Source organism: Crassostrea angulata, chromosome 5 (genome assembly GCF_025612915.1).
Source record: "Crassostrea angulata isolate pt1a10 chromosome 5, ASM2561291v2, whole genome shotgun sequence".
Lineage (NCBI taxonomy): Eukaryota > Metazoa > Mollusca > Bivalvia > Ostreida > Ostreidae > Magallana > Magallana angulata.
This window is the reverse complement of record NC_069115.1, coordinates 21,518,157-21,662,335: the sequence shown is the minus strand read 5'-3', so window position 1 is coordinate 21,662,335 and position 144,179 is coordinate 21,518,157. Positions and strand designations below refer to the sequence as shown.

At 32.5% G+C, this 144,179-nt stretch overlaps 6 protein-coding genes, 1 long non-coding RNA gene and 4 pseudogenes across 8 annotated transcripts; 9 read left to right on the top strand and 2 right to left on the bottom strand.

Moving 5' to 3' along the window:
* The first annotated feature begins 8,663 nt into the window (after positions 1 to 8,663).
* LOC128184165 (uncharacterized) lies at positions 8,664 to 10,022 on the top strand (annotated as a pseudogene).
* A 43,145-nt stretch (positions 10,023 to 53,167) lies between these two features.
* Positions 53,168 to 55,783, top strand: LOC128184172 (lectin BRA-3-like). The gene is made up of 4 exons (XM_052853538.1): positions 53,168 to 53,477; positions 54,124 to 54,200; positions 55,166 to 55,241; positions 55,521 to 55,783. The coding sequence occupies exons 1-4, from the start codon at positions 53,168 to 53,170 to the stop codon at positions 55,739 to 55,741; spliced, it is 684 nt and encodes a 227-aa protein (XP_052709498.1). The 3' UTR covers positions 55,742 to 55,783.
* A 7,289-nt stretch (positions 55,784 to 63,072) lies between these two features.
* Positions 63,073 to 66,101, top strand: LOC128185223 (putative nuclease HARBI1; annotated as a pseudogene).
* A 7,006-nt stretch (positions 66,102 to 73,107) lies between these two features.
* LOC128184170 (uncharacterized) lies at positions 73,108 to 79,479 on the top strand. Its single transcript, XM_052853536.1, has 6 exons — positions 73,108 to 73,561; positions 74,035 to 74,122; positions 78,022 to 78,195; positions 78,586 to 78,668; positions 78,823 to 78,898; positions 79,196 to 79,479. The coding sequence occupies exons 1-6, from the start codon at positions 73,277 to 73,279 to the stop codon at positions 79,402 to 79,404; spliced, it is 915 nt and encodes a 304-aa protein (XP_052709496.1). The 5' UTR covers positions 73,108 to 73,276; the 3' UTR covers positions 79,405 to 79,479.
* A 2,489-nt stretch (positions 79,480 to 81,968) lies between these two features.
* LOC128184167 (uncharacterized) lies at positions 81,969 to 83,631 on the top strand (annotated as a pseudogene).
* Positions 83,632 to 91,171: 7,540 nt separating this feature from the next.
* LOC128185222 (uncharacterized) lies at positions 91,172 to 94,835 on the bottom strand. The gene is made up of 4 exons (XM_052854873.1): positions 94,807 to 94,835; positions 94,312 to 94,400; positions 93,233 to 93,441; positions 91,172 to 92,369 (listed from the first exon to the last, which is right to left on the bottom strand). Exons 1-4 carry the CDS (start codon positions 94,833 to 94,835, stop codon positions 91,758 to 91,760), a joined length of 939 nt encoding a protein of 312 aa, XP_052710833.1. The 3' UTR covers positions 91,172 to 91,757.
* Positions 94,836 to 96,965: 2,130 nt separating this feature from the next.
* On the top strand, positions 96,966 to 101,461 carry LOC128184190 (uncharacterized). The gene is made up of 5 exons (XR_008243700.1): positions 96,966 to 97,098; positions 98,774 to 98,928; positions 99,306 to 99,382; positions 100,389 to 100,539; positions 101,362 to 101,461. It is a non-coding gene; the product is annotated as an uncharacterized LOC128184190 (long non-coding RNA).
* A 5,727-nt stretch (positions 101,462 to 107,188) lies between these two features.
* Positions 107,189 to 111,715, top strand: LOC128184149 (toll-like receptor 13). Of its 2 annotated transcripts, none has more exons than XM_052853502.1 (2): positions 107,189 to 107,467; positions 108,614 to 111,715. In XM_052853502.1, the coding sequence occupies exon 2, from the start codon at positions 108,627 to 108,629 to the stop codon at positions 111,306 to 111,308; it is 2,682 nt and encodes an 893-aa protein (XP_052709462.1). In that variant the 5' UTR covers positions 107,189 to 107,467; positions 108,614 to 108,626; the 3' UTR covers positions 111,309 to 111,715. The 2 variants fall into 2 exon arrangements, with proteins under 2 accessions (XP_052709462.1, XP_052709461.1); XM_052853501.1 differs by having other exon boundaries at positions 108,603 to 111,715.
* A 4,683-nt stretch (positions 111,716 to 116,398) lies between these two features.
* On the top strand, positions 116,399 to 117,679 carry LOC128184168 (uncharacterized; annotated as a pseudogene).
* A 3,005-nt stretch (positions 117,680 to 120,684) lies between these two features.
* On the top strand, positions 120,685 to 124,389 carry LOC128184148 (toll-like receptor 13). The gene has a single exon (XM_052853500.1). It carries the CDS (start codon positions 120,818 to 120,820, stop codon positions 123,500 to 123,502), a length of 2,685 nt encoding a protein of 894 aa, XP_052709460.1. The 5' UTR covers positions 120,685 to 120,817; the 3' UTR covers positions 123,503 to 124,389.
* Positions 124,390 to 128,457: 4,068 nt separating this feature from the next.
* Positions 128,458 to 131,587, bottom strand: LOC128185221 (uncharacterized). Its single transcript, XM_052854872.1, has 4 exons — positions 131,482 to 131,587; positions 130,831 to 130,967; positions 128,916 to 129,068; positions 128,458 to 128,463 (listed from the first exon to the last, which is right to left on the bottom strand). The coding sequence occupies exons 1-4, from the start codon at positions 131,507 to 131,509 to the stop codon at positions 128,458 to 128,460; spliced, it is 324 nt and encodes a 107-aa protein (XP_052710832.1). The 5' UTR covers positions 131,510 to 131,587.
* Positions 131,588 to 144,179: the final 12,592 nt, after the last annotated feature.

Here is a 144,179-nt window from a genome sequence, read left to right as displayed (position 1 = left end):
TTAGTACCATGCATAAAGATTTCCTAGATAAATTGCGTGTATATGTTTATTGTAATCATTGTGTGTAAATGATTTTTCCCCGTAAATCGAGTTGAAAAGAGTCAAATAATTACATTTACAATCATTACAATTGTATCTATTTTTATCCGAATTCCAAAACACTTTTCTTTTCAAGCATTTCCTAGAATGTGAACAGTATTGTTTTGTTACTCTTTTCTAATATTGCTGGATTTCCTATCATTCAAATTGTAATAACCAATATTAATTCCGATGCTTTAAAGTCAGTTCGTTTCGATTGTTGACATTAAAGAGGGGCGTTATATGTACCATACGATGAAATCAAATATTCAAACTTTGATTGACAAGTTTAGCCAGTTAGCCGATGTCCGAAGTTATGTGTGATAGTTATACTCAATCTTAACGTATAAAAACTGCATGCTTATTACAACATCACAGTGTCACTTACAGTTCTTTTTTTTCAGTACAAGTCAAGTTAACTGTATAAAACATGCTGATGTATTGTGTATATTTGAATATTGTAGCGATACAGAAAAACACATATACATACTTTTTACTAGGCAGTTTCTGTTTAATACTGACTTTATTCTTAATTCGTTTGTTTGTTGAAAAAGAGGACAACTTTGATTAAAATATAACTAGACTTTGACCAGTGCGTGCACGGGTTGACATTGCATAAATTATGATATCGAAATACATTTACGAAATACATAACCAAGCTTTAAGCCTACAATGACGCTATTAATTTCACTAAACTCTGCTTAGTTAGAATAATCTAACTGTGTCTCTGGACAGGCCATCGCCACAGTTAAAATGCCTCCCATATACCCGTAAAGTGGCAGAAAATTGCAGATTTGCTCCGAAACGATTTTGCAGAAAATCAATGAAGCTGCATTGAAAATAACAGTTATATTATTCATTGCAAACCATTTTGAGGCTGTAAATATCTTTCATCTAAAAATTTAATTCATATTAATGAAGAATTCAACACTTTTTCACCAACGTTTTTACTCGCTTCAAATTTACACACCATGTTGACATTCAAAACTCTCAGGATTTTTCATGTTAAATACACTGAGTTAGAGTTAATTCCAGTATTTCCTTAATTTGATGAACAGAATATGTGACAAATTTTCAATGCAAATTTACCTGTATTTGCAATATCGTTTCTGAGTTTATCCATGCAAATAAGATATTTAGGAAACATAAACTAAAGAGCCTCCCATGATTAAGCGTGAATGTAATGCGCATGCGCAAGATTATAAAATCTCAAAAATCAAGACGATCTCCGGATTTTTTAAAGGAATTTTCGTTAATTATTAATTAGCGAAGCTTGACTGACAAAAAAAAAAACAAAAACAAATTGGTTATCTTTAAGGTACCAATGATGTTTAAAATGTATAAAATAAAAGACAGTACTCTTCCGAATTCTCGATATTAAAGCCCAAAAATTCGAGTCTTTTATTTTGATATAGTAGTATAGATACTATAAATATAGTTTTCTGTGAGTTATATGTTCGGAATGAATTCTCATGAAACATTTCATACGATTTTCGCACGCGTTGCTTGTAACACTTTTTCTGATCGGCTTCGGCCGATCACTGTTGTGTCCATATGAGGCATCCGGCAAATGCTTCCACCTGCGCACACATTCCGCTAGCATAAGTAGTTCTTATAAAAATTTGAAGTTTGGTTTAGTATTTATATAACATTTTACCCAGTTTTATTTCAATTCATTTGCCTTAAAAGATGCAAACATATATAAAATACAGTTCGACCAGTTAATTCAAGAATGCACATTTTGTCTCACGCGTAAAAATTTCGATTGAAAGATTCATAAAGTAATACAGTTGACCTCGATGAACTGACCTCAATCATAAGAAGATGCTCCATGAACTGACTTCGATCTATTAATGTTGCATAATAGTAGCTAGGAAGACGGCTTGATTTATAAACAAGATTACGTTATAATGCGACCTCAATAGCAAGTTATGATGGCATTCAATGTTTTTCAGTCGCATTATATTATTTTAATACAACTCTTTCTTTATATACGTGTAAATGCTCTTTGAAGAGTCCTACTCAGTATTCTGAAGAATAATAAGATACATTAACATTTAATAATTACGTTAAAAATATAAAACTAGACAAGGAGTTTACGAACGGCTTTCCCCAAATTTATTTCAAAATAAAATTTGTTGACGGTTTATAATGATGAAATAATTGTGAACAGATTCAAAATATTCTATATTTTGTAAAAATACAGTACTTTTTTAATTTTTTTTTTTACATCAAACTGATCATGTTGATTGCTTCTAGCTATCAATATATCATTTTTGCCGATCATTCCTTTAAAAGGAATACTTGTTACGCCTAGTATGACCCGCAATTCACGACCTCGTTGTAATGGTAACATTATTTTTTCATGAAACACAAAAATTAAATTTTTTTCAATCATAAAATTACTCGTTCCTAATTGTAAAGGAATAGAGAACAGTAAAATTACCGGGTAATTAGATTATGATTGCGATTGCCTATGAAGGGGGTTAAAATCGCCTGACATCGTCATGGTCATTGCAAAATTTTTTAAAAATGATAAGAATATTGATAAAGTGAAAAGTTTATATCCCAACTTCATTATTATTAAAATATGTTGGCGATTTTTATTTATAAAATATTGATCACGTTTACATATACATGTATCTTCGTCAAAGAAAAATAGCAATTAACCGTGCATGAACTGCAGCGCTATAATTTCTTCCCCATTGTGATTTGGCGGGAAAAAATCGCCCTTTTATAGAAACTACATACTCAAACCTATCAAATGAGTATCTAGAATATATATCTCACCAGACATCACTTTTGGTCCATTGAACATCTGATACCTTAAAACAATTCCATTGAAAATTCGATTAATAACCCATAAATGGTCCTAAACATATCGTATTTAATTATTTTCTACTGATTGCCGTATTTTTGTTTCAAAAAGTCATGGTTTTAAAGATAAAATTTTTAAGAAAGGGTTTGCGTGTTTATTTTAAACAACGATTTCACCTAATCCTACCTCCGCAGAACTTGACAGTAAACATAGAATTACCATTGGAAAACCTTATGAACGGGTCACAAGTTACAAAGTATTTTATGCTAAAGGCTAAATTGCACAAAGGTTAAATGAGCACCGGGTGCGTCGTTTTACTCCACCGTTGACGTCTGACATTATGTTTGGCATTTTTCATAATTATATCTATGTACATGTATCTAAGTTCCATCAATCAAACGAAAATTTGAACGCATATGTAATGTTTTTTTGTTTGTTCAGAGTTCATGTGAATGAAGAGCGTTATAATGAAGTTGAAAGAGAAAAAAAAGTTGGATTTTTTAAGTGTCTTAAAAAGAGCAAAAATGGTCATAACTTTCTTTTCAAAAAATCTATTTCGTAAATAACATTATTATACAAATATTGACTGGGGTTGTGGGCAACATTGATTATATTAGCCCCCGAGGGTCGAAATATTGCTCGACGCGAAGCGGAGGTCAGTGTTTTCGTTTCAAAGAAACGAAACGTTTCGCTTCCGCCGCCCGTAAAAATTAACATACAGATGTTTTACCTGATTTTACTTTATAGTAATTCGCAAATCTTTATATTTGTTATGATAGCAAACGGTAGCAGTGCACGTTGTTTACTTGCCTTGACTAACTCTATTATGACGTCACTTTCCTTTTGGAATTGCAAAGAGTTATTTACTTCACCGTTTACGGTCAATATTAAAAAACATTGACCAGTCAACATTTTTCGGACGAGCTAATATTACAATTATTGGCTATTCTTCTATATAGAGTTATATATTGAGAATATACTACTGAATATAACAATAACTAATATCAATTTATTTCAAATAGGTAGCATCAGTTACAGCTGTTCATTTTAAATAGAAATGTACAGTAAACATTATTCTAAATACTATATAAATTTAAAAATATACATGTCCGTAGATACACAAACGACAAATCAACATTCAATCCTTTCACAGTGTTAATGTACAGTAAACAGTATTCAGAAACTTGATATAAGGGATACATAAATTAAAATTACAAACACTTCATATAAATGAATATGAAGTCAGGGGGTGATTTTTTTCATTTCATGATGAATTACGCAATACCAATATCAATGATATGTATGGGTTTTTTTTAAAATTAAAATTCTTTATAAAAACGATTTCAGTTGGGTCTTTTTTAAAGCTACATGTATTATTGATGAAATTTATGTATTTTAAGGTCACCTGTGTAAACTCAGGTGACCTATTGCTATCCGTTTTCGTCTGTCGTCGTGCGTTAACAATTTAAATTTTTAACTTCTTCTTAAAAACTACAAGGCTGATTGTTACCCTTTTTGGTGCGAGGCATCTATATGGTAAGAGAAATCTAAATTGTTAAATTCATGGCTCTACCACCCCGGGACGTCACATGGAGAGCAAAATATGTACAAGAGTAGACCAATTTTCAAAAATCTTCTCTACTCCCACAGATGTTAGGAAAAACCTGGTTGCATATTTATGATGTCCATGAAACCCTCTACCAAAATTGTGAAATTCATGGCCCCTGGGTCAGGAGTTCTGGCTCTAGGGTCGGGCCAATATGGCAATATATTAAAAATGTATTTAATCTTAGAAAATCTTCTTCTCTACTACCAATGTTAAAAACTAAATGCATGATTATGATGTCAAGGAGGCCCTCTACTAAAATTGTGATATTCATGACCCCTGTGTCAGGGGTTCAGGCTCTAGGGTGGGACCAATATGGCCATATATAAAAATGGATCAAATCTTAGAAAATCTTCTCTGCTCCCATATAATTTTATATTTTGTATACATGGTTATGATGTCCACTAACTCCTCTACCTAAATTGTGAAATTCATGGCCCCTGGGTCAGGGGTTTAGGACCCGAGGGGTGGCCAATATGGCAATATAGTATTAATGCATAAAATGTTTAAAAATTTTCTTCTTTATTCTCACACACCTGCTTACAAAAACTGACTTATAATTAAGTTTACCAGGAAGTCCTCCACTGAAATTTAATTTTTAATATCCCCTGGAGTATGGGTTTTGACTCTAGGGCAGGGCGAAAATGGAAAATGAAAGTTCTTTTTGAAAGATTTCAGGCAGAAAAGTGGTCGTCATTACAAATTCATAATTTTTCTACTCCAGAATGAAACCTAATTGCATATAATGCATATATAGGACTCCTCGACAAGTTTGTGTATGGGTTATATGCTACTCAGGTGACCGTTAAGGCCAATTGGCCTCTTGTAATTGATTTATTATCTCTTTGTTACCTAAATGATTCATGTTTAAATATCAATTGTCGATTAGATATATCAAAAGTATGTGTATAAAATGGGACAAGTCATTGTTTTTTTCACGAAATTATGAACTTATCACTTATCATAATGTAAGAAGAGAGGACCCCGTTTTACTTTATTTAAGTTTCTGTAAACAAAAAAAAGAACGTGCTTCAGTTTTGATGGTTTTGGCAAAATAGCTAAATTAAGGAACAAATCTAAACAAAAGACGTGTTCATACGAAGTGTCAGTAAAGTTACACTGTAAGAATATGTTTTTGTTTTTCAAACCTTTTAATAATTGTGTTCATATTTGTTATTGCTAAAACTCACCAAATAGTGTTTACACATGACAAGAAAAAGCAAAATACAAATATTGGAGTTAAAAAATGTTATCAACTTTACCAAATTCTGCTAATTTTCTATTTCCCTGCAACTGTTTTTTTTTACTTGTAAACATCTTCCCACTAACATATCATAAAGATACATGAAGCTTGAAAACTTTATGCTCGAACTATGTGTATGGTAATGGTAATGGTGTGCATTTTAAATTTTTGGTTTTTTTTCATTTACCGTTTGCAATTGGGGAAAAATGCAGTCCAAAATTGTTTTGTAACATTGAATTTTATAAAATAAATCAGTGGGTTTACGCTGTGAACTATAGCGTTAACTACCAAAAAAATATTAAACATTGTGTTTTTCATATCCATATTAGCCAAAAAGTTACGCAAATTGGTAATTAAAGAAGTCAAGAGGCTCAGGACATGTAATGCCAAAATAACGATAGTGACGACAGTCATGGGCAGTTTCGTGTTTCTTGCTGCTGCAGATGTTTGTGCAGTCTTGAATCTGTGATAGAATAAGATCAGTAAAATGATTGTCACAAGAATAAGTACTGTTGCGTCAGCTATAACACCAATGATGACATATTGTGTTCCTTTGCTTGTATAAGTAAAATAAGTTGTTATACATCCGTAGCCTACACTTATAAGAAAACAGAAAAAGAAACTCAAAAATACGCGTCTTTTGGTGAGGTATGTACGACTTCTGAAGGGGTGAACAAACAAAAGATACCTTACATATCCTAAGAGAAGCACTCCCAGTGCTGACATTAAGTTGCTTGATTGTTTTACTATCTCAAAAACTAAATAAAAAGTGAAATATTGACATTTTAAAACACGTAATTCATTTTGTGCCAGTTGCCGGAAGTAAGGACTGCAAAATAAAGAAAGAGTATCCCCAACAGCAAGATTAATAATACAGTAGTAGAAAGGTTTTCGTAGTTTTCGTTTAAAAGGGATATACAAAATCGTTAGGATATTACTAAGGATACCAAATGTTATTATAATAAGTTGTGTGTCGTCTGCAGTAAAAGAATCAACTAAAACATCCATAGTCGAACTTGCCATTTCCTCATTAGTTAAATTCATGAATATTGGATGTGGTAGATGAGTATTATTGGTTTTGACAATTTTCCGGACAATCTCTTCTTTAGCATTATCCACAGAACATATGAGGTCACTGAGCTGATTTTGGGTTAGATCCACGTGTGCTGTGAACACCTGGTGGTTAGAGAGTTCTTTGAACCAATCACTGAAGTCTAATGATAAGTTTTTGGCTCCGATTTGGCAATCAAAACTTGCTTGCATTAAAATCTGTGCCAAAAGGAATGAAGCCATCATATCTGTCTAAAAAGGAGATAAAATGTTATTCATTAATTTCATTACATGTAGGTTTAAGATTTTATTCTTATGAGCCAAACCTTTTTTTTAATAGTTTGTCGATCAAATTAATTTACACAAAATACAAAGTAAATTGCAAACTAAATTTTAAAAAAGCTAAGTTTTTTGTAAACTTGCTGCTGATGAAAAATTTCATTTATTTGCATCTCGAATTTACAAAGAACGACGTGAAATAATTGTTAAAAAAAAACCTTTTCTGTTAGAACTGTGGTGTTTAACTTACTTAAGGTGTTTAACGTTCTTAAGTGTTGCACAATAGCGTGGCGTTAAAAAAGAAGTCAGATTGGCGAAAACATGTAATTTTGGATAATGAAATATGATTTTTTTTTAAAATTCAATATAATAGTAGCTATACAAAAAAACTCCTACAGCCGGATTAGATCAATCCGTAACAAATTTCTGCAGCATTTTATCATGAACTTTTGTATGTAATTGAAAATGCTCGAAATTTGAAGGTAGTCCATCCATAACTACGACAAATTTAACAATTTTGATTGATTTATACTACATCTAATACTAACTTCGGAAAAAATAGTTGAAAAATTTGATGTTAAAATTATTTCGTTTTATACAAACCTATACCTGAATTCATTTCCTGTGATAGACTTTTATATCTTCGCGATGATTTAGTGACTGTAATAGGGTGATATTTTTTAGTAATTCAGTCATAATTTCATATAAATATACATGTAAGTTTATGTTACATGTATTTACTATCAAAGTTGTCAATATAAACACTTTTATGTACAACCTAACAGTATGTAAATAGCTACATTGTTATTTATATAGTATGACATCACAATGGTCATTATGGTCAGTGTTAAACCTGTCTTAGTTAAATATATATCACATGGTCAATTCTATTTATGAATTCTCAATTTAATTGGTCCTTTAAATTTCCCTCTCTTTGCTTCGTCCTTTTTTATCTTCATACTGACCAGATGAGTTTATCATAAGACCAGAAGACATCTATAGACTGTAAGTAATTGTTTTATATTTTATGCTATTTATATTACTGCTTATTAAAAAAGCATATTATATTTGCTAGACAAGTAAATGATAAATGGTGAAATGTAAATCTATTTAAATGTAAATTATCGTGAGTGAAAACGTAGTGTTTGAGCAACACTCATTATAGTTATTTTAACAATCTTAAGCTATTTAGCCTAAACGTAATTTTAAGAGAATTGGTGATACGTATATACATGTAGATTCTATATCTGATGCATATATAAGGATCATGCAGTCAAGGCTTTGTGTCACACATAGGTATGCATATATATATATATATATATATATATATATATATATATATATATATATATATATATATATATATATATATATATATATATATATTAATATCGCATTTGATACTTATTGCCTTTAATATGCCGTATAGTATACATGTAATTTAATATGTTTTATTTAATAAACATTGATAACTATCAAAATTATTAATTTTATTACGTCACAACACTTCCGGAATCATATGAGATGCGTACTTCGAGCCCGATTCGTCAGTGTACTTTCATTTGTCTTCGAGAATGGATGTGGTCCACTCTCGCTCGTCAGACAAAACACGTTTTAATAGATAACTACGTGGTGGTTATCATTTAAGTGTTTATAATCACGTAGTGGTTATTATTTCTTTTTCATATTTAATACGTTACGAGGTAGCGTAGTTTTTTTTAGTTTTGGTTTGAGGCTAACGTGAGTTAGAAAATGGCGGGTGTTGAACACCGTTCGGCCAATTCGGAGAAGGAAAAAATGAAGTGTGAAACTTCCAAACGTGCCTCAAGAAAAACAGAGAAGAAAACTACTACCGTGGGTAGTTAAGAAGGCGGTATAGCTAATGCTGCTGTAATAATGTAGATAACAGCGAGGACCGAGCAGTTACTGGTGAAAGTAACGTGGCAAGCACGAGTTCCTCGACTCCTGGAATTGTGGAGGTAATGACATTATTAAAGTCAATAAAAGAAAACCAAGATAGTCAAGACAAAAAAATTGAAAAGATGAAAAGTCGTGTGAATGAACTGTATTATGGTGACATGACTGAGTTAGAAGAAGAGGAGTTGTTACTGCCTCCTATATTAAACCAGTCTTCTGATGTTGAAGTTGAGAGGGATTCGTGTGAACCCCCGAGTAAAAAACGTAGAGAGGATGGTGAAACCTCTAGATTTAGACAACTCGGGGTTATATATAAAGTCACAGAAGATTCTGATGAAAATGTTGATGAGGAATTGGCAGCAATGATAAATGAACTCTTCAGGGAAGGATTGAACGATGATTATTTTACTGAACTTTTGAAGAGTATAAAAAGGCCTGAAAAATGCAAATCATTGATAAAAACTAGAGTTAACCAGGCTATGTGGAGTTTTCTAAATCCAGATACACGTACTTGTGATGCAAAATTTCAGGTTATTCAATCAGCTGTAGTTAAATCATCAGTGAACTTGACAAAGTTAGCAAGTAAACTCAATGAAATGGATACTGACATTGTTGAAGGTTTGCAAAGCCTGATAACTTTAGCTACAGATAGTTTAGCCTTATTGGGGCATACAAACAAATTGATAAATGTTAAAAGAAAAGAACTTCATAGACCGGATTTAGGTAGAGAGTATTACCATTTAAGTTCACCTTCCTTGCCTTTCTTAGAATTTTTATACGGTGATGATGTGGCAAAATCAGTAAAAGAGATTCAAGATGTGAACAGAATAAGTAATAAAGTACATGGAAAGTTTCACAGAGGAAATTTCCGAGCGGGATCATCTTTCAGAGCTCGAGGACGTCCCTATGGTAGAGGGGCAATGAGAGCAAGAACCCAAAGAACTAACAGCAGTTGGGGTCGTTGGTCAAACAACTCGAGTGCCAAAGACAGTACAAAAAACTTAAAGGGGGAGCGCGGCTCTAACAAATAGAGGCTGAGGTAAGTACAAAATTAAACAGTTATGTTTTTTGTGCAGGAAGATTAAAAAATTTTTCCTTTGAATGGCAAAAAAATTACAGAGGATAAGATCATTTTAGATATTGTTAATAGTTGTCATATTGAATTTGATGAAGACTTGGGTTTACCATCTCAGAGCGTGGTGACTCATTCTGTGTTTGCAAAGTCTGAAATAGAAAAAAATAACCAGCAAATCAATGAATTTTGTGAACTTGGCATCATTAAGGAATGAGCATTTGTAAAAGATCAATTTTTATCTCCAATTTTTACTATACCTAAAAAGAATGGAGAGTTGAGAGTAATTCTAAATTTAAAAGGATTAAATAAGTACATTCCTTACCATCATTTTAAGATGGATTCTTTTGAAAGTGCTATAAAATTAGTGACAAAAGATTGCTTTATGGCATCACTAGATCTTAAGCATGCATATTATTCTGTACCAATTGCAGAAAGCCATAGAAAATATCTAAGATTTATTTGGCTTGGAAAATGTTTTGAATTTTTCTGCTTGCCAGTGGGTATTGCCTGTGCTCCCCGACTGTTTACAAAATTAATGAAACCAGTATATTCTACCCTAAGGGTTATGGGTCATTTAAGTGTTGGTTACATTGATGATTCTCTTCTGATAAGTGACACATATGAAGAATGTGTAAAAAATATATCAGATTCAAGATGTTTGATAGAAAGATTAGGATTGGTGTTAAATGAAGAGAAATCTGTATGTACGCCATCTAATTGTATTACATTCCTGGGGAATGTAATTGATTCTGGAAAAATGATTGTAACCTTAACTCAAAGTAGGGCAGACACAATTTTGGAAGAAAGTTCAAAAGTATGGAAGAAAGGAAAATGTACAATTAAATTGTTGGCTAAAGTAATTGGCTTAATTGTGGCAAGTTTTTCTGCTGTAGAATATGGTCCATTATTTTATAGAAGTTTAGAAATGGACAAGATTAAGGCATTAAAAGAAAATAATGGAAAATTTGATGCTATGTTAAGTATCTCAGAAAAATCTAAAAGTGAATTGTTTTGGTGGATAGAAAATGTTCACTCTCAGAAGAGAATCATAGATCACGGAAATTCAGATATAGTGATAACAACAGATGCTTCCACCGAAGGATGGGGAGCTGTTTGTGATCAATGTAGTGCAGGAGGAAGATGGAGTCTTGATGAAATAGAGAATCATATCAATTATTTAGAACTTCTTGCAATATTTTTAGCATTAAAATCATTTTGTATGGATTGTTCTGATATGTACACGTGAAGATAATGACAGACAATACATGTGCTAAAGCATATGTAAATAACATGGGTGGTATAAAGTCAGAAAAAATGAATATTTTGTCAAGAAAGATTTGGTTTTGGTGTATGAATAGAAATATTTGGATTTCTGCTGATCATGTTCCTGGTAAAAACAATGTAGCAGATAAATTTTCTAAAGAATTTAATGATTCAGTGGAATGGAAAATTTAAGTTGGAATTTTTGAGAGATTTTCTAATGTATTTGGAATCCCAGAATTGGATTTATTTGCATCTAGACTGAATAAACAGATAGATCTATATTGCTCATGGAAACCTGATCCAGATGCAAAATTTATAAATGCTTTTTCTTTTAAATGGACAGGTTATTATTATGCTTTTCCTCCTTTCAGTCTAATAAGCAGAACATTACAAAAGTTGAGGACGGACCAGGCAGAGTGTTTGATGGTGGTTCCTCTGTGGCCAACTCAGTGCTGGTATCCGGTGCTAATGGACTTGTTGATAAGGATTCCGTTGATTCTTCCGCGGGGAATTCTATCCCTACCGCATTCGAAGGAAAAACATCCACTACACAAGAAACTAACTCTAATAGCGTGTCGCTTATCAGGGAAAATCTGGAAATGCGAAAGATTTCGCGAAAAGCTTCAGACATCATCATGGCTTCCTGGAGACCAGGTACAAAACAACAATACTCAAGCTATATTCGAAAATGGATTTCGTTCACAAATAAAAGGAAAATTAGTGCAATTCAAGTTCCTGTAGACCAAGTCCTTGAGTTTATGACTGAACTGTATGACTTGGGGTTAGGATACAGTGCACTTAACACTGCAAGATCTTCTTTGAGTGCGCTAGAAATTTCTTGTGATGGTTTTGTAATAGGAAAGCATCCATTGGTGATAAAATTTTTAAAGGGCGTGTTTAATTTAAGGCCCAGTAAACCACGTTATTCTAAGATATGGGATGTTTCTTGTGTATTGAATGTATTGAGAAAATTATCACCTTGTAAATATTTGTCGTTAAAAGATTTTTCTTTAAAATTATGTATGTTGATTGCATTAACTACTGCTGCTAGGTGTCAATCCTTACATTTATTGAGTATAAATGGAATTAAGAAAAGTAGCAATGTATATAAGTTACAGTATGAAGGTCTTTTGAAGCACGATAGACCTGGGTGTCATACAAAGTATTTAGAATTGAAAGCTTATCCACCAGATAGAAGATTATGTGATTACTGTATTAAAAGAATATCTGAAGAGGACAAGTATTATTAGAAAAGATTGTAAATATCTGTTTGTTAGTTATGTGAAACCTCATAACAGAGTTTGCAGAGACACTCTTTCAAGATGGCTTAAAACTTTAATGAGTAAAGCAGATAAGATATAAATGAGTTTTCAAGTCATAGTATTAGAAGTGCTGCTGTGTCAAAAGCAAAATATGCTTCTGTACCTATTGATGATATTTTGAAGGTTGCAGGGTGGAGTAATGTTGGAACATTTGGAAAGTTTTACGATAAGAAAATTGTAGAATCGCAGTTTCATTCTGCAGTATTGACTTGATTTGTATTGTGCTGATTATTTTTGTGAAAAATAATAAAATTTTGTTTGTTCATAAGCGGGCTTGTGCATTTTTTGCTTTAAAGTCTCATATGATTCCGGAAGTGTTGTGACGTAATAAAATTCCCCACTTAAACGAGACTTACCTTGGTTAAGGTGAAGTTTGATTGGAATTTTATTAGTCACATTAACACTGGAGGGATCAGATGCCTGCCACATAGACTATAATACAATAGTACCCACCCTTGAGGAAGGGATGTTTTAAAATATGATAAATGGAATTCAATTAGTATAGATTTGTGCAGAATTGAATATATTAGAAAATGCACAATCCTTTCCTTTCAAGACTGACGAATCGGGCTCGAAGTACGCATCTTATCTGATCCCTCCAGTGTTAATGTGACTAATAAAATTCCAATCAAATTTCACCAAGGTAAGTCTCGTTTAATTCAGGAATTACATAGGATAAATATTATTGAACTCTTTATATATCAGTTAGTACTGTGATAAGGAGAATAACTCTTGCTTGTAAATTGTGCTTGGCAAAATCATGAAATGTTTTGATTCAGGAAATCATGAATGTTTTGATTCTTATACAATGCAATGATTTATGATAATGTGATATTAATGAATTACTTATTGTGATCCATGTATTGTTAAATATTTTATAGCTTATGTAATATAAAGTAGTAATCAAGGATCCTACGTTGGAGTTGTTTTCTTTATTTATCGCCAATAACACCAGCAATACATGACCACACATTTTTTTGGTTGGAACGATTTTTATTTCCTGGGAACGATTTTTATTTCGTGGCAACGAATTTTATTTAGTGGGGACGACTTTAATTTCGTAGCCATTTTTTTTTGCTATAGCAGCCTTCGTAGCATATCATATTGTGAGAATCAAATTTAAATAAGTTCGCTGTAAATGTCCTCTTAAACATCGATTTTGCTTATTTCGGATTTTCATATCAAATAGGGGATTTTACTTGTAAACAAGGAACACAAATAATTTGTTTACAAATACTTAGTATTCGTTTTTAATCCCGCATTTAATAATAAATCATTTTATTATACTTTCATATTAAAAACTGAAATCTGATTGGTTTAAACGTAGTTGGTAATCCGTTCTACTACCCTCAGCGTTAGCAACACACTTGGCAACGGGTAACTCAACAAATTGTTACATGCGCGAAAATTATGCGCGTACGGTTCGTCGTAGAATTCACTTCATTTCTATATAAAAGCAGTAAAATTTTCTTCAAAATGAAGACATTCATTTTAATAAAATAAATAGTGCCTGTTTGGGAGGGTAACTGTTGAAATTGACACCCCTCGAAAACCATTGTTGTCTCGGGGTGTCAATTTCAACAGTTACCCTCCCAAATAGGCACTATTTATATAGTGTTAATCATAGTACTATACGCCTAGGCTCTCTTCTAAAATTGTTAACCTCAAAACCCCTAAGTAAGGAGTATGATCCTTTTTGTAGGTAAAATACTATAGTGAATTAATAAAATATCAAAGTGAAAGTGTACAAAATATTAACGATGTTTTCTTATCTATTTTCACAGTCGTTAGAGGCAAACTGAATGCATTTCTCATATGTCCACAATGTCCTTTTACATTGTGAAATTTCGGTCCATGTTGCTGAGGGTCAGGGTTTTTTTTAGAAGGGCGAGGGGAAAGGGGAGGGGGGTTTAGACATATATAGTCATAAAGTGAACATGCATTTTATTTTAAGGTTTCTTACGTCATTTTAATATTGCATCCACATCCAACCAACGAATTGATGTTTGGAAACAGTATATGATGAATACGGGTTTGACAAACCTAATCTGAGGAGTCTCTGATAAGGTAGAGAATTAGATTGAGTAAAAACATTAGACTCCTTTACTCCTTGAGTCTATTTAGAGTTTTTGTCATAGGGTACGTTAAGGCCTATGTGTCCCTTTTTCTGTATTTCTTTTCCTAATGCCGAAGAAATTAAAAATCAAGCTCATTAATATCAACCGTGGCTGTTTTTCCTTATCAACGCTTTTGAAAAGCCTTTGTGAGTTACAAGTCAAAACTAAATCCCGCCCAGGAAGTTTGGTGAATCAGCAAACATCTTAAAGTCAACATTTAAGAATTTGAACCTTTTTTCTTTCGAATTAAAATGAACTTCTTAATTAAAAAACAACAAAATATTTATATTTAAATGATAAATATTTCGTAATTTGTATAAAAAATCATTTATACAGAAATTGAAATTACAAAACGTATGCTTGAAGTTATGCTCCTTACCTCTTTTTATGATGTTCCTGTGGATATATTTATTCGAACAATTCTGACCCTATTTATACTTTTCGTTTTGTTCAATAAAATACTTTATTATAGTTATATATATAAAATAATGCCTTCTAGTTTTGTATAGAACCAAATAGAGGAAATTGAAATGGAGAAGTTTCATCTAGAATTAATTTCATCAATCATGTTTTAATCATGTTTAATAATGTTACTTTGAAAGAAAAGATGAAATATGTGCCGTTTGTTTATCAACTTCTTGGCATTATGATATATTTCTTTTCATGAAATGGAGAATACGATCTATGCTTAATTCAGATAAATAATGTCTGTGTAAAGCAGAATAATGACCCCCGTTAAATGATAATTGGGGTCATTATTCGACGTAGAATAACAATTCCCAATCGTTATTCTATGTAAGAAAATGACCCTTTTGCCTGTGTTTTTTTTTTTTCATAAAAAGAGCACACCCAACGTGAAGAATTTATTACCCCGAAAAATAATGTCCCCCTCAAACATTTAAGTTTTCAGTATCGTTCCCAGTTATATGTAAAATAGTATCAACACTATTGTCAATAAATTATTGCAATAAACAGAAAATAATTTGAAAACAAGAGGCCCATTTGCCACATCGCTCACCTGAGGAACAATAGGTATGATAAAATTAGCTCAATCGAGTCACTATACAAACTATCTGGACAATGTACAATACATGTGGATCCTGTATAAATAAAATACATTTTCCCTCAGGATATTGTAATGTATATAATCATTAATCTTTTTCTAACAGAATGATTTTTAGTAATATCACATGTTGAGTATTGCAGTTCTCAAAAAAAATCCTTAACAATTGTTTATATTTATGATATACAGCTACATCAAACTCTGAACCTTCTTGTGAGGCCAAAAATTGTCCTGGAGCCAAAGACTTAACAGTTTCTGAGAAGATTTTTTTAAAGATTTACTCTATATATTCCTATGTAAAACTTAAACACCCCAACCCCAATGTAGCCACACCCTACAACCATGGATCATGATTTTCACAACTTTGCATCTACACTACCTGAAGATACTTCCACACAAGTTTCAGCTTTCCTGGCTGATTAGTTTCTGAGAAGAAAATTTTTAAAGATTCGCTAAATGTATTCCTATGTAAAACTTCGACCCCCGATTGTGGCCCAACCCTACCACCGGGGGGTCATGATTTTCACAACTTGGAATCTACACTATCTGAAGATGCTTTCATACAAGTTTCAGCGTTCCTGGCTGATTAGTTTCTGAGAAGAAGTTTTTTTTAAAGATTCACTCTGTGTATTCCTATGTAAAACTTCGACCCCCGATTGTGGCCCAACCCTACCCCCGGGGGTCATGATTTTCACAACTTTGCATCTACACTACCTGCGAAATGTTCCAAACAAGTTTCAGCGTTCCTGGCTGATTAGTTTCTGAGAAGAAGTTTTTTTAAAGATTTACTCTTTATATTCCTATGTGAAACTTTGACCCCCATTGTGGACCCACTCTACCCCAGGGGGTTATGATTTTCACAACTTTGCATCTACACTACCTGAGGAATGTTCCAAACAAGTTTTAGCTTTCCTCGTTGATAAGTTTTTGAGAAGATATTAAAGATTTACTCTATATATTCCTATATAAAACTTCGACCCCCCCTTTTTGGCCCCACCCTACCCCCGGGGGGTCACGTTTTTCACAACTTTGAATCTACACTACCTGAGGATGCTTCCAAACAAATTTCAGCTTTCCTGGCTGATTAGTTTTTGAGAAGATGATTTTTTAAATTTCCTCTGTTTATTCTTATTTAAAACTTCGACCCCCATTGTGGCCCCACCCTACCCCTGGGGTCATGATTTTCACAACTTTGAATCTACACTACCTAAGGATGCTGCTAAGTTTCAGCCTTTCTAGCTTTATGGTTCTTGAGCAGAATATTTTTGAAAATTTCTCAAAATTGTTGCATTAATTTCTAATTATCTCCCCTTTAAAAAAAGGTGTGCCCTTAATTTTCACAACTTTGAATTCCCTTTGTCTAAGAATGATTTGTGCCAAGTTTGGTTTAAATGGTCCAGTAGTTCTTGAGTAGATGTTGAAAATGTGAAAAGTTTACGGACAGACGGACGACAGACAAAATCTGATATAAAGAGCTCATTAAAGCTTTCAGCTCAGGTTAGCTAAAAAAATATATCCAAATATACATAGAGAGGGGTATTTGTAAGGAAATAAAAATCCTTCCGTTAATGCCCTCTTTGATGATTCATGCGGGATATGAAGGGGACGACTTCCCCGAAAATTTTACTCAACGGGGCTGGTGGGGACTTTTAAAAGATATTTACAGGCAAACAAAGTCGTAATATATAGGTTAACGTAAAATGTCTCACACATGTTTTTCTTAATTTTGCAAAACCACAATAACAAGATATGTTCGTGAAACACTTAGGCCTATGCCTAAAAGTTACATTATATTTGTTAGGAGAGTGAACATAGCTCGATCTGCAAATATGTTTTATCGTAAAAATGAATAAATTGTCTTACGGACCCAGTTTTACAAAGAAAATACGTGTACGTTTGTGAAAAGGTGTTGAATTCTTCCATTCTATAAATTAAAAGTTTTAGTTGAAAGATATTTGTAGTTCAGAAAGGTTTGTTGTGATGAATTTGACTGTTATTTTCAAGGCAACTTCATTAACTTTCTCCAACATCGTTCCGGAGCGATTCTGCAATTTTCTGCTACATTATAGGTATAAGGGAGGCATTCTGACTGTGGTGAGGGCCTTTACAGAGACACAGTTGGATTATTATAACTAAGGAAAATGTAATGAAATTAATAGCATTATTGTATGCTTATAACTTTGTTATGTAATTGTCAATAATAAGGTGTGTCAATGTACCTATTTTGTAAATGTCCATTATGCAATGTCAACCCGTGCACGCACGGGTCAAAGTCTAGTTATAATAATAATATAATAATAGATAAATTATATAATAATGATATATAAAAAAAAATAAAAAAAAAATAAAAACAAGATATCTGTAAGCCAGTGCACACTAGTGATACCCCCGCTCTGATGTGAATATGCAAATAAACAAAATCGTCATTTAACAGGGAGTTGACGTCCGATTGGTACAAAAATATATCCCACGATATGGCATGCCTTAACAAACACTGTGTAAAATTTTCACGCATCTGCGATAAATAGCTGCTGAGAAATCTTTGACGAAAATTTGTTTGAAAATTTTGGCTAAATATAAGCAAAGTCATTTAACAGGAAGTTGACGTCCGATTGATACAAAAATACATCCCACAATATGGCAAAAACATATAGTGTGTAAAAATTTCAAGCATCTGCGATAAACTTTTGTTGAGATTTCTTTGACAAAAATTTGTTAAAAAGTTTTGCTAAAAATAAACAAAGTTGCCATTTAACAGGCAGTTGACGTCCGATTGGTACAAAAATATATCCCACGATATGGCATGCCTTAACAAACACTGTGTAAAATTTTCACGCATCTGCGATAAATAGCTGCTGAGAAATCTTTGACGAAAATTTGTTTGAAAATTTTGGCTAAATATTAACAAAGTCATTATTAAACAGGAAGTTGACGTTCGATTGATACAAAAATACATCCCACAATATGACATGCCAAAACATGACAGAAATTTTTGTAACGAACGGACAGACAGACAGACGGACAGACAGACAGACACACAAGTGTAAAACAGTATACCCCCTCTCCTTCAGAGCGGGGGTATTCATGTAATAAAAATCTCAAGTTTTTGGAGAAAGAAAATGTCCCGTAACTAGTGTAAACAATAATGACATGACTGCAATACACAACAAGCAAGATTCGGGAAAAAATAGGTCTGACAAATGATGTACATTCTCTTTTCTTGTCACAAAACATGGAAATGACTGAGTTAATGGGAGTTGAGGCTGTGAAAGCTTATAAAAAATGGACCGAAAATAAGCTTTATTAATTTAAAACAAAATCGAAAAAAAGAGGAAGTTATTTGGGGACAGAAAAGGCTCGGGGGGGGGGGGGGGGGGGTGTATAACAGGAGGACATTTGCAGTGAATATCTCTCTCCTCTCTCTCTCTCGTATTTGTTTCTCAAATATGTAGGTATTCTGTCAAAGGGAAAAAGTATGCCAATATGCTTATGATTGTACAATGAATTATGATTTGGAATAGTGTAATGCAAGGTTTTTTTTCATCATTTTTGTGTTTGAATACTGCATGCATAAGCCTAATTGTAAAATTTACATTCTTCAGACAATTTAGCACAGTCCACAGAGAGCCAGAAGAAATTAGGACAAAGAATTTGAATCTTAAGGATGCAAAACACAGTTTTATATGTAACGTTATAAGGACGTTTTTAGAGGAGGGGCAAGCGAAACTTACCCCTATAAAAATAAATTGTAAAAACGTGTTACATATATATCTATATATCAATAGAAAGATAAAATCGGGAAGTTTTTAAATATTTAAAAACAATGCACATGTAACTTAATGCTAGAATTTATTTGGCACTCAAAACATGCGGAAAATAGACAAAAGGATGCCTCTAAATGCAGTACACCCATGTATTTTAGGCTCCCCCTAAAAGCAGAATGCAACCAAATCAGCCATTTTAATTTCTGTACATTTTCAAGAACAAGTCCTTGGACATCAATTCATAGTATTTTTCAGGGTACATTCGCCAGCTTTTTAAAGAGCTATGTAACCCGCTAAAAAAATCATGAGATTCTGCATGTGTAAAATCCGGATGTTTTGGGAGTTACCTCCCTTTATTTTAGAGTCTCACAAAATTAATTTTTAAAAAATTTCTACATACTTTTTTCATGTATTCGAAAGATAATTTACTATATTATGCAATTGGGGTTTTAAAAAATTAATTTTCATGTATACCGCATAAAAATACCCATCATGCTTTTCCCCAGAGAAAAACCCCCTGGATTTTATACGAAACTGTGTTTAGCAACCTTAAAGGAAATAGAATATTTTTGTTTACCACTTTTTAATGTTTTGATGCAAGGAAGAGAATATTACAAACATTTTGGTGTACACAAAGTTGAATTTTGTGAAAAAATGGCGGAGATATTGTCATTTAGGTAGAATGTGTCAAATACAAAGATAGACCTTTCGAACACGACTGTGCAGTTCAAAATTCAAAACTGAGTTTCCACTTACTAATTCTACTTTATTTAATGAATTTAACATAACCAATGGTACTGCGCATTTGATACTGATACACACAAGTTTAAAAAAAAAATAATTACACCCCCCCCCCCCCCGTCAAATACAATTTCGGATACTTTACACAATTGTTTGTTTGAATTATGCACACATGTGCAATCATTTCATATGAAATTTTGTTGAATTAATAGAGCGGCTCAAAAGTCCATAACCGGATACTCATTTTAACACATAATTAAATACACATACACATAAAATAAGTGTATCATATTCTCTATATTCTATTAATGGAACTAAAATTTATGAACTCATGATCGGAGCGGCTTTGTTGACATGACGTCACACTTAAAAATGTCACAATGCTAATGCATCACAATGTAAAACGACACGTCACAATACACAATCATATACCCAACGTCATAAAGTGAGAAATGAAACATGCATAAAGCATGTTGTACATTTATTTAATGCCTGAGGGTCAAAATAAAACTCTAATAATTGAACAAAAATGCTAACGCAGCAATTTTGTAACATAAGGACAGATCAACGTTATATTATGTGTTCCCTTAAGGATGCAAAACACAGTTTTATATGTAACGTTATAAGGACGTTTTTAGAGGAGGGGCAAGCGAAACTTACCCCTATAAAAATAAATTGTAAAAACGTGTTATATATATATATCAATATATCAATAGAAAGATAAAATCGGGAATTTTTTAAATATTTAAAAACAATGCACATGTAACTTAATGCTAGAATTTATTTGGCACTCAAAACATGCGGAAAATAGACAAAAGGATGCCTCTAAATGCAGTACACCCATGTATTTTAGGCTCCCCCTAAAAGCAGAATGCAACCAAATCAGCCATTTTAATTTCTGTACATTTTCAAGAACAAGTCCTTGGGCATCAATTCATAGTATTTTTCAGGGTACATTCGCCAGCTTTTTAAAGAGCTATGTTACCCGCTAAAAACAATCATGAGATTCTGCATGTGTAAAATCCGGATGTTTTGGGAGTTACCTCCCTTTATTTTAGAGTCTCACAAAATTATTTTTTAAAAATTTTCTACATACTTTTTTCATGTATTCGAAAGATAATTTACTATATTATGCAACTGGGGATTAAAAAAATTAATTTTCATGTATACCGCATAAAAATTGCAGGAGAATCCCTACCCATCATGCTGTTCCCCAGAGAAAAACCCCCTGGATTTTATACGAAACTGTGTTTAGCTACCTAAGGAGAGATGTAAACAATAGTTCCGTCGAGTTAACAAATATTCTTAAAAAATTATCCTGAATTTTGAAATGTATTACATAACGTATGAACCTTTTTTAAATATATTACAATGTCAGATTTTTATTTTTTTTATAAGCAAAAGAAAAGATTGATGCCATCAAAAGTTTTGTAAGGAAAACGGGAGGAGGCCCACCATGAAGGTTACCCCTTACACCTAATGAGGAGGCCCTGATGAAGTCAGTGGAGGGTAGACCAATCTCCAGTGGTTTGCCAGGTGGCATTAATACAGATGGTAATTGTGGCTTCCTTCTCAATTGAACCATATATGTTATGAATCGAAGTTTTAATTTTGTACATTTATCTAAAAATAATGAATATGTAGACATGCTTTCAAATTTTGGTTTGATAAAAATATGATTGTTGTCTGAAATACCAACTAAACTGTTGACAATTATTTTATTAGAAATAGTTTTTAAGTGTATATATGTGTGTCTGTGCGCGTATTCTCCCTCCATTATCAGTCTAGATATGTAACCATGCACATTCATGTATATAATAATATGTCACTGCCTGCTTTAAAGACATTTAAGGTTTTTTATTACAAAGAAAGTACAGAAGAAACTTTCTTCATTAAACTAGCTTCACTTACTCTTTGTACAAATATTCCCAATGAAGAAAGTAAGTGCATTTTCTTATGTATTATGTACCATACACTAGCTTCTAGAGACTCAGATTTGATAAATAGTATAAAAATATATAAAAACTAGATTCGATCTCGTTGCGAGCAACGAGTGGGTCTTCCGTCCGATTTTTAAGTAGATTAGATTAAACTTATCAATTCAAAGATAAAATCGTAGATCTAAGCGAAAAAAAAAAGAAAAAAATTTGCGGCACTCGAGGCTTAAACCCGGGTCGCCTGGGCCATGTCCACGACTCTATCGACTGAGCTACTCGGACTCCGCTTCAGAACTTTGACGCTTAATTTCTCGAGAATGCATTAATCGATTTTAAAACAAATTACATATTCTGAATCAGTAGAAAGGTCACTATAAGGTGTTAAAATTTCAAATACTAGCTAAATTAATTATGCAATTTTTATTTATTCCCATCTTTTTGTTGAATTCCTTTCTTGATAAATATCAAACGCTTTCTCTCTTAACAAGAGAAATATCTTGCATGAACGTAAACATGTAAAGGTTGCATATAAAACATACATAATTACATACAGTCAAACAATGCTCTTGTAAAGGAGATAGATGGATCATGTATGTATCCTATTTCTTATTAGGTTTGTAACTGACTGACTACAGAATTATATTGGGTTGATCAATCTAATAGACGACTTCCATGAGATTAATCAACTCGGCATATTTCTGTAATCAGTCAGTAACAAACCTAACATTCACAAATAACGATCATCTACGCAAAGCCATGTACAAGATGCCTACGATTTCGTCCAATTTAACTCATTTAAGGTCAGACGACACGTTCCTCAATTTTAGATAATTTTTTCCAGGAATTTGTTAATGGTTTACTACTACTTTGACAAGCTTTCTTGCAAAAAATTAGGGTACCTTACCGAGCATTTCTGCAAAATTCTAGAGTATGCAATTTCCTTTATATTCTTCTTGAAAATACACTTGAATTGCTGATATAAAAATAAATAAATCTACAGCAAAGCGAAATTCACAATAATAGAACTATATCTCCGCCGGCGCGGGGCTTCGAACTCACGACCTCTAGAACTTATATCCTTCTAGCAGTTAGCTGCCACGGTTCTAACCACTCGACCATCTAGACATATATCCCAACCCAAGTAAATTTTGATGATTTTTAAAGTAATTATGAAATTAATATTTTTTATTGGAACTCTTTATTACGAGGAGATACAAAAAAGATTCTCGAGGAACGTGTCGTCTGACCTTAAACTCGTCCAAATCATCAATCTCACCTTTCATATACTCTTTAAAAATATTTGCTTCTCTATTTTTTTTTAAACCATGTTTTGTTGCAATTCAATTTAAAACGTTTTCTCCCTTTCCTCTCCAAAACTTTGAGCAAACTTTGACGCTGCGCTATTGTTCTGTTCCAAACACAACAATGTGACGTCAATATTCAAAGGGCAACTACTTTAATTTTAAAGAATTTCATATAGCAACTACTTCAAATATTTTAAGAACTAACTGCATGCGGTTTGTGTATTAAATAATATGAAATGTCGAAATGAGGAGGCAATGCGTCGGCAAATGGCAGCCATATTGCCTAATATCAATTCTCACCGAACTAACATTATAGAGATATATGAGGCAATCACGTTTTATGTTTAAACCAATGAAAGTGTTCCATTTCAGTCCAAGGGAAAACAAATGGAATATATATATATATATATATATATATATATATATATATATATATATATATATATATAGTTAAATCCAAAAAATATCGCAGTGTCCGGTTTTATATATAGAAAATTTGAAACATGAAAGACAACACAGAGTAAAACGTTAGCGCTTTCATTCAAACCATCGCTTGATACCACAAGAATGCTAGAAACCATCGCTTGATACGACACGGGTATTAGAAACCTTTCCTTGATACCACACATACACTAGAAACCATCGCTAGATACCACAAGGATACTAGAAAACATCGGTTGATACCACAAGGAGACTAGAAAACATCGCTTGATACCACACGGAAACATCGCTTGATACCACACGGAGAATTAAAAAATAAATCATCGCTTAATACCACCTGCATACTAGACACCATCCCTTGATACCACACTGATACTAGAAACCATCGTTTGATACCACACGGATACTAGAAATCATCGCTTGATACCACACAGATACTAGAAATCATCGCTTGATACCATACATATACGAGATATCATTGTTTGATACCACGTGGATACTAGTAATAAAAACCATCGCTTGATACAACACGGGTATTAAAAATAATTGCTTGATACCACACGGATACTAGAAGTCATTGCTTGATACGACACGGATACAAGAAATCATTGCAGGATACCACCGTTTGATACCACACGGGTACTAGAAACCATTGCTTGATACGACACGGATACAAGAAATCATTGCAGGATACCACCGTTTGATACCACACGGGTACTAGAAACCATTGCTTAATACCACACGGATACTAGAAGTCATTGTCTGATACCACATGGGTACCAGAAATCATTGCATGATACAACACGGGTACTAGAAACCATCAATTGATACCACACGGGTACTAGAAGTGTCATCGATTGATACCACATAACAGAAATTTACAACTTTGACAAATCCGGCGTTTTTGTTCTATCAAGCAAACCCAAAAATATCTCCTGTAAGGTGCTGAAGAGAAAAACTAAAGCCACTTTTGAAATAATGAACGGATAATGAAGAACATGAGAAAGAAACATTGAAGGCTAACAACAACCGAAAGTCAAATAAGAAAACACGAAAAGACAGGTTTCAAGTAAATCAATAACACTTGCATTTTTTGTTGATGTGCAAGTTGTTGTTAACGTTTTTTAATTTCATGTATACTTAAAAGTTAAGATAATAAGTTAAGAAAATACATTTGTGTTTTAATTAAAGTTCAGAAAACTCGTTTATTGCAATTCTAATTCCCTGCACCAATTTAGATTTGATTACACGGAATGATACATTAAGAAATGGATACTTTATACATAAAAGCATCTTGTGTTTTATTGAGAGTTTTGAGAATTCTTTCATTGAAATTCCATGCAGTAACTCGGCTGTCTCTGTATATCTCCGACGAGCAGAGAGTCTGGTAAAGCGTCACGTAAATGTTTGTGACCTCAGAACGAGGCTTACAAAAATACTGGTATTGAATTTGATTGGTTAAAAAAACCACACCATTTATAACATGTAAACAATGACGGATGCAACTATTTGAAATCGAATGAATTAGCCGTTCAAACTGAATGATCTCAAACTGGAAATTTTAATAACGGTTATAAAAAGATGGAAAGACTTTATTTGCAGTGTTACTTTATGGGATAGGGTAGAACTATTAATGTCTTTAAGGGCTAACAAGTTGTTTCGGCCTTTTCTCCGCTCGGTCCTAGATATGTCCGGTCTAGCGAGATTCGGCCTTAGATACCTCGTCGTTTTCGCCTGACATATTAATTACTGCTGTTTTAATAAATGTGTTTGTTGCTGTAATTTCTTTGTTGTTGTTTTTGGAAATGGTGTGTATCCCCCATCTTCGACATCAAAGTTTCCGTCAATTAAGATAATTAATCGACCATTTACCAAAGAGTACATATTTAATGATGAGATTATAATAAGGCAAATCAGAGTCAATTACATAGAAAATTAAGAGAACTAAATGATGAGAGGATAATTGGCGTCAGTGTCATAAAAGGCGAGATATCTTTCCAAAATCATATTTCCTGATCTCCAAGTCATCACGATGTCAAGTAAGTTGTTATAAGTTGCATGTCACCTTTATATAGTTAATATGTTATAAATTAATTAAAGCAACATGAGCTGTATTTTCTAGTTTTTTATTTCGCTGCAAAACACCTGCTAGTATGCTTTGTCTGTATGTATTTTAAACTTTTATGATAAGTAAGATTTTAAAAAAATCATTAATTTTTGTTAAACAAACAGATTTATCTTTTAAGGAATTATAGCAGTTCAATTTTTGTACAGGACGACGATAGTTCAATTTTGCTTCAATTAAGGCTTCTTAACGACTTTTCCCACTAAAAAAAGGCTAATAGAAATTAAAAAAGCATGATATTTTTTGTCATTTTGGTAGAAAATAATATTTTTCTATAACATTTTCGTAAAAAAAAAAGTTCAGCAGGAAAATTGCAGCTCATATTGCTTTTACTATTAAGGATGCAATCTTGTACAAAGAACGTAGTCTTTATTATTCTTATATTAGTTAATTTCTGGTGTAGCATAATAGAATATAAAAAAGCAATACCCCTTTCACTAAGATTTGTCTATGATGTTTCCTTTGATAGAAATTAAGATATCCCTAAGTTATTAATTGGCAAGCTCCTAACATTAATCATAGCTGTTCTCAACACTTACTTAACGTAACGCAGTTGAATAAGTCTTATCTTAAGATACACTGTAAGCCACTATTAAATTATTTCCTTAATTCTTAGCTTATATAGATTATTTCCTCTGGAAACGTATTGGGAAAAAAAAAATTAAAATAATGATAAATAATTTAGAATTAAATATATCTGAATATATGTGTATTATAGTAGTTTTGTTCAACTGTATTGTGCATGTAATTCATGTGTTACATATATTTAAAAAAGAATGGTATCATACTGGTGTAAATTAATTTCTAGTACTAATACTTCCATTGATTGCATACGTCATATTTACTTATGACAACATATAAAGTGAAATTGTTGAAAAAATTGTGTATGTTTAGTTTAAGAAATATTTTATTCAAAATTTTACATATAAGTATATAGATGAAAAATAGCCTATATTAGTTCTCTTCATCTGAAATCAAGATATAAATATTTATAATAATTTCGAGAGATTTACATGGACATAAGTGATGAGGAAGGTGTCAAACCTTGGCCTCAATACAACATACGAGGAACGACAGGGGGTTCATCAGCTGATCAGGAAATTGCTTGCCCTGCCATTTCTTCCACCAGGCCACAACAGGGGAGCATTTGAAAACTTGAAGCAGCTCGCCACAACACAACCTTTGCGACAGCTGTTCATGTACGTTGAGGATACGTGGATCAACAGTGACGTGTGGGGAATCCGCCAGTGATCCGTGTTCCGACTGGCAGTTAGAACGAACAACACTGTTGAAGGTACATATATACATAAAGTGTGAACAGTTTTTATATAATATATGGAACGAATGTTAATCCAGTTTTAAATAATTTGATTTTCTAATCTTTATTCGTATATTAACTTATATATACTAGTACTGTGTACTTTTTTTCATTATTTTAATATTATGGTTTTTATTTTTTAAGGCTGGCACCGGCGGATGATTGGAAAGGTAGGGAAGGCCAAACTCCAATTTTACGTTCTTGTTCACCTGCTGACGAAGAAAGCCAGCAATTTGAGCATCATCATGCGGCTTGTGGATGAACAACAACTTACACGTTACCAGAGATTGACCTACCGTCGAATCCACGGGACCCTCCATGAGCTCTTGGCCGCATACAAGGAGCGGACCATCACTACATCCCTTTTTCTGCCTTGTAGGACAGGTGGTCGAGCCAGGTGTTCCCAGACCGGACCAGTGATAGTGAATTACGTGTTAATTCCGGAGAAAGTGATAGTGATAAAGTGCTGGACTGGACTGATGAGAAGGACTGGACTGTAAATATTATATTATTTATGAAACTGTTATTATATTTGGTTGTTTAGTCTTTACTGTTGTAGTTGTTTAGTGCTTGTATAGTGCTCATTACTTCGCTAATGACATGTATTTAAATAAAAAGTTTTTGATTGACTTAATTCTCATTTATTTATTTACCTGGGTTTAGAGAATTGTCTACATCATAATTATTTATATACTATTAATATAAATACTATATACTACATATACTATATTTTTTATTTATAAAAGTTTCGAAAATAGGCTAAGAATGTCTAAGGATGATAAATATTCAAACACTAAATAGAGTTCCGAAAATTGGCTAAGAAAATCTAAGAATAATTCAGAAACTTATTAATACACTCTAAATACAAAAAAGAATGTCAACGAGTAATAAGTATCCAAACACTTATTAATACACTCTGAATACAAATAATTAAACTTAGGCCGAAACAACTAAGGATCAAACTACTTGAGGCAGAACCTACTAGGGTCCGAATATATCAAGGACCGAACGAGGGGAAAGGCCGAAACGACTAGAAATCTATTAAGGTGCCTCACTACACCTTGAAATAGTTTCTCAAATCAGTAGAAAATTACTTGATTATGATAGATAGAATGATGGATAAGAAGTATAGGTGTCAAATAGGCGAAAAAATGTGCAATTTTAGATAAAAAATGATATTTTCAAAAGTTTCATTCGGTAAACGTGAACAAAAGCCCCAAGCGGATTCGAACTCATGACCTGCGGTTGACAAGCCTGATACTTTAACCACTAAGCTATTACGATATACATCTGAATCAGTTGATACAAACAGTTTAACAAAACATTTAAATCGCCATCTTGTGACGTAGTGTCTTATAGAGTATAAGTCTCGGTGTAGTGATGTACCTTAAGGTATTTCAATTTAAAATCTAGCTTTTGTGTATAACATGTAATTGTAAACAAACATCCTTCGCTTCGTCAAATTTAAGTTCAGCCATGTTTAATGAGTCTGTGAGTTTAATTAAGTTCCTTAATTTTTGATAATAATAAAAAGTGAATTTTAATTTCCCATTTAAATACGTACGGAAGATATCAAAGATAATGCTGTTTATTGCTAGTATACAGAATTCTAAAGACCTGGCCAGATAACGCTCGGACGATCACGTCAATCACACTGGGTGGTATTGTTTCAAACTTGATTGACAAGCCGCATCGTTTTGAAGTTTGTACAGGTCAACAAAGAGGGCGGTTGTAAAATGTTTGGCCTTTAACAGAGGCCGACATCTTAAAATAAAAGGCTCGATGACGTCATGTTTAACCTTTTGATTTGACCTTATTTGAAGTGCAAAACGTCCACAGATTTAATTAATCTTCAGACTGTCCAAAGTTTATTCTGCGTTGAACACCGCCTTCTAGATACAAAACCTATGAGGAAAGGAGATAAAACAAACGATGGTTTTAAAACAAGTGATTAGTATTCATTTATGTAATTTAAAATTCAGTAGATATTCAAGTTACATATAGAAAGCTGTTTGATGACCTTTGCTTCCAAACACTCAAGGAATCGCAGGGTTTAACTGACCTTTCCTGGTACATCAATTGTGAATTTTTTGTTGAAAAACTGGTCTTTTGGAAAAAATAGTTTAACAAATGTGGCTCAATACAAGTTAGCCAAAAAATTGCATATAACACATATAATCAATGAATTAATGTTTTCATTTTTATAAACCACACATAACAGAATACTCAGATATTTTAATTGATATGTATAACCATTTATCACTCAGCATAGTTACAACTTTAGCATCCGATCTTTTATAGCACAATACGACGCAGTTATTGTGGGAATTTGAAAAAAAAACCCCAGACATATTCAATTGCTAATGGGTCCTATTACAGGACCCGCATGCAAGGGATATTATGCGTTGTATCGATTGCACAATTGTGTCTTGAGAGCTCGAGATTTTTTGAATGATCTCGGTAGAATACGGAGATGGGAATTAATTTTAAAAATGTCGAAATGTTTATGATTACACATAATAAACAGTAAAGAATAAGAAATTGATGCACAAAGTAAGGCAAGATTATTTTTCTTAATTTTAAAAGAAAATATAACTCTTTTTCTTTACGCTGATTATGACGTTGAAGCAGCTTTGCGTCATTTTCCGTTGTTTGACATTATTTTGTTTCCCGCCGCGCACTTGCGATAACATGGAGAAAACCCGTAATTAATAAAATGCAGCGCGAATGTCACGTGCTGCGTTGAAAAATAAGTCGTTTTAATTATTGAATTCGTAGATTTCGTGACTGCGCAAAACTTGAACTTGGATTTTCCGGTTAATCACTGTGCATTTAAAGTGTTAATTTAAAGAGCTAATTTAAAACATACATGCAGACCCGACATTTGTATAACTGCGTATTTAACACCAACAATGTTTTATTTAGTACCATGCATTAAGATTTCCTAGATAAATTGCTTGTATACGTTTATTATAATCATTGTGTGTAAACGGTTTTTCCCCGTAAATCGAGTTGAAAAGAGTCATATAATTACATTTACAATCATTACAATTATATCTATTTTTATCCGAATTCCAAAACTCTTTTCTTTTCAAGCATTTCATGGAATGTGAACAGTATTGTTTTTGTTACTCTTTTTATTGCTGGATTTCCTTTCATTCACATTGTACTAACCAATATTGATTCCGATGCTTTAAAGTCAATTCGTTTCGATTGTTGACATTAAAGAGGCGCGTTGTATGTACCATCCGATGAAATCAAATACTCAAACTTTGATTGACAAGTTTAGCCAGTTAGCCGATGTCCGAAGTTATGTACATGTGTGATAATTGTACGCAATCTAAACGTGTAAAAACAGCATGCAGTGTCACAGTTCTTTTTTTTTTATACAAGTCAAGTTAACTGTTTAAAACATGCTGATGTATTGTGTATATTTGAATATTGTAGCAGTACAGAAAAAACCATATTCATACTTTTTACTATGCAGTCTCTGTTAAATACTGACTTTATTCTTTATTGTTTTGTTTGTTGAAAAAGAGTACAATTTTGATTAAAATATAACTAGACTTTGACCAGTGCGTGCACGGGTTGACATTACATATCATATCGAAACACATTTACGAAATGCATAACCAAGCTTTAAGCCTACAATAACGCTATTAATTTCACTACACTCTGTTTAGTTAGAATAATCTAAATGTGTCTCGGGACAGGCCATCGCCACAGTAATAATGCCTCCCATATACCCGTAATGTGGCAAAATATTGCAGAACTGCTCCGAAACGATTTTGGAGAAAGATAATGAAGCTGTATTGAAAATAACAGTTAAACTATTCATAGCAAATTAACCATTTTGAGGCTGTATATATCTTTCATCTAAAATTTTAATTCATATTAATGAATAATTCAACACTTTTTCAACAACGGTTTTACTCGCCTCAAATTTACATCATATTGACATTCAAAACTCTCAGGAGTTTTCGTGTTAAATACACTGAGTTACAGTTATCTCCCGTTTTTCCTTAATTTGATGAACAAAACATGACAAATTTTCAATGAAAATTTACTTGTATTTGTTATATCGTTTCTGAGTTTATCCATGCAAATAAGATATAGTGGAAACATAAACTACAGAGCCTCCCGTGATTAAGCATGAATGTAATGCGCATGCGCAAGATTATAAAATCCAAAAAAATCAAGATGATTTCCGGATTTTTAAAGGAATTTTCGTTTATTATCAATTAGCGAAGCTTAATTGAGAAAAAATAAAAACAAATTGGTAATCTTCAAGTACCAATGATGTTTAATATGTATAAACAAAAGAGAGTACTCTTCCGAATTCTCGATATTAAAGCCCCGAAATTCGAGTCTATTATTTTAATGTAGTAGTATAAATACTATAAATATAGTTTTCGGTGAGTTGAAGGTTCGGAATGAATTCTAGATCTCGTGAAACATTTCACACGATTCTCGCAGACGTTGCTTGTAACACTTTTTACGCCTGGTATGACCCGCAATTCACGACTTTGTTGTAATGGTAACATTATTTTTTCATGCAGACATTTTGCTGAAACACAAAAATTTAATTTTCTTTAATCATAAAATTACTAGTTCTCAATTGTTAAGGATTAGGGAACAGTAAAATTACCGGATAACGGGAATATGTATGAGATTATGATTGTGATTGCCTATGAAGGGAGTTAAAATCGCCTGACATCGTCATGGTCATTGTAAAATTTTTAAAAATGAAAAAAGAATATTGATAAAGTGAAAAATTTATATCCCAACTTCATTATTATTAAAATATGTTGGCAATTTTTATTTATAAAATATTGATCACGTTTACATATATCTTTGTAAAAGAAAAATAGCAATTAACCGTGCATGAACTGCAGTGCTATAATTACTTCCCCATTTGGCGGGAAAAAATTGCCCTTTTTTAGAAACTACATACTCAAACCTATCAAATGAGTATCTAGATTATATACCTCACCAGATATCACTTTTGGTTCATTGTACATCTGATACCTTAAAACAAGTCCATTGAAAATTCGATTTATAATCCACAAATGGTCCTAAACATATTGTATTTCTACAGATTGTCGTATTTTGGTTGCAAAAAGTTATGGTGGTAAAGAGAAAATTTCTAAGGCAGGGTTTGCGTGTTTATTTTAAAAAACGATTTCACCTAATTCTACCTCCGCAGAACTTGACAGTAAACATAGAATTACTATTGGACAACCTTATGAATGGATCACAAGTTACGAAGTATTGTATGCTAAAGGCTAAATTGCACAAAGGTCAAATGAGCACCGGGTGCGTCTTTTTACTCCAATAAACCTCAATTACTACAATAATACCCAATTAATAGTAATGTTTTCAGATGATACATTATGTGTATACAAAAAATAACTTGAATGAATTTTATGTAGCCAAATCTCCCCTACGCTATTATCATTAAATTATATACTAGAAGATAAAATTGACGTCTGACATTATTTTTGACATTTTTCAAAATTTTATCTATATACATGTATCATAAAGTTCCATCAACCAAACGAAAACATCAAAGGGTCACTGGTGATAATCCTCCGCCCGTAATATAAGAATTAACATACAGATGTTCTACCCGATTTTACTTCACAGTAATTCGCAAATCTTCATATCCGTTATGATAGTAAACGGTAGCATTGCGCGTTCGTTTTTACTTGCCTTGACTGAATGTCTATTATGATGGCACATTGTTTCGGAATCGCGAAGAGTTATTAATTTCACCGTTTACGAATCAACAAATCAGAAGAGACTAATTGAAATAGTGGGAATATTCTCTAGATATTATTCCTAGCCGGTCAATATTATACAGTAGTTGACTGGGGTCGAGGGCAACAGTTGATCTGTCGGACCGGCTCGCAAACTGTTGCCCAAGGCCGAACCAGTCCAATAGTCAAAATGCTGGACTTTTGTTTTCGTATAGAGTTATATAGTTATTGTTTTACAGGCGTATAACAATAACAAATATTGACCGGTCAACATTTTTCGGACGAGCTAACATTACAATTATTGACTATTGGTCTATATAGAGTTATATATGGTGAGAATATACTACTGAATATAACAACAAGAGGCCCAGGGGCCACATCGCTTACCTGAGCAACAATTGCCTTAATTCTGATCAAATTAGCATTACAGTTTCAAAATATCTTGACAACTTAGTACAGTAGATCTTGGTTAAAAAAAATGAAAATCTGCCAATTTTTATCCACCTCTTTCTTTTGGTAAATACCAAGCCCCTTTTGTTGCTGTACCTGTAAGACGATTTTTCTCTATTCCTATACACCCCCCCCCCCCCCCACAATTTTGTGGCCCCACTTTTCTCTAGGGTATCATGGTTTCATCAAATTTATATCAGCATAACCTGTGCTTTCACACTAAGTGTTGAGTTTTGGACCGAAAAACTTTCCCGGAATATTCTTTAAGATTTTCTCTATATATTCCTATGTAAAAATTCAAACCGCCATCACGGACCCGCCCTACCACAAGGGACTGTGATTTTAAATTTACAATACCCGAGGATGCCTCTACACAAGTTAAAGCTTTTCTGGCCAAATGGTCTTTAAAAAGAAGATTTTTAAAGATTTTCTCTATATATTCCTATGTAAAAATTCATCCCCCACTGTGGCCTCACCACTTCATTTTGAATAGAATTCGGAAAATCACCTTTTCCTCCTTATTTCATCTAATTCTAAATAGAGCCGGTTAAACAAGAGCTTGGACTTTCAGTAGAAAGTCACTATATAGTTTTCTTTTCGAAAGAAGCCGTAAAATATTGACCTTCTTTCCCCTTATTTGCTATGACAAGCTCATTGATATTCATAACTTGCCATAACCCCCCTTCATCAAATTGCAGTTTGTCACGTACTGCCCAAAGTCTACGCTCCTGTTGGTAAAACGCCTTTAATTGCAAGATATCAATTCAATTATAAAATGAATTTTTACAGAAAATATACACACAAAACAAAACAATTCAATAACAATGATAATGTACAGTAAACATTATTCTAAACCATATTAATGTAAAAATATACATGTTGTTTGAAGGTACACAACGACAACACAACGTTCAATGTTTTCACAGTTAAAAAAGGTTATAAACTTTGCCAATTTCTGCTAATTTTCTATTTACCTGAAGCCAAAATATCTGTTTTAAACTTGTAAACATCTTCCCACTAAAATGTCAAAAAGATACATGAAGCTTGAAAACCTTATGCTCGAACTGTGTGTATGGTATTGGTAATGGTGTGAATTTTAAATATTTGTTTTTCATTTACCGTTTGGGAATAAATGCAGTCCAAAATCGTTTTGTAACATTGAATTTTATAAAATAAATCAGTGGGTTTACGCTGTGAACTATAGCATTAACTACCAAAATAATATTAAGCATTGTGTTTTTCATATCTATATTAGCTAAAAAGTTACGCAAATTGGTAATTAAAGAAGTCAAGAGGCTCAGGACATGTAATGCCAAAATAACGATAGTGACGACAGTCATGGGCAGTTTCGTGTTTCTTGCTGCTGCAGATGTTTGTGCAGTCTTGAATCTGTGATAGAATAAGATCAGTAAAATGCTTGTCACAAGAATAAGTACTGATGCGTCGGCTATAATACCAATGATGACATAATGTGTACCCTTACTAATATAAGTAAAATAAGTTGTTATAAATCCGTAACCTACACTTATAAGAAAACAGAGAAAGAAACTCAAAAATACGCGTCTTTTGGTGAGGTATGTGCGACTTCTGAAGGGATGAACAAACAAAAGATACCTTACATATCCTAAGAGAAGCACTCCCAGTGCTGACATTAAGTTGCTTGATTGTTTAACTAACTCAAAAACGAAAAAAAAGTGAAATATTGACATTTTAAAACACGTAATTCATTTAGTCCCAGTTGCCGGAAGTAAGGACTGCAAAATAAAGCAAGAGTATCCCCAACAGCAAGATTAATAATACAGTAGTAGAAAGGTTTTCGTAGTTTTCGTTTAAGTGGGATATACAAAATCGTTAGGATATTACTAAGGATACCGAATGTTATTATAATAAGTTGTGTGTCGTCTGCAATAAAGGAATCAAGTAAAGCAATCATAGTCAAATTTGCCATTTCCTCATTAGTTAAGTTCATGAATATCGGATTTGGTAGATGAGTATTATTGGTTTTGACATTATTCTGGACAATGTCATATTTATCATTTTCCGGAATACATATGAGGTCACTGAGCTGATTATTGGTTAGATCCACGTTTGCATTAAACACCTGGTGGTTAGAGAGTTCTTTCCACCAATCATCGAAGTCCAGTGAAACGTTTTTGGCTCCGATTTGGTAATAAAAACTTGTTTGCATTAAAATATGTGCCAAAAGGAATGGAACCATCATATCTGTATAAAAAGGAGATAAAATGGTATTCATTAATTTTAATACATGTAGGTTTAAGATTCTATTCTTAAGAGCCGAGCTTTTTTATAGTCTAACGTTCAAATTAATTTACACAAAATACAAAGTAAATCTGTAAACTAAATAAGAAAAAGAAAAACCCTAAATTTTTGTTTACTTGCTGATGTTGAAAAATTTCATTTTTTTGCATCTCGAATTTACTTGAAAAACAAAAGCCCTTTTTGTTAGAACTATGGTGTTTAACTTACGTAAGGTGTTTAACTTACTTAAGTTTTGCACAATAGCGTGGCGCTTAAGCAAGGAGTCTTTTCTGGTTTTCGACTTGTCAAACATAAATTCGATAAATTGTACATTAAATCAAGATGAAAGGAAATTAAAATAGTATATTTTTCTTTCATTTTTACTAGCATACAACTTGGCATAGAAAAAGTAATCAATGTTTTAAAGAGGTTCGATCCTCTGATTTTGGGTAGCCATTTTTGGTCACCTCTTGTCTGGAAATTCTGTGTCATATATGAGTTCTACTTGTAAATTCCTTTTTTAAAATGCCAAATAAACTACATGTATATTGAATAAAATAGTGAAGGAAAAATTCCATATTTAGAGAGCGTAGTAAGGGACTATATTTTGTGGCGGAAGGTTTTTAAGAAGAAAATGAACATTTTTCATAACTTGGTTGTTTTAGAGTACCGTTATTTCAGCTTTCTTATTTTCCGTGCAGACCAAATTTTCAGATAGTTTTTGCATTGGGATACTTCCTGTTGTTTCAAAAAACATATTTCAACAAGATTTCCATATTTCTATCGACATATATTGGCATTTTTAAGTGATATATCATAAAAGTAAAGGAAAAATCAACTCCAGTTTCCCCCTAAAATTAGCTTATTTCATGCCATATTTCAAAACTTACACCATAGACACATACTTTTGGTCTTCTTTTCTGAATATTTAAGTTTCGTTTGACAAATCTGTCATAATTTGAGAAAAAGTTTAAGACTTATAAATTATTTAATTGCATGTTGAATCGTTTATGAATAAAAATAGTATTTTTTCAGTGCAAAAAGGTCAAAATACCAATAAGGTGAAGAAATTGCAAACTTTTTCATTATGATAATTATAATTTTATTAATTCTAAATAATGTAAATTTGTATTTGATACCATGGTTCATTTCGATTAAAAATTATAGAGTGAAAAACGATTTATGTGCAATTTGCACGTTCAGTACAGAAAGGTCATATTAAGTACACCGTAGCACAGAAAGGAGCATATAGACCCCAGAATTTTATTTTGAATTTTGGTTTAGATATGTGTGTAGATGTTAAAAAAATACTTGAGAAAAAAACTCAGAGACTTTTGATCGCAGGATCCAACGTCCTTAAATCGGACAAGGACTATATTTTTGGCGTAATATTGGCATATGAAAATATCACCTGTTTCGCAATTCAGAATTGCTGCAGATTAATGAGTCTGTTTTAGCATTTTAACACAATAACATTAACGTTGGATATTTTTTTTTGCTAATGTAAACTATATGATACTTGGGTTTTAGATTATGTTTTTAAAATATGATTTGCCTATACAATAACATTTTTATAAGCTTTTTAAAGCGCCCATTCTATACATTGATTTTTGTGAAAAAATCACTAAAATCAGTTTTTCTCTCTTATTAAAGGGTCTATATATTAGCTTTTCTGTTAATTTATATCTTTATATAAAGTCATCATAATAAATAAAAATCAGAAATATTTTATAATAGGGAGCATAAAAAAATAATCAAAATTTCTTAAAATTTAAGAAAGTTAAAGGAAATGCGGGCTAAGCAATATCAATTTTAGTATAAATATCTATTCCAATTTAGTAGTATAAGCTGATAGACATTCTGATATTCTATCATTTCATTGAAGAATAGAATCTTCAAATCTTAAACAAATGTCTACAGAACTACAAAGAGCTACACTGACTTATTTTTATCATCCTTTAGGTTGAGGAAAAAAGTAGTGACCTTGACATGACCTTTTTAAAAAAACAAAAAAATCAAATTTTATTAAACTGATAGAATCATTTGGCAATATGATCCGTTTGACTGTGTCGAAATTTAATGAATTTCTTAATATAAGAAGTAAGTTTGATAACGAGAAGACTCCTTCTTAAATAAGAAGTCAGATTGGCGAAAATATGCAATTTTTGATTATGAAATATGATTTTTTTTTTTACTTCAATACAATAGTAACTATAAACAAAAGCCCCTATAGCCGAATTCGATCAATCCGTAACAAATTTCTGTAGCATTTTTTCAGCAACTTTTTCATTCTCAAAATTTCAGCACTGTTTAGGTATTCCATTTGGTAAGAAACAATTTTGGCTTAATTTTTTAAACAAATTTTTTTTGAACTTTAAACAGGAAAATATCGTTGAAAAAATTGATGTAAAAATTATTTCATTTTATACAAACCTATACTTGAATTTATTTCCTGTTAAAGACTTTTATACCTTGGCGACGATTTTTATTTTGTGACTGTGATATTTTATAGTAATTAAGTCATAATTTAATATAAATATAAGTTTATGGTATTTACTATAAAAGTTGTCAATATAAACAATTTTATGTACAACCTAATAGTATGAAAATAGCTACATTGTTATCTATATAGAATGACATCACAATGGTCATTATGGTAAGTGTTAAACCTGTTTTAGTTAACTATATATCCCATGGTCAATTATATTTTTCAATTCTCAATTTCATTGGTCCTTTAAATCCCCCCTCTTTGCTTTGTCCTTTTTGATCTGGGGCTCGTAAGGGTACTTAAGTCTAAGACAGTGCTTAAGTAGGACTTATGTACATTCTTAGACTTAAAGTCAGTAACTAGAAGAGTGCTTAGCAAGAACAATTTTCCCAAAACTTAAGCGGCCGGTAGAGGTGACTTAAGTATGTTTTAGGTAATGTTTTCACACATTTAGAAGTTTTATTGTTAATTATTTCAATTCAGCATACGATTACAGAGTATGAATCACATTATGATAATTACACAGAATCAATTTCTTAATATTCACCAATGCAAAATTTTTGATTTGATTGATTGGAATATTAACAGTACAATGATCTGTAGCATTTATAATATACCGATAGTCTGCAAGTGGACTGCTGAATAGGTTGTAAACACGCAATGGTAGGTTTACAAGAAGTAACTGCATATATAAACTCGCAAAACTTGAGAAATTAAAAAAGGACGTTTGAAAACAGAAAAACCCTCGGCGATTTAAAAGACGACGATTGCCTCATTTCAATGCATCGACTTAATGAAAAAATTATACCCAGAATATGCCACCTTAAATGTTGTGTCTGTACATTTACACCTACCTCCATCTTATATCGAAGATGTCATGCACGTGTATCTATAAAAATATGATTTGATTACCAATACATTCAAAATCGACAAAAGAAATTAAAAATACGATTTTACTTTTTAACAGTAACATGACTTAGCAAAGACATTGCTAAATTTGCTTTATGTTACGGTATAAGACATACTTAAGCAGGACTTATGTAGGTCCTAAGATTCTGCCTAAGTCCTACTTATGACCAAACGTAAGGTAATGGTTCATACCCCTACTAGATAAATAAAATGGGTACAGAATTTTTTCATATTTTTCAAACGTGTATCTGAGGATACATGTATGTTCTTACATGTATCAAATTTTACCCTGTTGGCTGGTCCATCAGTATTCTAAAAGCTAGGACCATTGCTAAAAATAGAACCGATTGCGGAAAATGGCGCTTTTCTCATACCTAAAGAATATAAGCCTAAGCCTGAAATTTGACTTTCACAACACTATTTTTTTTACTTATATCCTATGTAAAATAAAGGAATTATTATTTCAAAACAAAAAACAATTATGTTACACCTGGTTATTTTTCCAAACATAGATAGATCTGCATATAAATCAGATAAAATGAATAAATTTTCAAAGAGAATTTTAGCTCTTATAATTTTATTTACGTACAGAATTCTCCAAAATTTTGATATTATTTACACCTTAACGCCCTTAATCAATTGGAAATAAAATTACCCAAGGGACCGGCCTTTTCTGGATCACAAATGACATATTTTTAGTAAAATCATCAAAATATATATTTTGAAAAAAGATCCGTAAAAATAAAGCTGTGCTTAGGTTTATTATTTCATAACTCTAAAAAATATGTTTTGATTATTGTTAAATAGAAAACATGAATAAAACAAACTGTTGATTAATTTGTATTATTTAAATCGCAAAAGATGGTTTCTTTGGATATAAAGTAAGTATTATAGATCGAGATCGGTATTAAGAAATTGCAGTAATGCTAACTACATGATATATGCATTCAAGACAAAACCTCTTTTTAAACTATTTTTTACTGGTTTTAAAGACTGTTCTTATAATGAAATAACCTCTTGAGCGCATGATTTTTTTTAAAAACATTTTTTGTGGAAAATAAATCTAAGCTCGTTGCTAAACAGGATAAAGATGATATAGGTCAAATTATATCCCCTTGTGTTTTTATCTCCCTTATGCACTGCAATATAGATCTCGGTCAGTATTTCATTTTGGATGTTTATGGACTTTCAGGGAATAATGTTCAAATAATTGGATTGAGGTCAACCTTATAATGGATTGATGTTTATGCAGGACAAAAGTAAGCGGTCTATATTTTCAAAACAAGTACGCAATCGACACAAACCAGTCATGTTATTTCGCTGATGAATACCCCGGTAGGCCTAATTGATTGCAGTTGTCAGGATTTTTGATATATTTGTTTTGAATAAATTTCTGTCAGATTGATTTCTTTGTTTTGAAATACACCTTTTAAAGTTAGGTTTCAATTAGATCGGGCACGGATAAGACGTAATAACGCGTGAATTACGTCAGACGTTGTTTTGTGACGTATGGATAATTACCTTAACTTAAAATCTTAGCATGCTTTATGTTACGAGCCCCTGATCTTCGTGCTGACCAGATGTGTTTATCATAAGACCAGAAGAAATCTATAGACTGTAAGTAATTGTTTTATATTTTATGCTATATATATTACTGCTTTTTTAATAAAGCATATAATTATTTTTGCTAGATAAGTAAGTGTCTCTGATATATAGTGAAATGTAAATCTATTTAAATGTAAATGATCATGGGTGAAAATTTAGTGTTTGAGCAACACTCATTATAGTTATTTTAACAATCTTAAGCTATTTAACCTCAATGTAGTTTTAATAGTATTGATTTTATGTATATAGATTCCATACCTGATGAATATATAAGGATCATGCAGATCAAGGCTTTGTGTCACACAAAGGTATGCATATATAATTATATAAATATCAGATTTGATACTTATTGCTTAAGTTGAGTTTAATATGTTTAAATTATTAAACATTGATAACTATCTAAATTATTAATTACATAGAATAAATATTATTGAACTCTTTAGATATCAGTTAGCACTGTGATAAGGGGAATAACTCTTGCTTGTAAACTGTGCTTGGCAATATCATGGAACGGATGTTTTGATTTATGATGTTGTGGTATTGATAAATTACTTATTTAGAAACATGTCTTGTTAAATATTTCATAGCTTATATATGTAATATAAAGTAATAATCAAGAGCACTACGTTGGAGTTGTTTTCTTTATCTATCTACAATAACACCATCACTACATGACCACACATTTTTTTTGTTGGAACGATTTTTATTTCCTGGGAACGATTTTTATTTCATGGCAACGAATTTTATTTAGTGGGGACGACTTTAATTTCATAGCCACTATTTTTTGCTATAGCAGTCACCGTAGCATATCATATTGTGAGAATCAAATTGAAATAAGTTCGCTGTCAACGTCCTCCTAAACATCGATTTTGCTTATTTCGGATTTTCATATCAAAGAGGGGATTTTACTAGTAAACAAAGAACACAAATAATTTTTTTTACTATTACTTATTAGGTTAGACTCACTACGGAAATATATTGGGTTGATCAATCTCATAGATGGCGAGGCGAAGCCGAGCCGTCTATGAGATTGATCAACCCAATATATTTCCGTAGTGAGTCAGTAACTAACCTAATAAGTGTTTTGTTTTCACGAGGACTATCAAGCGACATATTTATTAAAAAATAATGATCTACGCAAAGCCATGTACACGATGCCTAACATTTCGTCCAATCTAACTCATTTAAACTCTTTAAAATTTTCAATCTTACCTTTCAAATGTTCTTTAAAAATCTTTGCTTCACCCATGTTTACTTATAATGTTTTGTTGCTATTTAATTTTAAATGTTTTCTCCCTTTACTCAACAGAGAGCTGAGCAAATTTCGACGCTGTCATTTTTTTTGCTCCAGACAAAACAATATGACGTTAATATTCTAAAGACAACTACTCTAATTTTTAAGAATTTCAAAGGGCAACTCCTCCAAATACTTTAAGAACTTACGGCATGCGGTTTATGTATTATTATATTTTATGAAATGTCGAAACGAAGCGTCGGCCAATGACGGCCATATTGCCTCATTTTACTTCTCACCAAACAAATATAGAGATATATGAGGCAATCACGTGCTATGTTTAAACCGATGAAATTGTAACATTTCAGTCCAAGGGAAAACAAAGATATTTATTATTCGTTTTAAATCCTGTATTTAATAATAAACCATTATGTTAATCATAGTACTATACGCCTAGGCTCTCTACTTAAATTGTTAACCTTAAGACCCCTGGGTAAGGAGTATGATCCTTTTTGTAGGTCGAATACTATAGTGAATTGATAAAATATCAAAGTGAAAGTGTACAAATGTTAACGATGTTTTCTTATGTATTTTCACAACCGTTGGAGGCAAATTGAAGGCATTTCTAATATGTCCACAATGTCCTTTTAAATTGTGAAATTTATGTCCATGTTGCTGAGGTTTAGGCTTTTAATAAAAGGTTGAGAGGGGGGGGGGGGGGCAAATATAGTCATAAAGTGAACATGCATTTTATTTTAAGGTTTCTCACATCATTTTACTATTGCATCCAACTCCAACCAACAAATTGATGTTTGGAATTAGTAAATAATGGAAACGGGTTTGATAAACCTAATCTGAGGAGTATCTGATAAGGTATGGAATTAGATTGATTAAAAACATGAGACTCCTGTACTCCTTGAGTCTATTTAGAGTTTTGGTTCTCTGGTACGTCATGGCTTATGGGGTCCTTTTTCTCTATTTCTTTTCCTTACACCGAAGAAAAATTAAAATCAAACTCATTAAGATCAACCATGGCTGTCTTTCCATAGGGACGCTTTTGAAAAGCCTTTGTGAGTTACAAGGTAAAAACGATTCCCGCCCAGGGAGTTTGGTGAATCAGCAATCATCTTTTAAGTCAACATTCAAGAACTCTGAACATTTTTTTTTTCACATTTTGTTCTCGATTATTTAACTTTGAATAAAAATAATGCCATTTTTATCGATTTTAAATAAACCTCCTAAAAAAGAAATATGAGAGTGTTTATATTTAAATAAGAAATATTTCGTAATTTGTATAAAAAATCATTTATACAGAAATTGAAATTACAAAACGTATGCGTGAAATTATGCTTCTTACCTCTTTTTATGATGTTTCTGTGGATATATTTATTCGAACAATTCTGACCCTATTTATACTTTTCGTTTTGTTAAAAAAAAAAATACTTTATTATATATTATATATCAATAAAATAATGCCCTCTAGTTTTGTATACAATTTCAAAAAGAGAAAATTGAAATGGAGAAGTTTTATCTAGAATTAATTTCATCAATCATGTTGTATAATGTTACTTTGAAAGAAAAGAAAAAAAATATGTGCATTTTGTTTATCAACATTTCCGGCATTATGATCTGATATTTCTTTTCATGAAATGGAGAATATGATCGATGCTTAATTAGCTAAATAATGTCTGTGTAAAGCAGATTAATGACCCCCGTCAAATGATGATTGATGTCATTATTCGACGTAGAATAACAATCTCCGGTCGTTATTCTACTGTGGTTTCATCAATATTAAAGGGTATCAATTTTCGTGGATAAAGTGAAAATCTCAGTTTCGAGGATACGTCAATTCGTTGCCAATGACCCCATCAATACAAGATAGTAGAAATTGCATTACAATGAACATTTAATTTCATGGATAAACTTAACAACGAAATCCACGAAAAAAGGTATTCAGCGAATATTGATGTAACCATAGTATGTAGAAAAATGATCTTTTTGCTTGAAGTGTCTTTTTCATAAAAAAAGAGCATACCCTACGTGAAGAATTTATTACCCCCGAAAAATAAGTTCCCCCCAAACATTTAACTTTTTAGTATCATTCTCAGTTATATGTAAAATAGTATCATCACTATTGTCAATAAATTATTACAATTAGCAGAAAGTAATTTGAAAAAAAATATATATCCAAATAGCCATAAAGAGGGGTATATTTAAGGAAATAAAATCCTTCCGTTAATGCCTTCTTTGGTGTTCGAAGGGGGCGACTTCCCCGGAAATTCTACTCAACGGGGCTGGTGGGGACTTTAAGAAGTCGTAATATATAGGTAAACGTAAAATGTCTCACACACATGTTTTTCTTAATTTTGCAAAACCACAATAACAAGAGATGTTTGTGAAACACTTATGCCTCCCCCCCCCCCCCCCTCCCTTGGAAACATCCAAAAAGAAAATGAACGCAAAAGCACATACTTGGAATTTTTCTAAGTCCAAGAGCCATAACTCTGTCGAAAATTGCTCTTTCATATCCAAAATCAAACTTGACCTAGCTTTTATTTAGATAAACCTGTATACCAAATTTCTTTTCAATATATTCATCATCTGTGAAGAAAATGAGCGGAAACTGCAAATAACTGGAATTTTTATACATCCAAGGGCCATAAATTTGTCGAAAATTGCTCAATCGTACCCAATATCGAATTCAATATCATCATGATAAATCTGTATACCAAATTTCATTTCAATATGTTCATCCTCTGCGAAGAAAATGAACGGAAACTGTTCGTGGACCGACCGATCGAGAGACCGACCGACAGACAGCATCAGAGCAATATGGCTTCCCTTCTTCGATGGGGGCATAAATATACATTTTTTTTCTCTATGAAAAGAACACCAGTTCTACGGATAACCATTCCCATTTTTTCGTACAGCTACATACTCAGTTCTGCTGACAGTATTAATGGCCACCTTGCCCTGAGGTTAAAACTATTTTCATACTCGCATTCCGTATTCGTATTCTGTACTACGAGTGTGTGAACCACTGAGTACGGCTCTAAAATCCGATGTTATAAAGTTTTGGAGTACGTTCTCTGCTAAGTGCTTTTTGGAGTATACTTCATTAAGTATAAAAATAAAAAAAGAGAAAAATCAAAGTACATGTACTGAAAAACTGACGGAAGTTGATTTTGTCGATGTTTATTTATTTCAAAATCAATGATATGTTGTTTTGCATCACAAGTACATGGAATTTCTAATTTGAATTGCGCACATTTTTATAATATGAACTTTTGTACTTTTTCGACAAGAATGTCGAGAACCCCCCATATGAATCATGTTAAATAATATTTAAAGATAAAATTAATTGAACAAGACTATGTATCAGAAATAGAAATATTTGTATCGATAAATAGAAAAAATGTATGGATCCATGCAATATTGAACTCTAGTCTCGTTTAACCAAACGCTCGGCTGACATCGTAAATCTCCGACAAGGATTTACGGAGACACCGTAAATCTCCGACAAGGATTTACGGAGACAGACGAGCGTCGAGTTGAACGAGACTATTTAGAGCTCTGGCGTAGGAATACATACGACTACAACAAAAAAAAGTAAATTGTTCGTACCATTTAAAATCTGACTATTTTCAAGGTATTTTACAAAAACATTTCCTTGAAAAACAATTCTTTAGCGTACATTACATCGAATTTATCAATAATTTTCAAGAACTAAGTCTTGTCAGCAGCAATGATTTGTGCTGAGGTCCAAACACTGTTTCACTTTTGGTTTGTCTGAGTAACTGCATAGGAGAGTTGATTAAAATCAACTCAAAGAAAATAAAAAAATTATATATATATATATATATATATATATATATATATATATATATATATATATATATAAAGCACAGAGAAATTCACCTTGTTGGAGCTCCACCTACGCCCCGGCCGGAGCTTGAACTCGCGACCTCTGGAACCCATTCTCCTAGCAGTGAGCGGCCACCGTGCTAACCACTGGGCCATCTAGGCAAGACAAAAATCTTGCTTTCGATGACGAAGGGAAACAAGCGCGCTGGTCGCTCACTACACGGTCGTTTGAGATACACGTGGAATGCAGTTAAACGACAATTTGAGAGGATCGGGACGATACACATTGTATAGATATATACATATAATAATCACAAACATTGCATTAACTCTCAAATTGACATATACATGTACCTGCCCATAGTGAATGACAAAGATACTTTTTCAGGCACTACGTCACAAGATGGCGATATAAATGTTTTGTTAAACTGTTTATATCGTTCGATTGGGTTGTATATCGTCCTAGCTCAGTGGACAAAGTGTTGGACTTCTGAACAGCAGATCATGAGTTCGAATACGCCTGGAGCTTTTGTTCATGTTAACTGAATTAAATTTTTGAAAATGTAATTTTTCATCCAAAATTCCACATTTTTTTGCCTATTAGTCTTTCGTACTTTTTATCCATTGTGAATTCTATCATAATCAAGTAATTTTCTGCTGATTTGAGAAATTATTTCACGGTGTAGTGAGCCACCTTAAAACGGCATTGAAAAAGGGTCCATTCTCCTTAGCTTAAGAGCACACGTTCTTTGCACTGTTTTCCGCGTGCTAATATGAGAGGCAACTTCCTGCGGTATTTGTGTGTTTTGATAGTAACATTTTTTAAAAAGTAAAACACTTAAAATAGGCAGTACGACCAATGAGGAAAGAACTAGGGCCTTGGAAGTGTGGTTTCAAGATCGGTACATTGTACGACAGGATTTATAGTAACTTTAAATCTGTTATTTATTTCCTCTTCGACATTGTTTATCATTTTAAGCAATCCGAAAAAAATGTTACTTTAACATGATTTCCTCTGCTATAAGGATATCATAATTAGCATCGACTAACACACGTCTTAAGCAAAAATCAATTAAACTGAAAGTGTTTGAGATATCTATCAAATCATTTTAGAATACTTGAAATTCATGCTGCATTTGCATCATGTCTGAGGTATCCGATCCATATTAGCCCATGTTCAATGAATCGGGATGCATTACAGATATGGATGGGCTTAAAATTCAGTATACTTGAACATACTTTTCATGTTGAAGTATCAGTACGTAAGAGTGGAATGTGTCCTAATAATTGACTTTTTGAGTTGCCCCCACCCCTTTTATTGCTTTTAATCTATGAAATTCAATTCTAAAACATCTAAACGGTATAAAATTTGTTTTAAATAGTTTTCCTAATAATCCTAATGATTGAATGCATCTTTCCACTTAGCATTTATTGATATTCTTAGTATTTACATTTTTATTTTTAAAAATATGCATGTCCCCAAAGACCTTAATGCAATCTTCATGAATTAATTACTTGTTAGCCTATGGTATTTTGTAAAATTTCTCTTGGTAATTTTTGATGCCCCCCTCCTTTGAAAATGGGGGGGGGGGGAATTGCTTTGCTGCTGTCTGTTGGTCGGTTCACCAGCAGTGTCCGTTCATTTTCTTCGCAGAGAAAGCACATATTGAAATGAATTTTGGTATACAGGTTAATCAAAATAATATCGAGGTCAAGTTTGTTTTGGGTATGATCGAGCAATTTCCGACAGAGTTATGTCCCTTGGAGGTATAAAACTTCCAAATATTTGCAGTTTCCGTTAATATTTTTCGTAGAAAATGCACATATTGAAATGCAATTTGGAATAAATGATTATCATGATAATATCTAAGTCAAGTTTAATTTTGGGTATGATCAAGCACTTTTTGATAGAGTTATACCCCATGGAAAAGTTTCAATTATTGCAGTTTCCGTTAAGTTTCTTCGCACATGTTTACAAGGGAGGGTTTTACAAACATCTCTTGTTCTTCTCTAAAATGTTCTGAGTTAATATTAGAGTAATAATACATGATTGATGTTCAAGGTTGGAATAATTAGGTCCTAATATGGCTCGAATACCTTAATTGTGACTTTACATTGATAGCACTCTAAATTATATTGTCTCTTGTCGCTGACTATTGACAAAATATCCTGTTTTAGCTGTGTAAAAGACAACGATTTGCGGACCCCGGACCGTGGCTTCAGACAATTCCTATGATCAGTCTCCCAATATACAAGCACGACTGACGATTTGCAGTTTGACCCGGAACAATGACCAGTACAATAACGTATTTGAAAATCTTGGCCACGGACTGTTCAATTTGTCAATTTAATACAAACTGCTCCTTCGCAACTTTCTTGGTGTAATATGGATAAATTTCATAAAATTGCATAAAATTTGTTATAAGAGATCTTCAAAATATCCAAACTCAAACTCATTCATAATCAAAGTACTTATGAGGTACTGACGGGAGTTGATTTTATCGATTATTATTCATTTTAAAATCAACGATATGTTACTTTGCTTGGCAAGTAGTTTATAATCTGTCTTTGAATTACGCACATTTTTATAATATGAATTCTCGGACTTTTCCGACAAGAATTTTGAGAAAACCCCCGAATGAATCGTGTTGTGCAATGATTAGAGATAGAATTGATTCCATTAAACTATGTATAAGTAATCGAAATATTCAAAAAATTGTATGAATCCAAGCAATAATGAACTCTAGTCTCGTTCAACAAAATGCTCAGCTGTCTCCGTTAATCTCCAACAAGCAAGAGAATGTGTATACCAGGTCACGTGATAGCATGATGACGTGACCTCTATATATTGAATGACTTGTCGGAGATTTACGGAGACAGCCGATTGTTGAACGAGACTTTATTGAACTCAGGCGTATGAATACATACGACTGCAAAAAATATCTAAATTGTTCGTACTATTTAACATTTGACTATTTTTAAGGTATTCATAAATAAGTTTCTTAAAAACCAATGCTTCAAGATACATTACATCGAATTTATTGATTATTTTCAAGAACCAAATCTTGTCAGCGGTGATGATTTTTGCTTAGGTCCAAACACTGTTTCACTTTCGGTTTGCCAGAGTAACTGCATAGGAGAGTTGATTAAAATCAACTCCCAAAAATGATGGACTCACGTTCTTGTACGGCCTTTTATGGATGAAAAAGATATGTCTTTACTTTTTATGTTTGAAAGTTGTCAAGCAAATTACATTTTAAAAAAGAACAAAACTAATCTTTCAAAGAACATCATTTACTTGAATAATCTCCTTTGATAAATTTTCTTCAGTGATTTTCATTTTACGATTCAAATTTTTAAAGTATCTGCAGGAAGCTGAAAGAATTGAAAGAAGGAAGACCTTGAGAAAGTGCAAGTCATTTTCACTTAGTGATCGAATATGCTGTCGAAGATTTAACAAAATCTCTTTTAACTTCTTTGATCACATAAATTGCAATTAAATAATTGATATTAAAAAAAAGATCATTCCCTCAATAGCACGGTTTTAATACGAGGATAAAAACATATATACATGATAGCATTTTAGGAAAATAAGCTCTTGATTTTTGAAAGAAAATAACAATCTTGTCATTAAAACTTTTAAAAGGTGACGTGCACCATATTTTCTCGTTTTCACAGTATCAAAGGACAGGGTTGAGTTTGATCAATACAGATGAACTGTATATATGCGTAAATATACTAGCGGAAAAAAGAAACTGTGCATTATAAAATTCAGTATAATTTTTTCTATATTTATTGCTTGTATTTATAAAATTTAAAAAATCGATAATGGTATTGTTTTTTGACAATATCGGATGGTAACCGTCCGGGTGCACTCACTTTTTCATGGTTAGTGAGCACCTGTTGTTTATTAAAGAATTTGTACGCACGAGTTTTACGGGCCAATACTGTTTGGAATAAGAACTGTAAAGAATTTGTTTAAACTTTTTTTGTTAAGGAAATCCCTTTAGTTTCAACAAAATTTACCCCTATGTGATGCCACGACTCAACGAAAACCAACGTAATCGTGCTGTTGGGATGCTGCAAGCTGGAATGGCACAAAATACTGTAGCAGGACACTGTGGAGTTCATCAGAACACAATCCAGTCATTATGAAGACGTTTTCAACAATCTGGCAACACCCAGGATCGACCACGCTCTGGGCGACCTCGTCTGGGATGAAATGAAAAGACGTTTACCAAATCAACCAGTGATATTGGCTGATTTAGGCCATGCTTTAACCAACATATGTAACAACAACCCTCAAGCATTTTTGAACACTTTAGTGGCATCAATGGGGCGTCGCTGTCAAGCATGCGTGAACGCAAATCGGGGTCACACGTGTTATTAATTTTGTTAATTCAATTAAGAAATAAAGTACGAGTTTTCGTGAACGTTGCAGAATAACCTCCGAGGTCGAGAAATGTTGTTTTGAAATATAAAAGCCGAAGCGTTAGCCGAGACTTTTATAATTCAAACATTTCGAGATGTTTATATCTTTAAATGATACATTTGTGAATTTTTTAAATTTTTTTTAAAAAATATTCAATAGGAATGATTCATACTGGAATTGACCCAGCCCAGATTAATGGCCTTTTAACAACTTTGAACATCCCTGCCATAAGTTCAAAGACCATTCAGAAAAGAAAGATGGAGACAAGATCAGCCTGTATATTAAGAGTTTTGATTGTCCAGTGCTTTTTAGAGCTCTTGAATCCTGTTCTTTGTTGTCAAAGTTTTCAAGAAAGGTGAACGGATTCTTAGATACCAAGCTGTTATTTTTGATATCACATCCAAACCTAAGCTCATACAGTCAGCAGAGTCTTGTAGCAAGACTTCTTGTTGTACATATGGAGCGCACCATGCTCTAGAAGATATTTTAGCATTGCAAAAGTTGGTAGACAAGGTGGATCTATCTGATGTAAAATACAAAAATGCTAAACTTTTTAAATTTGTTACGCATTAAATGCTTTGTAGTACCAAAAGGAAGTAGATAAAAATTTTCCTACCCTACAGATTCTTGTTGAGAAAAAAGTGTTGAGTCTTTGTATGGCGAATAAAATAGCTAGGAGTGCTTTGAATTTTGATAGTTTGAAACTAGCTCACTCAAGAGACAATAATGGTATTCGAGTATTGTTTACTGAAGTGTGCAGCAATGGTTCTGTTAGGGTGACTAAGTCTAACAAAGTTATTGAAGCAGTGAGCTTTTTTTATCATTAAATGAGAGTTAGATTTTGTGTATTGTTTAATTAGTGCCTTGTCAGAAGTAAAATGGATTCATTTTTATATTTTATATTATTTAACGTGTTTGTAAACAAATTAGTTTATATCATCGATCTTGTCTGTGTCACAGTAAGACTTTAAACGTCATCAACATTTACCAATGATATATCGTAGAAATTTGATATTCTAGATAAATACATGCATATTTTGTTGTTTGTATTATTGTTAGAAAAGGATTGAATCTGATTTTAATCTATAAGAGGCAGTTTAGTAATTTTCATTTTCCATATGTGAATTTAATTGTTCACGATAATGTTTAGTGTCAACCTGAGTAGCTTATGATAATACGATGTAATTAGGATAATTACATAATCATGTATTAGAGCTTAAATGTTGATATTTATAAGATGTACTATATTTGTTGTAACCTTTGTAAAGGTCTGTGTTGCTCTGCTCCTGTTTGTATAGTTTCATTGGATTTTGATTTTGAATCCTGTTAACTTTATTGTTACATGTATCACCACATTTCATGTAAACTTTTCACGATTTTATTATCAGACTATAAGAATCAGCATCTTGTTAAATTTGATTTAGAAATCGACCTGTTCTTATTCCTATGCCATGCAGATGTACATGTTATGATAACATTTTTGCATCGAAGATATACTGAATTTATTATATCATTAACAATATACTTTTTTAAATTAAATAACACATTGTTGATAAATTTATTCATGAAATATGATAAATAAAAACATTTCAAAATATTTTGAAAGCTAAAATATTACATATCAGAATGTTGATGCATATTGTACTACTTGTAAATGAAGTTATGACAGAGGAAATTCTGATTGATTTTTTTTAATTTTTGGAGTTGAAAGCTATGAAATTTTAGCAATATTATTTTTACTAAAGTTGTGTTTATCTACTTCTTGATGTATGTAAAAAGATTTTATTCAAAAACCTGATTTGATATCCTAATTTATCATTTTGAATTTAGATATAAAGAATCAGCAAATGTGAGAAGTTGACTACAAAATTGCACTCTATCAAGTTAAAATTTCTCAAAAATTTGATCATTGACCCCATATACAAATTATATCGATAGAATAAAGAGGATTTCAACCTTATTAGCCTACAATTTTTATATGGTTCTTATTAGTAGATATTTTTTAATTGGTGGATGAAAAATGGTGGAATTTCAAAAATGACAGAGGATATTCGGACTTAAATAATTTTTGATTTTGATTTGAAGAACATATTCAAAACCTGAAAGCAACCTGAACCGGTAAATGTTGAAGTTTTGTTGGAAAAAAAACACATTTTAATTTAGGGTCATGATTTGTCTTTGCTCTCATGAGAATCAACATGCCATCTAACGTGAATCAAATGACTTCCAAATCTTCCCTAGGACTAGTTATGCTACAGTAAGAAAATAACTAGTTTACGAAACCATTTATTCCTCAAATAACGCAAAATATTTGGAATGTAGAGACAGTCTTTGGCACTGATAAAAAGGAAGGGAAGCCATCCATAATATATTTCCAAAAGCCACACAAAACATCTGAAAGACGGCAAAAATTTATTGATTAAGATAGGAAGTTTCAGAGAAGGTAGTGTTGTATTTATTTTCTTGTAACAGACTTAAGTTAGTTTGCTGATAACTTTAGTTCGTCACACATTCTTTATATACATGAAATTAAAACGTTATAATATAATGAATATATTTAAAGAGTACGTTGCAATGATAGCGGCGCAGAAACAGTTTGTCCAATAAGGCAGCGGGTACGTATCGATGCGATTGAAAAGTATCGTATAAATATTCACTGTTATGAAAGTCCCAGCAACAGATCCAGGATTCTCCACAGTATAAATCATGTGGTTGGATGATGATCGACTTCAACTGCTGCTTAAATTTGTAATAATTACAGTAAAACCAGAAACCTCATTGTCACAATATTTTCAGGCAAAGTTGGAGTTTGACAACTCTCTAGCGGAACGCACCCCTGCCGCCAACGTTTCTTCGGAATCAATTTTGAGATGTGCCATTTTCTGTGAGAAAGGATGCGAGTGTTTCAGCTTCAACCTAATAACAGGGGTCTGTCTTCTTTATGATTCATGTTATCCGTTTGGAATGACGGTCAATGAAACAGGTTGGCGTTTGTTCGTTAATCTTTCCAATCAAAGTAAGTGGAATTTTTTTGACAATTTATTGTTAGTTAAGAAGGCTCGATGGCCATGGCCATTTTAAGACCCTATTAATCTCCTTAGAAGGAGAACTCTATATAAAAATATAGAAAAGAACCAAAATTCAATAGATAAAATATATAGATATTTTCTTTACTAAATCATGGTTTGTAGCTAAACAAATCATATCACAAATTTTAAAGCAGCTCTAATGGTTAGTAATAGTAGCACGTGAATATGGTCCGTTAATTCTGCGTTATTCATAATTTATTGAAAAAATTATTATTTAAATATGCATCATCACTTTTAAATAAATATTAGTTTTGTTTTTTCTGATTGAGTCAAATAATACATTTGAAGACTTTGAGACAAAATAGTAATTGACATAAGCAGTACATTTTTTTTAAATGAATAACTGTCTTGCTGCAGATAGAGTTTAATCAATCTTTTTAAAATGGTTCATGATTATGTTAGAAAAAACCCCGAGAAAACGCACGTACATCCGTTTCATTAATATTTAACAGTCTATGTGAGAAAATTTTGGCCTTTAATTTTCCAAATAATAATACTAACATTAAGAACATCGTTGAATAACCTATGTATCATGTTTTATTGTATGCTTTCTTTCTTATGATTCCTTTTTAGCGTGTTACGAATGGGGTTCTTATGGGGAACACCGATACTGCTTTTCAAGTAGACTAAATGAATGGGAGGGTGCAAAGGTATGTTATAAGATGTAAGCGTGATCTTCATATATACTCACGCATGTACATTTACTGGTTATAAAAACGGCTTGTTTCTTATTTTCTTTTTCCACTTTTAATAAAAATTTAATTTAAACTTTATCAAGTTAAATTTAAACAAAATTTTTATTTCATTATTTATGTGGCGAACTATTCTTGAAGTTCTAGCTAAATAAGAACTCCTTGTTCTTTTTTCACATTTAATAAACACATACATGTATAAATAAATCAACAATACAACACAATATTAGACTGAAAACAATAGCATGAATAACTTACCACATTGTTAAAGATAATTGACACACGACACAATCATACATACAAACATGTTCACACTTTTACGTAATTCACCATTGATATCTCGAATACTTGGATATCTCTAAGTTTTTAACTTGTCTTATCTAGTTCGAGATTATGAAATTTCACTCCCAACCCTAACTTAAAGCTTTATTTGCTAAAATAAACTATACTCTATCTGTATTAAACCCCTTCAAACCCTTTCTTCTCTCCTCTCAATCAACTGTCTTCTGCTTAACTTACATCCTCTAGTTATATACTGACAAAAAGTAAACATTTGGACAAAAGCGGAAAATGGATTAAACATTAACAAAACACTTTGAGCTGACAAAAACGGACAAACATTAACATTACTAGGACATTAATCAAACCTATAAAAACATAAACATAAACATTAACACGAAATAAACATGAAATTGTGATATACATGTATTCACAACAATTTAATCCATAAAATGAAACAACAACATACACATTGTTTAGCAAAGTTTTAGCAATCCTGTAAGCAGCGTATTTACTTAGCAACGAAGTCGGGAAAGATTTCTGTAGAATGTATCCATTATGATTATACTCTATTAAGATTAGTAATTTGTTCATATATTTACATAATACATGTGTTAAATAATACCAAAAAATTGGCGTTGAAGAATGCCTGTAACATGATGAATGCCTACCTTGTGGAGATAGAGAGCCGTGAGGAGCACGACTGGATCAAGTCCAAAGGTAATCTGTGGCCATTTTTTTTAATTTTATTAACCTTTATACGAAGAGCTCTGTAAAAAGATTAAGGAAAATGTCCTATTTTAAAGCGAAAATATTATTTTTTTTCTATTAAATAAGTGTATGGCCTTGAATATCATACCATAAACTTGGTTTAAGTCAAGTTTCCTTCTTAAACTTCTGTTTTAATTATAAAAAACTAACTTCACGACCGTTTCGTACTTGGGTTACCTTTAACGTTAACGATTCTGGAAACAACATATATTTTGATTTCAATAATAGTTACAGAAGGAAGCTCAAGACAGTGGATAGGACTAACTGATGAAACTTCAGAGGGAAAGTTTTACTGGGAACATTCCCGTAGTGCACCCAACTTCACCTTCTGGGCATCGGGAGAACCCTTTGAAGGAGAAACTGACAATTGTGGAGTCATTAAACGTAGTACAGATCGCTGGTTTATCCTTTCCTGTACTAAGACATATTCCTTTATTTGCGAAGGATGAACTGCAAATTGGAGTTGAAATTTCATTAAAATACATATTTAAAATTATTTTGGATTCTTACGATTATTTTTTTCAATTGCATACGAGTTATTAAGGTTTATGAAGGATTATACAACTGGTCGGCTTTATCCTGTGATTTAGAGAGTAACGAGATACGGATGTTTGCCCATGCCACAAAATGAATGAAAATAAAAATATCATTAGTACATGTAGTTTATTTTACTGGACAGATGAGATCTTGTAAATAGAATGCAATACAACCAAATCTTTTGTTAGCATACATTTGAAAGTTTTATACATATACGAGGGTTTACATGTTTTGTCGCAGATAATAAGTCATTCCATAAAATATAAGTCATGTAACAAATGAACACATTTACTTACGTACTTTAGATTGATCTATCATTTGATATACAAAGCGACTTTTAGCTTGATATAAATAAACCGTGATATTTGAAAAATTATAACAAGATATGTGGTATTCAATATACCCCAACATCACACTCGTCACAATGTCAACCAGTTCATTAGAATGTACTGGACACTTTAATGACAATTGTTCTATCAGGGCTCCACTCTGCAGGTGACTAAAGTGATCAGTCTGTCAAAGACCACTTGTCCTGAGCATATCTTTTTCATTTGCCCAATAAAATTCATACTTCACTCACAGAGTGTCTTTAGGTAAATGTTTTCCGTTGACCTTAAACCAAGTTTCTAGCTCGAAGATAAAGGTCTTTAACTTGTATGAAGCAGAATTATCTATGCTTTTTGCAAATAAAGTAAAAAATGCCTGCACCAGAGTAACTGCATATTCCATTTGTTTTTGAACACTTGTAAGCTATAACTGAATTTTATCTTAAAAGTAATTATTGTGACCTACATTCATTTTCGATAGACCAGCCCGAAAAAGCAAAAATTCAGAGTAAGGTGATGGACACGATTTGGCAGATCCAAGTCAGTGGGGATAAGCATCAAAATATATACTTGCAATGAAATAATATTGAATGATTACGTAAAGATTGAATATATCTACTATGGACTTGCTCAGAGTTTACAATAAATAAAATAAGACAATTCGTTTCTTGAATGCGCGATTTTAGTTTTGATGGATAGACGCTTGCAAAGCACGACCTCTGGTGAGAGAATAGGATAGAACGTTCCAGAACGGGATAGCCAAGAAAGCGGGTTGACTAATTAACGTTATGGCGAAAAGTGTAGGCGTTTATCATGCATCGCGGGCAGATACGAGCTATACCCCAACTTAATCATAATTATAGAGGAAATCTCTATGTGAAAATTTGATATTTTATTTTTGATGGAAAGAACTATCCAGAACAGAGTGCCCAAGAACGCGGGTTCTAGACTAATTAATGTCATCGCGGCAAGTGTAGGGCGAGTTAACTAGATATGCATACACTAGCGTTTGTTTAGATTTTTTTGATTATGCTACGACAGATTGGTAGTAAATCTTACACAATAATTTGTAAATAATGAGCAGATTGTGTACAACAATAAACATCTATAATAATAACTGAAATGGGAAAGTTTAATAGTTAAAGCAGTCTTTTATTATCTGGATTCATGCACATCGAGGTTTTTTTTTTAATTTAAAAAAACAAGTTAAGAAAGCTATGAAGAAAACTTTCGGACACATGATATTCAAAAATAGACAAAAAAAAAGATTCTAAGGTGTAATATCCCTTGCTCAAATTTTCCCCACATGTCTTTAAGAATACAACAATCAGATTTTCAGATAGCTGAATTGTTGATGAATTCATTTCTTTAAGTTTAAATATACATTGCGCTGGATTTTTTGTAAGAATATCATTAATAAGGTAATCATGACAAGAAGAAAAATTGGCATTGGGTGAGGAAAATGTCATATTTGATTATCCCAGCCAAAAAATAAAATTACAGTTTATATATAATATATTTAAAGATAACATTCAATGTATCACTTTAATGATTTACAATATAAGGTTGCGCTGGATTTTTTTGGCATACTATCCATGTAAACTTTTGCCACTCGCACAACTTGTTGCGAAGGGGATATAGCGTCACTGCTGTGCGTGGCGTGTGTGATCAGCTTGGAAGTAAGTTTAAAAGAAAACCACTGCACAGATATTTATCAAACATTGTACACTTATTTTGCATGGTTAAAGGACAAACCCTGTAGATTTTTAAGTCAATTAGTTGAGTCCTTTTCAATATATCGTTAAAATAACACAATTTTCTAATAAATTTTATGTACGACTTGACAATAACTACGTCCGCTTCTCTTCTGTGAAACCAAAGTGAAAGTAAGCCGTTCGAATCAACGACTTGATTTTTTTTTTAGATCTAGTAAAGGTAAAGAAAAAGTAGTTTTTGTAGTAATGGAGGGTTTGTAGTAATGGAGGTTAGTAGAGTGTTGTCTTCTCAATTACATAACTATATATTTCTAAATAATGCATTCCCCCACACAATAACTCATGTCACGAGGGGATGCTCCGCTTAGCGGTGCCCTTGTTTCAATGACATTTTTCGTCTGATAGAAAGAGTTATCTTTCTTTGAAATAATTTGTGACACAAGAAATAGTGCGGGTTTTTTTCTATTAGTGACTCTGACATGGCCATCTTTTGCCTATGTAAAAAGATTTCTTATTCCCTCTTTGGGGTTTCTAGAGAATGCACGATAGGTCAAACCAGATTGTAAAATTTTCTTGGCCATGTTTTCAGAAATGGCATTTTGTACATCAAGTGGTTTCAAAGTTTCAGTTTTCTTTGACCTGAGATTGAAGGGAATCCGATACAGTTTTCAAAGTACTAGTGGCATCAAATGAATGATTCAAAAATGTTTCTCAATCGCATGCTGAGGTAACTCGGTGAGTCCTTGTTACACTTTTGAATCCTCCAGAGCATCATGAGCATTATATGAAATTTTCAAATTATGTGTAACCAAATATTCAAGAGAAAATCTTTCAGAAAAAAAAATTGCTCTGAATAATTCCAATATGTTACAAAACCCCCCTAAACCTTTCATGCAGTTTAACAGTAGGCAAACAAAACAGGGTCTTCAAAGGATGCCAACCGCCTTCCAAAGTTCTCCAAGACATGCTGCAGGAAATGGCAAACAACAGCCTACCATGAAAGAACATCAAAAGTCAACCGGTGATTTAAGATGTCTTTGCTATTATTGGTACCTCTGGTTTCACATACATGCTAAAGGAATTTTCTTTACACACAGCTGAAATCTGATTTATGTCTGCTATACCTACAACAAAAACAATGAAACTAAATGAATTTGTATGAGAGACAGAAAGAGAGAATGGGTTAATAACCACATACTGAGTACATACTGGAATACATTTAGCTTGCAACGGCAGCTAATAAATTGGTGAAGGGGGAGAAGGACTTTCATGAATAGACTCAGCTAGGTAGTCTGGATTCAGCTGGGTATTCTGTAACATCAACTGCAGTCTGATATGTAAGGCGTTCCTTCAGCTTAAGAGTACTAGTAGTTACTTTTTTCTTTTGTTTCATTTTAAGATTTACTCTCTTTTTCTTGAATAATGGTGTAGTTTTGAGATTCTCTTTTCTTTGCCTCTTTCTGTTTTTACATTCAGTGTTTTCGTTTACGTTTTCCTGGTGACAGAAAACATTTTTCATTAGCCTGAAATATCATTACATGAAATTTATTTTTGCCAGAGATTCTGGACTATAACATTTCAGAAGTTTGTCCATCTTGGTCAGTAGTTTAATTGCGCATTTTGATGAGATTTAATTCAATTTATTTATTGACAATGACCATGTCGGCAGACAGTCATGAATATGAGTTACATCAAACAAAACATTAAACATAGCATGCAAAAGTTAAACATTAACTAATAAATCTACAATGGAAAAAACATAGGGTGAACAAAACTAGGCTTGTGTGAAGACTATTATTGGTATTCATAAAATTGTATACGTGTTCATTGTTGACTTTCCTTTCTATCGTTGAAACAGTCCTTCTAGCAGCTGTAATGTTTTTAGGATTGACAAGTTCCTTAATGGGATTGACATTTGTATATGTGTTCACATTAAATTTATCATTAATATAAAGATTGTCATTTAAGAATAGTCGTTACATTACTACGTAGGTGATCGCCGAAAGCATCCGCCGCGAATCGATGTCTTGTCTTGAGGCTGCGAACCATACCCTTCAAAAGACACTTCTAGTGAAAAGAAAATTTGTCTGTGTCTTTTGATCTTTTAAGATATATATTTATAAAAACGTCAGAAGTTAATCGATCAAGACCTGAAGCTACCTTTTTTTCTTACAAAAAAATCCCAAGACCGAGAAAACATTTACCATAAATTAAGTCTTTCGAATATTTGAGCTATTTGTTACATGTTTTTTGTATAATAATATACTGATGCATTCGTTAATTATGTATAGATTACACATTAACAGGGATCTTCAAAGATACGCGGAGAAAACAGTCAGTGATAAAGTATAATGAAATTTCAAGTAATCACTTTAGATTATAACGTGTCAGAGATGAAAAAGTCATAAATGTACACCATCAAAAAGGACATGCTTTCAATCGCTTTCTCTAGTTAATTGCTAAATTAGTCTGAAAAAAAACACAGATCCTAGATATCAGTAATTCATTAGCATGTAGAGTGTTCTCAGATTTGGTTGCTGTCAGATTTCGACAAATAGCACACGTCAGGTTTGACCGCTCAGCAGAAGATGCTCACTCTTCCTAGGCACCATATCTTACCTCTCTCTTTTTAGAGGTCCGTGTTGCTCTGCTTTGAATTTGTATTTCGTTTTGTGAATTTTTGAGATGGTTGGCGATATGTTGTTGTCATTTTTCATACAGAAAAACAAGACAAAAGCGTAAGGGAAACAATATACATGTTGAGATAGGAAGAGTCAGAAGTTGTAAAAAATCAAACTACTAATTGCTGGCGTAGTATATAACTTCGATTTCACTCCACATTTCCTTATTTTCATATCAATTTATTTCATACCCCCAAAAAAGTGGGGGGGGGGGGGGGGGCAACTCCATGATAATTCAATTTTTGCACCCCCCCCCCCCCCCCCCCCGATGCTACGTGCCTGAAACTATCCGTACTTATCATGAAAAGGTGTTAGCATGCATTATACCATTATACCTGTATATGTAACGTATTTCAAACAAATCGTTTAGCATTTTTTATCATATGATTGTGTAAGACAGTTCGAAAAAAATCTACAACCAAAGAATCGTTAAGTACTTCATACAATGGTATCATCTCTATATGTATAGCTTCATATAAGACAGAGAGTTCATAAATGTTCTTAAGAGGAAAAACAAATTCTTATAAAGAGAAAAGGAACATTACAGCAGTTCGCACTATACACCGCATAAGCATAATTCTAGGCAGCTATACACACATGTAAAAGTACACTGTAAATTATGTTATAAATTTTTCGATCATATCTGACCTAAGGCATCTGCTTCTTTATTTTATTTTTAGGCTTTGTTTTCAACTCTCAAAAAACCTTTTTTCGTTCATCTGAAATGGATTAAAAATCTGGAAGTGCATTAGCTTTAATTCCTAGAGAACTGATTGTGCGCTATCTTTGTTACGTAATATTAACCATGTAGAGTGCAAGCATTGGTGGTCTGAAAATATGTAATTCAATTTTATATTAAATTTTTTAAAGAACGATAAGGATAGTATTTTACCAAATTCACTCTATTAAAATGAAAATATTCATTCCAGACATTTACATCCATTATTAAAAAGACCCTATATATTCATAATTTCATCTGTCAAAGGTTTATCTTTACACGAAGGTATGAATGACAGTGAAACAAAGAATGTTTATGACGATATACAAATACAAAACAATACAAAAGATTGTATTGTACTTATTGTAAGATTTAACTATTCTTAATTGTATGGTCCAGTCAGACATAATGCACACTTGTACATTGAAATTTTATACCCTTTGTCATAAAAAAAATATTGATCAATATTACATTAAATATATTAAATTTTATATGAGATCCATGTATATGAAAACCGTAAACAACAATTACATGTGAATATATAATTTTGTAAGATGCCAATGGCTTATACATAATATGTATTTTCATAATTTAATTCATACACTTTACTGTTTTCGATGCTGTTTTAAAGTGAAAATTGCCTTTCCAGTCGACCAACACGAACGTGAAAGGGGTTATTAATACAACTGTTTTTTAAATGCGCTGCATGACTGAACATATAAATCTGTGATCAAAGCAAAATAATACATCAACTGGAGAATAATGTTTAAAATATACAGATTGAGCGAAGAATAAAGACACTGGGTTAATAAGTTGCAGTGAGTCGATCGGATTCATGCACAAAATGCACGAGAAATAAGGAACAAATTGATTTAGGAAATGTTTTTTGAATGTCAATTGGGTACGTATTTGACTCCATGTAAAATGTGTACTTTCGTCATTTAGATCGGCATATCATGACAAGTTTTTTAAGTTATGTAAAAAGTACATGTTTATCATTACCTTTGATTTTTAAATATAACTGGTGTTGCAAATCGATTGAAAAGCATAATGATTTATTACATGTAATTATCAGAATCGGTTGTCTCTTACAAACTGATGAGTAATCGAATCGGTAACAAATTGTATTATATTCATTGAAATGGAGCAGGAAATTAAATCTGTGATATGCATCTAAAATAAATTGGTCATCTGTGCTATTTGCATTTACATTTTAATGCTATTACATGTAAGACATATGCTGTTTTTGGCAGTTACTCTGGCAAACCAAAAGTGAAACAGTGTTTGGACCTAAGCACAAATCAACACCGCTGACAAGTCTTAGTTCTTGAATATAATAGAAAAATTCGATGTAATGTATGCTGAAGCATTGTTTTTCAAGGAAACTTATCTATAAACACTTTGAAAATAGTCAGATTTTATATAATACGAACAATTTAGATATTTTTGTAGTCTCATGTATTCCTACGCCAGAGTTTAATATAGTCTCGTTCAACCAAACGCTTGGCTCTCTCCGTAAATCTTCGACAAACAGAGAGGCTCTCTTGCTTGTCGGAGATTAACGGAGACAGCTGAGCGTCTGGTTGAACGAGACTGGGGTTCGTTTTACAAAGGTCGTAAGTCATATATTTGGTCGGAAGACCACACCTAGGGTTTAAGGCCCTTTTACAAAGATTTGGGACTTGTGGCTTACGACGAAATTCGGCCGTAAGTCTACGACCACCCGAAGGCTACCCTAAGTCCTAAGTTTTGTCCAATTCACTGAATATATCGTTGTTGCTATGGATACTAAAATTATAAAAAATGGCGTCTTTGTTTATTTTTGATGTTCTTAACGAAAGAGAAAAGGAAAGGGGTAGAAGAGTGTTCAGAGATAGAAACAATCCATTAGATTATTTTAACGACAGAGAAGTTATAGAAAGGTACAGGCTTCCGAGAAGGTACTTAAACGAAGTCGTTAATCTAGTAAAAGAAGACATGGAAAGGCCAACCAACAGAAGCAAGGCCATCCCTGCAGTTATCCAAGTAGGTATCATTATCATTTAATATCATCACAACGCACATCATAATCATTCCACCTTCGAATATTTACACCACATTTGATAACGTCACTTCCTGATTGCTTGACGTCACGAAAACGGTGCTTGTGGATATATATATAGGCGTTGAACACACGGGCACGGATCAAACACGAAATAAATATGAATACATGCACGTACTTGTCTAAACACAGGTTGGAAAAAAACAATTATTCCTACATAACCCAACCTTCAGAGTACAATTACATACTATACCATGAAATGTGTTCTTTCTTCGAATGAGTGAGGTAATGAAGTGATGAAATCAGCGACGTTGTTTGCCCCCCCCCCCCAACAGATTTCACTATTTTTTTTATAGGTTCATGTTCAGGTTTAGAGGTTCATGGGTCATATACATATACAATAAAATGTATAAAATCTCGGTGAATGTGATGGATTAGATATTTTAATCCCTTTTTTTTGCGTCATGGTGAAACGCCGAGCTTCGTATTCTTCGATAGTTAATTATAAATTACTTATCTTTTCAAAAAAAAAAATAACGCAACATAAACGTGTCTTGATTTATGCTAAGTCATGGTTCTGCCCAATATTAACAATTAAAACCAGAGTGAGACGTCCAGAAATATATAGGCCGAAACTACGTCGGACCGAAACTAGCAAGATCCAATCAGATTTAAGGTTAATTTAGGGAAAATGCCGAAACGACTAGATATCGATTATACACATGGCACTGGCGTCGGAAGCAAATTGAAAGTGGGGGGGGGGGGGGGGCTAGACTAATCCTAAGAAATATTGAGGAAAAAAAAACCTAATTCCATTCCCAATATTATGGAAATCCTAATCCGGGGGGGGGGGGGGGGTATTCTTTCAAGGTAAATTTAGGAACAAATATCTTCGCTGCGAGAAAAATTAGGGGGGGGGGTGCTGAGTCATGATGCTATGTCCCTAATGGTAAGGTCTAACTTTGCAAAAAAAGTCCTCCCTCTAGCCCCCCCCCCCCCCCCCCCCCCCGGTTCCGACGCCCATGCATGGAACAACATGGTACAACTTTACCCATGACCCCAGCACCTGACATAGAAAAAACACCAAAGTCTTCACAAGTCAAAAAATAAAATCATAAGTTTGTACCAGAGAGAGAGAGAGATTTCCTTGGATGTTGAGCTATTTCTGATTTCCAAAAATATTCAATAAAATCAGTGAACTGAATTATTATACAAAACTTTTTTTCATACATGTTTATGCATATCATTTTTTTTTTGGTAGATTGAGTTTCAGAGGTGTTAGTTTGTAATTTTGAAGAAAAAAAACACCATTAACTCATTTGTTATTTCATTAAACAATCTATTTTGGGCACCACCCAGCTATGAAATATATATTAGAGTAATAGGGTACATTAATTTTACATTTATACTTTTTAAATAGTGATATGTTAACACTAATTCCTTAAAAGAATCACAAAGCCAATATTACCCCAAACATTATTCATATGGAATTTGTGTATGTAATGTAAATAATTAATGAAAAGTTATGGTGGTTAAGAATATGTTGTTTTATTGACAGGTTCTTGTCACAATAAGATGCCTCACAAAAGCTAGGAATATTCTATTCGGAGTGTGGGGATTTACATGGAATTTCGAAATCTAGTGTTTGCATTGCAATGGACAGAGTTCTGACCTCCCTCTGCCACCGCCTGCAAAATATCTCTTTTCCCACATCTGAGGAAGAAATCCGAAGAACAAAAGCAGAGTTCTTTTCAAAGGCCCGATTTCCCAATGTGCTGGGCGCAGTGGGTGGAACTTTAATAAAAATGCAGGCTCCCTTCGAAAACGAGCCAAGCTACGTTTGTAGGAAGGGTTTTCACGCTCTGAATGTCCAGACCGTTTCTGACGCTTCCCTAAGGTATTATTTCAAAGAGCAATTAAGTTCCATAGTTAGCATTATTCATAGTATTGCACTTTGAAGACTGATACTATCAATATAAGATTAAAAGATGTTAATTATTTTGCTTTTCAAAAACTGTATCAGATCATTTAAGAAGGATTTGATAGCAAATACATGATTGAACCAATGGGCTTTTGCCCCATCTTATTCACCCATCTTTTTTAAGATTCATAGATTTGGTTTGCAAACGGCCTAGTGCTGTTCACGATAAATTCAAACCTGAACCACATCTTGGCCCAAGGGTGCAATGGATGGCTTCTAGGAGACTCAGGTATGAATTATAAGTAAATGACATATGGCAAGTATATTGAGCATTCTACACATGAATGTCTCAAGTTAGCCAGTACATACTACATAAATATAACTGCATTCTAGGCTATCCTTTGAAGTCATACTTGATGACACCAATTAACATCCCGACTAATTAAAAGACAGTGAACTACAACAGCGCTCACTGCAGAACCCGTGTTGTGGTGGAGAGAGCATTTGGTGTGCTCAAGTCAAGATTTCGGTGAGATGACATGAAATGACAGTGTTCTTGCGACTCATCTCTATGAAAAATATTATTACTCATCTTATTAAATACATGTACTCTAAAAAAATAGTGCTAATATTAAATCCTTGATTTCTTTCAAATGCTTACATTCAACTTGGGGTGTATTACCCTTTGCCACCCAAAAGTGCATGAAGACTGTTGTAGCATGCCTCAAGCTTCACATCAAGGACAGGCTGCCAATGCCAGAGGTGGACTTTGATATCCAGCACCCGGGTGAGGAGGAAATCAACAATCTCCAAGCAAACGGTGCAGGTGTAGCTCAACAGATCAGAAAGAGGCTGGTTCAATGCTTTTGAAATAGTAAGTTCAAAATACTTGCAAGTGAAAACAACAAGATATATTAAGGTTATAAAAATAATTGTTATCATGTCATCATACCTTAACAGTTAAACACAAGATGAAAACAATAGTAAAACAAGTATAACACAAATGTAACTTTAACCATTGGATTTGATACTAAAAAAATTTCCATTGCAAAATGCAATGTCATTAAACAATCAAGAGTAATTGCCATGCTATGAAATCACAAAATATCTATTTCATCTCTTAATGAAATGACCATAAGATCTCTATTACATCAGAAAATTTAAAACATCAGAAAATTTAAAAAATAAAGATTTACAAATACCATCACCCAACAAATTTAACAAGCAATACAAGAGAATAATGAGCCACATTGCTCACTTATGGAATATTTTTAAATTGGTGTATCATGTGGCATTACATATTTTTTTCTTATAATTTTCACTATGTTATTAAGACCGGAATAGCTAGTGCAGTGATTCTTGAGAAGAATATCTTTAAGACACCTATTTAAATGTTAACCGAGTTTTATGATTATCTCCCTTTCATAAAGGTTGACCCTTCAATTCAATATTTTAGAATATACAATAATAATATTTACTGCCAATGGGTTCTAAAGTAGAAGGAAAATATGTCCTTAGTTTACAAACAGACAGATTGAGAGACAGGCATACAGGCAGTATTCATCAGGAAAGCTCTTTACATGGTATAAAAAAGGCTAATTACATTGCACAGACAAAATTAAATTTCTTTCACAACAAGACCTTTGATAGTTGGTGAAACTGAGCAAGATGCTGGTTCAAGCTCAACTAAGGGCTCAAGAGTTTGAAAAGAATAGGAACAGCAACAGTTTTTTCTTTTCAATTCAACACAGATCTCTTTAAGCACATCCAACTTCTTCTTTTCTACCTCGAGCAGACTTTTTTAAAGCTACAGTTTCTCTCTCTGGATGTTAAGCAGTAGCTCTGCCTTGGAGTTATCTAAGAAATACATGTTGAAATGTTTCAATATAATTTGTATAGTACCATAGTTGAACTCTTTATACAATATAATACAAATATTGACTGGAGTTGAGGGCAACATTGATTATATTATTCACATTTCAATGAGTAAATGATGTACAAAATTTCTTTACAAAACAAACTATACATACAAGACATCATTTCGCTCCTTAATACATGCAAGTCTCCTCCTCCTACCCTACCTGATGTACATGCTGTCTCAACAGTGATCTTTCTTTTTCTCTTTGTGGAACAGCCAGTTGGCATAATGGTACCTTTAGGAAATAAATAGTGAAATTAATAATTTTTAAACTGATTGAACATTTCACTAATAATATATTTCAATAAAAATCATTGCTATTTTTTTTTCCAGGTGTACACCATTCTACATGGCCAGTTTAGTACCTATTCCAGGGACTTGTTTCATTTAGAAGAATGATGGACAGATACCCACATGTTCTATCACCCATCAATTAAAGGAATATAATAAAACCTTTACATACTGTTATTTTTCATAATTTCATAACACATTTGTTACAAACCAAATATCACACTGCTGTTTTAATCACACGCTGAGCAGTTGTTTGATTTAAATGTATACAGTTATTAATTCACATAATCTAATTTTAACGTAGCCAGTAAATTCTATATGAGGTGTATATACCGTACTCTAAGTGATGCATATTTTCAATCTTATTTAAGAAAGAAACAGTAATTTAAAAAGTTCACCGGGATATGAAGTTGGTTGGTCACGTGATCAAATCATGTGGAGCTCGAAGTGTTGCTCAGTAGATTTGATCACGTACCAACAAACTTCATATCCTGGTGAACTTTTTAATATTGCTGTTTATTACTTATATTTATGTTTGAAAAAGAAAAAAAATTTGAGACGCACTGAAAGCATTTTTTTTAGGAAATCGTACAAAGACACACACACAATGCTATAAATAAATAAATGTTTACTTTGCTTACCTCCAGCAAATGAGGGAGGAGGAGTCTCAGGAATTAGTTCCTTGGTTTTGGGACATCTGCTGATATGAACTTGGAAGTACCTACCATACAAACATTTAAAATATATATCAAGCTCATCGATCTTAACAATCTATTTTAATCATTGATGTAACAACTCCATTTATAATGTGTACAATACAAAGGAGCAAGCCCAGATTGCTTAATGAAAAATGTTGAGTATGAACCCAAAGAATTATTAGTATCAAGATTGAATAAATATTTATATAATATTAAGTTTAAAAAAAAAATTGTAAGCACACTTTACTTTTATAAACTTTTAAGGCCACTAGCCATGCCACAGTAAGGCTGCTTTTAAAAATGACACTTTAAGTAATGTTTATTAATTCATTTGGTTTCCTTTGTTTTCATTATTTTAAAGAAACTTATGAAACCATGTTATACCATTAGATGTGGCTTTAGGGAACTCATTGCTTCCACACTCGCTGATGTCAAAACCACCTTCTATCCCTACCACCATGCTATCATCGAAAATAGAAACAATCTACAATATAGTCAATGAGGAGTAATAAGCAATAGTTTTATTATGCACACAATACATTTGTTAATTCGTACAATATTTACATGTATATCTACTATATAAAGATTTGTAATACAAATACTGTAGAATCATTTTTATTTGGGGGGGGGGGGTGTTGGAAGGTGGCCAAACTTTACTAAATTAATAATAAACAAATGATTGTGTGTATAGGTTTGTGGAGATGTAAATTCGTGGGCAAGGGTTATCCAAAAAACCCACCAACATTGGTCAGCCACAAACAATGATGATTCCACAGTATTATAGTTTCTCATCATTTTGTTAAGGATTACGTTTACTCAGGGTTTGAGATTACAAAAAATATTTTCACAAAGTTCAAAATCTGAACTCCAAAGTTGTTTTAAAAACACAAAATAACAACGTTATTAACAAATATCAATATTGATATCCATGATTAGTTTATTTGAGGAAGATACGCTCCGACAAAGGTAGATTAAAATTTAAACAGAGGAAATTCGGACTAATTTTGTCATTTTCTTATTTTCTCTTTACATCTTTTTGTTGCAGTGTAATTGCAAAAGTTAAGTTTTTATGTGTTTTTTCATATCATTTTACATATTTTATGGTTGCATTTACTCGTCTATAAATTTATATAACTGGCTGGCACGCGATTGGAAAAATCTTTAAAATACATAAAATCGATTCAAAATAAAATATCTCGAAACTTTGATCATTGACCTTGTATAATGTTAATGACAACATAATACAGACAATAAAACAGTTTTAGGCAATCAATGGTTTGGAGCTCCTATTAGTCAATTTTTTGTAAAACTCGATCAAAAATGGGTACAATTTTAGAAATTGATAGAGGAAATTCGGACTAAATTAAACTTAAGAGATCAGCTTAAAACGATTCATTCAAATATCAAATTAGTAAAGCTATTCGTATTTTATCATTTCATAATCTACAAATTGTTTTATTATTTTTAATAATTAAAAAATAAAGAAAACATTGAAAATGGTCGACAATTTTGACAAATTTTGACAATTTTTTCAAAAAACATTTAGAGGTCACTAGCAGAAAAAGTAGGTCATTGACCTAGTTATTTGAAAGTGAAAAATAGCACCACAAAAGTGGGGCTACAATGAACAATAGGTAGTTTTTCGTTCCTATTAGTGGATTTTTTTTCGCTCCTGAGTAAACGTAATCCTTAAGTAAAATAAACATATAATATAAATTACCAATATTAAGCAAATAAATACTGATGCATGTGGGTATATACGAATAATTTTGTTTTTGTCCTTTCTAACGTACAACTCATTGCTACTTGTACATTCACTATTTATCGAACATACATGTACCAGCTGCACATTGTTTATTTACATGATTGTACCATCATCCTACAACTGCTCTTGCCCTTTGAGTGTCTTGAGCTGCCATATATATGTATAAAATCACTATCATAAAATTAAAAACAATAATCAAAACATATAAATGTGCTTCATTAAATGTATACCTTATCTTCCAATGGCTTCAAGCTCAGTGGAGGTGGACCCCCCCCCCCCCCCCCCCCGGTCTTTTTATGCTCTCTTCTCCTCTCTTTTTCTGGTTTTGCTGTGAATGTCTATCCACTTCTTTTTGATACTTTTGACATCTCGCTGTGTAAAGCTGCAGGCATTTACATTGAAAGCAAAAATACGTGCACGCTTTAAATATGAACGATACTGTCTTACGACACTTACCTCTTTTTTTTTCCTGATCCGATAATATTCACGCGGTAATCCATTAAACGTTAAAGACATAAGTCTTCGAAGCCATCATAAATCGCTGTATCATAAATGCAGGAAATTCATTTCATATCATTTCATATCGGTTTCAGTTTTAAAACACATCAAAAGCGCTATTCAATCCAACTTTACGCAAACCACCATTTTTGTGTGGAGGTTTACGGGATTTCCCCGATCCGATTGGTTGATATTTTTAGAGTGAAATTATAAATTCCAAAACAGTGCCGACGGCTATAGCAAAGATATCTAATTTTTATGAAAAATCAATATTGCCACAACCAATTACAGAGTGAATCTAATTTTTTGTCATATTTCTCACATCTGAAAAATATCTATACTTGTTTAGCAATTTCATATGTATGATATCTTTTCTTTTCAATTTCCCTTCCCCTTAAAAAAAAAAATCGGGTAAGGGGATGGAAATATAAATATATATTAAAAACTTTTAATGCAAAAAGACATTTTTTTTATTTATACAGACATAAGATTTACTATGCTAGTCCTATATCTTTAACATAACGTTATAATATTCCAGAAAAAAAATATGATATACCTTTCCAATACTTCCTCCCATGCGTTGGCTTTTTTCTCTGAGGTAATAAAAGGGGAAAATTTTCCTTTTATTACCTCGAGGCGGTCGCTAACACCCTCAACCAGGGCAGATATTTCTTCTTGTCTCCAATTCTCTTTTCTTGTCATTTCGGAAATATACCGTCTGCGCGTCATCGCGTCTTGGATCGCACGGTATCCAAGTCTACTTTCATAACTTTTAAGACTAAAGAGTTCCTTTATGACTTACGAGGAAAGTTGCGATTTAGGAGTTACGACATGCAGATAGGCAAGTTTCATAAAACGGTCTTACGCTTTGTCGTAAGTTAGGAATATTTAATACTTATGACTTACGAATCTTTGTAAAACGAGCCCCTGGAGTTCAATATCAATAGTGCTTGAGTCCATACAAATTTAAGAATTGTTTCGATTACAATACATAGTTTAAAATCTATCTTTAAATATTACACAGCATGATTCATATGGAGTTTCTCTAAATTCTTGTCTGAAAAGTCTAATTAAAATTCATATTATAAAAAAGTGCGTAATTTAAATACCGACTAGAAACTAATTGCCACGCAAGCTAAGTTAATTTTAAAATAAATGATAATCGATAAAATCAATTCCCGTCAGTACTTTGATTTTTATTAATTAAGGTGTTACATACAAAATTGGTATCTTCTGGGATTAACAAAAAAACCGTTTTCAACAGTTTTCGTTTCAATGAAAATGAAAAAATGATATGTATAGTAACATGAATAATGCTATATTAATAGAGCGATTGAAATATCAAATCGATTATTGTACATGCATGTAAATCAACAACCTTTCCAACTGATCATCAATTAAAAATCGACCATCGTGACAACACTTATTAAATGTATACCCGTCTACACTAAGACTTAAATTTTTTAAAAATAAACAATAATTTTAAGAGTACCATTTAAAGGGACATGGTCACGATTTTAATCGAAAATTATTTTTCTAGTTTTAATATTTACAATGCTTCAGAAAGGCATTTTTAATAGGCAACCGAAATTTGACTGTCATTTGTTGAGTGATAAGCGAGTTACAGAGCTTGAAAAAAACAAAGCGTTTGTTTACATTTTGAACGTTGAAGTGAAAATTCCAGTTAAAAACCTAAATCGAATGTGTTAAACGTTAGGAATTGCTTTTCTATGCTTAAAATTAATAAACAGATAGACAAATAAGCTGGAAAAAGATGTTTTTACTGGTATATTGAACCTATGTAAACAAAAACAGGGCACGCGCTTTGTTCACATGACAGAGAACTGTGAGCCCCATCTTACGTATAACTCTACGAATGACTCTCAAATTTTATGAGATCATTAGAAATGCATTTCTAAAGCATTGTAAATACTAAAAACAGAAAAATAGAATTTGAGAAAAATTGTGACCATGCCCCTTTAAAGTAGTATGTGCGTCATGATACATTTAAAGTCCTTTGTCATTCGAGTCATTCGACCGAGGAATAACACTAAATGGAAACAATAATAATTGAGCAGTGGAAACATATTTAATTAGGAGGAATGTTACTAAACAATTCTCACTGGTTTACCATACAACCGACTGTGTTGTTACATTGACAAAAAGAGCATTTATTCTGCAGAAATCGATATGTTTATTTATAAGTCAGTCCTGATTGATTTACATGTAAATATGTTCATCGAAAACATTTTCTAACTCTCCTTCTGTGTCCTTTCAATTGCGACAATGGTCAAGAACCACTACTGTCTTATCCAAACATGATGCCGTAATGAGTAAATATAATGAACATTTGATTTTTAAATATGTCAAATTGCTCATATACAAACTTCAAATGAGGTTTGTAAACAGTCTTATAAAAAGCGCTCTGACGATAGCAATTAAGTTAAAGCGTACATAATAAACAATTTAATCAAAATACATTAATAGCCCACACCTCATGAAAACAAAGGATTGACTTAAATGGCAAGTATTGGGTCCATTTTTTCGGGATTAAAAGGCTACGTGTTTGTTTAGCGATCAACGTAATGGGTTTCATCGACTTTTTTTCAATTTAGAATTGATATTTAAATGAAAATGATATGTGCCGTTATTTGAACAGAAACAATTTGGTCTCGAATTGAAATTGACTGTCAATCTGACCGAAAACTAGTAAAATTTCATTCATATTGATGACAAGGGCCAATTAGGATACCTTCTTTGCTTGCCAAGTCTTGCTAGAGACATAATTTGTGGTTATTAATTCTGTTCTTAACATTGTATTTGATTTACATGTACAACATCCATTTACCTCAATGTTAAGCACGTTATAACGGAAATGGTTAAAGAGATATTTTTTGTTGCTTTATTCGTATGCACGTTGCAGTCAAAAACCATGGCGCAAAGTTTTGAAATCGGACAGAAACTACCAGCAACTCCTTTCATGGTTTTTAATAGCTTCGGAGTGCAGATGTGTTTATCGGAATGTGAAAAATATGTTATGTGTTCATCTTTAAACTACAATTTGAAGCATTTTGTTTGTGAGTTGAACAGTGGGTGGAAAACCGAATCTCTTTCTTGGATCAACGACGATGAATACGTCTACCATGAAATACCTCGTCCTGTAAGTGCACTGTAGTTTTGTTATTGTAATTGTATTTTTTTTTTCTAATCACGTTCAACGTGCGCAATATATAACGCGACCAAACTCAGTAAATATTATAAATCTTTACAAATGTTATTCCAAAAGAAAACCAACAAGTATGCAATGGTAATAAAGTAATAATGATGTGCTAATCCGGATATGTATTTCAGCTTAGGGAGATCACTAAAGAGCCGTTTATACCCTTCCAAGAAACAAAAAAAACTGTTTGAAATTCAATGCTAAATAAACCCTTCAAGAAAGACCCGTTTATGCAGAAATGAGAATATTTTGTTATGGTTATTTGTCTAATTCATAAAAATAAATCATATTGCTAGTTTTGGAGCTTTTCAAAAAAAAATTACTTTTCTTTAAAAAGGCAGGCGATGTTTTTTTTTCAAAACCTATTACAACTTTGTTTTAATCTGGTGGCTTTTCTTATATTAATTGTCTAGATTAATAAAGTCTGTGGAGCTGAAACCTGCAATGCTGACTCTCGGTGTGTTCGAACAGCGTTCGACACCTTTGTTTGCGTTCCTGTTGGTAAGAGAACTTTTTCATTGTTTTTTTTTTTTGGTACTTTTTTTTGGTGGTAAAACTAGATTAAGATGACTATATTGTTGGGGTCATTTTAGACCCTATAGATCTCCTTGAAAAGAAGTGCTCTGTATAAAGATTTAGTAAAAAAAAAACCATTCAAATTTCAAATTCAAATCTATGGAATCTGTCTTTACCAAATAAAAGCTTATTGCTTAAAAACCATTTATAAGAATTTAAGTTTACTTAGATATGATGGGTGTTTGGTTGACCACTAAACCTCCTTAAGGTATGATATTAAAAATTTGAAAGCTTCTATAGTAGTGCAGTATATAATAGGAGAAAATATTGAAATTAGAAAGTTTCGAAATTATATTATAATTATAACGGTAGACAAATTATTTATTTATTTGTAGTTAATTATCACTATATTGTTTAAATAATTATGGCATATAAGCTGAAAAAGGCTACGGATCTTTGAAGTTATAAACACTTAACAACATTAAGCTGTTTTAAAAAGTAATCAAAATTGCCCCATGCGCTCTTAAAAATTGTCGCCTTGAATTCTGTTGGACAACTTCACTACCGTAATGGTTACTATCTGCCAAACTTATGAGCCATATTCGAAAAGATCAGCTGTCAAACGAGAAAAAATGTTTCAATAGATTATGGAGTTGAGTAAGCTATGAGACGTACCTCTAAAAAACAGCAAGCTCCATTGCCATTCTAGATGAATAAAATGATAAAGATCGGCATTTATCAGACCGATCCAGAAAGTGATTTTATTAAAAGGCATAAAGAATATTTCAATAGGTACAGTGAACTAGTATTATAGTCTGCCCCAGGTAACCGTTTCCGTCACTTTGTGTTGCCTTTCTTAATAAATACACATACTCAATGGCAAACTGAGAGCGATGGTTTTACTATTAGACCTGATTATTCCTCGGGTATGAAGTATAATTACCAAAAAAGACCAAATTGTTCGATTAACAATTCATCAATATTGCTCGGGAGAGCAACAACTGATTCGACAAATAGTTGTTTAATCACAGTTTTTTTTTAAAACAAGACGATACCTTTTTATTGTAAAATATGTTAGAAAACTTACATGTGCTTGTTGTGTTTTGAATCACCAAAACTTATTCAGTTAATCTCCAGTTAGTTGAGATACATGTAGTGATTTGCTATGATATGAACATATTTATCTTTAAAATACTCTCTGAACTGGTGTGTTTTCAAGCTCGTTATGAAAATTAAAATGAAAATTCCCGGAACATAGAAAAAGGATAAAAAAAAAATACAAGCGTTTCTTGTTATGCAGTCAGTTTATATACATACTGTATGTGCAATACCGCCAGGGTGTTATAATCTAAGACAGAAAAGTATGCTAAAAGTAAAAAAAGTGGTGGCATTTTAATTATGAGATAAAATTATAAGTATTGATTGGGTATGACCAAAAAACTCGATTCGTTAAACTGCAACGAGAGGCAGATTTTTTTTTATATTAATCTAAAAAAAATTTTTATTTTCAAAAAATGTTTACAACAATTCAAGCTGAAAACGCACATTTTACAATTATTAAAAACATATCCTAATACTTAGCATATTAGACAGTTTAGACTATAAACTTGCAAAAATGTCTCACACGTAGCTGTAGTATTCACATTTTTTAAAGCCTGGTAAGTAAGACAGCTTTATCAAAGTTAAATCCATATATTTAAATCCATATATTTTGATTGAATAATACTTACATTGTATGACGTGGTTCAACTAAATGTATTTATTTAGAAATTAATCTGGCTCGTTCTCCACTTTAACTCCACAATGACAAATTGATTATTTTCAAGAAGGTTGTGTAACAAGTTTTGTTTGTACCACAAGTAATTACATTCGATGAACGTATCTGAGTGTATTTTGGAGCTATTATAAAACTAAGCACGTTCAACCAAACGTTTTACTAAGTAAACGCAACTCTTTGAAAGTTTGATTTCATGAAGCGTCCCGTTGAACAAGAGTTATTATGAACATGATACATGTAGTAAAACATATTAGATGAACTTTTGATAGTATTACACGGTATTTGTGTTTTGTATATTAAAAGAAAGTTCAAACACATGTTCCTACAAGAGACATCTTGAAAAACAATTTGTTTCATGAATGTGTTTTATCTCTTATTTCCTTTATATGACGCATGTACATGTAATTTGTGTTTGTCTGTTCATTCTGTACTTCATTACATGACGTACCGTTTGAGTTGTTCACTGTTCAAGTTTATTTCAATTAAGTTCCATATGTTTGTCATTGAAATCAATGAGGAACTTTTAAAATGATACTTAATTCATCAATTTATATCTCACTGCAAAGAAAAGATTATAAATGTACATTGGTTTTTTTCCGTTCAACGTTATAGGCCTGAACACCGGATACTAAAACAGGCTTAAAGAAGATACTTCCGCAGTTATTATAATAATTTACAAGGCAAAAAATAAGATTCAGAAATGATTTACTAAAATTAAGAATATTAGAAGTATGGCCTATTAATATTTCTCTTGTTTTTTATATATCTCTATGCATGTTTTAATACATCGACGTGGCTCCATTGTTCATTATTTTCTGTTTTGCGTTTTAGCGATTATACCATTTTTAATTATTCAGTAGCGAAATTTGAGAGAGTGAGACAATATTGTGTGTGAATGATAAACTGACAATTTGTCGATTTACCACCTCTTTTTCACTTATTTATCAATATGCACAATATCTCGCCTAATAAAAAAAATATTACTTGTCGTCAATTGAAGTCCTTAGCATACAAGATAATTGAGACCCTACCAAAAACACAACAATGCGTATTGATAACGGGGTGTTTGCTGTACTCTTGGCTTTGTGAAGTAGAGTATATTAATGCAAAATATCAATTAGTTGTGTAAAAAGGCAAATGAATTTTGATTAATTTTAAATCTGGTTATAACTTTTTTGCAGACATACTTTGTAAAAATGTGCACACACAACTTTTGACACCAACTGTCGAGATAGGGTATATCCAGTGTATACACATGCATTTTGGCATGATTGTACATTACTAAGCTGTATATTTGAGATTAACTCTAATGTCTTTCAAGGTCATAAGGTCGTATCAATGATTGAATCTGCTGTTCATGTCTTTGTTCTATTTGAGTCAAATTTTAAACAGATTTTCATATATACAAACACATGTTACCATTTTTATAAAATCAATGCTCAAACGTACAATGTAGTATACATGTATATGTACATAATAACCCTGTATGTTCCACGTGTATTATCGATTCCCCTAACACTTAATAAACTTGTCTGTGAATAACTTCATGTAACAATTTCGAAAAATTGAAATATGGGGATTTTTTTCTTCAGTTTTGATTTTACACGATCCTAAATCTGGAATGAGTAATTTCTTTTGCCGCAAATTGATAATTCAAGTATAAAGATATAAATTGGTAACTATGTATTTACATGTATACAAGTGTTCTAGGGTTGCAAGTAATCATTAAAACCTATAGCGTTTTGCATATTGTGCGTCAATATCTGATTGCAAATTGCTGATTGCATATTAAATTTAATATCCCACTTATTACATAACTATTATACATGTATAAGCAATATTATAATTATAAGATTTGAAAATCATTTCTGAAAGGTTAAGACTAGAAAATAATTATAGCTTTGTCAAAGAAAAATATAATGTGTTCGCGAAACCTAATCGTGTATTATTGGTAAAAAAGGATAGGAATTGCAAAAGTTATGCATCAATAGACATTTTATGAATACTCTACACAATAAGACATTTTATGAATACTCTACACAAAATTTCTCTTCACATAAGAATTGTTCCAAATTTTTTAATGCATTATAATGTGCTTTTTCTGCAGTTTGCACAGATTCTGAACCAGTGATAACAAATGGGATAGTCCTGTACAGAACTTACATGCCATCATCAATAACATACGGTTGTAGTCCTGGATTTGTGGGTGAAGGGATTAAAAACGTTATTCACTGTTTTCCAGATAACAAATGGGAAACTCCAGTTTACAGTTGTCATTTAGGTATAAAGTATATTTAATTAGATACGTGTATAATCGGTCACTTGTGTTATGGAAACGTTAATTGATTATGCTACTAAATGAATTGGTATTGGCTAAATATATTTTTGAAATTCCTTTCAAGCTGAAATATCGTTCACTGAAATTATGTAGTTTTGTGCATTAATTGTTCTAATATACAGGTTTCCTAAACAAAAATGATTGCTAATTATGACTGTGTAAAAAAGGTCGTGGAACATTCTTCACTAGTACTGAATGTATACTCCAACTCGTTCATGCACAAGCAACATTAATATCTAACAAGTTTTTGGCAACACTTTGCGTTTTAATAAATTAAAGGTATTCCTTGGATTTTATAACTATGTTTCGATTCGGTAATATTTTAATATTTAGATTGTCCCGGCACCTGGGAAAGTTATGCTGGACAAAGCTACTGTTTTGTAACTAATCAAGTACTCTCTTGGAGTAATGCTAAGGTAAGTTTAAACCTTTTACTTGCTTAAAATCTACAAAACTAAATAAAGCATAAAATTTAAGTACTCTGAAATGTTAGAGGAAAAATCATTAATTTTTTCATGAAAAAGACTTTGGTCAGTAATTTATTGTTAACTTTGCTTTTCTGTATCGCAGAACATTTGCTCCGACATGAAAGCTTATCTTATGGAGATAGGAAGTCAGGAGGAGCAAACCTGGATCAGGTCAAAAGGTATTAAAACCTTCGAAAGTCTCGAAAAGTACCTTCAGTTAATATTTCTTATGGATGTGTCTTTCTTAGATAGACTAATGTATCTCATTAAACTCGGATAATCTAATATATATTTTGTAATTTTGTCAACTTATTCATTGATGATATACTAATTGAAAAAAACAAACCTTGTACGGAACCTTAAACATATTTTCTTCTTTTTTTTTCAAGAAAATCTCTCATTTTTTTTTTTGATTTGCTATTTCATCAGAATGTTAATAATTTATGTAATTTGCATATAAACTTTACTTTTATTAGCGACTCAAAAGCTATGGTTGGGAGCGACGGACGAGGGTTCAGAAGGCGCTTGGTATTGGGACAACTCGCGTAATGCGCCCACATTCACTGCCTGGCAACCGGGGGAGCCAGGAGGCGGAGGAAGTGAAAACTGTGCAGTCCTAGACGAATCCAGCGGCTGGCATGATTATTCTTGCACATCTACATTTCAGTTTGTTTGTGAAAAGTAAAGGACTTGCGATAAAGAAAGCATTTTATTGAAAAAGTGTGTAACTTAAGAAAATCTGTCAATAAATTTTAAAATTTTACATTGACATTTATTATTAAACGAATATGAATTCCTAAAATTGACGACATGCATAGCTATGCTATGCCTTACATGTATAAAGAGGCCTTAATTTTGTGGTCATCACCCAATACTGTTCATAAAGTGCAATATCTATGTAAAGATTTCTGATTGAAGATACCTATATCGTACAAATATCTGACATCGTTATCTTTTGGGATGCTTTATAATCACGTGGAAAACTCTAAAAATAAGTTTGAGAATTCTACTGTTGCACATTTCCTCAATTCTTTGGCGAAGTAGTTTGCCTCTAATTTGTGAGTTTCTCGTTTACGTAATTGTGTTGTTGATATTTTACTACAGTTAAAACGATTGTACGGTTAAGCCTGGTACATGTACGTTATTAAGAATTAATTTAAATGTGCGAATATTTACAAATTAAAATAAAAATTCGAATGTAGAAGGGTGAAAAAATAAACATTATATGTCTGTTGTAGAAACAAAAGACAATTAAGGAAATCAGATACAAAGCAAACAGTGTTTGTATTCATGGCTAATTAGTTAAAACATTTGCAGACAATATAATTTTGATGACAATATTGTTTAAACAAGTTTGATTGAATCGACTTGTCTTACAATCACAAAACTCCTTATTTTTTGTACATGCCCTATTATAATTATCAAACATCCTATCTTAACAAACAATTGTGAAAAAAGTGTATTTAACTTTTATAAAAAAAAAAAAACTTTAAAGAGTCAAATCACTTTTAAGATCTAGATCACTTTATAGTTTTCAGATACATGTTTAAAGCTTTAAACTAATATTAAGAAGACAAAAATCTCGTGAAAAGTTATTTTATAGTTAAGTATTTCTACGAGAGGTAAATCTTGATCGAGAGAGTGCGGAATTTTTCGGGTTGGCTTTTAAGGTTTAAAAATAAGTCTTACCGGACGTTATTATTCACCCTACATTTTAATGCCACTTGGAATTTACACTTGGACTTTTGACATCGATGCTCCTCTGTGTTTTCCAAGTGAATATTTCGGATCAAGATGGTTTGCAAATATATTTGATATAATTTAAAAGAATGAATATTATATGTATTTTTCTTTAAATGTAAGGTGGTTTTAAATTGAATAAACTAAGAATATCGGATATTGTCATAATATTAATTCATTATAAATATCGTTTGCATTTACGGTGACATAAAAACGACATTTTATCAATTCACAGACTGAGTATGAACATACAATAGCAAAGACATGCGTTCAAAATAAATAACTTGTATTATTTAGGCACGCATTCTTTCAATAAATACACAAAACAAATGTCAAAACATATAATTATGTCTCTGGTATGATGAAGCTTGCGCTTCAAACACAGTCACTTTCTTGTTACGCTGCAGACACTAAAAAAAAGTTTGTAATACGGGATTGATGGGGTGAATTCCGGCTAAAGATGTATCTGCTCACAAGATCACACACTTCTGGTTCTGTAGATAGGCGTTGATAATATCGCAGGCTCGGACACCTTCGTCCATGGTAGGTGTTCCAGGCTTGATTAATATGTCAAGGCATCCAAAAAAAAAAAAAAGAGATGCGCAACATCTCTTTACTGTTGACGGCAGAAATGTAGCACAGTAGAACTCTAGTGAACTTCAAGGTTCTAGATAATTTTTTGGTCAACAGGCTGGGTTTTGGATATTGTGTTTGGTGGCAGGACTATTTTCGTCTTCTTTCTCTTCATCTCCTTAACTAGCTGCTTGACCAAGGTTGTGAAGATCTCTCCGGTCATCAAGGCTTTCTTGTTGGTCAGATTATCTACATGAAAGATCCGCATGTTTTTTTAGCAGCGTGGGTTGGCAGATATTCAGATGATAAGAAGAGGTATCTTATCATTTCTCTCCATATTGGCGCAAATCATGGCTGTAGGGCGTTCTTTATTCTTGCCACCGTGCGAGCTGACGTCCTTGATTATAGTGTCTTATCATGCAGCATGCGGATGATCCCGGCATTAAAGTTGTGTTCAGGTGCAAAGTGGTTCTGCAGACCGTTCAACTTTTCTTTCCAGGCTGTCACACCCCTGCTAATGTGTTCGGAATGTTTTCTTTATCGTTATATATATCATAATAATATTATAAATCATAATATAATAAATCAAGAGGTGCTCGAATGAAAGTTCACGAGACTTCACTGAGATTTGTTCAGTTCCTGTGAAATTTCGAGCGGAAGTATAAGTGTTCGCATAATTTTCTCAAAATACGTAAGTACTGGTCGTTTTTCATATCATATCCTACTCGGATTTATGTTAAAACATGAAAACCTTTTAAGCTGTATGTTTTATTTCACCAACTAGCGGTTATTTACATTAAACGATAATATTCAAATAGGGTTATCGTTCGTGTTCAACCACGTGTAGAGTGGTTGAAAATATAAACATTGGGTTGCTAAATAAAATCATAGCCATGAGCGACTTCGGTTCATACTCGAGTACGCACTCGAGTAGGTCATCACATGACCGGATGTTTACATCTACACGTGGTTTTCAACCGAACTAACAGCTGACTACTAGAGTTACACGAGTAGTGTACTGTCATGGCTACCTTAGGTGTGCTATATATTATTCTGGAGAATTTTTTTGACGATGACCATGACATTGTACACTTTTGGAGTCTCAGAAATTCGACAATAGGGCATCTTATTGCCCAGAGTCAGTTTGCTTCCAGGCGACCATATTTCGGATAACAGGGTTTGCCGAAGATATTATTATACCCCAGTTTAATTCATGCGACTTTAAATACCACTTTCGCCTAAGCAGAGAGATGTTCGAGGAAATCCTTGTACACATTGGACACAGGCTAGCTTCAGATCACTGTGGAGGACTGGTCGAGACCGAACCTACCAAACAGCTGTTAATATTTGCGTCTTACATGGCCAACACCGAGTCCATGAGAGAAGTTAGCCTGTGCTTCAATGTTGGTCTTGCAACTGTGCATAGAATTATTGGGAGAACCTGCAGAATCATAATTGAGTGTCTTGCTAATGTTTGTATAAAAGTAGAACTTACAAATTAATGTACCACTGTAATTTGAAATGTGATAACAACTATGTTAGCACTTTTTAATTACAATGAATACAGCTTATGTACAAAAAGCTTCGAAAGCAGAGTTCTGAAGTTAACATCATTCAAATTGTACACATGTAAAAGAATTTAAAGTTTTTATTATCTTATTTAAATACCAGGTAATCAGATGGCCAAGTTCTGCTGAGCAACAAGTCATCGCTACAAGGTTTCAGCTGAACTACATGTTTCCTCACACAGTTGGTGTCCTTGAACACATATTCGCCTATCTTCCTGCCCTGGAGGAGATCCCGATTACATAAACAGAAAATCGTTTCCCTCTATGCAGCTTCAGGTATTTGCTTTCTTTGAAAATTCTTTAAAAAATAGGATTTTTAAAAAATTAAATATATAAATAAAAATCGGTATTAATACGGAAATAATTCTGTAAATTTTTTTATACAAGTTGCATATCAATGGAGATTTTGCAGGTTGTGTGCGACGACACCCTTCTTCTAACTAACATCTACACTGGGTGGCCTGGAAGTACCCATGATGCAAGAGTATTGCGGAATTCCGAGCTGTTTACCAGAGCTGAAGCTGGCAGCTGTATTGACCCCGATAAACTCATCATAGGTGATAGTGCATATCCGCTAAAGCCATGGCTTGTGACCCCATTCAGGGATAATGGCAGACTGAATTTACAACAAAGACGCTTCAACCGTGTATTATCGTCAGGACGACAGGTTGTAGAGCGTTGTATAGGACATCTTAAAGGGCGATTTCGTCGTTTGAGAGAAATACCTGTTCATAAACCTGAAGATATTGTTTCTATCATAGTTTCAGGATGCATCTTGCACAACCTGTGCATTATACACAAGGATGATGTAGAAAATTTCATTGAGGAAGATGGAAACGGTCATCCAAACAATTATCCAAACTTATTTAGAAATGATGTGAATGGGATTAACAGAAGACTACAAATTATGGCAGGACTACCATAAGTGTATTTGATGAAACAGTCTCTCTCAAACGCTGGAACTGACAGTTGCATTCATACCATTACTTTAAATTTTACAATAAAAAATAACAATAAAATAATGAATATTGTTTACGTTTTCATTTTCCAAAACAACAATAAAACAACAAACAATATTTATGTTTTCATAACAATCAAAAAATATGTGAGCTAATGCTCATTACCAATAGCCCTGCTATGATGTAAATACATAATAAACAACCAAAGTCAAAATTAACAGGAAATTGAGGTCGGATTTGTTCCATTCCCACCATATGGCTGTCCGTTTCAAAATTTCAAAACTCTGCAATGGGTACTTGGTGAAAAAACTGTGACAAAAATTTGTTCGAAAATTCAATTGTGAAAATAAACAGTCATAAGTTAATAAGAAGCCATCATATTTGATATATCTAATTACACTGCAACGAAAAGTTTGTTACGGACAGAAAAGCAGACGTGTAAAAAAGTAAATCACTCTCCTTCGGAGCAAGGTAAAAAAAATAACTGAACAAAAAATAGAATGTATTTTCCATCTGGAAAATGTAATGATCATAGATCATTTTCTAAAACAAAACCATCTACTACTGAAATAAAAACATAAATAGGAACATTTGGCAAACATAAAAAAACAAATATTTGTATGACAAAATTGAATGATATACCTTATTGATGACTGAGAATTAAACAAACAATAATGCTGATTTCAATTCATATTTGGCATCCTGGAAAATAATTACCATGTCTTAAGCCATTTCATAAAACGAAACAGTCCACCATTGAATTGCAAAATACAAATTAGAGATACAATGAGCAAACTCAACAATGATACCACCCCCTTAGAAAATATATTAATTCAACTAGAGCAGAGCTCGTGGCAAAGCCACGAGTAGGTCTTCCGTTGTTGCTGCGAGTTGAAAACATATGTGATATGGTGTCAAACGATTATAATTACTAAACTTTCAGTTCTGCTTTTGTTATAAAAACGTGTTGTGATTGAAAGTCTGCATATAAAACGTGTTTTGAAAAAGAAAATAAGAAAATGTTTTAGGAAAACTATTTGTCGCACACAGTTTATGTAATCGTAACAAACATTATTTAAATCAAAGTACTGATAGTACTGGAAAGCGCTAACACAGCTTCTGTTTGTATACTAGTATAAAATATATATGTATATAACATTTCAGCTTCTGTATACGCAATATATTTCCTCATCACTGCGTGGTAGTCCCTGCAATGATGTATGTAAGCCCCGTACAATAAATTCACATTAGCCCGTACTAGCCCGTGCAGTTATGTGCACAAGCTCCTGAAACTGGTTCCCTAATCAGTTTAAATGATGTAAACGTCTGCTCATAGGGGGCGGTTATTCGTTGCACCGGAAGTAGAAGTCTAACGACAATAAAGCGCTGAGCTATGCTTAGCGCTTTAAAAATGAGATATTTAATGGCGAGTTAAATTTTCAGAGGGTAGCAAGCATTGTAATAAACAGTATGTACTCATGTGTCATGTCAGGAATTGTGTTTTGTTTTTTTTAAACCGAACCCATTTACAAAACACGTAACCTTTTCTCTAAGATAACTTCTTTATTTAAATATTTGTAAATTTTTGAAGACAATGTGCAATTTAGAATTGTTGCGTGTTGACAAAATTTACAGACCCTGAAACGTACTACTATACAACAACAAAAAAGCGTGCGACTTACGTGCGAAAAACGTTTCGTAATAACCGTTTAGCGTTTCGTGTGAATCGTGAAGCGTTTCGTGTAAACCGTTTAGCGTTTCGGACAAAGCATGCAGAATTTCGGACAATGCGTTTAAATCATTTCGAGCAAAGCGTGCGAAAACCATGTGAAACGTTAATCAGATTTCATTCGGAACTCTCTGACAATTTGTTTCAAAATGGAGCCCGTGTTTTACATTACATGTACTTTAAACTGTTTGTGATTGGCAAAACTCTCTTGTAGGTATTTTCATGAAAAAAAACATCTAGAAGAAATGATATACTTATCTTTTAACAAAATTGAATTTATTTTTAACAAACAAAAGAAAGGTATATGTATTAAAAGACGACTAGTTACAGAGTACATGTATATATAACGTTTTTATACGATGTTTCAGTACTGGTACAGTTTTACCGGTAACGAATATTTGCCAGTATCGAATAATTTTTCGAAAAATTATTGGTGGAAGACAAAGTTGAGGTTTTAAAAAATTCTAGCTAGGTGATTATAACACAGAAATAAATATTATATCAGTACGTGAAGTTGTTTGCCATTTGCACGATTATTTACCGAATTGTTTACAAATTAAAAATGTGCCCCAGATATGAGCTACCGGATGTTCAAAGCAGAAAAAACGAAAGTGTGAAAACAATTAAGCCTAACTATGAAAATAAGTTTGTTATTGATCCCTATTTAGTGAATAATTAGTAAATATAATTCATTTAAAAAGATAATACATCATATCAAATAATGGAGCTTTGAATGAAATTACGACTTCAAATAGAACCACGTGTAGTTTTCCTAGTTACGGTTCATTGCGACAGCAGTATTATTTGGCTGCAAAAATTGACAGATATACGGGAAAAACAAAGGAAAATGGCAACTACTTATCATCAATTACTATTATAAAGTGTTTTTATGAAAATTCAATATTATAAAGTAACGGAAATGAAAACTGTTCAAGTCCAGTTTCAATTTGACCGGAAAACGGTATGATAAAAATAACGATCATATAATTTGTTTAAATGACATATTCCCACAATCGTTTTTCCTTGTTCATTTATAAGTCCATTAACATGTACCTCTAGAATATTTTTGAAATTAATTCGCCTCAAAATATTCGGTCAGAAGTGATAAAGGGCGCTTAATTCGATACTGGGAAACGAATTCGAAACTAGGAAACTGGAGGGGGTGTTGAAATTACTGTCTCCGTAATTCATCCTTTATATTTTCGGAAGTTTGATACAGTTTAGAAGGACAAAGAAACGCGATTTAAACAAAAAATAAAAACATTTGGAATTTTGATAATAATAGTTGCATGCACGAGAAACCGCATACTGATTCGTTACCGGTAAAATGACTGTACAATATTAAAATTCGCTATACATAAAAAATATTAAGTACAGTTAGCAAAGCATGATTTCTGTTGGAACAAGCCTTAATCAACTTTAACTTACACGAGCATGTTTTGATAAGCATGTATCTTTTTTTAATTTATTTACATCGATAACTCTTATTGAGACCACTCGCGGCACACATTACCTCGGACATCGGGTGAGACCTGCACCTGGCTGAACCTGTCAATCAAACTCTGTGTATTTGTTTTCATTGGATGGTCAAGCGTCTCTTTTTTTGTCAATAGCCAATGGAAAAATTAATCACTTCAAGGTAATTGGAATCAGTATCTGATGAAGCACACAATTTAAATGATAGAAAATTTATTAATTATTTGAACAAAATTAAATGTAAACATAGAAAGAAAACATACTGATCATTTCTATGAATTGCGGGAAGTAAGTTCTTTGGAATCCCGATTATAGATATTTTTACAAGTAATTATTTTAATTACTTAAACCAATGTTAACGGAAAACAAGACGTAATTAACGCACAGGGATTTGCCTACAATGTACACAGTCATGCAATAAATTATTAAGGGAATCTTTACGAATGGAACTTAATTCAAATAGATCATGATAATCTATATACACTGAACGCCGTTATACATGTAAGGAGCGCCGGTAATATATACGAAGATTGAGTCAAAAATTTAAATCATTTTTATTTCTTGTTCTTTTCAATACAATGTTAAATTACTTTGAAAAAAATCCGAAATAGTAATTACAACTTTCTTTTTTGTTTATTCATTTGAATTTTTTCTGAGGTACATGGATATGTACAGAACATATTTATTTACGCGAATGATACGACATAGGAAAAAAATTATCGGATGTTTGTATAACATTGTTTTCTAACGAATGTGACTAATTTAATTTTAAATATTTTCAACATTATCAATGTAAATAATATCAGATTTATTTCCTGTTTGTATTTTTACATCGTATTCTCTGAAACCAATAAAAATACTAATGTTAGAAGAAAAAATAAAATCCCGCCGAATACTGAAAAACCGATTTCAGTTTGTAATCATACGGATTTTTATTTTTGGTATTGACTTTTGAGTTACGGTAACATTTTTTCTGGATGATTTTTTTATTTATATTTTATGTAGTAAAAGCACCATTCCAACTGTTACTCAATTACATAACAATTGATGACCCGGGGCTATATATGTTCTGAGCTGTGTGCGCTGAAGCGACACAAGATTCTCGGTCGCACGTGGCGATTGAATTAACACAGACTGACCGAATAAACAAACGGTTGGGAAAGTGAAACAAAATGTTACACATAAGAAGAAGCCACCAAAAATGATTTTCGACAGATCTTGATATCGTTTCGCCCCCCCCCCCAAAAAAAAATACAGCGCGAGCTCCTGTCAGCGGGGCGGGAGGAGGGGGGGGGGGGCAGCAATGAGTTCGCTTCCATAATGAAACGAACATGTAGAAAAACTACAGAAGTGATTAATATGTGACCGACAGAATCTAATCTAAAGTTGTTTAAAACTCATGTGAATATTCTTTTAAATAATCATCGAATGCCTCAACTCAGGACATTCTTTTATCGTGCTAGCACCTACCGCAAACATGTAACATGGAACTTTGATTATAATTTGTTTGATTTTTAAACTACCTTGTACGCTATCGTATACACCAATGCTTAATCAACTGTACAAGTAAAATAAATTTATCTTTTCATCTTAAACCAAAATAATAGTTGAAAACATAATAAAATATAGTTGTGTCCGTGCAAAATGCCAAAATATGAAACATGAACGCGTGATAAGGTACAAGATCACGAACCGACCGCGGATCACTTGTCCAATCGTGCCGGATCTCCTCAGCCATGGGCTATGGATGATCATCATTTAAATGTTTAATATTTAGGGGGGTTGTTGTTGTTGATTTAAAACATTATTTGTACAGTTTATAAAATATTTTATATAAACAAACCAACCATTAATTTATGTCTGACGATGTTTCCGATTTGGGTTAATATCGTTCATTAATATTCATTTACACTCAAATTTAATTAAATAAATACAAAATGGACAAACTTTTATAACATAAAATTAAAACAGTTCTTGTATTTACGACTATATTAACTCAAACACGTTCATGTGCATGGAAGTGTGCGTCTCGGTGTGCGAATCTTGTGTATAAATAACCGCTATGTAGTGCAGCCGTGGCTGAGATCCTCGGCCGTGGGCGAACGATAGATTACGTAAATGTACAACGCACAGACCCACACAGCTCAGAACCCAGTAAGCCTTGAAAATTGCAGTATAATGACCTTACTCTATCAAATAGAAGTTATTTATTTTAAACTTAAAACCCACAATTTATCTATATCTATTATTGCTTTAGATTGAGAATGACATGTACATTGCTTTTATTAATTAACTGAACGATTTCTTAATTGACACCCAATCGTTTAATCCATAAAAAAAACATGTGTAATCAAAACGAAAACAATTCTTGGGTTTGCGGATAAATAAAATCATATATGAGAGACGCAACTCTCGTGTATTAGATAACCCCTGACCGCTAGGTAGTCCAGCCGCGACCATGGTGACCGATTTTCTCGGCCGCGGGCGAGGGAGAGCTTACGTAATGGTACACACCAGATCTGATTCAAGGTAGATTTTAAATGTATGGAGTTAATAACTAAAATGTAATGCATAGATTTTTTTTGTCCCCCGCCGCAACGCGGAGCGGGGACATAGAAATGCCGGGCGTCCGTCCGTCCGTGTGTCCGTGTGTCCGTGGGTCCGTGTGTCCGTGGGTCCGTGTGTCTGTGGGTCCGTGCGTCCGTGGGTCCGTGCGTCCGTCCGTCACACTTTTTGTAAGCGCTCTCATGCCTACAAATTTTGACGGATTTTCATTAAATTTATACCAAATGTTTATACCACTATTACCTTGGTCAAGTTCGAAAATCAGCATTGGTCGATACTTTTTGTTGGCGTTATGGGACTTTGACTGCAATAATGACTCTGTTTTATCCAAAAATTGACCTTGTAAGCGCTCTCATGCCTACAAATTTTGACAGATTTTCATTAAATTTATACCAAATGTTTATACCACTAATACTTTGGTCAAGTTCAAAAATCAGCATTGTTCGATACTTTTTGTTGGTGTTATGGGACTTGGCCACAATCATGACTCCGTTTTATCCAAAAATTGACCTTGTAAGCGCTCTCATGCCTACAAATTTTGACGGATTTTCATTAAATTTATACCAAATGTTTATACTACTATTACCTTGGTCAAGTTCGAAAATCAGCGTTAGTCGATACTTTTTGTTGGTGTTATGGGACTTGGCCACAATCATGACTCCGTTTTTTTTCCAAAAATTGACCTTGTAAGCGCTCTCATGCCTACAAATTTTGACGGATTTTCATTAAATTTATACCAAATGTTTATACTACTATTACCTTGGTCAAGTTCGAAAATCAGCCTTGGTCGATAGACTCGATACTATTATACTGCTTGACCGGCGGGGGACTCTGGAATTCTATTCTTGTTAATTCCATATTTTGTGGTTTACTAGAAAAGAAAAACAATGATTTGTTTTCCAAATCCCGTTTTTAAGGGTTGAGCATTATAAGAACTTAACAACAATGACTTAAACTCCTAAAAAAAAGCACGTATATTCTAAAAAACAACAATTCTTATGAATTAATGCCGTTTGTATAAACCAGCATGCTTTCTGCGGTGACTTTATGCCAGTTGTACGCGCAAAGACTTTCGTTAACTTGTCAAATGAAAACAGGTACATGTTAACATGTAAAGCTTTTTACACTCATACTACACAAATCACATACAAAATAACATTGTAGCGACCTTTATGAGATCCCAACAAACAACTTTTCCAGCGACAGCCATATCAAAATCCTAACCGTTTTTGAGTTATTAAGCAAACTTTTTTAGGGGCCATTGGCCCTTAATTTAAGGGGCCAGCCCTTTTTTATTGGTGTCAAATGAAAGCCCTCTATATTTTGCACAACTTTTATTCTACATGTCTTAACAAAATATTTTTCGTTTAAAAGATATAAAGGAAAATATGTCTAAATTTTCGCACTTTTTTGAATCCTGTTTTTTGACCCCCTACCTTTTCCTAAATAAAAAACGTAATCGAAAAACAAAAACAGATGTGCACAACTACAATGTCTCTGTTATTCAAATTCGTTATATTCCCATTCCCTGCTATCATAGTCTCGGAGCCTTTGTCTGGAAACAAAAGGCCCTAAAAAATTTTAAAAGGGGAATAACTCTTTAACGGAAAGGGAATTCTAAATTTTATGAATTGCTTAAGATAGTGTTTTGTAAAGTACATTAGCCCTGAAAATTTGAGCAAAAACCGTTCAATAATAAGCAAGATATGAAGCCTCAAAGTTCGCGTCTAGGAAGAAAAAAAAAAAAAAAAAAATAATCTTTCCCGCACAATAATAGAAAGGTCTTCCGTTGGAAACGGAAGACCTTAATAATTTCTCTTTTAGAAAGTAATGGAAGTTCCATTTTTCTTAGTGACCTTCAACTGGCAAAAATGACCAAAGTTCACAATCAATACTTATTTACAGATCACAAGAATTCTCAGTGTCAACTTTAGCTTCAGATCCAATCAATTCCATTACAAGCAATACAAGGTATAAACTAGAAAGGAATTATGCATTTTTCTTTAAAATGACATAACCGATCTTTATGTAAAGTAGGAACATCCAATGTTTCTTCATAAGAGAGATATGGACCAGACACGATTGCACAGACAGACAGATGGACAAGGTGATTCCTAAATACCATCTGAAACTTTGTTTGCGAGGAGTATAAATATAAACCATTCATTAAATATACAAAACATATGCTTGGCAACATTGAATGAATATTCCTTAAAAGAAAAACTTCCAAAAAGCTTTCATTTTTTTCCATCAAGAAAAATTCACAAAAATGATGGACAAAGTCTGATGTCATATTATAAAACAAAAGAATTCACTATTGAACTAAAAAATATGAATTTGATCCTTTGACAAACATTAAATAATACAAAATTTGCTGGGCAAAATGGAATGAATACAGTAATTGAATGAGAAATACATTAACGCAGATTTAATTTCTTTTTCCTAGCAAGTCCAGTAGCTTGTCAAAGCGATTCATCTTTGCCTCATGTTGTTTTCGCATTTCTTGGATCATTTCATCGCCTTGTGCAGTTAATTTGTCAACAACATTTGCCAACTTTGCTTTTTTGGGATTTTTGAACTCTAATTCATGATCACCAGTTACACTTTTTGATGGTTTTCTTTTACCAGTATTCTGATGTGCAGATGTGGATGCAGAACAAGCAGGTGCTCCTTGACCATGTTCACCAGAACTTTCTTCTGACTGTGGACTGTTCAGTGTCCCCTTTACACTGTCATATGTTACCTTAGCAGTTGTTGAAGCTCTATTTCCATACAGTAAATTAAATTCTTCAAAATACTTCCATGTAGTTTTCTTGTTTCCCGTTTTTTGATTATCATCAACTACTTTTTTGTAGGTTTTCTTCAAATTTTTCCACTTGTTTTTAACTTGGTTGCAAGTAACAGGGACTTTGTGGTTATTTAATGTTTTTGTTATCCGATTCCACAAAACATCATGGTTTTTAACTTGTTCAAACTCTTCTTCCATGTCAGATCTGATGGAGATCAATTCTTTCTCTTCACACTCCTTCCAAATATGAACCTACCGAAAAATATAAAACTTATCACTAACATAACTCAAGGAAATGATTTACTTGAAGAATGCTGTATCCCAATTAATGTGTTTAAGGTGCATGGTCTTATTGTTTCATTATAACTGTATCAAATAATTTTCTATCGAAACAAATTATCTTAGACAGTTATAGACGTTTGCCTATTTACACCAGAAGAATTGGTGTCCCTTCAAAGTGTTAGAAATATTCAAAGTAAATACAATAATTTCTATGGGCATACTAAAAAAAAACCAAAAAACCCCCAAACTGCATAATGGGAATGTTTAGAAAAGGAAACCGTTTAGTTTCATCACCCAAATTATTAGATTTATTCAAATCTGCATGTTATGCATCGATTGTAAACAATTAAACTTAAGAAATATTAGTGAACAAAATGTTCACAGTTTTTTTTGATGCGCTAAAACATTAAAAACATTATGACCTTTATCTATAGCAATTTCATAGTTTTAATACCATTATAGCCGCCTCAACCTCAGGGGCGAATTTCAATATGAGGCGAAATAACATGATACCCTTTTGTGTCATTTGTTTTTAAGTCAAATTTTGTAAATAATTTTTTTTTATCTAAATATCACTAAATTTTGATGGGAAAACTATTGCAAAGTCTATTTTTTTTAATACAAATTACTAGCATAACCATCATTTAAAAGCAGTCATAAAATTTGATGTAAAATCAGACCATGCAGCTTTAAGAATCAAATTGGTTGAATTAAATTATGAATCATTTTCTCATTAACATGACTGTACATTTTATTAAGTTTAACATGTATTTATTCATTCAGTGTCAGTTGGAATTATACAAGTAATATGGAATGCATGGTTATTTCATTACTTTTTCAGGTCCGTTTACTGGGGAAGAGCAACTACTGCTACTTGTACTTGGTCTACTTGTGTCACTTGACGTTGTACTTGGTCTACTTGTGTCACTTGACGTTGTACTTGGTCTACTTGTGTCACTTGACGTTGTACTTGGTCTACTTGTGTCACTTGACGTTGTGTTGTTAACCGCAGCTTTATATACCTGCTCCTTAAGATTTGGGTCTATAATGTGAAGAAATATTTATGTAAAAATAATGAAGTATAGATACTAGTCTATAGTCTGTCCCAAGATATTTATGCAGCACATTTTGGACGATTTTTATTAAAAATACAAATACCTGTGAAAGAAGTGCAATTGAAATAGTTGAAAGGGATATTTTCCAATTATTTCATTGACACTCTATCATCTTTCACTCGGAAAAATTCACAGGAACGAAAACAGATTCCTTACAGAGATTTATAATGGGGAATGTTTACATCTTTTCTCCATTCGGAATACATCCGCAATTTTTCAACGTTATCATCCGGGCTTGCTGCAATAAATAATCTCCGTAGACATCACACTTTTAAGCATTGGATTGAAACCTGATAAGCTAACAGGGGCGTTTCAATTGAGAAATCTTGGAAATTTTTCATACTTTCGAATGAACATCGTTTTAATCCTGAGGTATTTATAATTATCAAGCAATTAAGCCAAATGTGAATCCAGGATATCTTGGGACAGAGTATAGAGCAATTTTCTTTTCATTAACAATTCAGATTGTGAATTAATTGAAAGCTAAACAAGATTCGTTTTTATTGTTTTACACAAAGTTATGAAAGCAAAGGCATATAAATACATTTACAGTACTTATGCAACATAAATTAATCAGATATTTATATTTTCTATGTCTCAGAAATAAACCAAATTCATTTTTCAAGTCATTTTTGGTATAAACACAGTCAAAACATAATTAAATCCTATATAAGGCATTTTGGCCTTTAATTTATTTGATTACATTTTGACTATGTTTATCTTAAAAAAAACTTGAAAAATGTTCCAGATTACAATTTTAGCAAAAAGTCCCACTAATGTAAATCAAGAAATGTTACCGCAGTTAGGGTCGTTCACCATCTCGTACAAGTCTCTTGATAAGACTGCTTGCAATTGCTCTGTACCTCTATAGAGTATTATGTGTACCCTACAATACATTTAACATATTTTAATCTACTAAACTGTCTAGTTGTCAACATCAATAATCTGGTTCTGTGATAGTTGGTACATTGAATAAGTTAAAAGCAAAATTAACCCTAATTTGATGCTTTCAAAACTTTTATTCAAGGTGGCCAAAAGAAATTTCTGTCATATATTCAGTATTAACTTCAATCATATATATATTCATCAATGTTAAACACCGTTAACATTTTCACATGTAAACTGTTAAACAAATTATTTATGCATAAATGTTCCAAGATGACAAATTTTCTGAGTATAAATCCCATCCTGTTCAAGATAGTGCGCAGGTCGATTAAAATGTACGCATAATAACGAAAAATATTCTATATATTCAATATAATAAAAGATAAATGCGACAAATTAAAACTTACACATCTGCATTTGCACTTTCCGACGCCATCTTAGAACTCGAGTGATTCTACAGCGTGCTTGGGTTTTAGAAGGTAGAGTTCATTAGGTCAGATGACGTAATTCGGGTTGAAACTACCGGTGTTCGGTTGCAACTCTAGTAACTATAGTACGTACTCGAGTATGAACCGAAGTCGCCCCATGTGTGATGCTTGTGGTGTGCAATACCATGTTTTTAGAAAAATAATGGGTGTCTGTTTTGCATTAAAAACTTAGTATATCGAGCCATTTTCAAGGAACATTCTGCATAAAATAGTATAGTCTGTTTCACTATTGATGCTATTACTAGGTCAAGCGCGGATCGAAAATTAACCCTCAGGGGGGATCTCTACAAGCCAATCGCAACTTCTCGGGCCTTTCCGGCAAGTTCGGAAAAACACCTGGAATGTATTAACATCACCGGATGTTAGAATTTTATAGAAAATGGAGTCGCTTCCCATTAAAATAAGTACCGGCTAGACAGTCTTATATGTCGCTTCTGTGTTATATTTTAGTGTATATCGTTTACTTTAATGATGTATAGCTCACATCTCAACAGATCGTAAAATGTGTTCTATTTATTTCAAGTTTTACAAAAAGGGGGTTGTCGTAGACGCCTAGGTAATACATTCGAGGCCCGATAAGTTGCGATTGCTCTACAAGCATGTTATTCATAAAAACCTTTATAATGATCTATAAATGCAGTTTTGTAAGAAAAAATTATGAAAAACTGATTTGCTCCTGGATACGAACAATTTTTGTAATGCTTAACATAGGTGGATTTCCTTGTTCGAAAAAAGTATATTCGCGTTATTAGACAGAGAGCGTTCCTCATATCCATCTGTTCGTTTTCGAGGTTCAAGTTGATTTCCTATGTATTAATTTATGATTTTTAATTGAACTGTATATTATTAAAATTTAACGAGCTTATAATAACGTGCCGTGTATCTTTTTAATATAATTTAAGAATTAAAAATGTTATTAAAAATGCAATCAAGAATTGAAATGCTCAAATATATAAGCATACATGTGAAGTAATAACAAAGGGGAACATTCCTCCATTATTACTTGATCTTGGAATACGAATTCTCGAACGATATAAGCCAAATTAAAAAAAAATATCATAAGGAAAGAACATTTTTCCATATTTTTTTGTCAAGTAATAAAATAGTTTGACCTGTGGAATTAATACATAGGCGACGGAACCAGGGGGCTGGGGGCTTAGTCCCCCCCTTCTCCCCCCCCCCCCCCCAGTTATTTTTGCACAGTTAGACATAACCATTAGACACATGGCATAATAGAGGATGCAGCCCCCCCCCCCCCCCCCCCCCCGGATTAGGATTTTCATGATTTGGGGAAAAAGTTTGTTTGTTTTTTGCTTGTCAAGATATTTGAGGATCAGTCTAGCCCCCCCCCCCCCCCCCCCCCCCCACACACACACACACACTTTCAATTGATTAATCTAATAGGTCTTAATCAAGGTTTCCATGTCAAGTCTGTACAGGAATTTTTCCATATGAAGTTACATTTCTTAATCTTAAGGATGAATTCATAATAAAACCCGTAATAAATATATACAGTGCATATAAAAAATTACATGCATTTACATCTACTAACTATGATTCCTTCTATATTTTTTTTTACGAAAACTGACCGTAATTCACAGCTGTATAGAAATTGACAGAACTGAAATCTACACGATCCAGTTCAAACCAGTTAATCGATCGATCAAAACCTTCAGCAACCTAAGAAAAATCACGGACTGTACAAAACAATCGTAATGTCAGATTCAAATTCCTATATCAGACGACCTGACTATTTTTTATCCAGGTTTCCAAATACAAATCCGGTTATTAGTCCCCTACCGGTTTTCACCGGAGGGGACTATAGCTTTCCTCTGCGTCCGTCAGTCCGTCCGTCCGTCTGTCTGTCCCACTTCAGTTTTCCACATTTGTTTTTCTTTATGCGTTTGAGGAACAATATGAAATTTGCTGAACAGCTTCAAAATGTCAAACTACCGATCAAGTTTACACTTTTGTAGCGTCTAGTTGACATATTTTCAAGAAAATTAATTTTTTATTTTCCAATTTTTTAATGTTCGGGTTCGATATTCTGCATAACAGTGCATTGTTTTCACATGCAGCTTTCGACAGCTCCCTGCTACCCAGTTGCGCATGCGCAATTGAACTTCCGCTTTCACTTTATCTCATCATAACAAGCTAGACGCTCAGTAAGGATTCAGCGAGGTATTCGACGCTCAGTAAGGATTCAGCGAGGTATGTATGATTAAAAAAATATTTTGTTGTCTTTTATGACTTATATATGCACAAATTTTTCTTGTGTTTAAAGAAATAGTGTTATCTTAATATATTTTATGATATTTGTGTTCATAGAAGGTACATGTATTGTATGAAAATAGACAATTATTTCAGTTGAGCAGATATACAGGTCCTAACCATCATTTGGTTTTGACTCAATCTGCCAGCAATAAAAAAGGGGGTATATAAAAGAATGCACCTTCTTTTTGTTGTTACTCAGATTGTGTCAAATTCTTGTGCTAATCATGGACCCTGAATAGTGAATTAATCTTTGAGCCTATTAAATGTTTGCCCCCATCAGTGGTCTAGCATAATGTAGCAAATAATAATACAAGTTGCTGTCCTTTAAAAAAGAACTGCAATACGTGGACCATTTGCATGTGTTTCCTACGAAAACGTAAAAGCCTTAAAATTATCACAGATTCCACAGACTCTAGCCCCCTGCTTTTAACCACTAAATTTGTATATTGTATTACGTATACATATGTATAGTTTACTTTTAATCTCAGAATTTAAAGGGTTCATACTTCTAAAATAATTATGATCTATATTAATGAAGATTGCATGTATAGTATCAGGCATTCGGCGAATTCAAATTTTTGCGCACATATTACGCTTCGCACTACTTTGTTACATATAACTACGTTATGCAGTGACAGCTATACTATAAATGTGTAAATCAATTTCATATTTTGATGGATCTTTCTTTCTTGAGATTTAAACTTTTATACAGTGACATAATTATTCAATCATCTATTATATACAGTCACATAATTATTCAATCATACTTAAATAATTTTAATCGGGAAGTACTCTAGCCTCGCCTTCTATAAAAGTAAAGTTAAGCTGCATGTGTATTCGGAAAACAACAAAACATTATAAATTATGCTATTTGATGCATGCTGTAGTTTCGGCATAACATTACCTATTTCATAATACTGACAGTTTATCACATGCCGATCATTTCTTTAAAAGGAATACCGGTACTTTGTTTCTGTAATGTTTAACGACAACTTTACAAATACTGCAAACATATGTGCTTGCCTGGTTCCCTGAGCTAACCATTATGCATAGGAACCAGGTTAGCTCATGCGCAGGCTGAATTTTCCCCATAGCATCCGGTTTAACCTCGCTTATATATTTTCTGCGTGGACCTCAGAGTCCACGCAACATGGAGCCTTATGTCGTAACAGGGGCCTATTGACAGTTACCTAATAGAGCCTTATGACCTAGCTCTTTCGAAAAGTTTCAGGACCTATAATATGTTATCCATATGTGTGGGCTGTACCATGTACCTATGAACTATTTCACTGATGTCTTAATATTGTCTTTATTGTCATTCATTATGCTTATTTCTAAATAAAGTGAGCTTAATTAGTGAAAATAGAGTTTTGACTTGCCTATTGAAATAAAAAATCTGTGATAAAATCAATCTTTAATGTAAAGTGTTAGAAGTACATTACAAGTACAGTATATTCTTCTGTAAGATTGATATTTTTCAATATTTTATAAGCTTTGATTCTCTTCAGTGCTGAGACAAGTATTTATTACATGCTGTACAATATTGGGCCGCGTGCCCTAGCTTTTACAACTGCTATCCTACATTAATTAAAGCATGCTTTTCTTGTTTCAGAATCCTCCTAACCAGTCAGCCAGCTGGGGTGATTCTTTATAAGCACCCTGGTCAACCAGTGGATATAATCTGAATGTAAATCCTTCTGCACTCCCCAAATGTGACCTACACAATATCAAGATATCATGTACGGTGGGACTGCTGACTTAAGAGTGGTATAGCAATTTAATTTGTTCTTGCTAAATACTTGGTGTTCTCAGACACGCAAAATAGATGAGTTGGAAGACATGATTCCTGTTCAATGCTAATTGAAAGATTTCTATTTGTTTTTTTAGGAACCCTGTGTTTTTATCTGTTTAGTGATAAAGTTACCTGTCTATTTACCTTACTAGGCAGAATAAAACAATTAGGTACTCAGTTATCCACATGGAGACTTCTCTAGAGCTTCAGTATATGTTATTTTAATTTTGTGTTTTAAAGAGATTCCTATTATTACAATTAGTCATTAACATTCTCTTAACATTATGAACACGTATCTTGATTCAAATTCTTAGGTTTTACATGATCTCCATTTGTGTCTCATTTGTTTCAGTCAAATAGAAGCTCTCACTTGATCCAGACAGTGACATAGCTACAACTACTCTCCGAGTATGATCACCCACATGCTCTGTAAGTTTCAAGTTATTACATGATACATCCTGCAGTAGGTTCAAGATATTGAATTATATCCATGCATATCATAAATGTTGAAATTTGTAATGTGCACACAGCCACACTATATGACACTTAAAGAAATTGATGTACTGTAATTCAGAGGAAACCTAATTGAAACATGTATCAAATTTTTTCAAGTGTTAAAAAAGAACTTGTGCTGTTTGATAATACATGTACTACTTAATACATTAGGAATTACTATGAATTCTTTAGTTTTTTCTCATTGCTCCTATCAGAACTGGGATGATGTGCAATGGTAATGCATTGTAATAAATACCTTTTTTGAAAGTAATGTGTAATGCACCCATTTCTCAGTTAAAAGTAATTGTAATATAATACATTACTTCCATAAAAATGCCATGAAATGTTATGAAAAATTGTCTTTGTATCTTTTTTTGTAATGTGTAATGTAATTCATTGCTGTTTAGAAAAGTAATTGTAATTTATTACTTTTGTAAATGAAAGTAATGGTAATGATAATTGTAATGGAAAGAATTCCAATGTAATCGTAATTTAATGCATTACATTTTAAAGTGATTGACCCCAGGTCTGGCTCCTATGTTATACAGAGACTAATGCGCCTGGTAAATGAAATTAGTTTCTCAGGTCACTGTTATCATAATTTGTTTACTGTAATCAGTATGTCTGGTCAGTGTAATCCATATCTGGTTAATGTAATCACTACATTGTATCTAGATAATGTATTCACTAACTGGACAATTTTAATCGTTTCTGGACAATGTAATATGTATCTTGTCAGTGTAAATAGTTTATAGTCAGTACGGTATTGTAACCACAATCTAGGCAATTACATGTAATGTCTTTTTCTTTTTAGTATTTGTTGAATGTAGTCAGTTTTAGATTGACATAAAATGTATTTACATGTATATGTGTGTCTAATCAGTATAATTATATATACAGAGTACATGTATACTAAAGTTCATACATTTGCTTTTTACAGCGCAGTATGAAGAAACTGAAATACCCACATGAGCCAGACCCTGTTCTTTCATCCATTGCTTTGATAACCCACTTATCTGATGATGATTGAGAAAAATGTGTCCTAGTGTCTGTAATAAACTTTCCAGATTTCATCAACTCTTCATTGATGGGTAAATATCTTTTAACTAGGCCATAGTTGTTCAAAGAGATATCTTAGAGAGAGTAAAGATTGAAATTAATATTTTTCAAATTTGTCTTTTCATAATCATGATATTAATAATGAAGAGTGTTTGAAAACTCAGAGATTTACATGCAATGTCAACAACATTATGAATCAATGAAGTGAAGCATTTTTTATTACATTAACTTCAATTTTAGTATCTGCTCCATAGCAAATAAGTTTGATAAAAATTTTGATCAATTATTATAATGAAAATTTATTTCAATTAAGGTACCGGTAATCCACTACACCTTGACTTATACTTGTTAAAACACCACTTCATAAGATGGCGATTGGAATGTGTTGTTAAACTGAGGCTTTTGTTCATGTTTATTGAATTAAAGTTTGAAATATTATTTTTATCAATAATTGCACATTTTTTCACCTATTTTACTTACATGCCGCTTATCCATCATAAAATATAAAGTAATTTTCTGCTGATTTGAGAAACTGTTTTAAGGTGTAGTGAGCAACCTTAAGGAGGTTGGGTGGTCAAAATATTTCCATCAGATCTACCAGTACCTTAAATTTTAAGGTATGATTAACTGAACTATTTATTGTTTGGCTTCTAAATTTAAGTATTTTCCTATTTATACAGAACTTAAAGAGATCAATACAGGCCAAAAATGACCATGACCATCTAGTCCACCAAGAAAACCCCCAGAATTTCCGGTCCATGTAATGTGTTAATCTTCTGCTCTTTCGTGTTGCCAGATGCAAGATTTTAATATTACAATTAACATATCAACTCAAAGATGGCTAACTTTTGCAGGTTGTTTGTAGATATACTGCAGAAGACCTCTGATGTGAATGAAATTTAGTTTTGTAAGAGTGGAGCATGAAGTACATCCTTTGGAAATCTCAAAGGAAGCTAACAGTACTCCTCCTTATCTGGCTCAGGTAAGCTTTTACTCTAGCTCTGATTTGAATTTAACATATTTTTATTGTACAAAATCACAACTGGGATTGGGCAAAAGTTTAGAAACTTAGACCACCCTCTCCTGTAGCTCTATTTTGTGTGTAAGTAAGTATTGAATATTAAGGTTATAATCTGTGTGGTTGAATTTTATGACATCAAGTTTTTCGTCGTTGTGATTTTATCATATATATATAGGATCTCTTATATTTAGTGATGTTGTATGATTTTTATCCAACAAGTTGTGTGTTTATTACCCCCAAGCCTTGGCGAGTGGATAGAATACACACAATGAATTATAAAAAAATTTATATACCATTGCAATTAATCATGAGAGATTCTTTTTATCACGTCATACCACATCTTTTGTTAAACTCAAATCTTTTAGAAACGCCAACTATTTTATGCAGGGAGAAAAAGTTCCAAGCTTAACAAACATCAAAACTTTTATTTTTCAAACTTAATCTTATGAATTTATAAAAAAAAAAAATATAAAACAGCATTAAATGCTTTAGATATATAACTCAGATTTACTCGACACTTTTCAACTGTTATATTTTGATACTACCTCATTCTTTGTCAATCATCCTACTTAAACCTACAGTATGTTTAATTATGACGTCATGTTTGGTGTAATATAAAAATTTGTTACATGAGTGTTATCCAACACATTTTGAGCTGAAAATGTGATAAACATTATTAGTGTTGTTAGTGTATGTTAAAAAAGAGGAAAAAATGGGCTTGGATGCATTTTAAGTTCATGTGAATGATATTCAATTTCAAGTTTTTGTTGTGAATTTTTAGGACCTTCTCCAGGGAAGATGAAAATGAAAAAGATAGAATTAACAGTTCTGACAAGGAATAGAACACTGAAACATAATCTCCAGTAGGTTCCCCCATTTTGGGAGATGTGCTGCATTACCTAGCCAAAAATCCATTAAGCTATTACTAACATCATGTTTAGAATAGAAGTGGACATAGGAATTAGGCAGCAATGGAGTTGTGCACTGGCTAAGTCGCTAAACCATCCTCTACAATTCATGTTCATCTATGGTTGATTTCTACCACCCTTCCATATGTGAGACTGGAATTCACAGTTACCCTTTCACAGTGTTAAACATAATATGTATTATCTTCCTACGCCATGAAGTATATACCTCAGGTCATCGCTAATTATCCTCATCCCTCATGGCAAACTCGGCATACATATGGCTATTTCAGTTGAAAGTCTTTTACGTTTTTTGTACTCTAATGCATGTTCAAATTTGTAAATTAAATATTATTTGATGACAGATATGTGTTTTGATATTTTAAACATAGGCAATCAAAGATTACAAAACTCACTGAGTCATAGACAAGGTATTATCAACATGACCAATATGATAACATTACATGCAAATTATAGTTGATAATCACTATCATGATATAATACAAGTAAAGCTAATGTCATAATATCTTATTCATTATGATATAATTAATATGACTATCTTCATTCAAATCATGTAAATATCACAATAGCAATCAAGATATGATAAACAAATTATACAATATGATATTGTATCATATGATATGAGAGAATATTGTATCAAATAATATGATACAACATTTTATAATTTGATACAACTGTATATCGTATATTATAGAAAATATACTCTTTTTCGCCCTGTGCAATATAAACAGAAATTTCACCTACCCGTGTGATATAAACCCTAGGGGTGTGATATAAATCTTATATCACATCCCTCTCCAGCAATCTTCGGATGTTATATTACACCCCTTTCCATTAATTTTCGGCTATTATGACGTAGAGTTCGGTATGCGTCGTTCAACTCCGATTTTCAAGTATGAAGTCAAATAGCATGTCGATGTCAACTTGGTATATACAAATTTACAGCTGGCGAAAAATTCCAGGGAAGTTTATCAGAGATGGAATATAAAGACACGGAGCAATTTGTAAACAATAATTATTCATCACATGTTGTTATTTATTGTTTTCTTGATATTTTCTATAAGTATATGATATAAAAATCATGATATACAGCGACCGAGGGCTAATATAGGATGCGATATAAAAATTGCCATGAAATAATCTATATGTATCATATGATGCGATATTATAGTATTGTATGATATTATACAGTACTGTAACCATAATACATTTGGCTGTATATTCTATTCAGTGTTTTGGCGGAATGCACTTCCACTTAATCAAGTACAATGCCATGCACATATGTATAGGAATAGTCATGTTCTGACAGGAATACACTATTTTAAATCCACGCCAACTTTTTCAAAAACTATTCCACCAAATATCGCATGATACCTTATGTATTATAGTATGATTTGTACCATATCATGAAGCAAGATTGGCTCAATTTAAAGTGGATCTCTTCTTAAAATATAAGGTAATTGAGTATTTATTTATTCTTTAAAAATCTTCCTCTTTAATTCTCTTTAAAACTTTGTACATGGATTGGATGAGCAGGGAGATCTCTGCCAAAATTGCAATTATGTTCCTAGGGCTAGAGGCTCTTATTTAGGGTGTACCATTTTGGTCATATAGTTTAACTCTTTAAAAATCCTTCTTCCATTACCGAGTACCGTACATGTATAGAAACTAGCAGACATACAAGTACATTCCTGTGATGAACAGATAGAATTCATCTGGAATTTTGAAATTCATGACCACTGAGTCATGGGTACTGGTGTTGTTTGAGGGGGGAGCCTTGTCATATATTGAACATTAACATCTAATAGTGCACTTTCAAGTACAGGTTAGGATGAGCATGGAGGCCTATAACACAATTTATAAATCTCATTATCCTTTGGTCACAATTCTTGTAGATATTTTTTTTTCGGGGGTAGGAGGAATGCCTTTCCTATTTTAACAAGTTTGAATTTTCCTGACCCACCTCTAGATACATGCAGACTAATTGTATGACAACTATCAATTCTTCATCAAATGCCACATGATTAATCCTCAACAGGGTTACATTTATGCCTAGTATAACATATAATAAGGCTTTGGGCCTCTTGTTTAAAATATATACAGGTACATGTATTTTAAAATCTAAGCATTTGGGACTTGAGACCTACATGTATATACTTGACAGATAAAATATTGTACCATTGTAAAATAATTGTTTTAAACTATACCTAAATACTACATTTATTGATATATAAATTTTCCCAAACATTTTATGTATATGACCATGCATTGTCTTTTAATTAGTTATTACTCTACATTTACTTTAAAGAAAGTTAATATTAATCTCTACATGTACTATACTCTTCCCCATATTATATTATGATGATGCATTTCATCTTATATCCAAAAGGGTACATTTACAAGCATAATGCACACACATACACATTTTGGACTGGTTAATATAAAATTGGATACTTTTATCACCAACATACCCCTATGCTAGCAAGTATTCTGTCAATCAATGCAATCTTGTATGTTAAGAAATAATTAAATCAATTATCTTAATTACTTCCCAATAAATCAATGCACTGTACATAACATTACAATATCACCTTAATGCATGCAACAGTTATGTGATTACGGGGGGTGGGGGAGTGGGAGATCAACCCAGCATATGCTTAGTTTGAGAGGATGGGGTGCATGTTGAGAGATCGGTGTGTGTGTTGGGGAGGGGGGGGGGTACCATCTTCTCTTACGTATTTGGTACATGTAAATAACAATACATAAACACTTTCTTCACTTTGTTACAATGCAGTTAAACATTTTGAAAAAAAAATATTACACTTACACGTCCGTGTGTAGGAACACGCATTACATCTAGTATGTGATATACTACTATTTGTTGACAGACATCGCGTTACTTTCACTTTGAGAGTACGTGACGTCACAGTAAAGGTCACATGGTGTGCAGGGAGCTGCCTTTAGTCTCGTTCATTGTTTTCACAATTTCAACAACCCGGTAGGGGACGTGTATTGATTATGCAATACTCTCAGAATGCTTGTTGAAATTGTGAACATGGCAGGCGGGCGGCTGCCAAAAGTGTACCCCTATTGTATGGATAACACCTCCTACAGTTTTTAAGATAGGAAGTTGTTTTGCATATCAATTGAATATATATCAGAGATGTGTATATTACTTGAATTTTGATTTTTGGTAATTAGGAAAAAAAAACAGCTGTTGAACTTATTCATTTCCTCGCAGAAAAATTAGCTTTTAGGGTACAATATTTCTCTGGATAGGTATAATTGTTAATCAATTTAGAGTTGACAAATGGATATGGATACAGTTTACATAAAAGAAAACCCGGTTTTCTGTCACATTGACAGCTTTCCACATGTTTTATCTAAGGTACTTATGCACGTTCATAAATATTCAGTTACTTTTGTACGATCAATTGATTATTTTTTTAAAAGAAAGATGTAATTACATATAAACCATAAAATACTTACTTTGATGATTCATGCGGGTTATGAAGGTAGCGATCATTGCAAAACACAACATTCTTCTGCAATGTCCCGCATTTATCACCAAAGAAAGCATCTTATTCTTTAAACGTACATTTCATATGTATGATACTAAAGCAAATGTAATAAAAACATAAAGGAGTATTTGTACACCATTATCATGCGCGAAATGCATATGTTGTGTTTTGTGAAGCAGATAATATCATACTTTCATGTCAAAGTGTCAGTACAAGCCATCCCAACTGTATATTATTATATATTAATGCGCAAATGCTTCAAACAGTTTAAAAATGTTATACATGCAAAACAAAATACATTTTTTTTTTACACTTTTAAAGGGGCATGGTCATGATTTTGGTCAATTTTTTTTTCTGATTTTATTATTTATAATGCTTAGTTTAGGAATGCATTTCTAAAGATCAAATGAAATTTGAGAGTCATCCGTAGAGTTATAAGCAAGATACATGGCTCACAATTCTTTGTCATGTTAACAAGGCTCGTACTCTGTTTTTTGTTTATGTATGTTCAATATATATGTACCAGTAAATAATCGTTTTCAACCTGCTTTGTCGGTGTTCCTAACGTTTAATTAACACATTCATTTTAGTTCTAAAACTGGAATTTTAACATTTCAACATCCAAAATGTCAACAAAAGCTTTGTTAACAGAGCATATTTGTCAGCTCTGTAACTCGCTTATTACTCAACGAATGACACTCAAATTTTTGTTGCCCATTAAAAATGCCTTACTTAAGAATTGTAAACATAAAAATCGGAAAAATAATTTTTGACCAAAATCGTAACCATGTAATTATATATGTCATAAGGTCAATGGCAGTGTAAAACATTTGTCTTTTTAATTGGAATTTTATTGAATGAATTGTTATAAAGATTTCGCTTTAAAGTGTAATGTATGGTTTGTACGGAAGGTGTACATTTTGTTATATTGACAACTGTGTCTATGGCTGAGCGTATACATGTAGTTTATATCGTACGTGCGAAAGAGTGTTTAAACCATTTTGTGAATAAATTCCCCCCTCAAGATAGTGAGCTGGAAAACCTCCAAAATAAGAGTAAATTCAATTTTTGCAACTTAAAAACATGCGGCCTAATTTTTTAACTGCACCAAAAGTTTTTTATCAGTTTAATACATGCGGCCTAATTTTTAAACTGCACCAAAAGTTTTTTATCAGTTTAAATACTTATTACAGTGTAACATGAGATTGTGTCATAATATATGAGGAAATGCTACAATTCAAAGAAGGAAATAATTATTGTTATTTTTCCACTTTTGAATTCTAATTGATTGATATATAACTTACAATTTGGATTGTTTTCAATGAAAGAAACACGGAAACACCGTAATTGCGTTTTAATAGATGGAATGGATATTTTACACGTGATGTTGGCAGATAAATTTCCACGAGGAAATTTTTTTTGGTAAAGTGCACGTCGTTTTGAACAGGTTTGAGCACGTTTACATCACCGCAAATAATTATTGGAAGTACAGGTAAATATTTTTTTTCTTACCAATCTTGTGTATCTCGTTTGACGTTAAAACATTTCAATAATATTTGTTTGCCTGGACTATAATAACAAAACAGTAGCATTCCTTTTTAGAATCAAAACTAAAGGTCAATAACAGTAAAAAAAAATAATAAAATAGAAAACTGATTATTAAATATTTGTTGTTTTTTTAACTGTGATAAAAAATCAGTAGCCAAGCAATTGTTGACTAAAATTTACATATTGAGACTTTTATCTGCCGTTCATTTTTACCAATAAATATTGGGAAGCGCTGGCATGTTAACCATTGCCGGCACTTTTTACTAGGACATCAAAACTAAATCTGATGCTCTCAAAATATATCCAGGTGAAAGGCCACAAGTTTGATCTTTTTAATTATTTTATAAAATAATTATAACTCTCAATTCATTGTTTAAATCTTATAGAATCTAAAATTCACTTTTTCTAACTGCATTCTGGATTTACGCCGCCGTTAAACTCCTTTACCTGTTCATGCAGCGTTGTTTCAGTTTTGTTACCATAATGCTCTGATGTTTCTGATATTCTTACCTTCTTGTTCATTATTGAAAAAAAAAAAATTCGGATAAGTTTAAAAGTAACTGTCTTATCTCAGACATACAAAGTATAAAATTAATATAAACAATAATAGTTTTGCTACAGAACTTGTATCAAACATTTTGTTTAAAAAGATATGTTAAAATAGTTTCCTGACATCTTTGAAACGTCCTTTGAACGAAACAATTGTTATTTATAAGACTTCGTGTGATATTTTTGCATCCATGCGATTTATAACGAGCAATTTCCGGTAAAAAAATAACCTTAATACTATTTGTAACATTTAAGTGAAATAGGCTGCAGGTCTTAAGCTCCTGGTGTGACAAAAACAGATGAACGATCTCGGAGCTACAGGTCTTTACGTATCTCGAGTTGTAATTACGCTTTTGTTTCCGCACAAATTTTATTAAACGTGGGGCTTACATCCAGCATCTTTTTTATCACGCAAAACTTTCTTTTCAGTATTTTTTGTTAATCCTTTTTTTAATAACTCATAATTTGATGGGTTTTTTTCGAATTCAAATATATTGTACATATGTTTATAGGCTAAATAATTCTTTCAGTCTAATTTCAGATCTTCCCTAACGATGAAGACAAACAGTTTGTTGTGTTTGGTTATCATTGGTTCTTCCGTGATAAAGATTGCCTCGGCGGTTGTTACTTCATGTGCCGGGAGTATGTGTATCTGTGATGACGAACAACTTACTGCAAGCTGTAGACCAGATCGAGGCCGAGAAGAGTTATTATTCTTTCCTCGTCTACCGAATTTCGTCACAGATGTTATGTTCAAAGATTATACACGCCGACATATTTCTACAAAAGATTTAGTGAACTTAACTCGCCTTCGTCTTGAAGTGTTGCGACTGCATAGTATGGAAATAACTAATATGGAAATGGGTTTATTTCAATCCTTTAAAAGTCTCAAAATAATAGATATCTCATATAATCCGGAACTTTCTTCTGATACATTAAAAGAGGCATTCAGAAATATTTCACAAGGTTTTCAAACTTTTAATATGACTTCTAGCCGATTGGACACTGTACCAGACATGTTTAAATATCTTGTAGATACCAATTTTACAAGTTTAGTTTTGGCATATAACCCATTATATCATTTCAAAGCTGATGCAGTAAAAGGACTTCATCTGAAACTTTTAGATTTATCATACTCTGAATTTGGTAATTTGACAATAATATGTCCTGCAAATTCTACCCCTCTACTCCCAACACTAGAGAATCTTCAACTTCGTTCAACAAAGATCAAAACAATTCCAAAAAATGTATTAAGTTGTTTTCCAAGTCTTCAAAAAGTTAACTTTGATAACACACCTTTTGGATTTTTTCCAACTTTTTGCCACAACTATCAACATGTTACAAATCACTTGGAAACATTGTATCTCGCAAATACCAGAATCAGTGGACATATTTGTAGCAAACATTTTCTGTGTTTGAAAAACCTTAGGCATATTAAACTCGACAAAAATCCAATAACAAATTTCCCCCACTTTTGTAATTCTAAGGGCTTTAGTAATGTCCCGAAACTATATCGTCTTCGGCTTCAGTTTACATCGATCACAATTTTTCATAACGATTCTTTGAAATGTTTGCCTTCTCTTAAAAGCTTAGATTTAAAAAACAATCTTTTAAAAAGTCTTCCAACTTTCTGTAGAGAAAATAACACCAGCTATACTCCGAAATTGAAGGAACTGTTCCTACAAAATACAAGTATTACAACTCTTAAAGGTTTTAAGTTTGGCTGTCTTCCAAATCTGGAAAAGCTTGATTTGCGATATAACTTCTTCAGACAAGTTCCGTCTTTCTGCGATAGATCAAATCACAGCACTAACCCCCTTCTACATGATCTGAATTTATCGAACACGAAAATTAAATACATATTTAACGACAGCTTTTTATGCCTTCCCTCTTTAAGGAAGTTATATTTAAAGAACACCGAAATCACTCGACTTGATGACAATATATTTAGTTCGATAGGATCTTTGACATATTTAGAAATTGGCGATTCACCGAGCTTAACAGGCATATCTAAATATGCGTTCAATATCTCTCGTCTTCTCACAATGAAATTTACTTACAACAATTTTGATTTTGAGAGAAAAAAATATTTTCCAAAATATCTATTTAAATCCTGTGCAAATGTGACGACCTTAGACCTCAGTGGAAACCACTTTTCAACGGGACCCACTGCTGAAGAGACACTTAAGCCTTTGACAAAATTAGTTACACTAATCCTGACTAATAACAGAATGGACACTATTCATGAATACACATTCAGATCGTCCAAGGCTTTAAAAGAAATACGACTAAATCAAAACAAGCTTATAGGTTGGAAAGAAAATGTTTTCCAAAATCTTTCGAATTTACAACATTTGAACATGGCGGACAATAAAATTGCAGTGTTTAATAAAACGTCAGTGCCAACGAATATTTTGAATAATTTAAAAACATTAAATCTTGCGTATAATCCCTTTGACTGTGGTTGTGATTTAATTTGGTTTAAAAAATGGAGTCTACAAACAAATGTTACTCTTCTATTATTTCCGAACAAGTATTCGTGCCAGACACCTGCTTCAGTGCTTCGGCAGCCAATTACATCCCTACAACTAACAAAGGACGATTGCACAGAAAAACATCCATGGATTGTATATATTGCTGCTGCGTCGGCTGGATCTTTCTTAATTGTGTTAACTTTCACTGTTATTACTGTGCAGTTACCGACAATAAAGAATTATATATACTACTTCCGTTTGAAGAGAATAGGGTATGTCAAATTAATAAATGAACAAGATTTTAGATACGATGCATATGTTGTGTATTGTGAAGCAGACGAAAAATGGGTTATTCGAACACTCGTGCCTAAATTGGAATCCGAGGGTTTACAGTTATGTATTCCTGATAGAGAATTTAGAGTTGGAGCTGACAGATGTGGTGAAATTGAATCCGCATTTCAAGAAAGCAAAAAAATCCTTGTAGCATTGTCAAACAATTTTGCAAAAAACGAATGGTGTCTTTGGCAGGATCATTTAGTGGAAGAAAGATTGCGACAAAGGGGGAATTCATCGGTGGTATTTATTTTATACAAAAACATTAGTAGCAAAAACATGATTTCTTCCTTGCATCGTACAATGAAACACCAGTCCATTATAACTTGGCACGAAGGGGGTGCACGTGAAAAAATGTTTTGGAAGGTTGTTATCCTTGCTGTAAAATCACCACTCGGCGAACCTCCTATGTCAGTCTTGAATGGATGAACAGCTTTTTTTTTCTTTTAAATCAAGCCATTAAATGATGAGTTTGTTGAACACCAAAGATTTAGGCCGAAATGAGAATGATTAGATTACAACCGAAAAAACAGTCCGCAAATGAAAAATCATTAATATTTGTAGTTTTTATTTAAATTGTAAATGCTAACAACTATCGTTTTGTGTTTGTTATAAGTGTTATGCTTATATTAATTCCGATGGATGAGCTCATGAACCACACTGGATTTATATCATGCATTTCAATTACTTGTATATTTTTTAAATCTTAAATTATGTGTTATTGTGTTGTCAATTGGCATTGTTCATTGACATAGTATATAAATTTATATAACATTTGTGTACGTAGTACCCCACCTGTGCATTTGTATGACAAAATATCAAATTATATACTGTTTTTGAAATTTTATTAGGGTCTTCCGTTTCCAACGGAAGACCCTTTTGTTTTTCTTCGGTTTCTTTTTATTATTATTTTATTTTTTATTTTTTTTCTGACTCCTTTTCGGCTTTATATCTCAAAAAGTTTTCATCCGATTTCAATGAAATTTTCAGAGCTTTTGTAAAGTTACCGTGCCTCAAAGATGTTAAAGTTTCAGCATTTACGTTACTTTCGTTCAAATTTGGCGGCCATTTTTAAATTTTAAAAAAGTGATTTTGTCCGGAAGAAATCTCCGTAAACTTTACAGATATCGCTTTGAAATTTTTACTGATGATAGATGTATCAATTCAATAATGTACTGGGGGGTTTAACATTTTGTTCATCAATTTTGCTCAAAACCGGAAGCAGTTCCAATTTTTGGAAATGTTCATTAACAGAATAAGACAATACTACAGTCTTATAGAACTTGCCATGGTGAATTCAAATCTGAAATCTGTTTGAAAATCAAACAATGCATTACAGAGATATCGGGGTTTAAATATTGATTTTTCCGGAAATTTTGATTCCGCGTACTTGGTTTAAATAATAGCGTCATGTTCAAAGTAAAATTAATTCGTACCAAAAATAATTGTTAAGTCGTGCTTGAACACATTCGGATTTTTTTTTTTCAAGTCGTTCTTGAATCAGAAATGTTTTTGTTAATTCGTACTTAAAATCATTCGGATTTTCTTAAGTCGTAGCAGTAATAATTTGATTTTGTCATCTTTTTATTTTAGTAACACTTGTTGTTGGTTTAAGAGCTCTGCTTCTTACAGGAACTTCCGGCTTTACTTCCGATATTAACGGAAGACCCACTCGTTGCTTTGCAACGAGCTTTGCTCTAGTTTTGATTCCTTTTGTGAATACATACATTCTTCGATGCGTACTGTATGAACAGGTATAAATTTTCTTAATTATATGTAACATACTAGCAGGCACATTTCTTAAGCGACGGCGGTAGTTTGTTTCTTTTAAAACGAAGTCTTAAAGTAAGTCCGCGTTCAAACGAAAAGGGTCGACTTTCTGGACTACAGTAGAGACAAAATAGAATAGATATAGTTTAAACTCTACAAAGTGGGCATGACAGACCTCAATGGTCTCTCATATTCCCTTTTTGTATATCGACCGATAGTATGCATTTTTTAAAAAAAATCTTTTATGCTTTTGATCTGAAAAAGTAAAATCAAGTTAGCGCACGCCTATAGTTTTTTTTAGGATAGTGACCAATTTCGTTGATCATTTACATCCGTTATTAATGTCCAGGAAATAGTTGTGAAAATATTCTTAGAGCATTTCCCACTTTTTCATTCAATCAACAGTCGCTTAATATTCTTTTAAATGATGTTTTTAATAAGTTCACAGCGACTTCACTATTAGATTGACAGTTAAGGGAGCCGTAAACAAAAGAGTGATGATATTAATTTTGATTGGCAGAGAGCTTTGATCAGCCAATGAAAAAGCGGGTTATGTTCAAAGCAAGTAAGTAAGATCATATAAAGTAAAATCTACGCGATTACAACGGGCTCGATCGTTTTGCTCTACCCGCCCCCTTCTTAATCACGTAAATTTTACTTAATATGATCAGGCTATTACTTAAAGACGTCATACCACAAAACATAATAGAAGAATAATACCCATTATTCACTCACGTGACGGATATATATATTTTTCTTGACTGTTCCATAATATTCTTTATATCTGCATGAAACCAAAAAACAAAATGCATCCCATGTTATTGTCTAATATTTATTTTGTAATGTAAATATATATTTAATATATTTACAATGATTGAACTAGCAAATAAAAACAATTGCGTTTTATGAACCGATGAAGTTATACGGTTTGAACAAATTGAATGCGACAACTTCCACAAATGATGATAACGGAAGACTACAACGATTTTTCTGTAATTTACATGCAGTGTTAATAGAAAAAAATATTCTTATGGATTTTTTTTTAAATGTATGCCTTATTATGGTACAATTATTTTTTGTTTAAAAAAATTCTTCTTTGTTTACAAATGTCCAGTTTGCAAATTCATAGACATGGCGTGGCCTTAAACCATTTCGTTGAACTTCTTTAGCTATTGGTTAAAATATTTATAATTTGTGTAAAGTAATTATATAACAGATAAAAATTACGTATTTTATATGCAATTTTAATACGAATAAATAATTAAACGCTTTAGAAAAGGAATGTAAAATGTAGAGAAAAGGATAAGTTTTAAGTGTATCCCTGTCATTGAAGAGCTTTTCCGTGTAACCATCTGTTTTATTTCTGACAAAACAATTTTCATTTTTTTCTTCAAGATTCAATACTTAACATTTAATATAGTAATTAATTGTAACGATGACAGATGTTTTCGTAGTTATCAATTAAAAATTTTTACACGATATTAAAACATGATCTATTCTGCTTAAGAATAAAATTTCATGACAAAATTGTTCAAAACATAAACTATCCAAAATGTATTGCTAAATATTTACATTTTCAACTGTCTTCAACTGTGATTACATTACGAGTAATTTTGTAGTCTATAACCCAATAATTTCATAAAAGATAAGTGACACAAAATGGGCGTGATTTTTTAGCATAACCGAAAAACGGTATCGGCTGCGCCGCGTAGTAACTACATAACAAGTGTTATATGAAAAAATAGTGGTATTAAAATGTAGTTTTAAAGTGTAAAAAATTGGAAATGAAATAAATATCAGTAAAAAGGAATCATTCTTTGAATATTATGAGGTGATCATTTTTCGGACCACGCCCCGACCGAAATTATTACCTCATAATACTTAAAGAATGATTCCTGAAGTGAATCATAGTACATGTAATAACAACTGGTAATCTCGTTCATGAGTTATGTGTTTGATATGCAAATTAGCATTTACGTCACTGAAATCGAACAGCCAATCGATGAGTAATGTAATAATCAACAAATAAAAATATCGCTTGCCCTGACAAGCACACTGTCACGCTATAATAAGTGGAACGATAATACGTTCATACCTGTATGTCAGTTAAAACTCTACACGTCCAAAATCGCCCACCGCAACTCCCTAATAATTTGCAAAAAATCAAATTAGGATTTTTACATATTATTTTCTCATCTTTCAAACATAAACGTTTTTTTAATTTCAAATTTTCTTTATAATTCCTTCTACGGTATTAAGATATTGCCTCCATTAATATAGCAGAAATTTGTTGTTTAAATTGATTTCTCATAGATTTTAGGTCAGACCCTCATTTATTGAGCCTGTTTTCTATATGAGCGCACTACTGTTTCAAGTTGTCGTAAATATGGCCAATGAAAACGGTTAATATATTAATCATTTTTATTCATAAAAGAAATTGAAACCGTCGTAAGTTGATATGTTTTTCATTGAAAACGTGCAAAATTCTGTACGGTTGTCTCTGTAGTAATGGTAGGTTGTTAACGAATAACAACCCGTGTTGACCTCATGAATAACAAAACCTCGACCGGGTGGCTCAAATCTATTTACATTCACCTATGTTACATTGTGATAACATCACGTCATGTCTTACAAAATCCTACTTATACAATAGCAGCCTTTTCAAAGGCTTTAAAAAACCGCTAATATTTAACCTTTTTAGTTTTTAAGTAGTAGGTAGTATTAAGTTTATCAGAGAAATCAGAATAATCACTTAACTACATGTAGCCTTTCATTAGAATCAAACGCAATTATTGCAGTTGTGTGTTCTGAAACGCTGAATTGATTTTATTACGGGCCGCCAGAAGGCAGTCCGTTATTTGATATACATTTAAATATTGTCACTGCGTTTCTGCGGGATAGAATTTTTAAAAAAGAATTATTATTATGTCTTTTTATGAACTAAAAATAAATTTGCATGTAGAAATATGTTGTATGCCTTCTAACAAATAATACACATTTTTTTGTTTTACTTGTAAATGTAAAGTAGGTCATAGATTGTCATGTTGGGCACGTTTTTTTTCTTCGAAACTTTAATCTATTCGGAAAATTTCGTAGTTTTTCATTCGTTTTAAAAACAATGCATCGACATAAGGGACATACTAAAGACCTGAAATACTAAAGACCTGAATGACAACTTTTATATAGACGATATATTTGAATTTCTATGTGCTGCGTCAAATAAAATAGGAAAAAAATATCCATTCTAAAATTGTGCAGATTCTACCAGATAAAATGGTCTTACATGTACTATTAAAATAATTCATTAATTTTCTAATTTATCATGTCGTCCCTTGAAATCATAAAAACTAATGCATTATGTTTAAATTTAATACAATGCAACAGAAAAATCAAAATGGTTTGAAATACATAATATCCAAGAGAATAATGATGAGTTGAACTTTGTATTAGAATAATGTACATATCAATGTGTTCTCCATTACTTCATACTATGGCAATTATCATACAATTACTGTTGGATATGTGAAGAACTCGATTCTTAATAATAATATTTAAATGTTAAACTTCAAAACGTGTTGCTGAAAATATATTAAAATTTTCCTTTAAAATTAGTACAACCACCTCGTTGTTTTCTTCTTTGTGATGCGTTTTTGATGTAAATAACCAATGATGATTCTTACAACAATTATATTTTTTGCGGCCCATTTGACGCTTGCGTCAATATGATTTCTTGCATTAATAAGGCTGCCATGTGGAAAATTGTCAGGAAGACCCGGTGGAGATTAGTATGTGTAGTTTGTTGTGGCGTTTGTATCTTGCTGCTGTTGTTGCTGACCAGAAGCAAGTGTGGCATCAGAGGAAATCTAAAAAAAGGTGCGAGAAACTTAATCTTTGTTTTTTTTCTCATTGACACCACAATGATGATTAAGGAAATTTATTAACATGAAGAATAATTTGAGATTATTTTAGGCCCAGTATTGCTGCTGCATGCATGTCTACTATATATACATGTATGTATATTTCCTTTTCCTTATTTTGTTATTTTAAAGTGTTCAACAAAATGTTGTATTTCCGCTCTAGTCGGAAATTACCAGAGGAATGGATGACGACAACAAAGCACGACAACGTCACGATCATCTCGGCATTCTGGGACCTCGGTCGCTTCCGGAAGGATGCCAGCTCAGAATATTCTCCAAATGATTATAAGCAATGGGCCGAGGTGTTCCAAAATATCATTAACCCACTCATCTTTTACACTAATTCGAAGGATTTCAAACTGCTCGTGGAAAAATATCGAGAAGAATTCCGGAACAAACCTAAAATAATACTTATAACGGATCGAAAGGAATTTTGGCCATTCCAAATATTAAAGGAAATCCAGGCAGTGTTTCAGCAGCCGAACATTCCTAAGTATTACCCAAATACTGTGATGCCGGAATATTCCGCCAGCCAACACGCCAAATACGCTGTCCTTGCAGATGCTTTAAAGCAGAACATTTTCCATACCGAATTTTACGCTTGACTAAACGTCGGCTACTTTGGCGATGCCACCTGTGAAGGTGAAAACCATTACTTCCGGATGAATCCACCACCGGAAGTGGACAAAACACGGCTGTCTATAAACCTAGTAAACCAATCTTTAACCAAAAATGTATCTTTCGATTCCATATATAAAGAAAAGTACGTGTGGGTAGGAGAGGGTATGCTTGTAGCAACCAAAGACGTGTTTCTAAAATTTGAACGACTGTATCATCGCGCTGTGGTTTATTTCTTGAGGCGAAGATTGATGAACTCGGATCAGCAGCTGATTTACGGGATTTATTGCGATGATGGAAGGCGGGTTTTCTCCCCGGAAGTGAACCTTCAGTTGTTTTGGTCAAGTGGCTTTCGCAAAGTCTGGACGAGTAACACTTGGTTCTACCTGGGTTACTTGTGTTTAGAAGATATCTGAGTTATCTCCAATAGCACCAGAGAATAAAATGAACATGTCATTTATTTCACTTTTATTACCAACATGAGTGCAATACACACACACACACACACACACACACACACACACACACACACACACACACACACAATATACCGCTGTAATGATCTGAAAATGATGGTCTTTTTCCGTCATACAATACATTGGGGCAGGATATAGTCAAACAGTATATTCAGGATGTCTTTCCTTCATTTTAAGTGTAACAGGTTTTATACTTCAATAGTCAAGAGTTGTTGAATAATAATATTACAAGTAAAGAGGCGGAAGATGTTCCTGAAACCACATAGATAATACAGACATGACACGAGGTTTTGGTTTAGGTTTTTCCTCCCTGAAAATATATTATTTTAAATTTACCATAAAAATTAGTACAACCAACTCGTTATTGTTTGTGGTGTGTTTTGATGTTATCAAACAATGATGATGCATACAACATCTATATTTTTGAGGCCCATTTGACGCTTGCGTCAATATGATTTGAATTCTTGTTTTTAATTTTAGATAACTTCTGATGTTTTCAGTATGGTAATTTGATTGATTCGAATGTTGGTGACAGAAAATGTTAATACCCGTACTGATTACTTATCTTTGATTAACCGGAAGTGATCATACTTTCTACATTGGGAAGATAACTCTTTAAGTAACGATAATCTTATTTAATGGGATAGTGGAGTCTTAAGCCATTTTTTTAAAAATATAATTTACATTCCATGAAAAGCATTATATGTTTAATAAATTTTTTAAAATAATTATTATTAAAGCTATCATAAAGTCTAAATTCAATTGAAGTGTTGAACAATAATGAGTCTAGTGTTTCCTTATTCATTTAATTTTTTTTTTAAAAATTGCATTTTGTATACATGTATCTGTTTCCCTACAATTATTCAGTAATTTACTATTTTCCTTGTATCCATTTGTTTGTTTCATAGCTTTGATTTGATTTCTCATATCAAATAAGCTGTTTCGACAGTGAAGTAACTAGTAACAAATATTTGGATCAACAGACTTTTCATCAATGGAGTTATTACATGTACACAATCTGTGAAAAGTTGACTTATACAGGTACAATAATTTTCATTTATCAAAATCTTAACAGTTATAGAATGGTTATGAATGGAAACTGTATCATCTCTCTAATGACAGCCTTTATTTGTTGTTTGTTGACTATTATTAAATTAAACTTGTCAGGATTAAATATTTTGCAAAGGTTGTGTCAATTAATTCAATTATGAATATGGTATTTCGTTCCTCGTCGAAAAAGTGGTAAATACGTTTTTATAAGGCATATGCATGACTTGTACTAAAAATGTCAATATTATATCTGCAAAAAAGACACTGACTTGGAAATGGAATTGATCATTAAAGAAGTATCACTTGAAGAAACATGGACGATATAACATTTTGATTCTCGGATTTCTGGTTTGAAGAAAAGGGTATACATGTATATTATTCGTCTAATCAATAATGTTTTTTAAACTTGACAGATAAACTTACTCTCATGATGAATTGTCAGCAACTGATCTCAACTTTTATCACTTTAAAAGAATTGCACATGTACAGACTACTTAAAACTGTTCAATCGTTCTGAGCTTTTTCCACATTGATTTTGACTAAGATATAAGTGCTATATCCTTCACTATGGGCAATTCTACTACAGTTACTGCCGAGATCAAAGAGATGCCGCGGACATTATTCTCCAATATACCACGAACGTCATCAGTAAATTATCAGATCAGAAATACCTATTTGTCTCGCACTAATCATGGAAGTACCACTTCAAACCGTAAAAAGTTTTAAAACCATGTCAATTTCACGTGTTAGTTCCAGTCAAAACAATGTGCATTGCCTCAAATCTTTATTCTTAAGAGATCAATGCGGCTGTTCCTAGGACCTCCCTAGCACATTTTCACGGCGTGTTTTTACATAAAATATATAACGTGTTGTAGTAATAATCGTATTAAATTGTCTTTAAAATATTAGGAATGTGATTCAAAGATATTTTATAAATAAGTGAAGAGTATTAAAATCCTAAGAAAAAAGTATGTCGTCTGCATGTGATTCCTTTGATCGATACACATGTAAACATTACTAACAAAACCGTTGGGGTTACACGGAACAGCCGTCAAAATGACCTAGATCGTCTCTCTATAGGAGAAACGATCTGTAGAAATACTGGGCTGTTAGTAGAATAGAAATAAAGTTCTTGTTTTCATGAATGTTGCAGGATAACCTCCTCGGTCTCGAAAAGTTGTTTGAAATATAAAAGCCTCGGCTAACGCCTCGGCTTTTATATTTCAAAACAACATTTCTCGACCTCGGAGGTTATTCTGCAACATTCACGAAAACTCGTAATTTATTTCTTAAGTAATTCTATATGCCAATTTGAGGGTTATTGCAATGTGTGTGCTTATCATACGTATTTATCTCCGTAATGCGTATCGTATATCCTTTCAAATTGTCGTTTAACTATATATTTCAAACGACCATGTAGTAAACAACCAGCGCGCTAGATTCCGTTCGTCATCAAAACTACGATTTTTTATCTTGCCTAGCAGGCACGTAGCATCGTTTTTGAAAGTGGGGGGCCAGACTAATCCAAAAAATCTTGACAAGCAAAAAAAAAAAAAGTGGAAATTTAAATTTTCCCAAAATCTTCAAAATCCTAATCCGGGGGGGTGGGGTTCTTGACAAGCAAAAAAAAAAAAGGGGGGGGGGGGGAATTTAAAGTTTCCCAAAATCTTCAAAATCCTAATCCCGGGGGGGGGGGGGGGGGGGGGCGTAGTATATAACTTCAATTTCACTCCTCATTTCCTTATTTTCATATCAATTTTTTACATACTCCCAAAAAAGTGTGTGTGTGGGGGGGGGGGGGGGGGGCAACTCCATGATAATTCAATTTGTTATATGTAAATTTTAAAAAATTTGTTGCTGCGAGAAAAAGGTGGGGGGGGGGGGGGGGCAGGCCCCCCTGATGCTACGTGCCTGCCTAGATGGCCGGGTGGGTAACGCGGTGGCTGCTTATTATTGCTAGGAGAATGGGTTCCATTGGCGCAGGTGGAGTCAAATATAGTGAATTTTTCTGGGATATATACCAAGCCTTTTTTCACAGATTTTTTACAATGATAAAATATTAATCCCATTTTTATTAATTCTAGTTTGTAGAGGGTTGTCAACAACAATGAAGACAAACACTTTTCTAAGTATGGTCCTTGTTGGATTTGCGGTACTAAAAACTGCCACTATGGTGTATACTTCATGTGGCCATAATACCTGCGTTTGTGATGACAAAGGTCGATTTGCCAGATGTAAGCCAGAGAGAGGCCACACACAGTTACCCTATTTTCCTAGTCTACCAAGCTATATTACTAATGTGACGTTCCTAAATTTTAAACGTCCAAACATTTTACGAGACGAGTTATTGAACTTAACTCGCCTACATCTGAAAGTTTTACAGTTTCAGAATATGAATATAACATTTATGGAAAAGGGTCTATTTCAATCTTTTCGACGTCTCACATCATTAGAGATATCAAATAACATTGAACTTCCTACTTATGTTTTACGAGACGCATTTAAAAACATATCGCCGACCTTACAGACTCTGGATGTGACTTCTAACAATTTACACTTCTCTCTACCAGATCTGTTCAAATATTTAAAACCCACAAATCTCTCTAAGTTGGTACTAGCAAGCAATCCGATGAAACATTTTCAAGGCGATGTTATTAAAGGACTTCTTTTGACAACGTTAGATTTATCATCGTCTGGATTTAGAAATTTGACAAAGTTGTGTCTAGAAAATTATATCCCTTTGTTTTCAAAACTACAAAATCTTCTCCTGCGTTCAACCAAGATAAAAAATCTTCCAAAAAATTTCTTCACTTGTTTTCCAAACTTGATAGTTGTTGACCTTACAGGCACAGATATAGGATTATTTCCAGCTTTTTGTCACAACTCTCAACATATTTCAAATCACTTGAATGAATTGCATATCGGAAATACAGGTATTCGTGGAAATATTTCACATAAACATTTCCAATGTTTGACCAATCTCAGGTATCTTGAACTTGACAGAAATAAAATAACAAATGTTCCTTACTTCTGCAATTCAAACGGCTATAGCACTATGCCCTATCTTAAAGAGTTTCATTTTCAATTTACGTCAATTACAACCCTTCAGGACAATTCTTTTGATTGTTTGCCAGCTCTTAAAATTTTAGATTTAAAAAACAACCCTTTCACAAACCTTCCGACCTTCTGTGGACAAAACAAAACCAGCTTTACTCCGAAATTAAAATCATTGTTTCTTCAAAACACAAGTATCACTTCTCTTCGCGATCATAAATTTTATTGTCTCCCAGACCTGGAAAATCTTGATTTGCGAAATAACTATTTTAGACATGTACCTTCATTTTGTAATGAGGCAAACAAAGGCGTAAATCCGTATTTAAAGTATCTTACTTTAGCACACACAAAAATTACATACATTTCCTTAAACAGTTTTCTTTGTCTCCCTTCTTTAGAAACATTAGATTTAAGCTACACTGATATTAAAAGTCTTGAGGATAACATTTTTAGCTCATTACGATCCTTAAAAGAGCTAAAAATTGGACATGTACCAAGCTTGAAATCAATTGCTAAATATGCGTTTAACAGTTCTAGCCTAGTTACCTTGAAGTTTTATTACAACGATTTCGACTTTGGGAATATCTCAAAATATTCACCAAAATATATATTCAAGTCTTGTCCCAATTTAAGAACTTTGGATCTTCGTAAAAATCATTTTCCAACAGGACCCTATAGTCAAGAAATTCTTAAACCTTTGACTAAATTAGTTGAACTATCTCTGGCGGATAACAGAATGGATACAATTTACGAGGATGCATTCAGATCGACAAGGACTTTAAAGCGAATCTCACTGAGTCAAAACAAACTAATAGGATGGAAAGAAAATGTTTTTCAAAACCTTTCAGAATTAACTCATTTGGATATTGGTCTTAATAAAATTGCGATATTTAATAGAACATCTGTGCCAACAAATATTTTGAATAACTTAAAAACTCTAAATCTCGCTTATAACCCATTCGATTGTGGATGTGATATGATATGGTTTAAAAATTGGTGTCTTAAAACCAACGTTACTCTTTTGTTGTTTCCGGGGATGTATACATGCCAGACACCTGCTAGTATGCTTCGACAGCTAATGATATCCCTTAATCTGACAGAGGAGGACTGCACTCCAAAAAATCCATGGATAGTAGTAATTGCTGCAGCCTCTTCTATATCATTGCTGATTGTTTTTATGACAATCTTCATCTCTGTGCAGTTGCCGACAATTAAAAATTATATATACTATTTTCGTTTGAAAAAAAAGGGATATGTCAAACTAATAAATGAACAAGATTTCAGGTATGATGCGTATGTTGTATACTGTGAAGAGGATGAAAAATGGGTCATTCGAACACTTGTGCCTAATTTGGAATCAGAGGGTTTACTGTTATGTATACCAGATAGAGAGTTTGATGTGGGAGCGGACCGATGTGGTGAAATTGAATCCGCATTTAAGGAAAGCAAAAAGATCCTTGTGATATTGTCTAACAATTTTGCGAAAAACGAATGGTGTCTTTGGCAAGAAAATTTGGTGGAAGAAAGACTGAGACAATGGGGAAATTCGGCAGTAGTATTTGTTTTGTATAAAAACATTAGTAGTAAAAACATGATTTCTTCTTTGCATCGTACGATGAAAAACCAGCCCATTGTAACTTGGCATGAAGGCGGTTCTCGTGAAAAAATGTTTTGGAAAGTTGTTATTCTTGCTGTAAAATCACCACTTGGCGAACCTCCGGTGTCAGTTATACATTGATAAACGACAATATCTCGAGTTATCCCTACTTTCACTGATATACATGTATATTTTAAACATTAATGGTTTTTCCTCATTATTAGCCGGGCTTTCCGAAAGAAAATTTCGGAAATTGAAAATGGCGGTCGGGCAAGCGGGCGGCTGCCAAAAGAGTATTCCTTTTGTATTGGTTACTCCTACTACAGGTTTCAGGATGATCAATGGGAAATATTTGCTTAAGAGATCTTTTGTATATAAATCAGAGATGTGCATATTATTAAAATTTTTAGTTTTGATAATCTATGCCAAAAATAACAGCAGTTGAAGAAATATCTGAAGAAATATCCCGTTTCTTAGATGGAAGTTTCAATTAATTTAAGGGTATCACTAGGATTATGGCCATTTTAGAACTGTATTGATCTCCTGTAGGAAAAGAGATATCACAGGATGAATCTCTGCCATTCAGTTAACCGGAATGTGACTGAAAGGTAACTGAAATGTGGCTGAATGGCATAGCTATGCCATTCAGTCACCTTTCCAGACCATTCAGTTATCATTCAGTTGACTGAATGGCAGAGGTTCATTCTGTGTATGTATACAAATATATAAAAATACCCAAATTCAAGAAGTAAAATATATGGATTTTTTCTACATTTACCAATAGTAAACAGCTAAACAAATCATATTTTAAAAATTTTAGGCCGTTCTTATGGTTTATTTTTTGACCATCCATCCTTCTTAATAAAAGCATTGTTCAAATGGTCAGAAAAGAAAAACCATAAAAATTCACTAATCCGTTTCATGGCGAGGCCACATTAAAAGGAATATAGGTCTGATTACAAATTGGAGCCCAAATTCGGACAAAAACTATATTATTTAAATTAGTTAATAGTTATTAACAGCCACTTAACCTAATACGTGTACATGTATAGTATACATCATTTAACGTTCACTTTCTCATATGAAAAATATGTGGTATATATATCTTATGCATGTATGATAAATAAAAAATAATTACACCATATAAACATTTTTTTATTTTTTTAATGTAAGTCTAGATACTTAATATGTTGTTATTTTCAATTTGAGTATTTATTGTCTGACTAATTGGAAAATAGCAAGTTAACCCCCCCCCCCCCCCCCCCCCCGCGACAGCAACTTTTTCCCTAGGCTTCGCCTTGAAAAATGGTTACTGTCACGGGGAGACAATAAACTTGCTATCGTTCTATTAGCCGATAATAAGGTATATGATAATTCAATTTCCCCTAAATTATACAACATGTTATCCAAATACATGCAAGCTCTGGCATATACTTTAGAGTCCAGTTAAGGCTGTCAATGAAGTTCTCAATTGGGAAACTTGGAACCTGTGTATTAATTACATGTATAATCGTCAATGTCAATAGCAAATCTTAAATTGTCGCCAGTGATTGTTTAATAAATATTAAAATTCTAAATCAAATCGTGTCCAGGTCCTTGAAAGCATTTATTTATAAAATGTTTCATTATTACTTCATAATAAATTTGTTAACATTTATCTCTGTACATATATTTTAACATTTCACAACAGATTACAATATACAAACTGTTTTCATCGATATTTTATGCACACTTACAGGTTATGTTTTCATGAATGAACATTTATGATTAAACTATCTCTAAACTAATTAATCTTTACCATGATCACATTATGATAATTATATATAAATGGGCATGATATTCATCATAATTTTAAGTGTAACATTTTAAAATTTTAATTTACTACAAAAAGTACTTCATTTCTTTTAACCCAATCATCAACTACCATCTTCTAAAATCATAGTACTAAAAGTACCGGATAGCGGTAAGTCATCTCCATCTCATTTCATTGGGAAAATTTGCATCAATATATTCATCATAACTGATCATCCAGTTATTCATTGTATTAAATATGTCGTTGCATAGTCAAGCTCCAGATCGAATCCAAATTGTGCTTTCTTTAATAATAAGTACAATCAGTATGAATGTTTAAAATTGTACAATTTTTGTACAAAAAATATTATAATTGGTTCAGTATATAGTACTCTCAATCCTTGGTTCCACATAGGCAGCGCTTTGACCAAGCATCCGGTAGCGTGATCGATTTGGTTACATGACAAAAAGCAAACAAAGAGAACATTAAAAATAATACAAAACGGGAATTTCGTATTAAAAGTTCTTACAGAGAAAATGTACATAAAAAGTAATTTTACGAATTGTTTGCTAGGGCTAGGAATTCCGTAAAGAATATTAAGTTAGAGTTCTTACTTGTAAACCTTCATAGTTTTTGTTTCAATCTTCACATTGATCCCAGTATCAATTATGGTTGTATTCCAGAACAAAAATAATTTAGCACAAAAATTTTATTATAACGACCCTTTTTTCTTTGGACTAATAACGTGAAAGAAATGAAACCCGGGACAAAGAAGAAACGTGTTTCACGTATTAAAACGTAACAATGACAGTTTTTCGAATTAAAAAAAATCAACTAGTTTTAAATTACAAGTTATATGAAAACATTTAAATGTGGGAAATGACAAGTAATGAAGTAAATGTTACTCACAAACGTACATACAATATGCCTTTTAATTTACCTGCTGTATCATTATTGAAATGAACTTGCTAAATTGATTCATTTGAAATCTCTAAATCGTAATTGAAATATAACAGGTTACGATGGTGAACGGAAGCAATAACGAGAAAAGTTTAACTGAACATTGAGCATTGTTCTGATAATTTAGCTTCATCTTACACGAAAACCCATTACATCCGTTGACGAAAAACACTTTTCACTTCAAGTCACTTTTGATTTGATTTTCTTTTTATTGAAAATAGGCAGATTTTGTAGTCGTATGTATGGTGGCATAGATCTGCCACCACTTGTCAGATAATTATGTCGACTTGTTAGATCTTGATGTCGACTTGTCAGATAATTATGTCGACTTGTCAGATAATTATGTCGACTTGTCACTTATCCACGTGTTAAAAAATTTAACACTATAACCTTTCCACGCCCAATTTGTGCCATCAAGTTGAAATAATATTTTCTGACAAGTCGACATAAGGATCTGACAAGTCGACATTAGCATCTTTTAAGTCGACATAATTATTTGACAAGTCGACATAATTATTTGACTAGACGACATAACATCTAACAATTCAACATCATTATTTGACCAGTCGACTTATAATATGAATGATAATTTTCTTAAGTCAGATAATTATGTTAACTTGTCAGATCATTATGTCGACTTGTCAGATATTATGATGACAACTTAATGGCAGTTAGTGGCACTAACACGCTTTAACAACAAAATATATTGAGTTTCTAGTCAATATGGTTATTTTCTGACAAGTCAACATAAAGATCTGACAAGTTGACATAAATATCTGACAAGTCGACATAATCATCTGACAAGTCGACATAACTATCTGACAAGTGGTGGCAGATCTATGCCACCATACGTATGCATTCGGAATACGAGACTAGTACTATATTGAACTCTAGCGTAAGAATAATTCCTACGCCAGATTTCGACTGTCTCCGTAAATCTCCGACAAGCAGAGAGTCCTTCTGCTTTTCTGAGATTTATGGAGACAGCCGAGCGTTTGTTTGAATGAGACAAAATTCAATTTTGCTCAGATCCTTATATATATTCAGAAATATTTCGATTACTGAAAAATGGTTTAATGAAATTACATGTAATTCATATATAATAAATATTACACAACATGATTTCTAAGGGTTTTTTTTGTCGGAAAACCCCATAAATTCATACCTGTTTAAGAAAAAAAATGGGCGTAATTCTAATACAACCAGGAAACCACTTGCCGATCAAAATTACAGATTGTTGATTTAAAACCGATTAATTATCAATAAAATCAACTCCCATCAGTACTTCCATACTTTGATTTTATTAGTTCTAACTGCCAAATCTAACATTATTCGCACCGGAAGCCTCCGTACAAACGCAAATACGCACGCGGATATGGTATCGTTAAGTCGGTGACACTTACATAAGATTTTTCCCGAATTTAAAAATGTCAAATATTCTTTCGAAAATTTCGCGGATATTTTAATTTTATTTGAGTAAAGCAATAAGTGGGAAATGAAATCGCGGCTCACTACAGTGTTTTTTTCTTTTATATACATGTATCACCTTGGCTTTGAATTTTTTTTTTAAATTCAACTACAAAACGCGTCCAGCACATAAAATAATAATTGATTCGAGCTGACTTTTTTTTTTTATATATAACAACATTTGACATTATTCAATGAATACACCTGAAAATTAAAAAAATAAAATATAATATTTCTCTTTAAACAGAAACATTTTATTAAATTGCTTATGGGTATTTTATTATATTATAATCAATATAATTGGAGGAGTTCTTTTTTTTTAAAGTGTAGTTTTTTAAATATGTTATATGTATAGCGTCATAAGTTGCAATTTATACAACTGTTTAAATGAAGCTTTCTTTTTGTAAAAATGTCAAAATTAGGCATAAGAATTATATTATTCCCTAAGTAAGACGATGTGTACATGTACTACATGTATATCTAAGCACACACATGTAATATGTGTTTTATTCGCCTTTCAGTATTTACGATTTTACAGCCGATACACGTATCAAGTTGCCAAGATACATGTAAGTTGTAAACGTTGATGCATGTGTTACGTTCATAAAAAAATGTAGATATCATGCAGACAATAAAAGCAATGTTGTATATATTAATTAACAGACTCAAACTTCTCATTAATTTTTTTTAAACTACCATTTAGGAAAAGGAAATTTTGGTCAAACACATTTTACATTGTTTTTGAAACGATACCTACAATCAAATTTTCGTTTTTTCATGCTTTCCCCTGATGTATACGTGGTGGAAGGGCGGCTGTAAGGTTTTATCGTACTTTCTTCCTCATGGAGTTGGTCCTCAAAAAACAGATCTTTCCTATTTAAATCTAGCAAAACAAAACAGATGCAACTATACTACTTTTAATTGCTGGTATTAATAAATAAGCAAATTTGCAATGGACTTCACAAAGGGGCTATGTACGTTTCATTGGGAATAATATTACCAGTATATGATGAGGACTAGAACAATAAGGTGTAACGCTTTCAATCATTTGTAAATAGATAAATTTAACAAATATTAATTTACTGAATTTAGGAGATGATATTGAAAATTCTCCAATGATAACGCACTATTAACGTTGAACATCGTCGATATAACACCAATAGCATAATAAAATTATGCATTTATTAATGTACATGTTTAATTTAATCAAGTACTGCAGTCCACTAAAATGAAAATTGCATTATTTAACTTTCCATATTTCATGTATTTGACACCATCATAGATTGGGCAATAAATGTTTTATTTCATGCGAGTTAAATTCAAATCGCTTCTTACTTTTTGAAGAATTTTTTTTGCGTTGACATCCTTTTTGAAAATGACAGTTTGACTTAGGACAAAGGCAATTTTGTTGACAACCATATCCGTAACTTGGAAAATGACACATTTCTTTACAGTATTTTCCCATAAAACCAACGGAACACTTATCAGCTACAAGTCAAAATAAATGCACATATATTTGTATTTACATTATTTCATAAGCATCAAAACACCATTTTACTGCTAGAATATCTTATCACATAAATGTATATTGTACATCTGAAACGGTTTCTATAATTCAAACAATTTAAATATTTAAAATAGCTAACTAATTTCATACAAACTTCAAAAATCAAAATTGATATATTTATAAATCGAGGCCTTTTTTTGGCTGACTACTTTTAAAAAATGGAAAGATAAAGAATTTATTTAAAGTAGTCCGAGTATCGCACTACGTCATAATACGGATTTTACAATATTGGTTCGACTTTTACAAAGCGTTTTAGATACCCGGTATTGAGTTTGCTCTACATCGCTGTTGTAAACAATGGCAATAATAAGCAATTAGAACGGTAATATATGTATTCTATGAGAGATAGAAATGATTAATGTTGATAAACTCGATTCTGTTAAAGTAAAATGAAAAACGAAGTTTCTGATTAACCAGGATCTTAGGTATGCTTATATCTTTAAGTTTTGACCCCCCCCCCCATTTTTCTTTTTCTTTTACTAAAACCGGTTTAAATTTAGAGACAGGAGCTATTTCGAATTTAATCAATCGTCAATTAATTAATGTTTAAATGATATCTAACATTGTTGACAGATCTAGGCAGAAAACTGTAGCAAAATGAGCTTTTTACGGATTTTTTCGTCAGGGTCTACTTGGTTTAGAGCTTATAGCGAGAAAAGTAATCCGTCAACATATAATTTATTCTACCAAATCTTTTTTCTAAGATGTCAATCTATAGAATAAACACCATGAATTTAAGTTTGAGTCCATAAAATAGCAAAAAAATTACCAAACGCAATACTAGCATTGCATTTTTTGTATTCTATTTTGATACATCAGGTCCATAAAGCGTACTTACTTACAAAAATTTGCGCAAAATTATTCATGAGATATGGCTTAAATAAATATTTATACTCTATTTTGTATGTTCAGTTCTAATTTTCCCAAAATTGGTAATTATTTTCAGGAAAAACGGACGTCTGGCAAATTTCATAATTGTCAATAATTTTCGCAAGGGGGTACACCCGTCTGAGAGGTGATAACAAACAAACTAGCATGTAAACATACATATTTTCTTTTGTATATGTATTGCTAGAATGTATATTTATCATTTAAAGCTAAGCTTTTAATGATTGAGCCCATTTAGTGACGAGTATAGGACTACCTTAATGTATTCACAGGCAAAAACATGTAGCAAATGCATATGGTTGGGTTTTTATAACGGAATTTGTCTAAAAGTATATTCAAACAATACCTATCCATAATACGGAACACCAAATAGACCAATAAAACAAAAATAAACATTTATATATTTCTCACTATTTCGTTGAAAATAACAAGTTATGACCGTGAAACGCATCCAACTTACGTCACATGCAATTTAGGAGTAACTGGTCTATTTATAGATTTTCTTAATATAACAATCGAGATTTCAAATGTGAGATGATTATTTTGTGAACTGGTATATACCCAAGAACTGTAGAAAGTGGGTTTTTAAAATAAAATACTATTTCCCAATTTTAAGATACTATAAATAATTGTAAGCAACTGAATACATAAAATAAAGATCATATAGATATGAGTCAGTAAAAAAATGTAACACCCAACACCCCCACCCCACAACTGATACGGATTTTTGTAAACGATGTCTTGTGCCTATGAAAATGGTGTCCTTGTTCATTTCTGTTTCCGCATTTTTTTTACCTGGAGCACGACATCCATTTGTATGATCACAAAACTCGATGCTGCAATGGCATCTTTCACTGCATTGACTTCCAAATGTTGGATAGGGACATCTGTTTTCACAAAACACTCCCTTATATCCATCATTACAATACTCCCTAAAATTAAAAAAATAGTGCAATAAAATATTTTGGGCACAATTTTAAATAGAAAAAGTGTTAAACTTTAAACCATGCTCGTGCAACGTAAACTGACTTAAGACTACCTCTGATGATTTCAAAAATTGTGTTGCCTTACAAGTTTTAGTCAGTTTTTAGATCAAATTTTAAAAAAATAGAGATTTTTGAACACTTCTTAATACGTTTTAAAATATGCAATTCAATTTTTTCATTATAGCCTTGTAAGATTGATTTAAAAATAATTGGATATTTAATATTTTAAAACAAAGTAAAATGTTAATCATCACTCATTTTAATGTATTAGTTGATACCACATTAAAAGGTGCAATTTAACTTTGTGCATTAAACAAAAACAAAATATAAAATAATTTAAAGCCTATGCATGTTATGGTATTTTAATTTTGAGATCTTAAGATATTAATGAAATACTAAAAACATGATAATACTTTGTGTTGATGCGCCGATTCACCTTAAATATCAATACACCACTTACGGTCTTGTTCCAAGGTCGTCTTCTGCATGAACCAAAACGAATAAAACGGCAATCCCGAGTACAGTGTTCATAATTGTGGTTTAAATATTAGTTTGCCTGTATTTCCAGCCGTTCTAAGTGAAAAGTAAGGTATTCGCTTAAATATATGGAATTATTTATTTCCTTGTTCTAAATAATTTCACATATTTCGGATTTAAACATGAATATTTATATATTAATTTATTTTGTAACTAACTATAAAATAGAACAAGGCACAGATAAAAGTTCACGGAAAAAACACCCAGATAACTGGAAGTGTTGGGTCTGAAGCAATTACTTCAATGAGAAAAATTTAAAATATAGGTTTGTTTTTAAAATAAATGGTATAATTTAAATTCCGGCTTTTTCATAATAATTATTATTCAGCTTTCAATTTATTATTCTTACAAAAATCTCTAAATGTTTTAGGTTACACAATTTTAAATGCGTATTGGCAATGGAAGTTTAAACAAAGATTCCTTAGACCCCCCCCCCCCCAACACACATACAAAATAACGTAATTTCAATTAAAAAAAAAAAAAACAAAAAGAATTTTCCCTGACGTTGAAGGTTCGTGGGTATTTATTAACATTAATGGTTTCATAGATGTTTTCTGGTTGCATGCCAGATGACCGTTCATTTCTTGTTGAATGTTTGATCAGAAGATTATCAAAAATGTTATAAGTATCTACAAATAAACGGTTACATAATTATCATTTGTTCATTACATGTCCACTACGAAAGTAGGTCATGTTTAAACAGATTAATACATAATATGTTTGAACACCTGTCACATGATTGAAAACAGCTCTTTATTTTCCCATGACTGGAGATTTTTATCAATACGTCAATACGGACATGTGTGGGCACTTGAACCTTCCTCCTCTTGATATTTCAGGTATTAATTATCATCAAGAGCATTTCACTGGTACAAAGTAACACCAAATCCTTTGAGTATGCATTCCATAGTCTCTCCCTTAAATTTAATTTTTTTTTACCGAAGCATATGATTGGAGTTTCCGCAATTTCGCACAAGCAGCAAAGGTCCAGATTTTTGGCGGCGAATCAACATTATCAAGGCTTGCCAACTGATTTCGGAACAAAACGATAAAACATAACAAACATCGTGACGAATTACGTTATTAATATCGATATAAAGGTTTTTTTAAAGAATGTCCACCATTTTTTTCTCTTTTTATTGAAGATGAATACGCCTTTATTCAGACAAAAGAATACGTGGTTCTTCAAGAAAAATTGCACAAAATTCATAGTTGTTATGAGAGGTATTTTCCTTAAGAGTTATTTCCCTTTGCCGCCATATTGTTGGTTAAGGCCGTAAACTTTAATCTCTGAACAACCTATTTCTAACAAGCGGCAGACAAATCCTATTTCAATTGAAGGGGGCTCTAACAAACGGTAATAAAAACAGTGCTGTTTGCGACAAATTACCCAGTATGGCAAGCTGAAATCGGTTGAATAATGAAAGAATCAAGCCATTTTGACCCTCAACATGGCTCGCAACGGAAATTATATCCTGCTTACTAAAAACTATCTATCAGATGTTACGCAAAACATTTTGGAAACGCCGTTTTCACAAAGATAAATATTTTGACCTGCTTCATAATTCTCATGTAAAATACATAATTTATGTAAATATATATTGCGAACAAAACTTCCAGATCGATGTATATAATTAGAACCAAGTAACTCCCTTAATGCAGTAAAATAAGAGTGTTCGCAAGAGGAAGTTTTTGTTTCACGGAAGTTAGTTTTAAAAAAACCACATTTTCATTTAAACTAAGAGTGGTTTTTATTATCACATTTGGTCATGCTGTTTTGTAAATAAAGTACATTATTTAGCTGAAATACATGTTTGAATTAATTTAGAGAAAATTCATTTACTAGAGGCTGACCTGATCTTAAACTCGTTTGTACTGAAAACCAAAAATATTCATTATTTTGACGTCACACCATCCGTATGCTGTATATTCCTATTTAAACGCGAGCAATATAAGTATCCGCGTTAAAACGCGAGAAACACAACTCACAAATTTTAAAGTATATCGCTTTTAATTTTAGATGCAAGTAAACTACATGTAACTATGATAACAAATTCGGCCTTCGCGATTTTATGATCTAGCGATTTGATGGAAAACGGTTGAATCGCAAAATGAAGTACTCGCGTAAAATAAGTGATAATACGCTTGTTTATGACTTTCAGTGAACTCAAGTAATCAACAAAACAAAATTGATAATGTTTATGTTCACAAACATAACAATCTGGAAATGAAAATATTTATCCATGTTAAACATATGTATTCTTAATGAATAAATGACATATGTTACCCTGCTACTATAGTCACGGATGACGGCAATATGGTATCAATATTTGTTGTAAATAAATGAAAGAATAGACAGAACGTTTCCATTGAGCTTCGCTCTTTTTATTAAGAGAACAAGTTTACGATACCTTAAGTTTTAAAACCAACTTTTTGCACTTTTAATGTTAAAAAAATGACAAATAAATAAAAATTTATCCAAGTTAAGCTCTTCGTTAACTGAATTAGAATGTTATTTGTATTTTGGATGTTTTAAAAAAACATTCCCTAAATTCGGAATTACCATGTCGAAAACAAATGACAGCAGGCATTTTCAACGACACTTGGCATCTTGACAATCTCCACTACTACGCGGCGATATCTCCGACATTAACTTTCCGTTTTCAGATTTCATTGAACCTGCTCCATGTGTCACTGCATGGTTTGTAATATACATGTAGCGGAAAGTCGATCTTAAATCAACATTGTTTTATATTTTACAAAACTTGTTATCCAGAGGCTAGAGGGAATGTCATGATTTGTTACTACTAATGTCATGTTGATAAAACAAACCGGAATGGATGTCATTTGATAAGTCGTCATAGATTACAGTTTAATGGCTGCTCTTATTGCGGCAGGAAATTTTAAATTTATATTTGACAATAATTTCTTGATTTATTCACCGGCCTGGGTTTTTAATAAGAATAAGTACTATCTAAAATCAAAGCAGAAATTATTTAATTGATATATTTTACATTTTTTATACTTTTCAATAAACATCATTTGAACTCCGTGGTATTTAAAAACCTTGAGTAATTAAGCAAAATGTAAATCAATCGATGATCTATTGTGATATTGTATTATACATTACAATCAACTCAGTGCATTATTAGGTGATAGCTATCAATATCTTACGCATATTCCCTCATATAAAATGACAGAAAACAACACTACCGATACTCATATCAAGTCAATGCACATCATCTTAGTTTATATTCAAAATGCTGCTAGAATCCTCTATTCTCTTCGATTAAATAGTTTTTCTTCGGGTTCTCAAAAAAAAAAAACATTCCCAATTTTTACACTGTTTGCACGTAAAACGGCATGTTGCATCGAAGTAACACTTGATACAGGACTTTTCAAGTTAAGCATAGGGGCCTTCACAATAACCGCGGAGCTGCTCTCCGCGCATGCGTACAAACTTTTTAGTGAAGACGCTTTCTTTCGCTTTAATCGGCTCTAAATTGATTACTATGGTGCGAACCTGTAGTGTGTACCATGTGCACTAATCGGGACGATGCTAAGGGAAAAGAAGGGGATGCATTTTTTTTTTTCAAATAAATGAATGAGATTTTATCTTATCACTCCTCTGCGTGTTTAGAGCACTTTAATTTTGTGGCATAGTGATGACCCAGCAGATTGAGAATTATATTCCCACCATATTTTCATAAAAGAAGAAACCAGCGATTGCAGAAAGGGAGAACAGAGCAACCAGTAGAAAATTTCAAACGGTACATGTTACTAGAGTCCTACCAATATTTTATCTAATGTTTTAAATTGAGGTTAGGCAATATAGACAAAACCAAATAATGAAAATATATTAAAATAATATGATATCATTAGTAATAATAATATAGCTGTTTTAAATGAAGTTGTAAAATTCATTTTATGAATGCATGTAGGACTTTGGAGAGGCAGAATATAATTAAGTAGAAGGAGCAAGAGAAGAGACAGTTTAGATTTCCTATAACTATTCCGTCATCCTACACCATGAGCAGAGATGTGAAACCCAGTGATACAGAGGGATTGGAGATCGAACCAGGTGATGTTGACACTGAGGTTAGACATACAGGAGATGCGGGTTTTTTTAAGCTTTTATGTCATAAGGCAGAATTGAATGGATCAATGCAAAATAAAACTAAAGATAAAGTGCATTTTTAAAACATGCCTGTAAACATGATGCATTTCATAGTAGGTGTACAGTGTAATCTAAAATCACTCATGCTAGAAAACATGGCTTTAAAATTCAAGATCAGAAAATGCAATGCCTGCATCGATATGTTGACAAGATAAAGGACGGTGACACCAAGACAAAATTCTACACTGGACTGCATAGCTTTGCAGTTTATATGTGGTTTTTCAAGTCCCCGGTTGGTACATATATACTCTTATAGGGTCTATAACACCATGTATAGACTGATATTAAAACCTATTAGTGTCTTATTAAAGTAGATCAAAAACTTATTACCTTCAAGAGTATATTATTAAAAATGTTTTTAAAAAATGTAGATACATTTCAAATGCAAGGGATTTGCAGTCATTATCATACAAACTCTAACCATTAAATGACTAAATGCATAACGTTTTGGCTCTATCATATTTCTTCTTTGAATTGTCTTTCACTTTAAGATATTATATTCATAAGTGACATATTTAACATTTTATAAATAGTGCCTGTTTGGGAGGGTAACAGTTGAAATTGACACCCCGAGTAAAAAACCATTGTAAACCGACGCGAAGCATATATTTCTCACAGTATATTAATAGTGCCTGTTTGGGAGGGTAACAGTTGAAATTGACACCCCGAGAAAACCATTGTTAACCAACGCGAAGCAAACACGTGACAAACACGCACTATTTATTTTGTTATACTGAATGTCTTAATTTTTAAGAAAATTTTACTGCTTTTATATAGGAATAACGTGAATTCTACAGCGAACCGTACTCGCATAATTTTCGCGCATGTAACTTTTTTTAATGTTACCCGTTGCTAAGTGCGTTGCTAACGCTGAAGGAAATAGAACGGATTATGAACTGCGTTTTAACCAATCAGATGTCAGTATTCAACATGAAAGTATAACAATAGCCTTTGTACTTTAGAGTGTTGTAACTTCGTCATTTGATATTAGAAATCTGTTTCCGCTGTGAATTTTGATTGCCCCAAATTGGGGCAACCCACACATCGAAGGAATAAATTAAATTCCTGGAGAATTTTTCACAGGACGCCCAAATATTTGGTTGAATAAAGAAGGGAAAAGTTGTTTTTTCCCTTTTGAATTTTTGGTTGAACAACTTTTGCAAAGTGTGGATTAGACTATTCAGTTAGAAGAGTCTCTAGTAACATTTTACGCCAGTAGTTTTTATAATTAAAACCAGAGATAAAGTAAAAATTGACATGTTTCTGATTAAAATAATACATCATGCTGCTTATTGTGACATCGTATTGATCAGAGGAATTTTAAGTCTGAGAGTTGCCTTAGGTGGTACAGGACAGGTTTTTTTTTATACAATTCATTGTAGCCAGGGGATGCGTGTCCTCGGAACTCTGTAACTAGAATTTCCTCAGTTCCCATTCAGCACAAATACCTTTTATTCACTCTTAATAAGGCCAATCACAAATTTCTGAAGAAAATTACTTGTCAAAACCTGTAAAATTCTCTACATACTGTTTTTTATGAGATTTTGACCCTTTCATATTTTGGTAATTTTTCATGATTTTTCAGCTTTTTAGACCTCCCCTAGCTAATTCCCTTCAGAGGGTTGACCTTCTGTACCGCGTGCATGTTGCACTATTACATGTCAGAAACTTACCGGTGTATAGTTTACAATGTCCCATCCACCTACTTTTCGTGTTACTTTACTTCCCGTCTGTGACTTGCAATTTCACTGTGTAAAGTCAACACAACAGTCATAGCCGCAGGTTTCGCATTTTACTTCTGATTCTCATGTACCTAACACATGGGGCCTACATATTGCATATCAATTTTAACAAGAGACACCCCTCTAACTAATGATAGTCATTAAAAATCATTTCATGAATTTTAGCAACACTCATTAGCCTTCAAGTACAGCAACTCTCAATTTTACAAAAATATTGACCGGGTACTTTATCCGAAACTGTCCCTTGCTACCTTATCATACCCGCGTCAACGTACACATTTTGATATTTAATAAGATGGGTAGTAATTTAAGTTGTTGATGGATTACCTTAAAAAAATATACAACAAACTTCATTTTTTGGTCAGCCTATAGGTCTTAGGGGTTATTATACATAAATAAAACTAAAAAAAAATATTCTTTTTTCATCATACGGTACATGTAATACACACAATCGTACCAGGGGCGGATACAGGATTTGTAGTTAGGGGGGCGTGGATAACATTATTGAGGCAGGGGGTCTGAGGCCCCCCGTGGGTCCAGGGCAAAGCCCTGGTGGGGGCCCAGGGGGCGTAGCCCCCGGAAGCTCCTGGGTTTTCGTGTATTTTAAAGGTAAAACCAGGCTCAAAATAGTGGTATTATATTTAGTTATGTACACTTTTAAAAGATGAAATAAGCAATAAAAATTAACAAACAAGATAAAGTTTTCATTTATTTTAATCACCAGGGGCCCGTTTCTCAAAAAGGCCTACGTCCAGGCGTAAGCTTAGTCCGGACTAAATCAAGAACTAAACCTCAAAACCAGACTAAGCTGCGTTTCACAAAAAGGCGGAAACTTAGTCGGGACTACATTTCGGTTTAAATATACGCCTGCTAATAGGTAGTCGTAAGTCCTTAGTCTGTGCACAAAAATGGCGAGTGTTTTGTTTCTAAGGCGAAATAAACAGAGAATTTTAACTTTAGGTTTGTTTTTCGTGTTATTAAGGAAAACATTCACATTTGTTAAAATATTTGTACATGTACATATGTAGGTATAACTAAAAAAATACCTATTGTTCGATAACTGTTCCTATTTCTAAATAAATTAAGATTAAATCAATTTGATAAATAATGAGTTAACTTATTAAACGTATGCAATATACATTACTACTCGTTAATGAAATTTACCTAATAAAGTATGAAGAATTAAAGATGGATATACCCCGATAAATGATATAACAACAATAATTAAAAAGATTCTATAATTCTAAATTAAACATGTATTTTCCAACAAGATAGATGTATATTATATAAGTACGAGTAGATTATTGATTTTTAAATCAATACTCAGTAAGCATAGACTCGAATTTAATGTTTCTTATCAAATTATAACATATCAAACGAAACTGATTTCCGAAAACGTTTACAGTTGTAATTTGTCCTTGTGTGTGGTTGTATGTTCCTTACCTATGTTATTTACAATTTTTGTAAGCGTATGCATTCTCATTTCTTACAATACTCCTTTTATCTTTACAAAACCGTATGAAAGCTACCTGATATTTTGAATGTTTATGAACTCGCATTTAGATACAATTAATTTTTTTATGTTGAAGTATTTAAAAATATGTTTTAGAATGCAGAGTGTGTATAAAATTTTAGATCTATTGTCAAGCGTTTGTTAAGGATCTTAAAGATTCTTAAATTTCACATGCACGCCTCCTTGAATTTTCGGAAATTAAATTCATTAATCTTATAAATGCTAGGTTTAAGTGATCAATTGCGTTGATATTGAACATCGATTTAATTCTTTAAAAATAGGTATGGTTTACTATCAATGATCTTCGTGCATATGCATATGTGTTGTTTATTTGTACTCATTTAATTGAACTGATCTTTAATTAGTGTACTTGAATTCATAATAGTTTTGTTTCATCATATTTAAGATGTATGTATATCAAGGGAATTTTTTTTATATTTCGAAGTTGTCGACTTGCGATACAAAAGACGTTATTTTTAGCAGTTTTACAATAGTGTGTATTATTTACACAATTAACTAGCTTGCATTTGTCATTTTTATTATATAAACAATTGTAAACACCCCCACCCCAATAACCCAAAGCAGATAGGGGGGAAAAAGTAATACTCAAATGTACTTGTTAAAACCGCAAAGATGCAAAATGTATTAATCCGGAGGGGATTTTTAAGATGCCTTTTCCATTAAACATTTATAAACCTTTTATTTATAAAACTGTTTCAAATAGGTTAGGGGTTCTTAGATGACTGCTTTTATATCTATATTTTAGTCAAGATACTGTATACAGGGTTATTTTCGTCCCATGTAATTTCCGCCCTTCTATACTTGCAAACATTTTCGCTCTGTCGTGAATTCGCCCTGTGACACTTGTTACTCAAGTTACTTAATATTACGTATACATTGAAAATGGACAAGTCTTAAATTCACCCATTGACAACGAGGGTGAAATGGTTGAAAATTAAATGGAGCCAAATAATTCTCTGCATACGGTATACAATGTATATTACTTTTAATCCTCCCCCCCCCCCCCGAAAAAAAACCCAAGACAAAACAACTTAAACCAAAAACAGGAAAGGAAGTTAGAGAGACCCCGGCCTCAAATTTTGATAATTCCTGTGTTGTTATTTGTTGACAATATATTTCAAAACTATTATCATTTGAATCGCAGAAAATCAAGAATCGTTTCCATGTCATTGTCTACATTCTTTCAATGTTGGAAAAGAGGATGGAACTTTTCTTCCTTCTGTAGACATGGATAAGGTTCATGTATATGTGATTTACATAGTAGATTTTTTCGATTTCAGTTGGTTGCTGTTTAACTCATGGTCAGATTATTTTATATAAATGATACAGTGATATGATAAAAAAGAATCGAGCCTTATCCCTGAAGCATACTTATCATTCGGCAGACGTATGCGGGCATGTATATAATGTACCCTGCCCCTGCATTCTATAAATATTTGAATTTTACACGAATATTGGAATTAATTTCGTTCAATTAATATGTACGAGTGTGCCTCAATATCGTCTACAATGCATTAAATTGTCATATATTTGGTTTCTGAAACCTCTTAAATCTGCCTCTTTCATATCAAGAGTTTCTCTAAAATGTCATTATGTTAAGAAGTGTGTAGGCATTTGTTCTACTTTCATTAATATACACTGTTATGAACAACCTGAACTATGCCCATTCAGTGGTATAGTACAAAATGTATAACGTGTACTTTCAAGTACATGTACTAAGAATTGGAAATTGATCCACCACATATAATCATAGCCTCAAAGCAAAACAAAATACGATATGCGCATGCTTAGTACTCAGCGGAGATACCTAAGTTCTTTGACATTTAAACCCTAACTTACGCCTCTTTCAGAAACGCAACTTAGACCCGACTAAATATTGGCGTAACTTTGTTAGTCGGACTAACTTAGGCCCAAATTTACGCCTTTTTGAGAAACGGGCCCCACGGGCCCGTTTCTCAAAAAGGCCTACGTCCAAGAGTAAGCTTAGTCCAGACTAAATCAGGGACTAAACCTCAAAACCAGACTAAGCTGCGTTTCACAAAAAGGCGGAAACTTAGTCGGGACTAAATTTGGGTTTTAATCTACGCCTGCTAATGGGTAGGCGCAAGTCCTTAGTCTGTGCACAAAATAGCGAGTTTTTTGTTATTAAGGCAAAATAAACAGAGAATTTTAATTTTTGGTCTGTACGTGTTATTAAGGTAAACCTTTACATTTATTGAAATATTTGTACATGTACGTATAACTTAAAAAAATACCTATCGTTCGATAACTGTTCCTATTTCTAAAAAATTAAGATTAAATCAATTTGATAATCAATGGGCTTACCTTATCAAACGCATATAATATACATTACTACTCGTTAATGAAATCTACTATAAGTATGAAGAATTAAAGATGGATATACCCCGATAAATGATATAACAACAATAATTAAAAAGATTCTATAATTCTAAATTAAACATGTATTTCCCAACAAGATAGATGTATATTATATAAGTACGAGTAGATTATTGATTTTTAAATCAATACTCAGTAAGCATAGACTCGAATTTAATGTTTCTAATCAAATTTTAACATATGAAACGAAACTGATTTCAAAATATTGAGAATACTCCTCAAAACGTTTACAGTTGTAATTTGTCCTTGTGTGTGGTTGTATGTTCCTTACCTATGTTACATGTACTTACAATTTTTGTAAGCGTATGCATTCTCATTTCTTACAATACTCCTAGTATCTTTACAAAACCGTTTGGAAGCCGCCTGATATTTTGAATGTTTATAAACTCGCATTTAGATACAATTGAAAAATATGTTTTAGAATGCAGAGTGTGTATCAATTTTAGATCTATTGTCAAGCGTTTGTTAAGGATCTTGAAGATTCTAAAATTTCACATGCACACCTCCTTGAATTTTCGGAAATTACATTCATTAATCTTATAAATGCTAGGATTAAGTGATCAATTGCGTTGATATTGAACATCGATTTAATTCTTTAAAAATAGGTATGGTTTACTATCAATGATCTTCGTGCATATGCATATGTGTTGTTTATTTGTACTCATATAATTGAACTGATCTTTAATTAGTGTACTTGAATTCATGATAGTTTTGTTTCATCATATTTAAGATGTATATCAAAGGAATTTTTTTTTAATTTCGAAGTTGTCGCTTTGCGATACAAAAGACGTTATTTTAGCAGTTTTACAATAGTGTGTATTATTTACACAATTAACTAGCTTGCATTTGTCATTTTTATTATAATATCAACAATTGTAAACACCCCCACCCCAATAACCCAAAGCAGATAGGGGGGAAAAAGTAATACTCAAATGTACTTGTTAAAACCGAAAAGATGCAAAATGTATTATCCGGAGGGGATTTTTAAGATGCCTTTTCCATTAAACCTTTATAAACCTTTTATTTATAAAACTGTCTTCAAATAGGTTAGGGGTTCTTAGATGACTGCTTTTATATCTATATTTTAGTCAAGATACTGTACACAGGGTTATTTTGTATATCATACACCTAGTAGTGTATCAGCCCTGATACACGTGTTTTGGACTAGGTGAGACAGCAACCTAAAGCTAGGGCTGTCGGGGCTGATATTTCTCTGTCTCAGCCCGTCGTCAAGGGGGTGTATTGCCCTCAAATTTGAAATCGATAATTTCCATATATATCTGCTTTAAATTCAGACTAGTTTGTGAAATAACGATAGAATTACGAATATATAATACAAATTATCACCGTACACGTCGGAATATTTTTATTTATTACCGAAAATTGAAAAACAATAATTCAAAAATAGCGTCAAAGAGTGATGTGTATCCAGGTAAGGGGAGGTAACCCACACAACGGTTGTGTATTTAGAACAATAGCACGCTTTATTTAATATCAATCAACGTTTAAATTATGGAGGATATAGAGAAGATGGAACGAGACTTAATCTTAGAAACCAAGAGATATGACTGTAAAAATTAAGGGATTAAAGTAATGGACGCGCTTACATGTACATGCATGTACGTTCTCAAACAACTTTCTAGTTGCTATAACAGTATGGATCTTTATGAATGGAATCTGACTAGAAACTTACGAAATCACAGTGAAAGAATATGACTCATAACGAAGCTGCGTAGGAGGGAAGTTTCTCTCTCGATAATTTTGAATTCTAGAAGATAGTGCTTCATTTCAGACGACAGACTCCCTTCTACTGTCTTTCAAATGACGATGGTTTGTCAACAAAGTCCTACAACTCTTACAGTTTTAACACATATAAAAAGAAAATCTATAGCTTCTTCATGATACATTATATTCCTTATTTGGATTTTAAATTTGAATTAAAGTCTTTGATTTTAGATATATGATATAAACAACATCATGAAAATGGAAAAGTCTTAAATTCACCCATTGACAACAAGCTTAAGGGTGAAATGGTTGAAAACTAAATGGGGCCGAATAATTCTCTGTATACGGTATACAATGTGTATTACTTTCAACCCTCCCCCGAAAAAAAAAAACCAAGACAAAACAACTTATTAAACCAAAAACAGGAAAGGAAGTTGGAGAGACCCCGGCCTGAAATGATTATAATTCCTGTGTTGTTATTTGTTGACAATATCTTTCAAACTATTATCATTTGAATTGCAGAAAATCAAAGATCGTTTCCATGTCATTGTCTACATTCTTTCAATATTGGAACAGAGGATTGAACTTTTCTTCCTTCTGTAGACATGGATAAGGTTCATGTATATGTTATGTATACAGTAGATAATTTCGATTTCAGTTGGTTGCCGTTTAACTCATGGTCAGATTATTTTATATAAATGATACAGTGATATGTTAAAAAAGAATCGAGCCTTATCCCTGAAGCATACTTATCATTCGGCAGACGTACCTACTGTACCCTGCCCCTGCATTCTATAAATATTTGAATTTTACACGAATATTGCAGTTAATTTCTGTGCATTGTTTCGTTTAATTAATATGTACGAGTGTGCCTCAATATCGTCTACAATGCATTTAATTGTCATACATGTATATTTGGTTTCTGAAACCTCTTATAACTGCCTCTTTCATATCAACAATTTCTCTAAAATTTCATTATGTTAAGAAGTGTGTAGGCATCATTAATATATACTGTTATGAACAACCTGAACTATGCACATTCAGTG

What these genes read in the sequence shown, in the direction of transcription:
- LOC128184170 (XM_052853536.1), top strand. Translation starts at nt 73,277, where the DNA reads ATGGTTAAAGAGATATTTTTTGTTGCTTTATTCGTATGCACGTTGCAG. An exon ending in ACCATGAAATACCTCGTCCT is followed by an intron (nt 73,562 to 74,034) that starts GTAAGTGCACTG and finishes TTAATTGTCTAG; the next exon opens with ATTAATAAAGTCTGTGGAGC. An exon ending in AACCTGGATCAGGTCAAAAG is followed by an intron (nt 78,899 to 79,195) that starts GTATTAAAACCT and finishes TACTTTTATTAG; the next exon opens with CGACTCAAAAGCTATGGTTG.
- LOC128185222 (XM_052854873.1), bottom strand. Translation starts at nt 94,835, where the DNA reads ATGGCGTCGGAAAGTGCAAATGCAGATGT. An exon ending in GGTGAACGACCCTAACTGCG is followed by an intron (nt 93,442 to 94,311) that starts GTAACATTTCTT and finishes TTCACATTATAG; the next exon opens with ACCCAAATCTTAAGGAGCAG. An exon ending in CAGTAAACGGACCTGAAAAA is followed by an intron (nt 92,370 to 93,232) that starts GTAATGAAATAA and finishes ATTTTTCGGTAG; the next exon opens with GTTCATATTTGGAAGGAGTG.
- LOC128185221 (XM_052854872.1), bottom strand. Translation starts at nt 131,509, where the DNA reads ATGCAGAAGACGACCTTGGAACAAGACC. An exon ending in GACGACCTTGGAACAAGACC is followed by an intron (nt 130,968 to 131,481) that starts GTAAGTGGTGTA and finishes TTTTAATTTTAG; the next exon opens with GGAGTATTGTAATGATGGAT. An exon ending in AAATGGATGTCGTGCTCCAG is followed by an intron (nt 129,069 to 130,830) that starts GTAAAAAAAATG and finishes TTTGACTTGTAG; the next exon opens with CTGATAAGTGTTCCGTTGGT.
- LOC128184148 (XM_052853500.1), top strand. Translation starts at nt 120,818, where the DNA reads ATGAAGACAAACACTTTTCTAAGTATGGTCCTTGTTGGATTTGCGGTA.
- LOC128184172 (XM_052853538.1), top strand. Translation starts at nt 53,168, where the DNA reads ATGTGGTTGGATGATGATCGACTTCAACTGCTGCTTAAATTTGTAATA. An exon ending in CGTTAATCTTTCCAATCAAA is followed by an intron (nt 53,478 to 54,123) that starts GTAAGTGGAATT and finishes ATTCCTTTTTAG; the next exon opens with CGTGTTACGAATGGGGTTCT. An exon ending in CGACTGGATCAAGTCCAAAG is followed by an intron (nt 55,242 to 55,520) that starts GTAATCTGTGGC and finishes TTTCAATAATAG; the next exon opens with TTACAGAAGGAAGCTCAAGA.
- LOC128184149 (XM_052853502.1), top strand. Translation starts at nt 108,627, where the DNA reads ATGAAGACAAACAGTTTGTTGTGTTTGGTTATCATTGGTTCTTCCGTG.